The sequence below is a fragment of the Lotus japonicus genome, chromosome 5 (genome assembly GCF_012489685.1).
Source record: "Lotus japonicus ecotype B-129 chromosome 5, LjGifu_v1.2".
NCBI classification, from domain to species: domain Eukaryota; kingdom Viridiplantae; phylum Streptophyta; class Magnoliopsida; order Fabales; family Fabaceae; genus Lotus; species Lotus japonicus.
In genome coordinates, this window is record NC_080045.1 from 45,617,404 (window position 1) to 45,721,290 (window position 103,887).

Below are 103,887 nucleotides of genomic sequence, written 5' to 3' on the forward strand. Positions count from 1 at the left end.
TTTTATTAATTGCAAGTTTTATTTAAACCTTTTACATTAAGCAATAATAAATGCAAACACATTTTTCATGACTAAATGAGTATCTTACACTCACTACTCTCACTAGCCATGTTGGAATTAAAAATATGCTCCAATGATAATAGATATGTGGACTGGGTGGGGCATAAAGACCTCCATGCCCGCCCACAACAAGCAATCAGCTGGGCGGAGGAAGACATGGCGGGAACTGACGAAATACCGAGGATTCTCGCTCCTTTAAGTGGACCGGCAAGCCAGCTGGAAGATTCTCTTGGATTTGTCCTATGTGCATAGGGATTTGGGCCCTGGTTGTCAGGCCCAAATGTAGGAAAAGTCCATATCATGACCCTACCCTCTATAAAAGGGAAGGTCATCACCTTGTACAAAGAACTTTTTTTACACTTAATGAGAATATTCCCTTTTATTACATCTTTGCTATTTTAGTGCTCTGCTAGGGTTTGCTTTTTGTACCTTTCTCACTTAAGCTTACCTTAGAGCGCAACATTAGCGCCGTCTGTGGGGATCGAATCCACGACCACGTGGTACCAAGGCCTGGTCCATATCAAAACTCCAAACCTGGATTCCAGAATACATGGCATAGAAATCCCCAAGGTACCACTACAGCCTCGGCTGGTCAACATGTTGCTTCGCCAAATACGGTTCCACTTACTAAACTGAATGTGCCCCTTAGCACCATATTGAAAGCAGTTGGACAGACAAATGTTGTGCAATATCCGTCACCACCTCGGTGACCACCAACTAATGTGGACACAAACAGATGGTGTGAGTACCACAAAACGTTGGGTCACACCACGGATAATTGTTGGAACTTGCGGCGGGAGATTGAATCGACTAATTAAGGCTGGCCATCTGGCAAATTTTGTTAAAGATGCAGCAACGCCAGAGGCCGCCAAGGTAACTCAAGGAGACAAAGGAAAAGGAAAAGAGATAGTAGAAGAATTGGGCGACCCTGTTGAGGAATGCTCATCCATTGCAGGAGGGTTTGGAGGAGGCGCGATTTTAGCAAGGCTAGAAAGCGTTATGTGGCAGCAGTACATTCTGTGCACGAAGCATACGAAGGCGAATGTTGGTTGAATCACTCTCCAATCATATTCACCCCTCAAGATTTTGCACATGTAATTCCCCATGACAATGACCCGATTGTTGTAACAATCAAGATTAACAATTACATGACGAAGAAAGTGTTTTTAGATCAGGGATCTTCGGCAGACATCATTTATGGAGATGCCTTTGATCGCCTGGGGCTAAAAGAGTCAGATTTGAAACCATATAAAGGAACCCTGGTGGGATTTACAGGGGATCGTGTCAATGTGCGGGATACGCGGAAATACCAACAGCCTTTGGTGAAGGGGAGTTTGTCAAGAAATTTCAAGTCAAGTACCTAGTATTGGCGTGTAGAGCTAATTACAATGTACTTTTGGGGCGGGACACTCTTAACAAATTATGCGCTGTAATTTCAACCGCTCATTTAACTATCAAATACCCAGCCTGCAATGGGAAGATCGGTGTCCTTCGCATGGATCAGAATGCGGCGAGAGAATGTTACCTAAGAAGTGTGGCGCTCTACGGGCGAAAGGCCGCCAAGGAAAGCCACCGTATCACAGAAAGTTTTCCACAAGAAGGGTTTAGTTTAGACCGAAGGGATGATGCTGACGATTTCCGCCCACAACCTTTGGAAGAAACCAAATCAGCGCAAGTCAAGGATAAGGTATTGAAAATCGGCAGCTGTTTAACAAAAGAACAGGAGGAAAGGTTGATCACCCTTTTGGGCGATAATCTAGATCTCTTTGCCTGAAAAATTAATGATGTACCAGGAATTGACCCCAATGTGATCACTCATAAACTGGCCATACGGCCAGGGGCAACACCAGTCATCCAGCCAAGGCGAAGGATGAGTGATGAAAAGAACAAGGCGGTGCAAGTAGAAACTGAAAAGTTAATCAAGGCCCAATTCATTCGCGAGGTGCAGTACCCAACCTGGCTCGCCAACGTAGTGATGGTCAAGAAAGCCAATGGGAAGTGGAGAATGTGCACGGATTACACAAGCCTGAACAAAGTGTGTCCCAAAGATTCATATCCTCTTCCCAATGTTGATAAATTTGTGGATGGGGCTTCCGGAAATGAACTTTTAAGTCTCATGGATGCGTACTCTGGGTATAATCAAATCATGATGCATCCTTCAGACGAGGAAAGTACGACGTTCATGACTAATCAGGCGAATTATTGTTACAAAACTATGCCTTTGGTTTAAAAAATGCGGGAGCTACATACCAACGCCTCATGGATAAAAAAATTTCGAGCTAAGTTGGAAGGAACATGGTGAAGGTATGAAAAACGGTAGAAAGGGGGGTTTGAATAACGTTTTCAGTACAAAACTACCACCTTAAAGATTTTAACAAATCTTTTCGAGAACTAAGTGCCAAAAGATAGAGATAGAAAAGCACACAAGGATTTTATCCTGGTTCACTTGATAAATCACTCAAGCTACTCCAGTCCACCCGTTAAGGTGATTTCTTCCTTCTTAGAATGAAGGCAATCCACTAATCAGGTAAGAGTTACAACTGCACTTGAAACCTACAAGTGACTAACAATTACACTGACTTAGCTCACACTAAGATTCACTCTCTTAGTCTTCTCTAGGATCCGATCAACCTTGATCTCCTAAAGGAAAATCAAACAACTGTTTGAGGTTGGTGTTTACAAGGGTTTGCTTCTGAATAAGCTGAGTGTAAACTAAATAAATTACAAGATGAAAGAAAGCTTAGAATATTTTGAATATCTTGCGCGTGTGTTGCTTCTTCTTAGTTTCTTAGCCGCTTCTTTCAATCTTCAGCCTCTATATATACTCCAAGGATTAGGGTTGAGCGTTGCATGGGAAATGCTACCGTTGGAGGGCAGTTCTGGAAAATCCAGCTTCTGCTATGGCTGAGAACGTTAGGTAGGTCGTCAGGGAGGTACAGTTGCTTTTGTACTTGGATAGCGACGCGACCTTTAAACCTAGGAGACTTCTGATCAGAGGGATGCTTCGTATAGGAACTTGTGAAGCCGGTTGATCAGAGTCAGAGTGATAGCACAGATCCTCTGACCATTGTATCTTCTGATTCTGAACTCAGAGGGAAGAACATGGCCTTCAGAGTTTCTTGCTTCTGGACTTCAGAGTTTCCACTATTCAGCTTCTGGATCTTCAGAGTCTTCTACACCATCAGAACATCTGAACCTTCAGTGTTTCTTGGTTGTCAGAACTTCTGGATCTTCAGAGCTTCTAGCGACTGAGTCCACATCAGAGTTTGTATAGCTTCAGATCTTCTGACGCTTTTCCACTGTTCATACTAAACATGGTGAATGCGAAAGCGTTGCTTGGGTTACCCTTTATACACAGTGCTTCTGATTTGTGTGAAATTGAGTCAGGGTCAGAGCCTGTAAATAGCACACTCAGAAAAACACGTTAGAGTACCACAATTGTTCATATCAAAAGATTAACTTGTAATCATCAAAACATAGAGTTGTACTACTAGATCAAAACTTGATCTTACAATCTCCCCCTTTTTGATGATGACAAAACTAAGATTTTTGATGAACAATTCTTAAACATTAAACTGAATTCACTCAGAGTTTAGAGATATAGAATAAGACTTATCCTGATGTGAATAGTTTATCTTGCTCATTCTGAATTCAAGTCACTGCTTGATTCTGAGCTTAGCTCCCCCTGAATCTAATACTTGATGAAAACGTTAGTAAAGTCTAGATTCTGAGCTAAATCATATAAGAGTTCAGAGTGAAAAGCTTATGACATAGATGAAAAACGAATAATCAGAGCGCATAAGTGATCAGAGTCATGGACAAGGTATCAGAGTCTTGGGTATCAGAGTCAACTTAGAATCACTTCAGAAGAAGTGAAATGTATTCCTTGTATTTGCCCAGTGACACATCTATGGTCATGAAGGTGGAACTCTTAAAATCTCCAAAAGAAAAATAAGTCACACTAACACATCTTACACATCAAAAACTGGGTTTACTCCCCCTTTTTGTCATAAGCAAATAGCTCGGGGTGTGAAAAACTTAGCTTGAAGTACAAGGTACTCCCCCTTAGAGAAGGTCTAAGTTGAAAGAAAATGAAGACGATGTAAGAATCAGAGTGAGGTGATAATAAATAGAAGAGTTAATGCAAGGGATGAACGTTTACCACCGGTCAAGTGAGTAAATAGAAGGGTCAGTTACCAAGAACTTAACCTCGAGAAACTGTAAGAGCATTAACTTTCAGAGAGAAAGTGAAACCTATATAAAGCGTTGGAGAGAAAGGTAAGCTTCACATCTCGAATAATTTTCAGTAAGAAAGAAATGGCATCATACAGAATGGCATTAGAAGAGCTCAGAAGGAAGGCGTTTGAGGAAGATATGTTCCTCAATATTAGGCATCCCGATGGTACAAAGACCATACAAGAGCTGACGAAGACACTGCTTGAAGAAGATCTTGGTCCAGGGATGGAGAAAGATCTGAAGGAGTTCCTCTGCTTCGTGGAAGAGATTCAGGAGCTTTGCCAGCGGGAGCTGAATCTGCTGGAAGAGAAGGAAACTGTGGAAAAGAGACTCAAGACGACAGAAGATAGTCTAGAAAAAGATGATCTGAGCATCAAACTCAGCAACATAGAGTATGCATTGGATCGTCTGGAGAAGGAAAGAGTGGAGCAGCACCAAGAATGCAGAAGAATGAGGAAGGATCCTCCATTCTAGATATAGGGAATAATGTATGATGAAAAGAATTATGATTGACTCATAGAACAATTATGAATAAAACAGGTTTTGCAAACATATGTGACACAAATATATATAGATATATGCATATAGAATCACAAATGAACAAATTAAAGTAAGTAAATAAGCAGAGTTTAAATAAAACAACGTTAAATAAAAAGGAAAAGGAAGAAAAAGAAGAGATCCTAAAAAAACTAAGATTTGTCAGAACGGCGCAGAAGTTCCATCATCATGTGCTTCATCTCAATCAGCATGGATTCATGAGTGTCAAGACGTTGTTCCATGATGTCGAGTCTGGATGAGCTTGTCGGAGTAGAGCTGGAAGGAACGTTCTGAGCAGCTTGAGGTTCTGGAATGGAAGCAGAAGCAGCAGGAGTAAACAGAATTGGTGCAAGTCGCTCTGCCTCAGCCTCAGCTTCAAGACGTTCTGCCTCAAGTCTGGCTTGTTCAGCCTGAGCTGCTGCTTGACGGGCAGCTTCTTCTTCTTGTTCTTTCTGTCTCTTGGCTTCTTCAATGGCTTCAAGAAGCTTGGTTCTCTGTTCGAGTTCATGAAGAGCCACCCTCCTAGCATACCTTTGCTTTGCAGCCTCAATGCTCTGACTTCCCTCTGCATGCAGGAGCTGCAGCATAACGGGAAACTGAGCCACCAGCCAAGTGCTCAACTCGTTCCACTCATCAGCCACATTTTCAGCATTCTCACTGAGGTCAGTCTGACCGTGCACATTGCGGAGCCTCAAGGAGGCTTCATGATTGAAAATATTGATGCACTCAGAGAGAGATGTGGGTTGAAGGTGAGTATAGGGAATGATGGAGAGGTTGGGTGCAGGAGAGGCTGGGTGATTGCTGCTATGAGCTTCAGAGGCACCTTGTGGAGAACCAATGTTAATTATGGGAGCATTGGGTTCAGAGGTTCCACGGTGAGGGTCTGAAGTTTCAACCAGAGGGTGAGGTGATCTAACCGAGGATTGGTTAGATACTGATTGTTCAGGTTCAGGGTCTGGTTGAATTGGCTCTTGTTGGTCAGGGACAGGGTGAGCCTGTTGGACTAAGGGGTCTGCCTCTTGGATAGGATTGGCCAAGATAGGCTCATCTGGGTCAACTAGACGTTCAGGTCTAGGGCCAGGATATTGCCTAGGGCTTGGACAGGTAAGGTAATGTTCTTCCAAGGCAGATACCTTCTCTTTCCTAACCTCCATGAATTTTCTAAGGGATTCAGAGTTATTGGAGGGAGAAGAGTCAACAGTATTGATTGGGAAGGATACAGGTGTAAAGGCTGTTGATGAGTCTGTATCCGTGGTTCTGGCAGCAGGACGTTCTGATGCTCTGGGAGCAGAGGGATCAGACGTTCTGGGTTGTGGATCTGTTGGTTTGGGTTCTGGTTGGTTTTGGATGATGGGTTCAGAAAGTAATGGGTCGTATGGAATGGTGAGGAGAGAGGTTGGATCTTCTGACCTAGAAGGTTGGTTCTGAAGCAAATTCCAGAGTGGTGCTTCAGTAGGAAAAGGTTGAAAGAATGAAGATCTTGGGGAATGTGGTGGAGTGGTGGTTTGTGCGGCTGGCTGGGATTCAGGAATAGGAGTGAGGGGATTTGAAGAGTGTTGGAGTAAGGCAGAAATTGGGAGTGCATCAAATAAATTCAAATCATTCAAATCATCATCAGAGGTAAGTGCAGGCTTACTTGTATGTGCTGATGATCGAGTCACTCTGGCAGGAGGTTCAGTCCTTCTGACCTCTGCAGCAGCTGGTTCCACCCGAGTAGGCTTCACCACAATTCTGACTTTCTTCTGCTTCTTCTTTGGAGGACCATCCTCACTATCATCACCATCATCATCATCAGGCTTGCTCTTCGCCTTCTTGACCAGAGGGACATCAGATTCCTCTGAGGATTCGTCCAGAACCATCTTCCTCTTGGTTTTCTTCTTGGGAGGAGAAGGAAACTCTGGAGCTGGTGGAAGTCTGCTGACGAAATCATCAAGGTCAATCTCGAATCCTTGAGCCCTGAGGTCTTCAACATAGCATCTGATGGCTTCAGGATGGTCTGCTTGAGTCCACAGAGGGTAGTCATTCAGAGGCATTCTTCTTCCTCTGATCTCAGAAGATGTGTCCTCATGAGCAGGAGCAATCTTCTTCTGGACCAAACCCATCTTCTTCAGAGAGTTGGCGGTGAAGACATCGCTTACAATTGTGCTCAAGTCCTCTGTGCAACCAGCATTGATCAAATCTTGCACCAGGTTGCTTTCAATCAGAAAGTCTGAGAGCAGCCTCCCAAAAGGGATATATTTGATGGCTGACTTGATGGAGGAGGTGGTGCGAGACTTCCGGATGCATTCCTTCAAATAGGAGAACAGGAAGTAAGGAAGGCAGATCTTCTCCTTGTCTTGAATGAAGAACAGCATCGCCTTCTGATTGAAGTTGATGTAGTCTGGAGAACTGCCCTTTGGTCGTTGATTGATGCAGTTGAGCAGGATCTTGTGCCAGATTCTCAGTTTGGGGTGAAGGTCCATCACCTTGTAACTCGTCTTGCCCGGTTTGAAAGTGGTGTACAGGGCCTTGTTGACGATGTCCTTGGTTCTGGGTTTCAGCTTCGATTCCGTCAATGAGAACCGATACCCATGAGCAGTTTCTGCACCAAGCAGATTCACGAAGGACTTCTCCGTGATGATGATCTTCCTACCCAGTATGTAAGAAACCACCTGAGTGTCATCACAATCAGCGTGCTTCCAGAATTCCTTTACCAGCTTCTCAAACACCGGTCCTCGAAGTCGATTGAAGTAGTTTCCCCAACCTTGAGCTTGGACTTCAGGACGGAGATCAAACCCATTTGCAGCCAAGTTGTCGAGGTTGAATCTCCATTCTGCAAGGACTTGGAGTTCCTCAGGAGGAAATACACAGTGAACGGCACAGCCCCGTTCTGCTATAGGAACAATCTCCTCTTGAGCTTGAGCTTGTTCTTGTGCTGGGTTCTCAGAGCCCCGTTGACCCGTTGCCAAACCAACTACCATGTGAGGGAACTGAGGTGCATCTGCAGTAGATCTGCTGGTTTGTCTCACCATCTTGAAGAGGTTGAAGGTTTGAGGTAGAAGATGAAGTTTGAAGGATGAAGAGAGATCGAGAGAGAAATCACGAAGGAGGCGGTTTTGAAAAGCAGAGAGTGCGAGAGTGAAAACCGGAAGTGTGAGAGAACGTGTGTGTGTATAGTGGGTTTTATCAAATAACCGTTGTTGATTCAAAAAGCACTTTAAGATCAACGGTTGAAAATTAAAGATAGACAGTAACAGTAAAATACACAATCACACGCAGGAGATAAGCATATCTACACGCAATCATAACAGACTGTCACACGGGCACAAGGAACTATGCATCAGAAATTCTGACGCACGTGTTGTTGTCTCAGCTTCAGAGTCAGTACCAGTGGGCACACACACTCTGATTGAGTTACCTTCTGGACTAGACATCTTCTGATCAAGAAGTATCATAGTCAGAGGTTCTGATCTATCTTCACTCTGGACAAAAGTCCATGTTTAGATTTTTCAGAATAAAATTAAATCTATCTTCAGCTAAGGGCTTTGTAAAGATATCTGCCCATTGATGGTCAGTATCAACAAACTTCAGAAGAAGTACGCCCTTCTGCACATAATCTCTAATGAAGTGATACTTTACCTCAATGTGCTTTGCCCTTGAATGCAAGATAGGATTCTTGCTCAACGAAATTGCAGCAGTGTTATCACAATAGATTGGGATATTGCTCTCAAGGATCTGATAATCCTCCAGCTGATGTTTCATCCAGAGCATTTGAGTGCTGCATATTGCTGCTGAGATATATTCTGCCTCTGCAGTTGATAGAGCAATGGTTGATTGCCTCTTGCTTGCCCATGAGACTAGATTGCTTCCCAGAAATTGACAATTTCCAGAAGTACTTTTTCTCTCTGTTCTATCTCCAGCATAATCAGCATCACAATAACCTGAAAGCTTATACTCTGATGTTTTCTTATACATCAAGCCAAGGTTAGTGGTGCCTTTCAGATACCTTAGGATCCTCTTAACAGCAGTTAAGTGGGTTTCCCTTGGATCTGATTGGAAACGAGCACATAAATGAACACTAAATAATATGTCTGGCCTAGATGCAGTTAAGTACAGAAGTGAACCTATCATGCCACGATAGAGCTTCTGACATACTTTACCACTTATATCTTCTTTTTCCAGAATGCATGTTGGATGCATTGGAGTCTTGGCCACTGTAGATTCCAGCATATTGAACTTCTTCAGAAGTTCTTTAGTGTACTTGCTCTGATGGATATATGTTCCTTCTGGTGTTTGATTAACTTGTATTCCCAGAAAGTACTTTAATTCTCCCATCATACTCATCTCAAATTCAGCCTGCATCATCTCAGAAAATTCTTTGCATAGAGATTGATTAGCAGAACCAAATATAATATCATCAACATAAATTTGCACAATTAAGATATCATCTTTATAAGTCTTGCAAAAGAGAGTTGTATCTACTTTACCCCTTACAAACTCATTCTCCAGAAGGAATGAGCTAAGTCTCTCATACCATGCTCTGGGAGCTTGCTTCAGACCGTAGAGTGATTTCTTCAATTTGAACACATGGTCTGGTTTCTTTTCATCTTCAAAACCTGGGGGTTGATGAACATAGACTTCCTCTGAGATATAACCATTTAGGAAGGCACTCTTTACGTCCATCTGATGTAGAACTATGTTGTGATTTACTGAGAAAGAAATCAATAGTCTGATTGCCTCCAGTCTTGCTACTGGAGCAAATGTTTCAGTGTAGTCTATTCCTTCCTGCTGGCTGTAGCCTTGAGCAACTAGCCTTGCCTTGTTTCTGACTACATCTCCTTTCTCATTTAGCTTGTTTCTGAATACCCATTTCGTTCCAATAACGTGGACATTCTCAGGCTTCTTCACTAAGCTCCAAACATCGTTCTTGGAAAATTGATTCAATTCTTCTTCCATGGCCAGAATCCAATCCTTGTCCTGAAGAGCTTCATCTATGGACTTGGGTTCAATTAAGGACACCAATCCTTTCAGACTCAGCAAGGTCTCTTCAGAGGGTCTGAAGGCAGATCTGGTTCTGACTGGTTCATCTTTGTTGCCCAGAATCAATTCCTTAGGATGAGCTGCAGTGATTCTGCTCTTCTTCAGAGTTTGTGAGTTAGAGGGACCAGCTTCTTCCTCTGGTTCATCTTCCTCTGGCTCAACTTCCTCTGGAGCTTTGCCTTTGTCAGAAACATTAATGCTTAAATCTGCAAACTTTTCAACTAGCTTTGACTGGTCAGAGTCAAGCTTATCATCAAATCTAACATGAATAGATTCTTCAATAGTTTTAGCATCAGTATTATAAAATCTAAAACCTTTAGATCTATCAGAATAACCAAGTAATAGACACTTAGAAGATTTAGCATCAAATTTATGCAATCTATCCTTAGTATTGAGAACATAACAAACACAGCCAAAAGGATGAAAATAAGAAATGTTGGGTTTTATGTTCTTCCACAATTCATAAGGAGTCTTATTCAGAATTGGTCTCACAGAGATTCTGTTCTGAATGTAACATGCTGTATTTACTGCCTCTGCCCAAAAGTGCTTAGCCATGCCAGTTTCTTGGAGCATGGTTCTAGCCATCTCCTGAAGAGTTCTGTTCTTCCTCTCAACAACACCATTTTGTTGAGGAGTTCTGGGACAAGAGAAATCATGTGCAATTCCATAGGAATCAAACAGACTCTCAAACTTGTCATTCTCGAACTCTCCACCATGGTCACTTCTGACACGCACAATTCTACAAGCCTTCTCGTTTTGCACTTGAGCAATGAAGGTAGAGAACACAGCATGAGACTCATCCTTGCGGGTTAGAAACTTTACCCATGTCCAGCGGCTATAGTCATCAACGATAACCATCCCATATCTCTTGCCACCTATAGACTCAGTTTTCACTGGTCCAAACAGGTCGATATGCAGAAGTTCTAACGGCCTTGAGGTTGAGACAACATTCTTTGCCTTGAAAGGGACTTTTGTGAATTTGCCTTTCTGACATGCTTCACAAAGAGCGTCTGAAGCGAACTTCAGATTGGGTAAGCCCCTGACAAGGTTTAGCTTGCTCAGCTGAGAAATCTTTCTCATACTGGCATGCCCTAACCGTCTATGCCATACCCACTGCTCTTCATTAACAGACAGAAGGCACTTCACATTCTGAGCCTCCAACTCAGATAATCTGATCTTATAGATGTTGTTCTTCCTCTTGCTGTTAAACAGAACAGAGCCATCGATCTGACTTACAGCCCGGCAGGACTTTTGATTGAATATAACATCATAACCCTTGTCAGCTAATTGACTTATAGACAATAAGTTATGTGTTAAGTCGTCTACCAATAAAACATTATCAATGCATGGACTACTATCTACACAAATAGTACCAGTACCAATAATTTTACCCTTTTCATTTCCTCCAAAGCCAACTTCGCCTCCAGGCTTAAGTTTTAGCTCTCGGAACATACGCTTTTCTCCCGTCATGTGACGCGAGCATCCACTGTCCAGATACCATGATTGGTGTTTCAGTGGAGCTATCAAGGATATCTGCAACATAGATAATCTTGTCCTTAGGTACCCACTTTCTGGGTCCTCTTTTGTTAGTTACCCCAAAGGTTCTGATCACCTTGGGTGTCTCAACATGATATTTTAAAGGAATATTTGCATGATATTTAGTCATAGAGAAAGATCCCTTTTTAAGAGGGTTTTTAGCAACTTCAGTAGGTACAGGATCAGGCAATATGGTACCAGAGGGAACAAAGCATTCATACAAGGATTTAGCTTTAGACACAGAAGGCTCATTTCTAATTGGTTTAGAATAGCCTATGCCATGCATTCCATTTTTGCTTACACCATAGATCATTGAAGCCATTAAGCTTCTATCTACGCTTTTAGCCAGGAATCTTTGAAAAGATTTTTCATACTTAGATTCATGCTTACTATCAGAGGCATCGCAGGCAATAACTTCTTCTAACTTTGCAATTTGATTCTTAAGCACAGAGTTAGAATTAACTAAAGCATGGTTATCATTTTTCAAATCAGATATGATTTTCTCATGTTCAGAAGGAGTTTTAGAAACAGCAGATAAGTTCTTTTTCAGCTTCTTATGCTTAGACAACAAGGAGTTATACTTATCCATGATATCAGACAAGGCATGTTTCAGTTCAGAGGTAGAGAAGGAAGCAAATACCTCATTTTCATCGTCAGAGTCTGGATCTCCTTCTGATTCTGAGTCAGAGTCAACAGCTTCCTTTGACTCTGTTCCTTTGTCTTTGACAATAGCCATGAGTCCTTGGACTTCACCATCAGAGTCAACATCCTCTGACTCTGATTCATCGAATGTCACCATCAGACTCTTCTTGGTCTTGAAGTGCTTCTTTGGCTTCTTGTCCTTCTTCAATTTTGGACAGTCACTTTTGTAGTGCCCTGATTCTTTGCACTCAAAGCAAGTGACTTCCTTGATTGATGACTTCTTCTGACCTGAGGATTCAGACTTTCCTCTTGCCTTTCCAGAGCCTTTGAACTTGCTCTGCCTGTGCTTCCAGATGCGGTTGAGTCTCTTGGAGATCAGAGTCAGCTCATCTTCATCAGAATCTTCTGATGCTTCTTCAGATTCTTCTTCTTCAGCTTGAAGAGCCTTTGACTTCTCAACCTTAGCCTTTTCAGATTTGGATTTCAAGGCTATGGACTTTTTCCTCAGATCTTGCATCTCTGAGCGCTTCAGCTCATGGCATTTCAAAATGCTGATGAGTTCTTCCAAACTCATATTCTCAACATCTCTCGTGAGCTCTATTGAAGTCACCAAGGGCATCCAACTTTCAGGTAGACACCTGATGACCCTTATGACGTGATCTTTTGTTGTGTAGCTCTTGTTGAGAGGACGTATGCCAGCTACAAGCAGTTGAAATCTGGAGAACATTTCTTCAATGGACTCATTTGGCTCCATGATGAAGGATTCATACTTTTGGATCAAAGACAATGCCTTTGATTCTTTAACTTTCTTGTTTCCTTCATGAGACATCTTCAGAGAATCAAAAATGCCTTTAGCAAACTCACGATCTGTAATCTTCTGGTACTCCTCATAGGAGATAGCACTTAGAAGAATTGCTCTTGCTTTATGATGTTGTGAGTACAGCTTCTTTTGATCTGCAGACATCTCTGACCTTGGGATCTTTTTGCCATCTGCATCAACTGGACGCTCATAGCCATCCACAATAATATCCCAGAGATCTGCATCGAAACCCAGAAAGAAACTTTCCAGTCTATCTTTCCAATATTCGAACCTTTGACCATCGAACATAGGAGGCTTTGCGTTGTAACCATCTCTTTGAGTTTCACTGGTGGTGGCAGCCATTGTTTTTCACACCGGCCCGGATCACTGAACACTGTTAGGTGTGGTAATCAGAACTTGCGCTCTGATACCAATTGAAGGTATGAAAAACGGTAGAAAGGGGGGTTTGAATAACGTTTTCAGTACAAAACTACCACCTTAAAGATTTTAACAAATCTTTTCGAGAACTAAGTGCCAAAAGATAGAGATAGAAAAGCACACAAGGATTTTATCCTGGTTCACTTGATAAATCACTCAAGCTACTCCAGTCCACCCGTTAAGGTGATTTCTTCCTTCTTAGAATGAAGGCAATCCACTAATCAGGTAAGAGTTACAACTGCACTTGAAACCTACAAGTGACTAACAATTACACTGACTTAGCTCACACTAAGATTCACTCTCTTAGTCTTCTCTAGGATCCGATCAACCTTGATCTCCTAAAGGAAAATCAAACAACTGTTTGAGGTTGGTGTTTACAAGGGTTTGCTTCTGAATAAGCTGAGTGTAAACTAAATAAATTACAAGATGAAAGAAAGCTTAGAATATTTTGAATATCTTGCGCGTGTGTTGCTTCTTCTTAGTTTCTTAGCCGCTTCTTTCAATCTTCAGCCTCTATATATACTCCAAGGATTAGGGTTGAGCGTTGCATGGGAAATGCTACCGTTGGAGGGCAGTTCTGGAAAATCCAGCTTCTGCTATGGCTGAGAACGTTAGGTAGGTCGTCAGGGAGGTACAGTTGCTTTTGTACTTGGATAGCGACGCGACCTTTAAACCTAGGAGACTTCTGATCAGAGGGATGCTTCGTATAGGAACTTGTGAAGCCGGTTGATCAGAGTCAGAGTGATAGCACAGATCCTCTGACCATTGTATCTTCTGATTCTGAACTCAGAGGGAAGAACATGGCCTTCAGAGTTTCTTGCTTCTGGACTTCAGAGTTTCCACTATTCAGCTTCTGGATCTTCAGAGTCTTCTACACCATCAGAACATCTGAACCTTCAGTGTTTCTTGGTTGTCAGAACTTCTGGATCTTCAGAGCTTCTAGCGACTGAGTCCACATCAGAGTTTGTATAGCTTCAGATCTTCTGACGCTTTTCCACTGTTCATACTGAACATGGTGAATGCGAAAGCGTTGCTTGGGTTACCCTTTATACACAGTGCTTCTGATTTGTGTGAAATTGAGTCAGGGTCAGAGCCTGTAAATAGCACACTCAGAAAAACACGTTAGAGTACCACAATTGTTCATATCAAAAGATTAACTTGTAATCATCAAAACATAGAGTTGTACTACTAGATCAAAACTTGATCTTACACATGGAAGTATATGTGGATGATATGATTGTTAAGTCCGCCAAGTCCAGTGACCACGACGATGATCTTAAGGAAGCATTTGCTCAGCTAAGAAAATACCGTATGAAGTTAAATCCCGAGAAATGTTCATTTGGGATTCAAGGGGGAAAGTTTTTGGGATTCATGATAACATCAAGGGGGACAGAAGTAAATCCAGATAAAGGCAAGGCGATCTTGGAAATGAAAAGCCCAACAAATGTCAAGGAAGTACAACGATTAACAGGACGCATGGCTGTCTTAGCACGCTTCTTGCCAATGGCGGGCGACAAAGCAGCTCCGTTCTTCACTTGTTTGAAAAAGAATTCGAAGTTTCAATGGACCGAGGCATGTGAACAAGCTTTTACTAAATTGAAAGAATCCTTAGCAACATTACCAGTACTATCCAAACCCACGTCAGGCGTTCCTTTGACGCTCTACTTGGCAGTTACGGATAGGGCGGTCAGTACAGTGTTGCTTCAGGAAGAAGGGAAAAAGCAGAAGGTTATATATTTTGTGAGTCATACTCTGCAAGGTGCTGAATTGCGATACCAAAAAATCGAGAAGGCGGCCTTGGCAATTCTAAAAACGGAGAAACATCTTAGGCCATACTACCAAATTTTCCAAATCAAAGTTAAAACTGATGTTCCCTTAAGGCAAGTACTCCAGAAACCCGATCTGTCAGGACGATTGGTCAGTTGGTCAGTCGAGTTGTCTGAATATGATATACAGTATGAGCCAAGGGGACAAGTTACAATCCAAAGCTTGATTGACTTCGTGGCGGAATTAACACCCACAGAAGGCGAGAAAACTCAGGGAGAGTGGGTCCTGTCTGTTGATGGATCCTCCAACGATATGGGAAGAGAGGACAATTGTTGGAATCCCGGAACAAGTTCTTTACTTCAGGCGACTCAACAACTTTAAAATAATTTTTCTGCCACACTTTGTAATGGCTCTTAAGAGCAGTAAACCGACTCATTTTCTTGCGGGCTAAGAGAGGAACCCACTTCAAGGAAGTAGGTTTCTTAGTAACAGATTTATAGAAAAGAAAAAACAAAGGGTAGGTGGGCGTGAAGCTCAAATGATCACATAGGATTTCAAAGCAACAAATAAAGCCCCAAGCGTTGGGCTGGAGTTGGCAAGGCGCCACATTCAGAAAGGACAAAACATGACATATGAAAGGCGAAAAAGGAAGTTTAATGTTCAAATCAGTGAAAAAATAACCATAAACGAAAAAGAAGTCGGGCGACTCATCTGATGAATCTTTTCGCAAAAGAACACAATCATCCTCGCCACAGGAAAGAACATTTAACTGGAGGTCCTCGTTATGTGAAGTGGCGGGATTTACCTTTGTAAACCCTTGGGCAGATATTCGAAGCGAATTAATGCTCCCAATACTACCCCAGATGGAACGCCACAGACATTTATCTTCAACCAAGTGTACATTTGTACGCCATTCAGGCGAAGATAAACCTCCATTGGAAGAAAGGACAGAATCAATAGAACCGGCTGGTCTAGAATCCTCGTGAATGGAAGGCGAGGATTGGATTTCAATAACAGAGGGGGCAGAAATTTCCTCCTCCGTTGAAGGTGAGGAAAGCTCTAAGGAAGAAACGCTAACACTATTCAATGACATACTAGGTAATTTCATGAAATTTAAAAGAGGAAGATGAACAGTGTCAAAGAAGGAGAAAGAAAACAAAATGAGAAAAGAGGGTGTAAAGAACTCACCGGAGGAGGGGATGAAAGATTGGGTAAGGAGAACGTCGGCTAAAGGAGAACACCGCGCAATGACGACGGCCGGAGTAAGCAAGGATTCGCCGGAGTTCGAAGAGAGTAAGAAAGTTTCGGAAAGTAAAAAAGTGAAGAGGTAAAAGAGGTTTTATAGGGGAAAAGAGGAGAGAGAATGAGTGGGACAAATAGCGAAACGTCGTGGGATTTGAAATTTGAATTTTTTTTTACAAAAAAGTGCGAAGTGAAAAGGTATAACTCCTCGAGACACACAAATAGAAACTGCATTCATGGCAAATGATGACGAATCCCGGAAAACAAGAATTGCGTGTGTCAGTGGAAAGACTTGATTGACGGTTGAGACAATGGCGGCATAACTACAAAACATAAAAGTGGCGGCATAACAACAAAATAAAACAAGTGGCGGTATATCAACGAATACGGAAAGTGGCGATATAACTGCAAACGTGAAGGCGGCAGTGTAGAATAACCAATACATTCACAAATAACTTCACCAAAAATCACCCAATGAATAATGGAGGCAGGCGACGAAATACGAAATAGCATGATGAAGACATTTCGACCCAATCTACCTGAGCCCACAACAAGCAATCAGCTGGGCGGAGGAAGACATGGCGGGGAGTGACGAAATACCGAGGATTCTCGCCTCCTTTAAGTGGACCCGCAAGCCAGCTGGAAGATTATCTTGGATTTGTCCTATGTGCATAGGGATTTGGGCCCTGGTTGTCAGGCCCAAATGTAGGAAAAATCCATATCATGACCCTACCCTCTATAAAAGGGAAGGTCATCACCTTGTACAAAGAACTTTTTTGACACTTAATGAGAATATTCCCTTTTATTACATCTTTGCTATTTTAGTGCTCTGCTAGGGTTTGCTTTTTGTACCTTTCTCACTTAAGCTTATCTTAGAACGCAACAATATTAGTGATTGAGAGTATGTATTTGACATTACATACTCTCATTGGAGATGTTCTTAAATCTCCCCAATTTTAATGCTCAACTATTTATTGATGATTCTTGAGTGTTGGATTATAGCATGCCTATGTAATTGAAATCACATGCTAATTAAATTAAACACTGTTTGAATTTACAATGCTACAGATGATAATTACTGGTGTTGAATGTTAATTATGCCAAAGCAACATTCTTCATCTTCTTCTTTTTTGGTAAATAACATTCTTCATCTTGTTTAGTACTCAATATGAATGTCAATATGCTTGTAGAACCTGATAGACTTACTATTGGGCCAGCTCCTCCCAGTAACAAAATGGCCCAAGGGGAAAATAAGAAAACTGCAAAATTTATTAATACTAGTAATTTTGTCCAAAAAACAAAAGTAAAATTGTTCTTTCCTTCTAGAATATTCTATTGTTAGAGAACTCTCTTTAGATTGTAATGAATGCATCTACGGTTGCCTATACTTTAAGGAAACCTACTAGCTAGTCAGCTAGATATATAGACCGTTGAAATAAAAATGGAAGCACAAAAAGAGTAATTGCTCCCGATATTTCTTAGTTTATTTTTCATGGCTTTTTTCTCTTTAGATCTTAGAAGTTCTGACTCAGAGGAGATTGCTGAAGTTATATGGCAGAGACATGAAAGATCAGTGATTACTTTTCTTCCTAAGTTAAAGAGCTAGTATGCAGGTCAGAGTCTGCAGGCCAGCCACACAAAACTATAGCTTAAAAAATGTTGGATCATATAAATGCAGTCTTATCTTAGCTGACCCGTTTAACTCGCAGTTTAAATAGGTTTATCCCATGAATTTGTGGACTCACCCGCAGGCTTGGTGATTATTAAAATAAAAAAGAAAAAAATCAAATACTATGGTCAAATCTAATAATAATAAAAATTTTAGACCCCAACCTTAGGTCAAATTCTAAACTATAGTTTTTTCTTCAAATTTCTAATGTTTTTTAAGGTTTTTTTAATGCTAAATTTGTGTATTTTTATTTTTTAATTATAATTGCGTTAGTGACAGACTCGCGGGTCAGCCAGCATATCCGCAAGGTGGACGCGAACCATCCCAGACTAACTCATTTAGTTTCGGGCCAAACTTGGCCGAGCCTAAGTCGGGCGGGACAGACTTCTTACCCAACTCTACTTTATTATGATGAGTTCTTAGAATTATTATGATTTATCTTTTTATCATGGGTAGGAGTTGATTTTAACTCCATATAGATGTTTATCAATTTTGTTTTCTGTTTAATATGTCTTTGACCTTTTTTAAATTTAATCTTATGCGAAGTAATTAATCGTATCACTAGTAAAGCTACTTTAATCTACTCCCGGAGGGAGAATTAACTAATGGAACCAAAAAGATAATAAGTATAGGGAATTAATTTTGTATGCTCTCAATTAGTCAAGATATTGTGGACTATGAAACGTCTCCTAACTAAAAGAATTGGGGCATATGTTTTATGTTTTTGGTTTTTGCTTTTAAGTAATGACTATGTATTAGTTGGGACTTCCATGTACTCATATTTTACTAAAAGTCGTTTCTAACAAGGAAACAATAACACTACAACCGATTTAGTGTCGGCTAGCATCAGCGTCAGGGTAGATGTTAAAGGATTTGTAGCTCACTATTTTTTCATTCAAAATGTTGACGATAAGCATCAACATCAGTTGACAGACTTGAAGCCGAAGAAACTCATCGAAGTCGTAGTTCGAAGCTAATTCATAAAGTTTGATTTGGTCATATAGACCGACTCTATGTAGCTTTGGTGATGGTCGACACTAAGTTTAACATTCAATGCAAAAAAGGTTATGGCAGGCTTACACCATTGATCATAGTTAACATGTCCGTATATTGGTCGTTCTCGACTAGGCAAACACTACTCTTAACTGGGAGTTACTATGTTAGTATCTCCAAATTAAGAGTAGTGTTTGACCTGCTCGAGAACAATAATTTACAGTACTATAAAATGTTAGCAAATGATGTAAGTCATCCCCAACTTTGCATTAAAAATCACAAGCAACAAGTTAAAGCTAATGTACACAACGTCAAACATATTTGAGCATAATGCACTAATATTCATAATTCATAAGTTAAAAGTACATCACAAATTATTATAATTTGACGTATACGAAAAATGATACATGGTAACAAAAGCAAGCTTCTCTAGTAGCGGTTGTTTTGCTTGTCTCATGATTTTCAACTTATTCGTGCGGTCAAGCCATATCTTCTTTTCTCATGTGCCGGTAAATACATAATTGGAATGCTACCTCTGCCAATCAGCTGGCTAACTCATGGTTATAAATTAATAAGTGGTCTTAAGACAAGAAACAATCAGACTAAGAGTTGTTATCATATAAGTGATGTGCGGAACCCTATAAAACTAATAAAAGCCTACCCAACAAAGATTATGAACCTGCTTAAATGATTTTTAAGATCAAAGCTTGAGTTGAGCAAGATCGGTGGTGCCTCCCAAAATAAACGGGTTTGAAGATAAAAAAAAGTTGAGTCGGTGGAGGCTCTAGACACAACAAGCCAGGACCACGCCAATGAAACGAAAGAAAAGTGTCGAACGGCTGAGCGGCATTAGGACGAATGCTCGCAGCAGAGCGGGAGTAGGGGTGCGGCTCGCGGCGGAATGATAGTGGACATTTACCAATGATAATGAGCGTTTTTCTTGTAGTAAGAAAGTTATGACCCCAAAAGTGAAAAGGCATTTATATTAGGCAATAAGTGACTATCCAATTCAACTACAGGATTCTTCCTTTCATCACTCCCATCTTTTGATGATGTGTATGTGGACAAGTAAGCATGTGAATAACTCCTACATGAGAACAATATTTTGAAAGAAACCTAAACTAACATTCCCCATCTGTCTGAACAGCTTTAAGTTTGTGATTGTTTGGTAGATTCAATTACTTTGGGATTCCCATCGGTTAATAATTTTTCATATCCATATACAACAAGAGACCAATTTTCTGGGGAAACTAAAATATCATTAAAGTATCTAGGGATTGCTAGATCCATTAACAAACCAATTTTCCTCAATGCCTCATTCAAAAACCAGAGAGTTTCAGTCATCCATCAGAATTACACTATTATTAGTCATCAACTTACTAAACTAGATCAAACAAAACAATAAGAGGCTGCTTTTCCATTCCAATTATATAATATCAATTGATATATGATTCCTAGCTTATTTATATATGGCAACAGAGCAGTGCATGCTTCAGAATATGCAGCAGCAATTCAAAATTGATAATATTGTTTCACCAATTCTTTCTCTCAGATTCTGATCTTTGACAAATTAATCGATCAACTGTATCCAAAAGCCACTGAATGTAGGTCCTCCGCTTCATCAAATCCCCAAGTCCTACTGTTTATTTGCATGTCATAGGACATGGAATTTGAACACTCCTCAAAGCTAGAAAATGAGCTGTTTTCATCCTTGACTCCTGAATTTTGATAATTATTCCCAATAGGATTTAGATCCATTAAGGTATTGTTCCCATAATATTGCGTTGCCGCGTAATTATTGGACAAGTTTGGAGAAAATTCTGAACCCATGTTAGAATTTTCCATCTGGAACCAACTTTGAAGATCTTGGGGGAAAGCATTATTAGGTTTTTCCAAATATTTTTCATTAGGGCTTTCATTGGAAGAGGCATTGAGACCAGTCTGAGCTGCTTGTTCTTTGAGATAAGCTAGCTGTGCTTGTAAGTTGACCACCTACAAAAAATACATAGGAAAAGTCCAACTTTTAGTCTGTAGTACAAAGCACAAATTATTTAGCTTAATTATTGAGATTTCAGTTACAAACTAATTAGTTATGTGCCTGTTTAGAAACCCTAATATTCCATTGATTCTGAAGTCAGAATCAATTATGTGGAGAAGCTTTTAATTTGTGGGTTTTAAAATTAATTCTGAGAAAAAGAGAGTTGATTCCAAACATGTTATGACTCGTGAGGGGGAAACAAACCTGCTGTTGGAGGGAAAAGATATGGGAAACACAGCCATAAATTGGATCCTGAAGCCTAGCTTGAGCTTCATATGAGATTGTGACTGCAGCTTCACAACGGTCACTCACAGGGAGGTAAGAGAGGAGCTTTGACACATTGCTTGCACCAAAGACTTTATGAATGGCTGCAAAATGGGTTGCACCTTGTTCATGGCAAAAATAAGGTGCAAAAACACAACCTCTCACACATTTCCTTCTTAAGAATTTGCAAGCTCCACAAGGAGAACCGGAACTCGAACTCGAACCCGATCCACTCATGATCTTGGCCTCTTTGAGGTTTGAGAGTTTTTGAGGATTTTGTTTATTTCTAGGTATCTTCAGGCTTCAGCTTTGTGAAGTCATGATCATTTATTACCATCTTTATATACACCGGAACAAGAGGAAAGAGTAGATTAGAATAATCATTAATCAATGACATTATGTTCCCTTATTGGCCTACAGTGTTTCATCATTTTTTTCCCTTAATATATAAAACGCCACCATCCCCCAGTCTGAAAATTTATTAGTTTGAAAAATCAGATTCCATTCATCATCCTTATACGACAAATGAGCTAGCATCAACCAAACCCATTTTCATTTGTTTGATGATTGGATCCTCCCTTTTCTGAATAATAAGCATTGGAACCTTATAAATGATAAATTCAAGTACATATTTATTGGACTACTTGTGTGTACTTGACCGAGAGAATATGAGAAGAGAATCAGAACAGGGTTAATGATTGTTTACTGTTAGAAACTTCTTACAGCTTTACCTGGCGTTACTATACAATTATGGTACCTACAATTATTTATTCATGATTGTTTACTTCTGCAGCATATACACTAAGACTTGAAAGGTAGGAAGAAATCTTTTGGTACTTTCTGATATAGACCAGTAGATCTTGGCCTAAGAGGCGACTGAATTGCTCAGAACTGAACTTTGGACACCATTGAGATGAGCCACTAGCTTCAACTCAAAGTTTGCAGTTGTGACTGCAAGACCAAATTTAAATATGGTGTTGGTCACTCCAACCAATACAAGAAAAATGTGAAATAACCTCGGTCAAAAATTGACAATTTAGTAGATTTAGCATCGGTGTTGGGCGGACGCTAAAATAGTGGAAACTAACAGGCATGTAGATAGAGTCAATTCTGTACTCGCCCTAATGTTAATTAAGTCGACACTAAGCCAATGAAATCCACCATAGCCTACAACCGATGCTAAATCGTAAAAATTAGTGTCAGTCATATTTTGTCTCGTGGCCGACGCTAACCTTCAATGTTATTTTCAAAGCAGTAGCTCAAGATTCATATTGAGGTTGACTATTATACAATTCATCTAGTCTTTGGGGATGTATCTTATGAGAAAGATGATTTTATGTGAGAAAGTGAGAATAAATCATGACCGTTAGATCTAATCATGAATGGTCTAGATTAAAACAAATTAATGGTCATGTGACACCTAAAAAAGACATGTGACTTTTTTAAAAAGTCATGTTCATGTTTTAATCTATACCATTTATGATTAGATCTAACGGTCATGATTTATTCTCATTTTCTCACATAAGATCACATTTCTCATAAGATACATTCATGCTTTTACTTGTCATCGAGTTTCATGCATTATCAATAAGTTTTGAACTCTATATAACTTTGTCACTTAATTAATGTGATTTCGCTATTATCCGCAAATCACAAAAAACGCCTATCACATTACAAATACATCTAACACAAATCAAAGTTAGTCACAAATCAAAATTATAAGAAGTACTCACAATAGGGTGGTAGGGACAGGGACAGGGACAGTGGGGCGACATAGGGAGTGTAAGTGGGGCGACTGACAGTGAAACGAGCGGCAATGCAAGGAGGAAATGGGAAGATCAAGAGGAATGAGGACGAGGGTAAGAGAGGGGGAGGTAACGGTGGTGAAGGAGGAGGAGGGAGGGACTGAGGGAGAAGAAGAGGATGACAGCCGGTGGAGGAAGAGGGAGGGTTGAGGGAGAAGAATGTGATGATTGTGGCGCAGGAAGAGGAGGGACGGGGTCGAGGAGAAGAATATGATGACAGTGCCGCAGGAGGAGGAGGAGGAGGAAGAGGAGGGACGGGGTCGAGGAGAAGAATATGATGACAGTGTCGCAGGAGGAGGAGGAGGAGGAGGAGGAGGAGCGGGAAGGGCTGAGGGTAGAAGAAGATTATGATTATCGCAAATGAGGAGCGGGAGGGTAGGGGCCAACGGAGAAGAATAGGGTGATGGTGGATGGCGGAGAGGAGGGGGTTCGACGAAGAAGAAGAGGGCTACGATGGCGAAGAAAGGATGGGATGAAAATAACGGTTACGTAGGTAGAGGAGGAAGGAGGCGTGGAGGAATGAGAGAACGAAAGCTAGAGTTTAGAGAGTGAAGGATTGAAGGGGCTTATATTGAAGGCAGAGTGGAAAATAAGCTGACGCTAAGCCTTGGGCCCTACAATGGAGGTTTGTACTTCGACAAATTAGAGTTAGCTCTCACCAGTGCTAAGATGGTCAATGATTTTAGCGTTGGTCAATTCACAACACTAAACATAGGAGGGCGGACGCTAGTTCACCGATAATTTTAGCGTCTGCTTGCGTTGTTCAGTGTTAACATGGTGTCAAGAGCTCTAACTCTGATCTGCAGTCTCTTTATCATGTGTTTGGGACTGAGCCTCAAAGAAAAAAAAATAATAAATGTGACTCTTTAAATATTTATGAAAAAAAAACATAATATTTCATTAATTTGACATAATCATGTGACTTCAGATTATCTACTTGACATGATCTTTTTTGACAAATACTTGACATGATCTTAATCCATTGTGATTGGCCTTTGAAAAGGCTCTGGCACTCATTATTGTGTCAATAAGATTGATCAATTAGACATTAACATGAAACCAATAATCAAACAATTGATAGTGGATTCTTATCAAGAGAATAATAATTATCCTCTAATTAAGTACAGGTTATCGAAGTGTAAAGCAGCGAAATAAGAAGACATTAAAGAGAAGCAGATTCCAACCATGACTGAAACAAAAGGTAGTGACAATAGCTTAGACCACATGCAGAAGGGGCTAATTAGTGTGTGTGAGTGAGTGTTGGAGGGGTGGAGCCACAGAGAGGAGATTTTGTTGCTGTTTCTGAATCTGGAATTGTTTAAGCTTTTCAGGTATCGGTTTGTCTAGCAATATCGTACACTTATCATTTAACAACTATTACACATGCTCATTCAAAACTTTCAATCATCACTTTCTTTTGTCCAACAGAATATTTAGACCTCATCCAAATTTACAATGATGCCCCACACTCAACATAGCTAATTATAACACCCCCCAGTAAAAGGCCACAAAATTAAATATAGTGGATAAGCTTTATTTTTCTGGAGGAAGGTGTGAGTTGGACAATCTTTTTAGCTTTTTGTGCTACGAATTCTTAGTTCATCCAAACAAAGGAATTGGTATTTGTATAAGGAAAATAATTCTTGAACATAGGAAATGTAACACTGTCACACCTAATTTTGTATTTTGTGTGACTGTTGAAAACTCTATACAACGTTGATTCCTTGCAAATTGTTGTGTACAAAAATTATGTAATTTTTAATCTATAAAGATTTTCAGAAAAAATCGTAAGAAATTTATAGATAAATTTTAAAATTTGCATTTTTAATTTCTTATAGGACATCCGATCAATATCCGTATTTCTGGAGGTTTTAGACCACTATAATTGTCTAGTTAAAAAAAATACATTATGTATCGCAGTTTGAGGCCTACAAGTGAAACTTCAAAAATTGAGTTCAGCTAGGACTGCGTTTGCTAACTACATAATTTATGGCGGATAAAAACAAGCCAAATCTACAAGTGTCTCATAAATGTTGAAATTGTAATGGAGTTTTTTTTTTGAACTCTATATAACTTTGTCACTTAATTAATGTGAAAGGTGTGAGTTGGACAATCTTTTTAGCTTTTTGTGCTACGAATTCTTAGTTCATCCAAACAAAGGAATTGGTATTTGTATAAGGAAAATAATTCTTGAACATAGGAAATGTAACACGATCACACCTAATTTTGTATTTTGTGTGACTGTTGAAAACTCTATACAACGTTGATTCCTTGCAAATTGTTGTGTACAAAAATTATGTAATTTTTAATCTATAAAGATTTTCAGAAAAAATCGTAAGAAATTTATAGATAAATTTTAAAATTTGCATTTTTAATTTCTTATAGGACATCCGATCAATATCCGTATTTCTGGAGGTTTTAGACTACTATAATTGTCTAGTTAAAAAAAATACATTATGTATCGCAGTTTGAGGCCTACAAGTGAAACTTCAAAAATTGAGTTCAGCTAGGACTGCGTTTGCTAACTACATAATTTATGGCGGATAAAAACAAGCCAAATCTACAAGTGTCTCATAAATGTTGAAATTGTAATGGAGTTTTTTTTTTGAACTCTATATAACTTTGTCACTTAATTAATGTGAAAGGTGTGAGTTGGACAATCTTTTTAGCTTTTTGTGCTACGAATTCTTAGTTCATCCAAACAAAGGAATTGGTATTTGTATAAGGAAAGTAATTCTTGAACATAGGAAATGTAACACTGTCACACCTAATTTTGTATTTTGTGTGACTGTTGAAAACTCTATACAACGTTGATTCCTGCAAATTGTTGTGTACAAAAATTATGTAATTTTTAATCTATAAAGATTTTCAGAAAAAATCGTAAGAAATTTATAGATAAATTTTAAAATTTGCATTTTTAATTTCTTATAGGACATCCGATCAATATCCGTATTTCTGGAGGTTTTAGACCACTATAATTGTCTAGTTAAAAAAAATACATTATGTATGGCAGTTTGAGACCTACAAGTGAAACTTCAAAAATTGAGATCAGCTAGGACTGCGTTTGCTAACTTCATAATTTATGGCGGATAAAAACAAGCCAAATCTACAAGTGTCTCATAAATGTTGAAATTGTAATGGAGTTTTCTTTTTTTTCAATTGCTTTGATTGATACTAAATGGTTGTTCAATGACACTTACATTAGTGGGACAAAAATCTTAATGAGTGATACAACAATTAAATCAGATAAAACTTCAATTACAAAGCATGCTTGCTGGACAGTGTTCTTATATCAAATGAATGGGCCCATGATGCTAAGTGCAAGAAGGTGAAATCTATGGCCTTCAAGGTGGATTTCGAAAAGGCGTACAATTCAGTCCGTTGGGATTTTTTATTTTACATGATGCGGAGACTAAACTTAAGTCCCAAATGGATATCATTAGTACAAAGCTGTCTTGAACCTTCTAGAGTTTTTGTACTTGTTAATGGAAGCCCGACCGACGAATTTTGCATGGAATTGGGTATGCGCCAAGGTGATCCAATGGCTCCATTTCTCTTCTTGATAGTGGCTGAAGGTTTGAACGCTTTGCTGCGACAAGCAGTAAATTTAAACCTGTTTTCTGGTTATCGATTTGGAAATTCTGAAGGGGAGATGGTCTCAATTTTACAATACGCTGATGACACCTTGTTTATCGGGGAAGCTACACGCCGGAATGTTTTTACTGTAAATTCAATTCTGCGTTGCTTTGAACTTTCCTCCGATTTGAAGGTAAATTTCAATAAAAGCAAATTGGTGGGAATCTCTATGGAGGACCGAGAGCTTCAGGTCATGGCTAATATTCTGAATTGTCGAATTTTGGATCTCCCCTTTAGCTATTTGGGTCTTCCCGTTGGCGGTAATCCTAGAAGGATTTCTTTTTGGGATCCTGTGATTGCTAAACTGAAATGCAGGCTTTCAAATAGGCGCAGTAAGAACTTATCCTTTGGTGGCAGAATCAGTTTAATTAATAGCACTTTGTCCGCTATTCCACTGTATTTCTTATCATTCTTTAAGATGCCTGAAGGTGTGATTAAGATGTGTACTCAGTTAATGAGAAATTTCCTTTGGGGGGGATATGACGAACATTGCAAGATGGCATGGATTCGATGGGACATAGTGTGCAAGCCGAAGTCTCAAGGGGGGTTGGGCATCTGAAACTTGAGCCTTTTTAACAAGGCTTTGTTGGGAAAGTGGAGATGGCGTTTAATGTCTGAATCTGAAAGTCTTTGGTGCAAGGTTCTTCACTCGAAATATAATTTTTCTGCAGGTAATCTGTCTGATGCAAGGTCGGGTAGAGCTTCATCATGGTGGAAGGACATTGTTATTTCCTGTTGTGATCCTCATGATTCGTGGTGGTTTGATGAGGCCATTTCACAACAAATCAGGGCTGGTAATTCAGTAAGATTTTGGCATGACTCTTGGCTAGGTGATGATTCTCTTGTGGCCCGGTACAGTAGACTTTTCTTGATTTCTGCTCAACCGAATCATCTGGTTAATCAAATGGGATCTTGGGAGGATGAACCGATTGGTTTGGAATCTGCATTGGGAGCGCCGCCTTGAGCCTTCTAAAGAAATTTTGCTCTCAGATCTTCTCCTTCTCTTAGCATAATTTTTGCCCACTCGTAATCCTGTTGATTCTTGGAGATGGGATGGCGTTGAGGAGTATTTTGTCAAGGCAGCGTATGATTGGCAACACATATGGGATTTCTCAGAACCTGATATGGTCTTTAACATAATTTGGAAGCTCCCTATTCCTTCAAATATCAAAGCATTCACTTGGTGATTTTTCTGGGATAGATTACAAACTAAAGCCAATCTTAGGAGAAGGGGTATACCACTTTAGGGCAATGCTTTTTTGTGTTCCTTCTGTGCTTTGGAAGAGGAGAATTTATCTCATTTATTCTTCTCTTGTCCATTTTCTTCATCAGTTTGGAATGTCTGTTACATTTGGCTGGGCTTGACACTTGATTTGACTGTAGATAGCAGGTCTCATTTTCTGCAGCACACAAATGGATGTTCGAATTCTAAACAGAGGGCAGGGGCTTGGGCTGTTTGGTGTGCTATTATTTGGTCAATTTGGCTTCATCGAAACGAATCAACCTTCCGCGGGGATCAAGCTGATGTGGAGTCTGTTGTTGTCATGATACAGCGTCGTTCCTTTAGTTGGTTATCTGTGCTTGTGAAAGAGTTTTGCAATTCTTTCTTCGAATGGGTTAATGACCCAGGAGAATGTCTCAGGCAATTATAAGCCTTGAACTGTTGGGTCCTTTTATGTAGGAACTGTTGGGGGGATCTTTGTATTTTAATCCCTTGCTGGTTTTTCATTTATTTCCTCTATGATGTTCCCTGTACAGCATTTGGCACCTCTGGTGCAGCATCAATGAAATTTAGCCTTTTAAAAAAAAAGCAAAGCATGCTTACTCGTTGATACAAGGCATATAGCTAACATAGTAAAAATTAATTAAAAACCTAACAAAGCCCCTAAATTCTACGAACAATGAGCCCGGTGACTTTCTGAGAGAAGTTTTTTTTCAAATTTAACCAGCACCTCCAACTTTTGCAAGTGATTCGGCTATTAAGTTCAAACGTATCATATCGTTTTAAAATTTGGTTTTGATGAATAACAATTTTTATCTACAAGCACTTTATTGAAAACTAAGCTTCTCATTTAATCTGAATTCGAGGGTATATCATTTTGAACAAAGTACTTCGACGTCAAATCATTTCTAAAGGAAAAAAGATTCATAATTCGCAAGACCTTATGGCACATTTTCAACTCAAGTCAAGGCACAATTGCTCCTGACCGTCCAATGTCAGCTCATCATTCAGAAAGATTGAAGACAAAATTCTAGGCGCCAAAAGACTTATTTAGAATTCAACCATTTGTTAAGGATTCAAAAAGAGATCACGTGATGATTTTCTCTCTCCTTAAAGTGCGCTGACCAATGAAAAAAAAGGACAAGCGTCAACATCAAACTTCATTATTGTCTCATTTCTGAAGAGTAGCCCAAGTCTATTGCCACCTACTAGCTGACAAACATCACATTTTCAGCTAAAGGATGGACTTGAACAGTAGCATGCATTTAATGCATCTACCAACCGAAGACATTTGAATCAACGGACATATCTCATATCTCAACGGCTAGAACAACAGTTGGATTTGTCTCACAACGGCTACAACCCTAGCAAGCGAGTATATAAGGCAAACTTGAAGAATGAAGCAGTAAGAGAATCAATGTTGAAAGAACAAGAGCTCAAAGCATTCAATGCTACATTCTTCAAAGCATTCAAAGCTTCAAAAACTCAAGGCAGAAACTTTCTCAAGTGTCAAACTTACCTACCATTTCTGCAAAGTGAAAGAGAGAATCAACAACCTTAAAGAGTCGAATCTCTTCATTAAATTCTCTCTTAGTCTTAGAAATCTTGAGTGATCCCAAGGTCAATATGTTTCAAAACACTTAGAGTTCTAGTACCATAAATTCTCTACCATTACTCTTGTACGAAGAGAAACCTTGTAGAGTTAAACGATCTTGAAAAGATTGTAGGAGAAGTCTTGTACAATACTTGTGAGGAGGAGTCATGTAGAATACTTGGAGAAGTTCATGAGAATACTTGTGGGAGAAGTCCTTGAGAATACTTGTATTGGAGAAGTCCTTGAAACTTGCTAGTGGAAATCTTGGTGGTGTCCAAGTACTAGACGTAGTTCAATCGCTTAGAGTGAACCAATATAAATTTGTGTGTGTTGATCGTCTGCTAAACTCTATTTATTATTCCGCTGCACTAAATCATTTACGAAAAGCTTTTAAGAACTAATATTCTTTTAGAAAACCAAAGTTTTAAAAGTGATTTAAAAGTACACAATTCAAACCCCCCCCTTTCTTGTGTTATTTACTTGCATCTCAATTTGGCTATGCCAGAGTTGCAATCTTTAAAGCCTTCTGGGAAGCCGACATGGTGGCTTCTGCGCCACCGAGAGGAGTCAAACCATCAACATCAAAACCATGGAAAATAAGCCAGCTTCAGAACAAACTTTACCCAACAACAATAGAGAACAAAGGGCCACTACAAAAGAACGCTAATTAACGTTGGCCAAAAATTGAAGTTAATGGCCAAAAGCCCGATGCTAATGGTATTTTAGCATCGATGTCGTAGCATAAGTTAAAAGGGTTAAATCTAAATTTTTATATCGATTCTTTAGCCATCGCCGAAATTCAGACTTGGCATAGCCGACACAACTCATCGGCAACCTGATGCTAAACCCTAACTTTTAGTGTCGATCGGCCGTATAGATCAACTCTATTTTAGGTTTTGATAGCGTTGGTCGACGCTAATCTTGATATAATTTTCACAGACGCTAATCTTGATATTATTTTCACAGCAGCAGCGCTAAATTCATGTCGAGATTACACTTATTCAACTTCATATGTTGATTTTTTTTTCAATGGTACAAAGAGTTGAATAGTTTGATCTTTGATATATATATATATATATATATATATATATATATATATATATATATATAGTTATTAGTTTCTCAAGAGCTAAGGTAGTTTAGGAAGTTTCTTATGCTCGTGGAGTTGCAGGTGCTCCAACATCAATGTCTCTAGTAGGATCTTCCATTGCTATGTGGACAATCTAACAGTGTATATCTAATTAGTAACTAATAAGTAATAACAAATAATTGTATTATACATAATCACAATGTTAACACATTATAACTTCTAACACTATACATTTAGTCAAATACATTTAAACTAACACATCATTGAAGGGTAGCTCAAGTGGTAAGAGTTAAGGAACATATGTAGTTGATACATAAAGGCCCACCACCATGTTGTTTCTCCTGTGCTAAATTTAGACAAAGTGCTGTGCATGTTCCCCCCTCTGCCCCAAAAAAAAAAAAACGTACGGATATGTGCATATTTTGTTTGCGTTTCTTTTCTGTGTTAGCATACTTTAGAAAAGGAAGAAAATGGGTACACTTTACAGGTGAAGATGTCTTCCAACTAATGTGCTTAAGCAATTGGAAGAGGAAGCCCTATCGCGTCCATAGAGGAATCCATATCATCTAAGGTTAATCATAGATTTCATATTTCTTAATTAATTAACTAATTTCTAATATATTGTTCATTATTTGGGGCGTTTATTTTCAATGATTGAACTGCAGTTTTCACATTTTCTATCAGTAATTTTCCTAGCACTAGTATATATGCTTAATTACTATTTTATATCTCAAATAAATCTTTGACTTTTTTTTGAAAGTAAATCTTTGACTTTATTCAGTCCTTAACTTTTTTATTTTATTTTAAGAGATATGATAGCGGATAGTATAATTAAAAAAATAAGATCTCTGAATGATAGTTAAGTGGTAAGAGTTATGAGATATGAGAGTTGGAGTGAGGAAAGTTTAAGAATCAACTTTCGAAGATGTTATTTATGTTTCCGATATAAAAATAATAATTAAAAAATAAGAGAGATTAAATAAATATAAATTAGATGTAAGAAGAAATACGGTATGAATTAAAAATTTTATTATTATTATTTTACATAAGATTAAAATTGTTATTTTTTGTATGTGTCAAAAAAATTGCATTTAATTATAGGTTAATATGTTTTTTACACGTGTATAAAACATAGTCCAGTCCCCGTAAAATAGCTCAAGTGGTAGGAGCTCGAGGATATATGGATTGGGTATGGGAGGTCCAGGGATTGACTCTTGGAGGGTTCAATTTATCTTTCCGATGTACCAAAAAAAATAAAACATAGTCCAAAAAATTTCTCTTTTTTTCCTGAAATTTTTTATTTGATTTGAAAATCATTATGACATCATAAACTTATATAGCAAAATTTGTATTGAGTTCATCAGCCCGCCCACATGGACTTTTTGCTTAAAAATTTCTATCGTTAAATTTAGTCGTTTCCCATTTCGATCTTCCACTCTATGAGACCATTCTTTCTCCATCCACCATCTCAATCACTCGTCACTAGCACCAACCTCCACCACTTTTTCCCCCTCCACCACTTTTTCCCCTTGATACAATATACTCCGTTCGTTCCAAAAAAAAATTGTTGTTTAAAATTGTGAAACAAAGGGTCCGCGCCTAGCGTACACAACCAAAAATTGGCCCAAGGGAATTAAACCTCTTATTGTGGGTTTCCCGGTTTTTTTTTTAAGTTGTTTATTATTTTATTGCACGGGTGGGAACTATTCTTTAATTATCTTCAACCATGTCGTGAAGCCCCACGCCTAGCCAATTCCACGTCACCAACTACACTGTAGTATTTTTTCGTGCTGTACTAAATTGCACTGGATGTTGCTTGTAGATTAAAAAACAATCAAATACACGAATCTTTACAATAAATCAAAACAAATGAAATCAGAATTTAGAAGGTAGAATAATCGCAAAACGATAAGATATGGGGTCGGGTTTCTTCCATTGTGGAAGACAAAGCCCAACCAATGATGACGAACCTAACAATATATATTAAAAACCAGGGGAAGCAATTCAACATTTTCAGCTAGCTGTTTTCTTTTCAATTAATTAGAAAGTATAATGTCTTTTGCACCGGAACTTTAACAATTAATGTTTAAATTTTTTTAAAAAGGAATAACTATTTTAGGCAAAAGTTTAATAGTAATTAGAGATTTTTTTAGTTACAATAGTAATTAGAGATTGTAAAAATGTAAGATGTCACTAGGAACTTAGATTATATAAAAATTTGACATTTGAAATGTCTAACTAAATCAAAAAGTTGGCCTAATAGGTGAGGATAGCTCTACCGTTAATAAAGGTTATTTATGTCATATCTCTAGCAATGTAAAACTTCCTACACCTCATTCACGCCAGGGCTGGACATTTGGAGCGTAGAATTTGCAGTACTGGAAATCTGTAGGGGCTCATATATGGGAGGTCTCCACCAACAAACGGATCTAAGATAAGCTATGATGCCAATATGCCATGTTAAAATTTAGGAGGTCTAAGTCAACACAAAAGTTAGCTAAAGAGTTGAGAGTTATTCTACCTTTATTCGATACATTAATTCAGGCTAAGATATTTTGATTCAATGATTGATTTAAGGCCTTGCTTATACATTTTGGTTGATCTGGTTTAAATTTTTGTTTCAAAATACTCATTATGTTCGTCCCCGAGGGTTAGCTCAAGTGGTAAGATTAGTTAGGGACATAGGGTTGGGAGGGATTGAAGGGTGAATGGTTCAAACCCTGGTGATTGAACTAATTTGCTAACATTACTAGCAACTAACAATGACCTATCAACAAAAAAATACTCATTAAGCCCAATATCATGGCGATCGATTCAGAGGATTTACAGTCAAGTGAAAGTTGTGCCGGTCAACCAGAATGAGAATGATCAAGTTGAAGTTTAACTCGACAAACCTAATAGAATTAAAGATTCAGAGACCACTCAAACAAAATCGTCGTCTCGAAATAATAGTTAATCAAGGTTAAACTCCTTCATAATTGCTCGTATCGAACTCTATAAATACAGTTTTAGTTGTTTCATAATTTAAGCGCTATTTATTTTTACTACATATATTACTCTTCAAAGACGGATATATTCTCTCTAATTTTAAGCTGTCTTGAGCATCAAACGGTTTTTTCAACGTAAATTCACATTACTTCGTTGCACTCTCCGTCTCAACCACCACTGTACACTCAATATCTGGTATTTTAAACTTACCATATTACTATTAGAAGCAAGGAGTTTACTATGTGTTTGAATACACTTTATACCTACATTAGCACACATTTCAAATAATGAAAAACATTTTTTCAAATAAAAAAATATTGAATGAAATTTTGATTCTCATACATAAAACTCAACTCTAATACAAACATACTCCTAAATTCATAAAAGAAAAGGATAGACAAATAATAAAAACTCGTAAGTCATTGATAAATGACAGAACACCAAGATAATTAATACACCAGCTGCTGCACAAAGTGTTTGTACATAAAAGACAAAATGGTGCACGTGTTGGTTAGAATTAGTATTCTCCCTGAAGTCAGAAATAAGATCAGATATAGAAATACCTAGCTATGGTCTAGCTAAGAACCTATATATGTGTATCAAAGGACTAAGGTTGAATAAAATTACAAGATACATATACTTCTAATTTTTCGGTCATGTTTTATTTTAATTAGAGGTTATGAAAATTATTTAATTTGTCTGATCTGATTGTTAATATTGTATGCACAAGGATGGAGCTTGAAATGATGCTGACAAGTGTCTTCACAAGACCGGTCAAGCCGACACCAGGGTTCAATATGGGGCCACTACACGTTTGTGGATGATTGCCAGATATCTAGGGCTTGGATGTTCCTCTTATTCTGCTCAATCTAGAAGAAGACTACAAGTATCATCCATGTGTATTAATAGTTCTTAATTACATATAGTACTATAAGTTAATATAGTATTATGAACATCACTAAGTATTGTCTTTAAGCAACTCACTTACAATAATATGATCGAGTCACTTAACTAATTAATTTATTTCTTGGGTTGTCTCCTCTAATCTTTTGCTCTTTATTTGGTTTAGAGAAAAAAATGAGTAGTGAGAAAAATACTGCATGAGAAAAAAAAGTAAATTTTATAATTATTTTGGCACATATAATAAAAATATAAGAAAATTAGAAGAGAGAATGAATAGTGTTGACTCTCTCTCCCGGCCTTTTTAGTTGAATGAGGAGTAGAATGAGATAAAATTATTTTTGTATAGTGATAAAGGGATAAAATAGAAAAGTAGATAACACAGACTTCGTCACTCATTTAATTTCTTTTCATCTCATGGAAAACCCAAAAAATGTTAGGGCCCCACTATCAATCTCTTATATATCTCTAATGGGTGTCAATTGAATCTCTCGCACAATTCTCTCGAGCATCTCCGTCTTCGCTCTCTCACTCGCCTAATAAAGAAGAGTGTTAAAGTGAATATGCACTTTAGAAGATAAAGTGCAAGAATTGTTCTTAATTCGAAGGTTAAGAGTCGAATTATATATGTTCTTTTGTAGGAAGAAAGTATATTCGTGCTATGCACATTCTAGATTAGCTAGCTTTAATTTCTCGACGAAAGTACTCCCTCCATTCCTAAATAACTGACACTATTTCTAGCTAAATTTTGTTCCTAATTATCTGCCACTTTACAAAGTTCAAGAGAGCATTACTTATACTTTACCAATTGTACCATTCATTTATTGGTAGTTGAAAAGTTAGAATTAATATGAGAGAAAATTAATATGAGAGATAAATGGTATAGTAGGAAGTTAAATTGTAATTTTAATAAAACAAGAACATTAATTGTGATTTCTTAATACTTGTGCAACAACCTTAAAGTGTCAGTTATTTAGGAACTGAGAGAGTAGTATTTTCCATTAAAACCTTACTTAATGAGATTGAAACATATATTACTTAAATTAACAACTCGTTAGACCATGATACAATATATGCACATCTATGACTAATTATTTGGTTATTGGAATTTCAACCATTGATTTTATGATTTCATACTTTATTATCTAAAGCTCACTCAGCCTATAAAAAAAAATCTAAAGCTCACTCTCAACTTCAGAGAAAATTAAATCATTTTTTATATTATTAATTTACCATACAACATGGTGAATGCGAATATGCGATTATAAATGTGATATTGTATTTAGCTAATTAATAACCCGTATCTCAAAGATAATCTCGAAAGCGACTACCTCTAAAGGTTCAAACCAAAGGGCCTTGGTGTCTGCACAATACCTACTACAAAAGAACATGGTGTTGCTTAATGATTGAGAAACATCTGATGAAAGCTTCATTTTCAATCTGATGTATAAAAAAGTTTTGGAAATACAATATAGCTTCACGGTACTTTACACAAACTAGTTTATTCACAAGAAAGGACTTTCAAATTTAAAATAAAATCAAATGTAGTTTGAAGAGGGGGCAGTTGTTCAAAGCTAAGCCATGAAATATGGACAGTTTAATCTATAATTAATAGTTGGAATAAATTACAAAGAGCAACGGGATATCTAGCTAGATTGTCATTTCAAAGTAACAGAGAAATCTCGTGAGAGTGATGGGAGTTTGTCATGGTTTGATAATATTTTTTGTTCTTGCTTGTATAGGATGCACTGAAGAGGACTTCCTATGACTAATTAAGCAAGGTGACTTGGTAATCACAGTTGGAGACAACTAGGAAAAAGCTTAAACACTCACACACGTTAGGGAGGTCATTTGACCGAAATGAATTGGCAAATTTATTTTTTAGTTTATAAATTTCTACATTTTTATTATTGTATTTCTTTTAATTTCACAATAGAATGTTCTGTTTATTAAGATGTGACCACATGTAAAGCCAACTTTAGAATAGAGTGTTCGTATAAATATTGAATTTCTTTTTCATTATGAGATTAATCAGAAAATTGTTTAAATGTTTTTCTTCTTTATTTAACTTAACTTACGTAGAAAGATTTTAGGGTTCTTAACTTGATAGAGAATTGCTCTCTACTAAAAACTGTAATCATTCATCTAAACAAATGACTTTTCTGAGAGTTGAACTTCTATCATCGGTCTTACCCGGCTCTAACTTTACTACCATCCAGTGACGGATGCAAGTAGATAACTATGAGGGCAAGTGCCCTCACTTGAATATGGAAAATTACATTAGAAAAGAAATTGAGTAGTAAAAGTATGTGAGTTTTGATGATTTCTTTGATAAAAATTGCCCTCACTTATGTCCTACGTTGCTAAATGCCCTCACTTGTGTCCCACATTGCTAAATGCTCTCACTTGAGTAGTAAAAGTATGTAGATTTTGGTGGCCACTTCGGTAAAAAATGTCTTCACTTGTGTCTCATTTGGTAAAAAAATGTCTTCACTTCTAATAGTATATGTTATTTTTTTATTATAAATTTATATGTATATATTGCCCTCACTATATAAAATTTATGGATCTGTCACTGCTACCATCACCTAGCAACTTTTATGTTGTGAAATGTGCATGAGAAGGTCGGTCCTACAATGTTTTGTCTTTGTAACTCCACAATAGGAGGTCTAGGAATAAAACCATGCCTTATCCCTTGCTTAGGCTTTGCTTGCAGCAAATTACCTAATTAATGTCGGTGCCGACCCACTTACAAACGAAAAATTATTACTGCCGTGCCGGCCAACAAACAATACTACGAGCATATACTTTGAAGTTTGAACTTCTCTTGTTAAAGCTTGGAAGACATTAGCTCCTTGATTTAGTAACTAGGTGGCAGTATTCAGAAAAAGGTACTACTGAAGTGTTATTATCACTAATCCCAATTTTACGTTGCTCTTAAATCTTAATTATTGGCTTTCACCAATTCCACACCTGACCTAACTTGTAACTAATTATTGCCTTTCCGAAGCTTTTGAACCTCGAGTCTAGTGACACAAAGGAACTATGTTTTTTACTACTATAAGCCAACTTTCACATCAACCAAATGTTAGACAATGAGAGTGAGTCTATGAGAACTCTATAATGAGTTTAATTAAGAGATATCAAATTTGTCCGCGGGGTTAGCTCAAGTAGTAATAGTTATGAGACATAAGAGTTGGGTGGGATGAAGAGTGAAGGGTTCAGGGTTCAAACCCTGTGAAGAGACTAATTTACTAACATTACTAAAAACTAAATTTGCCTATAAAAAAAAGAGATATCAAATCTAACATCATATCTTAAACGCAAAATCTTAAGAATATTAGTCTATAAATTTTGCCTTTAATTGACTCAATGTTAACCGATGTGAGAATTAATCACTCATTTGAAATTTTCAACATTCTCCCGTTCAAATATTGACCCTCAAGCGGAAGTTTTGTCAAGTAATACGAGTCAAACTATATACTTGACCCAATAGAACTATCGGCCAAAGATATTAAGAAATTGTACATTGATTTGGTTGCTTTACATTTCTTGATCTGGTTTTTAGTTCTCCTTAGAGTGTTGCCTTTGATTTTTGCAAACCGATACTCTTTTTCCTTGTCCAGGTTTTTCCGAGTTTTATCCTATTAAAGTTTTAATGAGGCATCTTCTCTAAAATCTTCCTTCAAGGAGGGGTAGGGATAGTCCTAGTCTTAGATGGAATTTTGCCGATGTATATTCCGTTGCTTTTCTCTTAACTTTCATTCGCTTTGTATTGAGTTAATGTACCCCTTGTACTTCTATTCAATATATTTCTTCACTTAGCAAAAAAAATTAAGAAGCTCTAGGACTAGGCATGGAAATCTCTAAAGCATGAGGACCAGAAGCTTCACCTAAACAAGAATCAACCTCAACAATAATCCAAGCTAAAAAGCAATATGCATAGGCAAGATCACAACCCACCGAATCAAAGGAATCTGAAGAGCTAGCCTTCTCATGGCTGTGTCGTATAAACACACAAGCAAAAACAACCCCGAAAGGGTACCTGACCAAACCTGCAAAAGGGGAGTTTCACTCTTATTCTCGTCCCCACAAGAGTAAATTCCCCAAGATCGAGCCCCAAGCAGAGTAATCTTCGTGGAGATCTTCATATGCAGGTAGAAATCGTCATCCCTAATTAAGTATACATTTCAAGAAGAGCCTCTCAGGAATAAATTTATTTAATCTTATTTGGTGTCCCAATTTCCTATCTCATTAATGTAGGTTTATAAACGCATCACTTTTTTCCTTTTTATTAATTGTTATGGTAAAATCACACACACACGAGTTAGCTTTGGAGTATAGTTAAATCTAATTCAAATTCTAAGAAAGTCTTGCTTTGTTTTTTATACAGGGCTCTTTCTCACACGAATTAGCCCCCATGCAATCCACCATACACGTTGTTTCTATCAAATAAAAAGGAAAACATCATATATGTATCACATGCGTGAAAGGTTTGTATAAGAACTAATAACCAATTACCAACCAAAAAGAGTCACACCCGGTTATAGTAATTGAGAATCCCATGATAACATTAGGCTAGGTCTAGCATAGACTTGGTACAAATCATAGTGAAACCAAAACAATATATTTAACTTAAGTTGTGCAATGGAATGGAAACACGTTTTGAATTCCACCATAGGCATTGCTTTTGAAAGCAGTATCGCACTTAAAACTCAATAAACAACAAAAGAAGGCCAAATTCTTCTGTGTTTCACCTTAGATAATATAACATGGTTTACCTTTCTGATATCCACACCCAACGACCTGTCATGCAAGGGACTACAAATAGAGCCAAAAGTAATGCAGACATCTTTCTGAGGATAGGAAAACAATGCCGCAAAAGAAGCATATAGGTTGGTCCCTAATCCCTATGCTCTACCAAAATAGGTGGGTAATAATGACCGAATTTCTTTATTCTAGCAAAAACAAAGAGGTGCACTCTTCTTTTGCCAGATTAAGATCTTTTGTTCTCATTGGTCTCATTCTCGATTTTGTCAATCAAATTGTGTAATGACGATTAAAAAAATATATAAATATAATAGTTATAACCTTACATAAGTGATTTTTAAATGACATGACAAAATTTGATTGGTAAGACAGGAATGGGACACCAAATGGAGATAGAAGATTTCAATCCCCTTTGCCTTGTGCTTCCAAGATAATTGTGATCGAACAACTCGAATTCTAGAGCAGATTGGCATTAGCAAGAACGCAGCACAAGTGGAAGAAGGTATTGCATGGAAAAAGCTAAAGATACCAATCGCGATAATAAAACATGGCATATCATGTAGTATTTTTTTTAAATTCTTGTCTAAACTACTTATAATTCCACAGTATTCTTTACATTACAAGAGTTGCTACTGTAAGTTTTTCTCTAATACATTCATTTCTAATACTAATAGATGTCCTTTCATCAATCTTAACATTTTCTTTTTTGCAATACTAAACCTAACTTTCTACCACTCAATATTCAATCACAGATCACAAATCTTATATCTGTACAATACACACTATTTAATTTAAGTGATAATTTCGAGAAAGAAATGAGAATCAAATACCTCCTCTCTCTTTATTTGAGAGTCAAAAACTGAAAAGGAGGCTGCAACAGTACACACCTAGGAACATAGAATTTCTTCATTTTTATTAATATGTAAACAGGCTCTTAAGTCACAAAACTAGATAAAAGGACAGGATGAAGAAATTCAGAAGTCATAACTCATAACAATCACTAGTTGAGGGAAAAAAAAAACGAGTACATAGTTACATACAAATTCAAAACATGAACCCAAACATATTGCCCCTCAACGAAATGAAAAGAATGATTAAATAATTGCTCCAGAACTAATTCAGTGTTTATTTGAGGATAGGAGAAACTACCTATAATTCTTATTGTGTTTACAGAAATTGCCTAACTTCTAATCTACGATGCTGTTCCTGACACCACTGCACACACTACAGAGCAGTGAGGCACATCTAAGTGCAGAAAACTAGTTATATAATGTACAGTTTATTGCAGCATCATGAAAATAAAAATTAATTAAAAATAGTGGTTATCTAAAAATACCTTCCTCGCCGTACCAAGGCAAACCTTTAAGAACATCTCTCAAAGCATAATTATGGCTATCACATCTGTGGTCTGTGATAAAATTTCCTGAAAGGATGATCCTTGGGAAATGCTCTCCAGATTGCATCTTCAAAAGGGTGAAAAAATCTTTTCCAACGTTATTTTGGGATCCTGAGTTCCTCTTCAGATAATAAACAGTCCCGGGTATATATAACTCCTCAGATACTGCAGGTTTAGTTCCCTCAATTTTCATGATACCTGAATTCTCCTTTTCTTCTTTGGGAGGTAGAGGAGCTTCTCTAGCAACAGGTAACTCCTTACCAGTTGGACCAGCTGTTAACACACCAAAACAGCTGATGATAGAAAGATCACAAGATAAAGGCAATTAAAAAGCACAAGCAAGAAAGTATTAAACACCAACAAGTGCAAGTTTGACATACAATATCTTCATTTTGTTTGTGTGTGAAAGTAGTACAATATCTTCTGTGTACCAAATAACTGGTTTTTCATGTCCAAAGAAGCCAGATATGTGTGTCTACACATTTTATTGTAAATGTTGATTTTTCATTCTTTCCTTTTTTTCACCTGTAAAAGTCATCATGATATTGTATGATTATTAGGAGCCTATCATTTATCAAATATTGGGCAACCAATGTTGTTAATGGCGAATGACGGACTATGGCGGAGAGCCAAAACCGGCTATATTTGACAAATAATGATGGCGGATGGCGGATTATGGCGGGATATCTGATAGGAACCTTATCTCTAGTAAGAGCAAGGATTACTCTAAGGTTTACAAGCGTAGGGGTAAAGTGGGGATAAACATTAGTCCCACTACCTTAGGAGAGTAGGGTAACTAATTGTAAGCTGGCAGATTCCCTTTGCAGAGAATCAGGCCAGGTGGTGTGTATAAACACCAAAGGAAGAGAGAGAGGGGGGGTAGGCTAGAATTGGATTAATCTTGGACTAGGAGAGAAGTGAAGCACTCTCGAATTTGCTTCTGCTATCACTGTTATTTCCTTTCTTTCTATACTGTTTCTACACTGATTCTTGGTGATTTCACCAGAATCCTAGTAAATAATACAAGTTTCCTTCTGTTCATTCTTCATCTTTCTCTGAATACCTATCATTGGTATCAGAGCTCCCGATCCAAAGGGAGCTTTGTATGACCTTCACCCGCGCACAAATGGAGAACCGTATGGAGAGCGTTGAGAAGAACGTCTCAGAGATGATGACTGTTGTCGACGAGCTCCGACAGCTGATGCTCCAACAGACGCGACGCCGGAGCAGGGGCAGATCTAGAACGCCCCGTCGCCGTCGCCGCTCGGGGAAGTCAGCACTCGTCGAACTCCGGCGATGACTCTCGTAGCTCCCGATCTGTTTCGCTGCGACACGAGGATGCTTCCCCGAGGAGGCATATTCGCACAGGAAGGAAGATCGATCTCCCTGTGTTCAATGGGGATGATGCTTACGGGTGGATTGTTCGGGTCGAGCGATTCTTCCGACTCAACGAAGTTGACGATACTGAGAAAGTGCGACTCCTGGTGGTAGCCATGGAGGAACGTGCTCTGAACTGGTTCCAATGGTGGGAAGAACAGACCCCGGAACGCACTTGGGAAGCGTTCAAGGAGGCTCTGGTTCGAAGGTTCCAACCCGGGTTAGTGCGGAACCCGTTTGGACCATTATTGAGCATCAAACAATCCGGAAGTGTGATGGAGTACCGTGAACGATTCGAGATGGTCGCAGCACCGCTGCGTCACACTGACCGAGATATCATCAAGGGAATCTTCCTTAATGGCCTCAAGGAAGAAATCAGGGCCGAGCTGAAGTTGTACAGATCTGGGAAACTGGAGGAGATCATGGACCGCGCGCTGTTATTGGAAGAGAAAAATCTGGCTATGCGCAACAGCAAGGGCGGAGATGAGGACAAGCGAGGATGGAAGGAAAAAGGAGTATCCTCGAGCAAAGCACATCAGACTTGGATAGATGGAAACAAGTGGAAGAGCCAAATTGCAGGATCTACAACTGCAGAGAAATCAAGTGCAGATAAAAGCTCTACTGAAGCTAAAACAGGGGAGAATAAGGGACAAGAGAAGAAGTGGACGGGGGGCCAGAGGTTGTCTCAATCCGAGCTCCAGGATCGTAGCAGGAAGGGCCTATGTTTCAAGTGTGGAGAAAAATGGAACAGGGAGCATGTATGCAAAATGAAGCACTACCAATTCGTGTTGATGGAGACGGTAGATGAAGAGGAAGAAGAAGAAGATGGACAATTCTTTGAAGCAGAATCTGAACTTGCTGTAGAACACAAAACCTTACTCTTATCCCTCAAGAGCAAGGAAGGCATCACCACCAGTAGATCCTTCAAGCTACGAGGTCAACTGGGTCAGAGGGAAAAAGCAAGGTCAATCCTCATACTCATAGACTGTGGTGCCACAAGTAATTTCATATCACAGGGACTGGTCAAAGAGATGATGTTACCCATCACCGAGACTGTGACCTATGAAGTGGAGATTGGTAATGGAGATAAGATTCAGAATCAGGGGGTTTGCAAGGACCTACAATTGCTAGTGCAAGGGTTGAGTTTGACCCAACAATTCTATGTCCTGGAATTGGGTGGAACAGATTTAGTATTGGGCATGGAATGGTTATCCAGTCTAGGGGATATAAAGGCAAATTTCAGAGAATTAACCTTGCAATGGCAGGTTGAAGGACAGAAAATGATGCTAAGAGGGGACCCCTCTTTAAGCTGTACTCAAACTTCACTGAAGGCTTTATGCAAAGCCTTGCAAAACAAGGGAGAAGGGTTCTATGTGACATGTGAAAATCCACTAATGGATACAGAAGATGAGCAGGGAATCTCAGATGACATGGCTGCCATTCTAGCAGAATTCCCAGAGGTTTTTCAAGGGTCTCAAGGACTGCCACCAAGAAGGGATTGTGACCATGCTATAACCTTAAAAGAAGGGGCTACCATCCCTAATATCAGGCCTTACAGATGCCCTTATTATCAAAAGAATGAGATAGAGAAATTGGTAAAAGACATGCTGAATTCTGGAGTCATCAGAACTAGCAATAGTCCCTATAGCAGCCCTGTAATTTTGGTGAAGAAAAAGGATGGGGGCTGGAGATTCTGTGTAGATTATAGGGCTCTGAACAAAATGACAATCCCAAACAAATTCCCAATCCCTGTTATTGAGGAGCTACTTGATGAGTTGGGGACAGCTCAAGTATTCTCCAAGCTGGACCTTAAGTCTGGATATCACCAAGTAAGGATGCAAGACCAAGACATTCCTAAAACTGCATTCAGGACACACGAGGGCCATTATGAGTATGTGGTCATGCCCTTCGGGCTAACCAATGCACCATCCACCTTCCAAGCTTTAATGAATCAGGTGCTCAAGCCATACTTAAGGAGGTTTGCCCTTGTCTTCTTCGATGACATTCTCATCTATAGCCAAGATAAAGAAGCACATAAAGATCATTTGAGACAAGTCTTGCAACTGCTCAAGGAAAACCAGCTAGTAGTAAATCAGAAGAAATGCTCCTTTGGGAAGAAACAATTAGGATATCTAGGCCACATAATTTCTGGTCAAGGAGTAGCTGCAGATCCAAGCAAAATCAAAGACATGATTGATTGGCCCACACCTAAGGATTTGAAAAGTCTTAGGGGATTTCTTGGACTGACAGGTTATTACAGAAAATTTGTCAGGGGATACAGCAAGACAGCACTACCTCTTACTCAACTCTTGAAAAAGGATAACTTCAAGTGGGACCAAGCAGCCACTGAAGCATTTGAGAAGCTGAAGGTGGCCATGATTACCTTATCTGTACTGGCAGCTCCAAATTTTGACAAACAATTTGTGATAGAGGCTGATGCATCAGGCAAGGGCATTGGGGCTGTACTGATGCAAGAAGGAAGGCCAGTAGCTTACATGAGTAAGGTTCTCTCTGATAGGAATCAGAACAAGTCTGTATATGAAAGGGAACTAATGGCCATTGTGATAGCTGTACAGAAGTGGAGACCCTATCTATTAGGTAGGAGCTTTGTGATACACACAGACCAAAAGAGCCTCAAATACTTGACTGAACAGAGGATAATGGGTGAGGATCAACAGAAGTGGATCACCAAGTTGATGGGATACAATTTCACAATTAAATATAAACCTGGGATAGAGAACAAGGTTGTTGATGCTCTATCCAGGAAATTTAACTTTTCTGCTCTATCTACTGCACAGTGCCAAGAGTGGGAAGGGTTAGAGGAAGAATTACTCCAAGATGCCAAGTACAGCACTATTATCCAAACTCTACTCACTAATCCAGAGTCACAAGGAGACTTTGAGTATAGAAAGGGACTCTTATACTTTAAGGGCAGAATGGTGATTCCCAAAACATCCTCAAGGATACCTAAGATATTAGAAGAATTTCACAATTCTGCAGTGGGAGGGTATGCTGGCAATTTCAGAACCATGAAGAGAATTTCTTCTCTATTTTACTGGGAAAATATGAGGTCAGAAATTCAGCATTATGTCCAGAGTTGTGAGGTATGCCAGAGGAACAAGTACCAAGCTCTAAGTCATGCAGGCCTACTTCAACCCTTGCCTATTCCTTCACAAATCTGGGCAGATATTAGCATGGATTTTATAGGTGGCCTACCTAGGTCCATGGGAAAGGATACCATACTAGTGGTGGTTGACAGACTCACCAAGTTTGCCCACTTCATAGCCCTGTCACACCCTTATTCTGCCAAAACTGTGGCAGAAAGTTTCACTCAAGAGGTGGTCAGGTTACACGGCTTTCCTAAAACTATTGTGTCAGATAGGGATAGTGTGTTCCTAAGCTCATTCTGGTCAGAACTCTTCAAGCTAGCAGGAACCAAATTAAAATATAGCACAGCCTACCATCCACAAACAGATGGTCAGACTGAAGTGGTCAACAGGTGTGTGGAAACCTATTTGAGGTGTCTCACAGGGAGTAAACCGAAGCTGTGGTCTAAGTGGTTAGGATGGGCTGAGTATTGGTACAATACCAATTACCACTCTTCACTCAAATCTACTCCTTACAAGGCTCTTTATGGCCAGGACCCTCCTGCTATAGTGAGGTGATGTGACCTCCACAGCAGTAGCAGAGGTTACCAGATTAACTGCTGAAAGGAACAACATGCTAGAGGAGCTGAAAGCAAACTTGGCACAAGCTCAGAATCTAATGAAGCAACAAGCCAATAAGCATAGAAGGAATGTCCAGTTTGAATTAGGGGATCAAGTCTATCTGAAGATACAGCCCTACAAACTCCAGACCCTAGCTAAAAGAACCAATCAAAAACTCAGTCCTAGGTATTATGGCCCATTTGAAGTGGTTGGCAAGATCAGCCCTGTGGCCTACAAATTGCAGCTACCAGAAGGGTGTTTGATTCATCCAGTCTTCCACATATCTCTATTGAAGAAATCCTTGGCTCCTACAGTTCAGGTGCAACCTTTACCCCATTGTTTATCTGAAGAGTGGGAGCTACAAGTCGAGCCAGCAGCTGTTCTGGACTCCAGACTTAACCCCTTTGGGGAAACTGAACTCTTAGTCAGTTGGAAGAACCTCCCTGATTTTGAGAATTCCTGGGAGTCACTGCAGCAGTTCCAGAACCAGTTCCCAACATTCCACCTTGAGGACAAGGTGTTTTTCCCAGGGGGGAGTGATGATAGGAACCTTATCTCTAGTAAGAGCAAGGATTACTCTAAGGTTTACAAGCGTAGGGGTAAAGTGGGGATAAACATTAGTCCCACTACCTTAGGAGAGTAGGGTAACTAATTGTAAGCTGGCAGATTCCCTTTGCAGAGAATCAGGCCAGGTGGTGTGTATAAACACCAAAGGAAGAGAGAGAGGGGGGGTAGGCTAGAATTGGATTAATCTTGGACTAGGAGAGAAGTGAAGCACTCTCGAATTTGCTTCTGCTATCACTGTTATTTCCTTTCTTTCTGTACTGTTTCTACACTGATTCTTGGTGATTTCACCAGAATCCTAGTAAATAATACAAGTTTCCTTCTGTTCATTCTTCATCTTTCTCTGAATACCTATCAATATCAGACATGGTGGAGAGCCAAAAACCCGCCATGAGATTCCGCCACGGCAGATATTTGATAAAACTGTGGGCCACCCAACTACCGTTCAACAATTAACCTGACCTCGCGACTTTCCCAGTGAAATCAACCTAGCCCTGTGGCTTTCCCAATGCAATAAAAAAATCAGTTCTATAATCTCCATATGTCAAGTCCTAGACATGATGGAATGTGTTGAAATATCACATCGACTAGAAAACCATCACCCACCAATAGCACAATTTTATGTTGTATTGATCTCTAACAAGAAAAACTTAAAATTATGCCCCCAAAGAAAAATATTTACAGGAAGGCTACTTACATATAGGTATCAGATGTTTGAAAGATATTTGACATAGTGGCATTATATAACAAGATTTAATTTCACTTCTTCGGAGAAAAATTAAGTTTTGAACCAGAACAGAGAAGCTTACCAGTTGAACTTTTGTTTCTCCTGAAATTTGCATAATCAGCAAGTTTGCGAGCTACATCTTGCGCTGAAGACACGACCTGCTTTGCATTCGTAACCAAATCTATAACATTTTTCCAGTCTTCTTTCTCAATTACGCTCGTCCTGAAGAAAGTATCATATCGTCTAATCAAATCTTTTGTTAGCTAATTACCAAATGCAAGTAAAGCTTTATAAGCCATACCTACAAGATTCTAGATATTTAAGTTCTATGGTGTTTTAGAAATTTTCATTTGGAAAACTACATCACCATCCACCTTTTCAACCCCATAAGTATTTTGTTAATACCAACGTCCAAAATATCGAGTTTCCCGGTCCTTACAATAATGACTAAACAAAATTAACACGTACGAGCAAGATAATTACAAGACTAAATATAGAATTATACAAATATATTTATTTTTTTAATAAAAGAGCCTCAATTGGTTCCTGATAGCTTTCCTGAACATCCTATTTTCGTAAGGGACAAGAAGAGGAGGTTAACGGTTCAAGATTATAAATCAAATAAGACTCACCAATCAGTTTGGAGAATTTCATTTCTAAGCCTTGTAAGGGATGCTACACTCAATCTAGGTATAATATCATCCTGCACAGTCCAAAAACAAACAAAGTCATAAAGACATATAGACATAAAGGAAACAACAGATAAATACAGACAAAACTTGGAAAAGTATCAGACTCATCTCAGGAACTCCATATATATAATTACTTTCTTTCAGATCAGATACAGGCGAACAGAAATTGTTAAATGCAATCACGCACCTGCATCACAACTGTTGTTACATAGCCAGAGCAGCTCTCAGCAAGTCCTCTGGAGACACATGGTGGAGTTCCATATGTAACAGCAGATACAATCTCAGGGTTAAAACCCAGCTCCTTCGATGATTTTCTATGGATCATTGTTGCTAGTAAAGAAGCTATAGCACCTCCCAGAGAATGACCTACAAGTCTTAACCTAAATCCCTGTTAATGAGTTAGGCACAGTTCATAGTATGAATAAGAAAAACAGGTAAATAAACAAAAAAATGAAAACCAAAATAGATGAAGGAAGATCACCCTCACCTCATGTTTCTCTAAAATATTTCTTATGATCTCAATCTCATGACGAAGGAACCAACGAGCAGATTCAGCAGTGCCAAAGTGGGTTGAATAGCCATCAAAGGTGACATCACCATCACTTGAGGAGGCAATATCAGTGATAAGGTCATATAAAGCATGAGTGCCACGAATGCCCAAAATTACAAGCTTTTTACGGGGATCAATCCCTATATAATATGCAGGTCTCATTACACTGGAGTTATTAATAAATTTTATGACATTACTTTCTCGGAGCATGCTGTTCCTACAAAGAACTGCAGGACTATCCTTGTAAGCACCTTTAGCCAACTCAAGATGATAAATTAGATCATGAACCTGAAATTCAATAAGATATCCTGATAAGGACAAAGCTGCAAGCATGCAGTTCACCATAATATGTTGTACCAATATGCTAAAATAACTGTGAGATTTGACAGGTACAGGATCAGAACGGTGTAGCAAGATTGAATAGCCTTTTCCTGCCCCATGGATCAGCAGAGCCAGAAACCAAGAAAGAAGATTTTGAATGTGTATGAAAGATCCCATGAATTGAGTCTGTCTCTCCCACCCAAAACTCACTCATCAACAAACTCGTCTCACTTACATTCTCTTCCTCAATTTATATCCCATCTCTGCTGATGAAGCACGAACACCGGACATCAAACAGAGACAGACACATGTACTATGTAAAATATAGGATATACACACACATACTACTTTATATTTGTGTATGTCTATGTATACATGTGTGTGTGTAGAGAGCAAAATAGTTGAGAGCATGGAGTTAATCTTAACCATCCATGCATAATTTGTGCGGCCAAGATTAGCTCCTCTCACTTCTCATGTTCACCCAGCCCTTGATACGTTCCCTACATATATGCATTGTGTGGGGTATAAGGATAAACATAGAAAGAAGTGGCATTCCCCAAGAAAGTGTGTTACACACTTACACCCTCCCCCCCCCCCCCCTTCTTTTTTCTTCTTTTCTTGGGAACATTCTAATGTATGTTCTAGGAGTTCTGCACCCCCAAAAGAGGGTCTATTTCATGATATATGGAAGGGGTAAACCTACTCCCATTCCTCAGCTCCTTCGGCCTACAGTAAAAGTCATGTGTTTCTTTTCTCTACCATTTAGTTCCTGTTTCGCCCATTCATACCTTCATATTTGCTTCTTTTTTCTGGTCCTTAACCCAAAATCCCATTTGATTGCTTTCATTGGGTTTCCTCCTCTTGGGCTGTCTTTGTTTCCATGATTTCTAGCTTCCATAATTCCTATTCCTTTTCTGTATCTGATTTTTCGTTTGTTAGATTATATAAAAAATATATCTCGTAGGAATATCTTATAATATATCTATCTTAAGATATTGTATCTAAAGAATCTAAGATCAGCTTGGTTTCTTTATATGTTATGATTTCCTTTATTTAATTAAAGTCTTTGTTCTTCCCTTTCTCTACACTTCTTTCCTATCTAAAATCCTATAACTTCAACAGACTTCTTAGCTGCTGGTTCTTTGCCCTCATCTTAAGATGCCAATGGCTTCAATTCTAATTTATTTTCTGTTTACTCATCCCACAGACATAAGGTAAGCCCAGGCCATACTCAGGTTAGATCCTCTTCAGCACTTTCTTCTGAAAGGTCCACCACATTGCATTCTAATTGCTTCATTTCTAGAAAAGCCACAGATTGAGAGCATCACCAATCAAAGCCTTCAAAGCTCTTGATGTCTTCCCCTTCTCAAGTATTCCATTGGCCTCAAAATATGTCTCTACATTGACAAACCACCGATAAGCCTTTTCTCCATCAAATGATGTAATCATCTTCAATATGGAAAGCCGACGGCTCGAGATTGAAGCTTTGATACTGGTTGATAGATACTAGATCAGAATAGGAAGTAAACAGAAAGAAGTATAGATAAATTTCTATTAAATAACCTTCTCTCTTCTCCTGGATCAGTAGGATCCAAGAAGTGTCTGAATACTGAATGTGTAATGACTAAAAAGTTCCCAGGATTCGAGACCCTGGTCTCTCCCACCCAAAATACACTAATCAGCTAATTCCCCTTCCTTACATCCCCTTCCTCCATTTATATCCTGTCATTTTTACCGCAGTTAGATTACCACCTAATTAACTCTAACAACTCCCTAACAACTATAACCAACAAGGTCTAACTAACGAGGTAGGTCCACTAACCCTTTGGGCTCATTCTCATTTCTTCTGACATGTATTATCCTAATTGAGGCCTGGTGGTAAGAACTAACAAGATCACAATATCATATCAATATATAAACTCTTTGCCACTTAAATACAGTTTCAGGAGTTACTATTGATTCTGATGATATCTCGATGCCTTTGATATCTTCAAATGGATGTGTGGAAGCTTGACGAAGATAGATCAGATATAAGCCAACTGTAAGGTCACTTAAACTCCAATCCTGGATTCCAATCTTGCTCCGTTGTATGCAGGCAATTATTTCCATAAGGGACCGATTGCTTGGTGGAGGTTTGTTTCCAATTCCTTCTCCTGCATGACATAGAAAACAGAGTCAGTCTTGTTATATTATAAAGCAATCTGAAACACCGTATAACCAAGTTTTTATTTTGCAGAAGGAAAATACACGTTTATGGTAAAACTACAAATTAGATTATACTATGTAACTGAGTTATCTATGACTCTTAGCTTGTTTATAACATAATTTATAGAAATGTACTTGCAATTTGCACTCATGGCAGCTTCTAACTTTATCAATAAAACATGCTATAAAGTTACACTAAACATACCTGTTGGCGGAGGCCACCTCCAGAATTGTAGGGCTGGTTCAAGTGCCTTCGTGAGCCAAGCCAGCTCTAACTTCCACTTACTATCTGAGGGATCTTCATCATCAGAACTGTATTTGCTAATCCCATAATTATAGTCTTCCTTCTTCTTAACTTCAGATTTGAAAGAAGTCTGAGTTCTTTCTTGCTCTTCTTTTAGCTTATCTTTTTCTACCTTGTCTGCTTTTGACCTTTGCAATTGAAGCCGGTTAAAAACACTATGCATATAGCTCCGGTACGGTTCTTCTCTATTGATAAGAGATCTCGTACAATCTTCAAAATGAATAGAGATGAATATTCAGATAGCATTTATTAGCAAGAAATTGTATACGCAGAAATGACAAAACTTAAGTACTAGCTATAGATGATTGTGACCCATTCTGAGAAGAAAATTGATGATTCAGTTCTTCACGAATCTTCGAGTGAGATCCTCATACATTAACCCATAACCAAATCAAGAACACGCAATCTCCTATTGGAGACAGGCCATTGTGCATCATTCAACAGTTTCCTTATAAATTATTCATATTCTACAAGGAAACCGGCCTTCTATAGTTTCCCTTGAGACAGCTCAACTAATAGAGTTGTGAGACATGTAATGAGATTGTTTGGGTTTAAAACTCACAATGCACTCTCTACTTCTTTTCCCATCCCCCTCACCTTTTACCTCCTTAAGATCTTATTAGAAATTGGGTTAGGCCTAACTATATCCCAAAAGCTAGCTCAGAGGTGAGGATTGACTTCCCATATAAAAGAGCTATCTTGGCCATATTTCAAGTCAATGTTGGACTTCTCAACACCCCCCCTCATGCTCAGGACTGTAGATCTGGAGCGTGGGATTTGCAGAACTGTACATCTGCATGGTGGCCCATATATGAGTGGTCTCCACGAAATGAATCTAGGATAAACTCTGATACCATATTAGAAATTGGGTCATCTTGGCTTCCTTAATCAGACATGAGTGGTGAACCCTCTCTTTGTGATGTAGGCTATATAGATCAAATCATCTAACAATGTCATGATATCCTATTGTAACAAACCATTTAAATTGAAATCCATCTCAATTGTTTGGTCTATAATTTTTTTGTAACTCCTCATATATCCAACTATTGAATTTAGAAGTATTCTCCTGAATGGTGTTTCAACTATCTGATTATCACAATCTAAAATCAGTAATTTTAGTTGGAACTAGGAGCATGCAACAAGTGTAGAATGTTTCAACCCCTATAAACACTCTCCATCCCAATTTTTCTTACCTTATGCTCCACCCCCTTTGGACGGTTCCTATTCCTCACACACACACACTTTCTTTTCTTTTTTGATAGGCAAATGTTAGTTCTTAGTAATGTTAGTAAATTAGTTCATTCACCAGGATTTGAACCCTGACCCCTCCATCCTTCAGGCTTCATTCCTCCCCAACCCCCCTTATGTCCTCTAACTCTTACCACTTGAGCTAACCCTCAGGGACACACACATACATCAAGCTGAACATTTTAGGTTATCCACCACAAAAGTACTATGTTAGCATGTCTCAAATGTTGGAGTATCCAAACATCACAGTTGAAAAAGCAAACTTCTTTACAGTTTACACCAAACTGGTTCCTAATATGAATATTTCACAACCGGGTTACTCTAATTCTTCAAAAAAATCTTAATGGAATCATCTTAAATGCAAATTCTAATCTACAGTTGGGGACAAGTCAGCAAAGAACACAGTGTGCAAACAAGTAGTAAAAAATTCCAAAAGCATTGTTTTCTGAGGATGCTGAGCATCAAATGCAGCATTAAAATAGGAAAGGAGGTGAAAAATCAAAATCAACTTACAGATATTACGGAGCAGTTGCTTCACGTAATGGGTATTCATGAGGAAGAAGCAGAAATTTGATGTACCCAACTGAGAAAGAAAAACGAAGTGCCGCAGGTATCAGAGACAGAACTCGAAGAGATGAGATTGAGGTGGTTTGGTTCCAAACACCGGGTCGCAGGTGAAAAAGCCACTGCTTCAAGAATACTCGCTGCTTACGAATCACGATTCGAATCTTCTTGCAGTTCAATTTACAGGGTCAATAAAATAAATATATATAGATAAACAATAAAATTTAAAAATGATACACTAATTTAATTATAGTTTTACTAGGATTTTACCCGGGCAATGCACGGAACCTGTTTATATTAACATTTGTTCGGATTTTTATCGTTCAAGTGTATATACATATCACTACTATTCATTTTATGTATTTAAATAATTTGTTCTTAGATACATCTGTGACTATGATATGAATCATTAAAAATACTCAAACATCAGTTGATTATCAACCAATAAACGATTATCAAGTATCAAAGACGACTTAATATATTCCCTTACGTGCTTTCAACCGTGTGATTACGACCTAGCTTACTTAAAAATCAATAGGATGAACAATATAGAAGGGCTTAAATAAAATCACCATTCCAAGAGACAGAATAAAGTTTTTGCAATTAGATAAAGAACAACAGACATCAAATGCAAGCTAGAAAAATAGTAAAAAGATGACAAAGTTAAATTATCAAAGGAACGGCTGCAGTTGAAGAAACGGATTCTTCATTTTTACACACAATCAAGAGCGGTTATTAGTTTCGAATAAGAACAACTTTAAAAGTATTGTTTTGTGGAAGCTTGAAGAATTGTAGTTGATCACGAAACTTGAGTTTCTTGGATCTGCAAAATTGATACCAGCCAACACCCATCATGCATTGACGCACCCTGTTGCTGTCCCAAATGAGGTGTCATTCATTGGTAATACCATTAGCTAGTCTAACAATAACTGACTGTGGGCGGTGGTCAAGATGATCAATCATAGCTGATACCGGTATGGGCTACAAAAAAATATATAGTTTAAATGATCTGTTATCAATTTTTTAAAAAGCAAAACTTTGAACAAAATAGATAGCTATTACCAGAGGTTGATTCCCCTTACATAATGCAGGAGATAGATCAACAGTCCACAAAAATTATTCATTGGCAGGAGCTGGTTGAATAAAGTTCGCATATTCCACCTCCACAGCATGATCGTAAAACATACGGACATCAAAGTTTGCTCCACCAACATAGCTAAAATGAATAAAGACTGTGCCAACAAACTGATGTCTTTCACGAATAACTTCAAATCCTCCTTGAAAGCGCACTTCATTTGGTTCCATACTCACTTGCACATGGAAAATATTTTCGAGGGGGTCAGAAAGTTGAACCTCTGCAGCATGTAGGATATGTGGATGTTGTCTCATAAACCGCCTTCGGACAACAACGTATTCCTACAAAAAAATATCCCTTTTACATAAGTAGAAGCAACACAAAATAAAGATCTATGGAAAAGAATGAATATTGTTATGAAAACATATCCTATCAAAGTAAAGAGGCTTCAAGAAGGAATGACTGTTGTTCTGGAAATTTCCAAAATCACAGATTCCATTGTTCAACAGTTGCTACTGCCTGTTTGGCACAGTTTGAGTAAATCTTCAATCAGAAGCTGCACAACCAGGGATGTGAAGTTAACAAGTATAGCAAAGAATTGTATTTATAGGAAAACAGTAGGGATATAAGAAACATAGGTTACTCAAATTGAAAAACAATTCAAAAATCGACCTCTTCACCTTTGTAGAGTTACAAAGCCTCGATATAAGAAACTTTCTTCTTCACCTTGAAGTCAGAGTCATGTGTCACATACCTGCATAATAATAATAATAATAATAATAATAATAATAATAATAATAATAATAATAATAATAATAATAATAATAATAATAATAATAATAATAATTTAATAATAATAATAATTATTATTATTATTATTATTATTATTATTATTATTATTATTATTATTATTAGTTACAAAGGTCAATTTCATGGAGAGAACTATCCAAAATACAAAAGAGTTCATCAGTCATTTACACTAAATTACAAGCCTTTATATGTGCATCATATAGACAACACCAAAAGATCGTACTATGAGAAAAAAAAAATAGAAAAGACAAACACCCTAACAAATACTATCAACAAAAGATGAGTCATCAATATCAATTTAACAAAGACATTATATAACTCCATGAGTGAGAAAAATAAGCTTACTACTTCAGAAGTTAAACTAAATTACATAAGAAAAGATCTTCTCATGAAAATGTTGGAGATAAATAAATTAGGTGTCGAAGCATTATAGGATACTGAATTAACAGCTTTACCACCAGGAATCGACCCCTGGATCTCCCCTACCCAACTCATATGTCCCCCAACTCCAACCACTTGAGTTATATGATATGGACAATCCATCCGCCTGACTATATCATATATTTATTTATGTTTGTTATAATAAAATTAAACAAAAAGTCAAATTCATTTGATAAGAAGCTAGACACTCAACGTTCTTTCAACATCATGTATCCCTCTTCTTTGAGTTATTAGTAAGAGGCTGAAACAGTCCCAAAATAAAGATAACCAAAGATAATGGAAAATATGTTTATCATGAAAAACATTCAATAAAGAACCAAATCGATGATAGGGAACAAAAAAAAAAAGAGGGGAGTAGGATTTATATTAACCCATTGTATGGATAATTTCAGTTGTGGAATGCACGGGAAATACAATCAATTAAAATTAATTATTTTATAAACACACAGATTATTTATAACTTAAAAGTGAAATTTGAGTAATAGTTAAATATTTTATATACACATGTCAAGAATTTTATATTATTGAACTCCATTGTTTTAACATAAATTAAGTCTATCTAATCAAAAGATTAGTTCTAAACTTATAAATATTTAAGGAGAAATTGCATTGTGGTGTTTATCATCATTACATTAACGTCCTTCTATTTTGCAAAATTCTTTGACATCTCCCCTTCATGTCTCATTTAGAGTAATAGAGGGGTGTTAAGTGTTATAATGATAAATCTTAGTGGAGGTCAGCAGAATAATGCTAAACCTCAAGGAAGTTGGTGCAATGTATCCAATAAAATGAGGGAGATTAGTGTCTTGTTAAAAATAGAAAGGAGATCAATGCAACAACAATAAATCTAATTAAAGATTAGAGCAATTTACCTAATATTTAAGGTATCATTCTTTTAGAAAGGTGAAATGTCATATTTTATATCAACTGCAAGTAAGTGAAGTTACTTTGTACAACTTTTGTTGATATTCATAAGACATTAGCAAAAGATCAGAAGATGAACTTAAGGCTACACTGGAATTAAATCCTGCCAAGATGAACACTAAATCTCTACTAAAGTAGAGACAATTTCAAAGAAGAATTTCATCTCAAAATTGCTTGCCCAAAGTACTAAACACTGGCATATATATAGTTCTGGTTTGTTTCCAAAATTGGGAAAAACTTGTCCCTAGCCTTGCAAAGCCCAAAGACGAAAAGGAATAAGGATAGTGAAAGACAAAAAAGGTCACAAGATTTTTATTCCCTCATAAATTTCATTTTGTTTCATTGGTTCTGCTGATACTCCTGAGACTCCTGATACAAAAAAGAACTTTCCCAGTTGGGCAATGGGTTCCTTACGGCTACGGTCTTGAGACTCCTGATACAAAAAAAACCTTCCCTAGCAGTACCTATGAAAAGAGTGGAAGAAGAACATTGTCAATCTTAGTTCAGTACTAATGTCGTATTAATTTATTTTTCAAGGCACACACAAGAATGTTGTTTACCGAAACTTACTTCTAAAAAGGACTTTCCCAGTTGGGCAATGGGTTCCTTACCGCTACAGTCTTCCAATTTGTTAACAATTACTGGCCTGCATTCAACCATATCAATCTAACCATTAAAAAAATTAATCAACATGTATCTACATAAGAAAAGATTCCAATTAACATCACGCTCTAACTAAACACATCACTTATCCAAATCATGAAAGAAAATGAAAAATTTAAAAGGAAACCATTATTGCAAGTAAATAAAAATGTCAATGAGCATGGCAGCTTTATCTCCTACGGTGTTTATGGTACCATTGAAACAAAAAACACTAATGTTAGGATCTCATGCCATGCTCTCTACATCAACCTTGACTGACGACCAATAAGCACAACATGATGACATCATTCCATCTTTCTGCAGATCGTGTAATAGCATTAAAGAAGAACCTGGTGAACAATCTGTTTTCTTAATAGAAGAGGACAAAAAAAATCAATAACCTGGCTTGCTTCGCACATGAAGTTAGAAAGGACTTAAATCTCTTCAAATCCAACAGACTTCTCATTCAGGCAACCTGAAAATCTGGAGTGATGAGCACATAAGCTACACCAAACATTATAACATACTTGCTAGCAGCATTGTCGACACCATGGGTTTTCTTCTGTATTCATATTGAAAGATTGAAAAAACTACCCACCATGGTACCACAAAATGTGGATCAAGACAATTTAAGGTACTCAATTCATTAAGTTTAGGACTGGTACAACAAGTCTTTTTTCTTTTTCGTGTTAACCCAATTGAGCATCCAATTGCATGTTTATTTAGACAAAGAAAGGTAAAAGGGCAAATATGATTGTTAGAAACTTCTACTGACGACAATCATATTTAAGACTAATAAATTCAAGAAACTATTGTTTGAACATATGCACAATTACTTCCTAGGCCTTACATCCAATTTAACTCCACAAACAGTCACATAAAAGATGAAATCTATTAAGACTAAGTAAAATATTATAGATGGAAAGGAGTATAAAGCAATCTTCCTTAAAAAGTGAAAATAGTAAGTATGCATTAAGAAACCAACGAACTAAATATACTCATTGTCGTCATCTTTAGACATCGCTATGTGATTCTATGTTAAGTCAAGTGTTGCAGAAATCAAATAATTTTTTGCTTTTATTGAAGATGAAACAAAAGTATCCAATATGGACTTCTGCAATATAGATGTCACTTAGCTGGATAAAGTATATATTTGTTAGAGTTCTACAATTCAACGATGACCGGACTAAGAAGCTCTGCTTGACGATCTTGATTATGATCTTTGTGAATTCCTCAAGTTAATTCTAATGCTGCAAATAAGAAAAGGCGATCATGGAATTTGTTATCATTTTATTTAGAGGGACAATAGAATGAACTTGGTACCCACTGAATTTGGTTTTAAATTTACTCACTTCTTATACACCTGAACAAATTCATCAGTTTCATCCAGTATGTCTCCCTTGTAACAAAAAAAAACATTAGCAATCAGCATGGTAATAGAAAAGATGATCACATGCAGTATCCATGATAGTAAACATCATAAACCTGAGTGTTCAACACATGATGAAACATAGCAATAAGATTTTTGTAAACTGCAAACCAGCAATTTGACACAACTATATCTACATTTATGACTACCATGAGAATAAATTTTCAATAGAAGTGATCTTAACCCACTTTCTATTTTACTTTTTCTTCCTAAACAGAACAAAGTGCATTATGAACAAAAGAAGAGAAGAATATCTGATCCCATAGTCAAGAGTGGGAATGAAGTATTATCAGATTATCAACATCTATTTTTTTTTAATTCAGAAAATTGAAGCTATGGCACAAAACACTCTGATAACCTGTAATAGTTCCTCCATAACATCCTCCATTGTTATGATGCTAATAACCTCCTCATCCATAATACCAGCAAGAGACTTCATTTGTTATTGTGAGATATATCTATTTTCTTGCTCTCAGTGTTTGGATTCTTGAAATAGTTCATTGTCAAGTTCCATGACATTTTTTAATGTTGGACTATGAAATTCCATGTCACTGGAATACAAAGTTTATTCATAAAACCTCTCGGACTCATTTCAAGGACAAAGGAAGAATCAGAATTTGCAGGTCCAAAAGATTGACTGGCATAAGTGATTCTTGTAAAAATAAAATAAAGAAGTATGAAAATTTGATGAGCAGCTTTGAAAAAGTAATAACTAATAAATTCTTGTTCAGAGACTGAACATGAAGAAAATGAAGATCTGAAAATTGATGAACAGAGACTAACATTCAAACCACGCAAAAAAGGTTGAGTCGCTATCTTCTTTCCAATTTATCACTCACTTCACTGAGTCTGACCATGATTCTTCCACTGCATGAGAAAATCTTCAACAGTTAAATCTTCCACAAAAAAAATAACGTGGCATGGAGAGTACCATGAAGCAAAATTTGCGCCATCTTTCACCTACAACAGAAATCCACACAGCCCCACTTCACATCAAATCGCACAAATAAGTAAAACTAGATGAAAGCACATGAAAACTACCCAACAAAAATAGGGGATGCATTAGGAAAAAAATGCTTCAGAGCAGGACAGAAAACTGGAACACAATGTGGGAATTTTAGGAGAAGAGGGCTTAATTTATAGAAACACTCTCACCAGTTTCGTAGTCCAATTCAAATTGAAAATAAAAAAGAGAAATTTAATACATCAAATCAGAACAGCTGTAAAGAAAATAGGGGATGCATTAGGATATATGAAATATACCTAGCAGAGGAGAGGAAACCACATAGCTCATGGAAGGGTAGCTGCAACACGCCGTCGAAAACGGAAAAGGAGTAGAGGGATGATGCAGAGCCTACACGGTAGAAGCAGGACAGGGTCGAGCGTGCGTACAAGGGAGAGTACCATGGTTTGGCGAAACAGTAGATCCTTAGGGATTGGGCATCGATGCACAAACGCTGGAACAGCTGGCCGGTGAGAGGGGTGAGCTCCTACATCTGTGACTGACGGAAAAATGAAAAATAGGTTCAGTGGCGACGGCGGCGGACGGAAACCACGGGAAGAGGCAAGTAGGTTTTTTTTTTGTCAATAGGCAAGTAGGTTTTGAGTAACCTAATTTCTAACCCTACATGAAGATTCAGATGGGATCCTCCAATGCAGCCCAAGAATGCAATAGGCCCAAAAGCAAGCAAACGGTAACAAAAAAAAAATTGGCTCTCATGAACAGTGAAATTGCACCTTGCATTTTAAGTTAGTAGATTTTGGTGCTTCGGGAAAAGGATACACAAATTTTATTATAGTTTTATCAAGAGACTAATTTAAATCATTTTTTATTTACAAGTTACAACCAATCAAATTTTATTGTTTATTTATAAATATTTATTTTTTATAGTTTGATCTCCCCGCCCTCAGTCGCTGTTGATGGTGAATGCTTTTTATTCTTATAACCACCGACAACAAACAGATTAGATGTGTATACCCAATATCACCTACAAGTTTACCTTTTTTTCTTCTCCTTTTTGACCCATAGAGAACAATAAATTTTAAAATACAATAGCGAAAAATTGAAATTAATTAGTTTTGGTAAATTGTGTCAATTGAATTGAAATTCATACTTGCACCCATATTGGTTAATATTGCCCTCCCCACTTGAATTAGATATTGATAAGAATTGAACGTTTCCAATTCTATTTTGTGCAAAAATAGGGAGAGGAGTGGTTTCAGCTAAGCAATGTACATGGAATTGTTGCTGCTGAGATGAAATGTCATGCACGGTACTAAAACAAGCTGATGTTTTCTGCTAAATTAAATTCATGAAGAAATATTCTTACAACTTGTAATGACAACAGTTGTGCAGAGTAGATAATTGTCTTGCCGTTAATTGGAGCATAATCACACGTGTTACATACACATAATATAGACACCAAAAAAGTAATTGTCTGACTTTCACTTCTCTTCTTTATGAGTTTGCTAAAGTTGTGATATCATCATTGACTTCCCCTACAATTTGAGAGGCACAAGTTAATATATGAATATAAATGAAGTGATATTTTTATAGTTGAGAAATATTGACACCAAATTGGCCTCCTTGTTGATCGTAAGGACCATAGAGCTATGTTGCACTTGTTTTGGGAACCTCATGTTTCATTTGAGTTACAGTGGTCTACATTGCAAAAAAAAAAGGAAAAATAATAAAATCATAAGTTGATTAAAATTTTCTTGGTTAAGTTAATAATAAAATTAATGATACCATTGTAAGTTGTTGACTTTGTGGAGAACTTAAGGCACCCAAAGTGTCATTGCCTCCCTACATAAAAGATAAAATTGTTTAACCCCTAAGTAAGTTTCAGGTCAAGTCACACATAAAATTAAATTGTTATTAGCTTACCATAGATTGTTGATTGTAATGACCATAGAGGCATGTTGTACTTGTATTGGGAACCTCATGTAGCACTTGAGTTACGTTGGTCTACATGGCAAAAGAGGAAAAACAATAAATTTATGAAGTTGGCTACAAGTATATTGACTAAGTTAATGATAGAATTTAGGCTTAATCCTCAAATTGGTCCCTGTCTTTGTCTCGCCGTCTGAACCAGGTCCCTGACCAGAAAAATTTGTGGAAAAGGTCCTCATCAATGCAAAATGTCTGGAGCAGGTCCTCGCCGGAGCCCGGAGCTCCGGCGAGTGATGATTTGGCACGCTGACTGGTTTAATCAATCATACGTGGATTTTTTAAAAAAAAATAAATAAATAAACCAAAAATATTTATTGTTAATTAAAAATGAATAAATAATCCAAATAAGCATTAATTTAAAAATAAGATTAATTACAACAACTTAATCCTCAATTTAAAAAAAAAACCTTATTACAAAACCTTAATTATGGTGTTCTACATCTTCATCATACAACTCCAGAAAATTTTCCAGAACAACACCCATCATCTTCTTCCTCCAACCCAATTTCCAGAACAAAATTTCAAAATAAACCATAACACTAGAACAAAACCACATCAACCCAAAACATCAACCCAGAACACCACCGTTTTGCAGCAAAGCCTAATTTCAGAGAGAAAGAAACCCTAATCCCAAACTCTAAAGCTACTGCATCTCGTCTCCCCTCCTCTGGAACTTCTTCTTCTCGATTCTTCCCATCTCTTCTCATTTCGCTTCCCCTTCGATTTTTCTTTCCAATCAAAAAAATCAAGATAACCAGATTCTTCATCAAGATAACCAGATCACAGCTGCTATAAACTGAAAAATTCAAATCAAAGGTCGACGCAGGTAGCAGAGCTAAATCAAAGCAAAAGTTGCGTTTGAATTGAAGAGAAGGTAGAGAGGTACCTTTCTTGACCTGCAGTGTCCCAGATCTGAGCCTTGACTGTCTTGTGGTCGATGACTGAGAGTCTGTGTTTGGAATACAACACCAATCGTGGACTTGGAGTCCAAGCAGAACTCGTTCATCGTGAATCTCGCTGGAATCTGTGACTTCCCCATCGCAGAGCCGCCAACCAGCACCATCTTCGCGTTCGCATCTCCATACCCTCCTCCACTCGCTGGAATCTGTGACTTCTGGTTGCAGGTTTTCATGGGGTTTTGGTAGGGGGGTGTGGGTTGCAGGTGGTGTTGGGGGTTTCATGGCTCATTTGATGATGATGAAGAAGAAGAATAAGAATATGAAGAGGAGGAAATGAGTTACGGTGTTCTACAGAAATTGGAAAATTAGGTTTTTTAATTGGGAATTTCTGGGCTTTTATGGTGCTCCACCAAGTGTGGCTTAATTTTGGGTTTTTTAATTAACTTGGGAAATTAGGTTTTTTAAATAATTTTGGGTTTTTTAATTAACTTTTTTTTTTTTTTTCTGATGTGTACTTTTTTATTTTATTTTAAATTCCACATATAAATCATTAAACCAGTTAGCGTGCCAAATCATCATTCGCCGGAGCTCCGGGCTCCGGCGAGGACTTGCTCCAGACGATTTGCATTGATGAGGACCTTTTCCACAAATTTTTCCGGTCAGGGACCTGGTTCAGACGACGAGACAAAGACAAGGACCAATTTGAGGATTAAGCCTAGAATTTATAATACCATTATAAGTTGTTGACTTTGTGAAAAACTTGAGGCACCGTTTTTCTTTCTTTTACTAAGTTAGTTCTCCACCCAACTTTTCATACGTTTCGAATCTTATTTACCTTCTTTTTTCTTGAATCTTTTTGCTTGTGCTGAACCATCAATGTTGTTTCCAACCTCTATCGGTGGTTATCAACTTCAGTAGTACTCACTTGTTTCTTTTGAAACTCTAGTATTCGATTCTCTAAATTCTCAACAGCTTTGTTAAGGAACACGATTGTTTCTGGATTTCTCCATGCTTCGGTGGCTATTCTAATAAGGCAAGGATGAATCTTTGCATAACTTTGAGTTGTTGACAAATGGTCATCTTCTTCTGCATGACTAACTGAACTATTAGGCAATTCTCCACTTCTAGCTAACTTTGTCCACCTCTTAAAATACATATTGCTCAGACATTGATTTGAACCAATGACAACATAGAATGCCAAATGACTCAAACTTATAACAAGAGCAACAAATTGACTTCTTTTCCAAATCAAATGAAACTTGTCATTCTCCAAAACCCCTTATCTTAGAAATAACAAAATCAATCAATGATATTTTTACTTCCATGCTTTTTATAGCACATGCTTCAAACAATACATACCCGTGTTTGAATGTATCAAAAATAGTTGGAGTATAAAGTTCGGACATTTGTTTCAAAATATAAGAATATGGGTTCTTGAGCCTTGGAATTTTTTGACGTGCTTCATATTCACATTTTAATTCATTATATCTCGTTTCTTCCAAACGCCCTTGAAACGCTTAAAGAACTAGATAATATTCAAGTTCACATTGATAAAACTTTTTATATCTACATTCACACTTTCGCTAAGTTGAGTGCTTAGCATTCCCAAAGTGAACGCCTTCTTCATATAACAACATGCTTATTTTTCCTTCAAATTATACATTCTTTGCAACCAATCATTTTCCTAAACATCATATTTTGCAATGGGAGTTCTACAACCTTCCTTAAATTGTTCTTCATCTTCATATCCATACATCCACTTCTTAAAGTCGGAGAGAAAATGAGATTCACACTTCATAAGATTTCCTAAGTGCTTGATATCATTTTGCATCTAAGTGTCATGTACATAAAACATGCTAAGTCTTTGGCATGACTAAAACTAGTGCTTCGGCCATTGCTGGAGATTGATCAGTAAAAACAGTTTTGAGCATTTTCTACTTGTGTGCCTCTGAAAATGACACAAAGAGCCACTTGTAAGACTCGGTTGTTTCATCGTAAAACAATGAAGCTCCAAAGATCACTGCTTTCTGATGGTGATTAAAACCAGAAAACACAACAAGTTGTCTATTCGAACTATTGTTGTAATATGTCGAATCAAGTGAAACTACATCACCAAAATACCATAATCAATTAGAATCCTTGCATCTACCCATAACACATTGGTGATTTGATCTTCATCATCTAGTTGATAAGCATAGTAGAAAGGTGAATTTTCAACTAACTTTCTCTGAAAGTATTGTAATATATAACTAGCTCTCCCTTGTAACAAACTCATTTGTCTTCTTTTTCGGAGATAATGCTTTTGATCAAGGAGAGTGTATCCCGAGTTTGATCTCCCTCCCACTTCTTTACTCATCAACTCAAACAACTTCTTTTGTTGTAGACCAACATCATCAGCCAACTCAAGTTGTTGCCTTTGAACTTCTAAAACTTTGGCAGCATATGAGACGTTTCTTGCAAATGTAATATGTGGTTGTGCTACTCCAGAAAGTCATGCACTACTGGTTTTCTATTCTTATTCTTAAGTCTCAACCTTACTTAACAGTTGGTTCTTGTCTCCAGTCTTGGATTGACTATCTTATCAAACAAACCGGCAAGAAGTTGAGCCATCTTTTTTGGTGAGAATATTGCCTCCTCATTCCAAATCTAAATTTTTGAACTTCATGCTCTTTTAACAATGGAGAAAGAAACAAATAACATAGACAAGAACAATATGCATATTGACTTGAACAAATCATTGTTCTCAGACAAAGATTGTGTACATGAAACAGAGGAGATTGTGGAAGAAGTAATCAATGACAACCAAGTGGAGTTGAGTTTTGATTTGAACAACCAATTATGCTTGGACAATGAAGAAACACAAGAGGTTGTGGAAGGAGATATAAATGGAATCCAAGTATAGATGACTTTTAACTTAAACAATGAATTTAACTTATATGATGAAGGCTTTCATGAAACAAAGAAGATTGGGAAAGCAGTACCAAATGACATCTCAGTAGAGGAAGAGGTGGAAGTAAAGTTAAATGATGAAGAAACAGAGAATTTCACATGTATCCTCTCAATTATAATTGTTCTTTTGAATTCACATTTTTATCCCATTAAAAAAATGCAACAACTAGTGTGACTTCCTTATATTACTCCAAATTCAATCTTTTTCTGTTACAAGGATCTAAAATTTTCTCAAATTGTAACTTTACTTCAATTCTTACGTTACTTGCTTAGATAATCCCTGTTATTGCTCTAACAAATTTGGAGCAGTTTTATTGCTTAACTAATTAGGAGTATTTCATGGGTAGCCCCTCAATTGTAAAATTATTATTAATTGTATTGATTTCATAGAGCTTCTACGATATTAAAGCTTGTATTTTTTTTAATTTAATATTGTGCTTCATCCCTTTCACACATGAATTTTTAAAGTTTTATCTCTGTATGTTTCTCTGACTTACTGAATTTAGAGGCAATTGACTCCTCTTGGATTGAATGTCAGTTTCTCATTAACACCACCCTTTTTCTATGTTTCCTTACATTGATCTCATTTTTTAGAATTAAAATTCTTGTTGCTTGATGCATTTCAAAGAATAATGACACTATTATATACTCTGCACATGAAATATAGGGGAAACACTAGCGGGTGGAAGATGCAATCATCGAAAGTTTATGAACAATGAGCAGCGCAAAACATTATCTCAGTTGTTGCTACAACATGCTTCTATTGGAAGGTTACAAAAAGGTGCAACAGAAAAGCTAGCTTCATTATATTCAGTTTCTACAAGTATCATTAAACGCATTTGGAAAAAAACAAAGGAATTGATCGATGTATCACATAGAAAAACGCAAAATTGTGGGAACATGGCCATTGAAAGTTCCATCATGGGTTAAATATTATGATCAAGATGTCGCTAAGCAGAGGACCCCTGATCCTTCAAGAAATAAAACAATAACAAGAACTGCAACAACCTCTGGTTCTACAGCGGTGTCCGATTCCATTGCTTCACTAGCTGGAACATTTGCATTGGACCCCAGAATTAGCAAATTATGTTGGGAAATTTTGCATTGTATGAACTATGAGAATAACTTAGCAGTGGACATAATGAATGTCATGAGTCCTACAAAGCTGACAAATTTTTCTGCGGCTCCTGTACACCTAAGGGAGACATTCATTAAGAAGATAGAGGGTATTTTCTCTTATAATTCTAATTCTGATTTGAAGCGTACTTTTTCTAATTTGATTTGTTTTCTGTTTTATGGAGAATTACAATTTGTATAACTTTGATTTGAAGCATACTTTTTCTAATTTATTTTGTTTTCTGTTTTATAGAGCGTCTACGTTTGGCATGATGCAAGCCGTGATGGATGGTATTAGCAGGAAGGGGGTTGATTTTGTGTTACTGTCAAAACTTACTTGTTGGTCTTTTTTCCTGAATTTATGTGTCCTTCTAGTCTAGTTGGATTTTTCGATATGTGTTTCTTAGTTCCTATGGTTGATGCCTATATTTTAGGTTGCTACTTGATGGAGGGGCGTTTGACTTTTCCATAGTAACAACAAATCCATTCTGCTCCCCCACCAATCAGGCCTAATCAAAGAGTTCAGTATGATTTTGGAACTTCTGCAAACAACAAACACAATTAGCTTATTCTTTAATAAACTCAATCAATTGTATTTATCATATTAAGTGCAATGTAAACCTTATCAGTTGTAAATGCTTCTGTACAATCTATCATGCCATCTATTTCATCTGTTTTATCCTGAAACAATTGGAAATGGAAAAGAGTAAGAATCACAAAATTACTTACAAACTAAATGGAATTACAGATGGGAGAGGGGGATGCAAACTGTTCTAGTATTTTGTTGTTTCATTCAACAAAAACATTAACTGAAGATTGTAGCAAGAATTTGTAATTGCAAATCATTACACAATGTTTAGAACTAGACATTGCTTCATTGAACAACCAAAAAAATTGCATAAGAGAACTGAAAAATCAACCACAACAACCCAGCGTGTCTACCAACAAGTAAATTCATCAAAACCACAACTTCGCAGTATAAGCAGGATGTGAAAAAACAAACACAAATGCACTTCAATTCAATCCTTTACCCAAATGAAATGTAAAAACTGTTCTCCTCATGGAAAACCTTACTGGAAAAAAATAACAGAAGAAGAGCAAGTTATCACCTGAGTCATCAAACTCATCAACGCAAGCAGTGAAGCGATACATAATTCTACTTCATACAAATACAAAGGAAAACACTTCACTGAAACATTGCCAAAGACATATCGGCTGGCAAAGAAGGAAACATGTTCTAGAAAGCAAGTACCATGTTGGACAAAAATTCTAGGGATGCAAACTACTCTAGTATTTTGTTGTTTCATTCAACAAAAACATTAATGAAGATTGTCAACAGCTAGCATTTGTAATTGCAAATCATTACAATATTCATTATAGAACTAGGCATTGCTTCATTGAACAACCAAAGAAATTGCATAAGAGAACTGAAAAATCAACCACTACAACTCAGCGTGTCTACCAACAAGTAAATTCTTCAAAACCACAACTTCATACAGAGTTCTATTTCATACAAATACAAAGGGAGAGTCGAGTTGGATCCAGCTAAATTTTGTGTGGTACCTTTATCCAAGCGAACATCTAATCTATCTTTAGCTTGTTCTCTGGAGTGTCAGTTTCATTTTTATCAATACGAAACTTGTTCAAATCAAAATCTTCAACCACTTTCTTTCCTGTCAAAGTCTCAGTATCTTTTGCACTTGAGTCTTCAACTTTGTTATCCTTCATAATTTTGTTTTCCAAATCTTCGTGTATTCTTCAAAACCATCTAATGAATATGCAACAATCTCTACACTCGAGTGTTTAAGACTTTCGTATTGAACTTCATTCTCATCACCATCTAAAGAATCTTCAACAATCTCTACTCTTTAGTCTTCAAGACTTTCATATTGAACTTCATTCTCCCAATCATCTAAAGAATTTTCAACAATCTATACTCTTGAGTCTTCAAAACTTTCATATTGAACTCCATTCTCCCCACTATCTAAAGGATCTGCAACAACTTTTGTCTCCATTGATTATAAAAAGAGAGTAATTTTATAGAGCAAAGAGCAGAAAAGATGAATATTGTGTGATGAAGAGTTGGATGATATACCAAATGTCATAATTAGTTGGATGAGTAGTAATTAATGGTAGTTGGTAATTAAAATTTTATAATTGAAAACACACAATTAATGAAATGGGTATACATGGAGTAGTACAATACTTTTTGCTGAGTTATTGTAAAAGTTCTTATATTTAAGAACATGAGAAATGTAAAACTAGGTCTTATAAAAATGAACAGAGGGAGCATAAAAAATCATACCTAGCTTTGGCTTGCAATCTTCTTCCATATGATATCAATAATATTGTATTTATCAAAATAAAATACAATTATTATTCTATGAAATAGAATTATGTGTAGTTTATAAACATGAAGAACCTATCTACATTTAAAATGTAGTCATATTTTTTTAGGAAAAAATGACATGCTACCCCACAAGATAGGAAATGTTGCAGCAACAAGAAATACACCAACAAGGAATTGAACAATGAAGAAGACTTGTAGAAGAAGAGGACATACAACAACAAAATAATAGTGATCGTAATGCCGCAATAGAAACACAACAAGAGAAGGATGTTGTACTATAAACACAACAAGAGAAAGAGGTTGCAATAGAAACACAACAAGAGAAGGAGGTTGCCATATAAACACAACAAGAGAAGGAGGCCGCAATAGAAACACAACAATAAAAATGTTTGCTCACCAGAAGAAACCGTCGAGGAGACCAAGAGCAAAATTGAGAAGCAAGCGAAATAACGGGCCATGGAGAAAGAGGTGCACATGCGCAGAAATGAAAAGTAAAGAAGATGATAATTCTTAAAAAGTCGGTGCGCGACACTGCGAGGGAGATGATAACGTGAATTGGTTTTCACTTTTCAGTGAATTGTGTCTTATGTGAATTTGGGTTTTATTTTTTCAACCTTTAGATGCATCAAACGACTGCTATTTAATGTTTAGTTATTTTTTAGGTGTTTTATTGTAGTTACATGATGCATTTGATGGTTAGTGTTACTACTGGAGGGGCTGGACAAAATTATACTGCTGGAGAGGATCCGAATCTGACTTTTTGGGTTGATGTTGTTGAGGGTTAGAGTAGGTGATGAGGGTTTTAGGGTGTTGACCGAAGAAGAACAATATGAAATGGATATGAGGTGGGTGAAGATGGTGATTTTTGTGTTATGGGTTCTATTTATGGGTTAGCTGAGGGCTCTTCATCTTCATGAGTCAATGCAATGCATTTTGCAAAATATAGGAATGCCAGTGCAATAATGATAAAGCTTAAGAGAGGTGAGTGTAGTTTTTCCAATTATTACTTATACACGTGAAATTTTATTTCTAAATAAATATTACACATGTTTGTTGTGCTAGCTCTATTTACACACGTGGAAGTGCCACATACGCCCAACAATGACTGGTACGTGACAATGTGGCCAGAGCTCAGGCTCATACGAGAACTAAAAGTGAGATATTTCCTCAATTAGAGTGATGCGTTCATAAATTTATGTCGACAGGGCACTATATTCATATCTCACCTAATTTACAAGGACCAAAAATATAGTCAACCCTTTAATTATAAAACAAATGTCATGAAATTCGATGTTGTAAAAAATATTGGATATAAATATAAAGAAGTTTTGAACAAACAATGTTTAAATTGAGCTCAAGATTTGCCTGAGTTTTGAAAAACCTATCATTTCTTCTCAGAAATTGGGTTCTTCATAGTAAAAAGGTGAAGCGAAGTATTTTGTACTTGGAATTTAAGCTTTAAAATACATTGGAATTATGAATTTAATTTATATATATTGATGCTAAAAAGAGTTCTATACATACATGATACATCCAATTAGTGACGGATCCAGGAACTATTTGTTGTGCGGGCAATATATATGTGCAACTTCATGCAAATTTATTGCATTGAAAATATAATATATTACTATAAATTTATTTAATATGTATTATGATTGTAGTTTACAAGTTTTGTTATATCTTTGGATACACGTCGAAAATCACAATGAAGACATGATTTTGACAACTTTTCTTAACTTTTGCAATTGTTCACCATAATTTTGGCATCAGAGTAATTTTCTACCGTATAACAAATCACTCATTTGGTTTTAAATAGATTAACATAGATTACAAACTTATTATAGAGATGAAACTACATAGCAAAATAAGAACTTATGACACAAAAATGTTTTGTTAACAATACCTCAACCTTGTGAAATTATGAAGAGATGAAAGAGATATTAGAGATATGTTAAATGATGTGATACAAATAGAAGAGAGATAGAAATATGAATGAATGAAAATGAGAAGGAAGAGAAAATGATGTGTGAATAAATCAAAACCCCCTATAATAATAATAATAATAATAATAATAATAATAATAATAATAATAATAATAATAATAAAACCTATTCATATCTAAAAAAAATTAACTTTACGCCCACAACAATATACGTGACTCCATCTTTGGTTGTGTGGAAGTTGGAGAATTTGTTTTTTGTGGGGCAACAAAATAGTAAACTACTAGTAATATTACATTCTTGTTAGATTTATCTGAAATTTTGGTGGGGGGAAATGTCCTACTCCTCATGAAGGTGTATCCGTCCCTGCATCCAATCATATCTTGCAAGGGGAGGAAAATGACCACACTGCTCGTAAAGACCTTAATCATATCCTACATTATACTCAAGTTGGATCATGTCAAATTAATGCATAAATCAACTAAGACTTCTTAAAATCTATTTAGCAATAAAGATAAAATTTCAATCATTCAAAAAGATGTGTAAGCCTAGGAAATAAATAATTATAATTAACACAATGTATTTTATTGTCGTTATTAGTTTTACATTAGATTTTTTTCATAATATTTTGAAATTATATACTTATTAACTTATTGATAGATTTATATAAAATTGACTTATATAATAGGCTTAATCCTCAAATTAGTCATTATCTTTGTGTCGCCGTCTGAACCAGGTCCCTGACCGGAAAAATTTGTGGAATAAATCTCTATCTTTGAAAAACGTATGGAGCCAGTCCTCGCCGGAGCCAAGAGCTCCGACGAGTGATGAAATGACATGATGACTGTATTAATAAAGCTGACGTGGCATTAAAAAAATTAAAAATTTATTACACATCATATTATTAAGGTTTAATTAACATAAATATATTATGTCTAATTCTAACCCAAATTTAATTAACCAACTTTTTGTTTTTGGGTCTAATTAACCAACTTTAATTCCCCCAAATTAACCCAATTCTCAATTGCATCAAGTCATCTTCATCTTCATCATCCAATCATTTATCTTCACCACAATCAATCTTTCATCTTCTTCACCTTCCACAAACCCATCCACCGACCACCATGAACCCCTAGCCACCAAGCCACCACCATCCAAACCCCAACCCCCTCCCAAGTTATCTGCTAATTTCACATAACACGTTACACATGTAGTGTTTACCTTGATTTTGATAAGTGTTCCATCAGCAAGATTAACCACCTTTGACAAGTACCTAATGTTGCCCCACTTGGAAGCTCATTGCAAGGGCTTCCAACACTAGATTCGTTCTAACAAAGTGAATTTCACAGGCTCCACTTCATCGCATAAAAATACGCCATAGCAAAAAATTCAGATCCAATTTAAGAGCATTTTCCTCAAGCTCAATACAGTAGAGTGGGGTTCAGAAACTTCTGTGAAATGCTTAAGCAAGGACTTTATCAACTGAAAACAAACCCAGCTCAGTGGTACAAAGGCAACTTTTAGAAATTACATTGAACTGTTTCATCATTGTTTCACCCAGGTCTCAAAATTGGAACTTTGAGGTGGGAACACAGAACACTGGGACAACACTGCAAAGAACATTAGGGGAAATCATATCTCTCTTTCCCACTCCTCATTCCACCTCCACCCCAACCCCCAACCAAAACCCCAACCTGCAACCAGATCTGTGAGTCGAAATTACGAGACAACCGAGAGGGAGATCGAAGGGAGGAGAAAGAGGATGGTGACTAAGGGGAGCTCTGGTGATGGGGGGCGACGAAGCTAGCCAGATCCTTTTGGGTTTCCATGGATGAAAGCAGAGGAAGGGAGATCTGGAGAGGAACCAACGAAGCTCTCCTCCTTCCTCACCCACCACCACACATGCCCAGAAACCGTAAATTGATTTTGAACGAAAACAAAAGGTTTGATTGATGATGAGTTTTGAGGTTAGGAGGCAGGAGCCCTAAATTGAGTTTGATGGAAATTAGAGAAAAATAGGAAGAAGAGATGAACCCTAATTTCTGAATTGATGCAATTAGGAATTGAGTTAATTTGGGGAAATTGTCATAAGTTTGGGGGGAGTTAAATTTAGTTAATTAACTTAGGGTTAGAATTAGAAATAATGTTTAATTATTTTAATTATATGATGTGTAATAAATTTTTTATTTTTTTTAAATGCCGTCACCTTCATTTACACAGTCAGCATGCTGCATCATCACTCGCCGGAGCTCGGAGCTCCGGTGAGGACTGGCTCCATACGTTTTTCAAAGATAGGGATTTATTCCACAAATTTTTTCGGTCAGGGACCTGGTTCAGACGGCGATACAAAGACAAAGACTAATTTGAGGATTAAGCCTATATAATAATATAAGCATATAGGTCTATTTAGAAATACAAAACTTTAGTTTTCCGATGTAACAAAAAAAAATACAAAACTTGAGCACAAATTAGCTTCAAGCACATTAATAGATGTAACAATCTTAATAAGATTAAGAGATGTAAAGATCACAATGATATACCATCATTTTCATCTTAGAGAAGCAGGAAACAATATGAGATTAATCTTGAGGACTTAGCAGCCAAAATGTATCTTTGCTTCATTTCTGTTAAGGATGAACAATATATTTGGCTTAGGAAACTTGAGCACATTAGCTTGAAGCACATTATCAATCTATGTAAAAATGTTTTGTTAAGATGTTTTTCCAAGCTTTTTATTATTCAAATGCATGTGTGAAGTGTGCCAGAAGGGGAAACAAGTGAAAACCTAATTTTCACCCAAAATTTTCTTTCCACTTATAAATCATTATAGAGCTTAGAGCATCTCCAATGGAAGTGTCTCATACCAAAGAGACTCTCCCACTATTGTCTCACACCATTGGAGCACATGAAACTTGACAGGCTGACTAAATGGAGTGTGTTACTGCAAAAACTTTTCTCTCACTACAACAACAGTGTCTCTAAAAAAGGTCTTCATATAAGATAAAAGAAGAAATACTATTATATTTGGCTATTTGCTCATGGAAAAAAAACTGTATCATTCAAATTGTACAAAGTCATTCGATTATGTAACAGTAAGAAAAAATCAATATCCACAACTCTTATGCACCAACGTTCATATTATACAACGGTAATATTTCGTACAATTTTAACGGTAAAAAATTGTGTTTATAAAATAATGTATTGAATAGTGTATTGAACACAAAATTCATACAATTGAGCTCCAAGTTTTTACACAAATGGATCCCAATTAATTTAATTCAAATATGTTTTTTAATTGGATGCAAAATTCTCAATCCTCCGGTGATCAAAATTCTCCAATTTTTTCAAATTCTCATCATCAACCAAACATGACAAAATTTTCCTATGGTTCTATTTCCTGGTTTCTTTCATCCACAAATGCCAACTATGGGTAACCATTTTTCAATGTCAAGCCAGCCGAGAGGTACAATTCAATTTGCAACACTCAATCCTGCCATGTTTAGTGGGGCTTCAATAGAAAGCATTGCTGGAGATTCACCAATAGGACATACCAGAGTCTCACGTTCTGCCTTTTTCACCTCTAATTGGCGCAGTAAATGTTACTCTCATAAGATAAGGTTCTCAATGTAAGATTATAAACTTTTGATTCAATCTTGGCTAAATATTTTGAAGGACTCAATTAGGGGCAATAATAAAAAAGCAGGTAGCTTTTTGTTAAGGATCAGAGGCAACTATAATGAGCATTACTCTCGTTTACGAGAAAGGGGAACAAATGCACTAAAATATTGTTGGCAGAAGATAAACACCATAGTTCAAAAGTTTGTCGAGTGCTACAAACATGCCTTCGGAAGGAAAAAAAAGTGGTAGCTCTGAAAATGATGTCACCAATGAAAAAAAAACTAGTCGTTGAGACGTTATATATACATAGACATTTGTATATGTTTCATGTTATAACATCTCACATTCTAATAACTTTGTGTGCATCTTGTTACTTCTATATTTTCTTCCAAATGGATCCTTATGATTCAGAAAGTGATGATGAGCTTGAGTGGAAATTTATGGAAGATGAATTGGATGATCTTGAAGCTCAAGAAGCATATATTCAATTCATGATTGATAAGCTTGCACAATAAGAAGGTAGAAACTTTAACAATTCAAGACGTCAAGGAACTCACATAGAAAGGAGTCGTGAGGAAGAGCACGTTTGATTGTGGAATAACTACTTCTCGGCAAGTCCAACATACACAGAAGGTCAATTTCGACGAAGATTCTGAATGCGAAGGGATGTATTCCTTCGAATTGTGGAAGCCATTGACAACAATGATGACTATTTCCAGATGCGAGAGGATGCAACATGTAGAATGTGTCTTTCACCATTACATAAATGTAATGTTGCAATTCGTATGTTGGCTTTTGGGTCACCAGCTGATAGTGTGGATGAGTATGTGCAAATTGGTGAAAGCACTATAGTGGAATGTTTGGTCAAGTTTGTTACAAGAATAAACGAGGTATTTAAGCCAAAGTACTTGAGAAAACCGAACAACCATGACATCACACGCCTTATGGAAATAAGGGATGCACGTGGGTTTCCCAGTATGTTAGGAAGCATTTATTGTATGCACTGGGTTTGGAAAAATTGTCCTACCGCTTGGAAATGTAAATTCTGTCGAGGAGATCATGGCAAACCTACAATCATCCTTGAAGCAATAGCGTCACAAGACCTATGGATTTGGCATGCATTCTTCGGTGTTGTAGGTTCAAATAATGACATCAACGTCCTCAATCAATCTGATGTCTTTAATGAGGTTTTGCATGGGCAAGCTCCTGAGGTACAATTTACATTGAATGGAACCACATATGACACATGATACTATTTAGCTGATGAAATTTATCCAGAATGGGCAACGTTCGTCAAAACAATCTGAAATGCCACAAGGAGAAAAAAGAAATTTGTTCACCCAACATCAAGAAGCGGAAATAAAAGATGTGGAGTGGGCTTTCGGAGTACTCCAATCACGTTTCGCAATTGTACGTGGTCCACCACGAGCTTGGCACATGTATACATTAAAACAATATAATATATGGATGCAAAATATTACATAACATGATTGTTGAAGATGAAAGAGCAATGTATGGTGGCAATAGTGATTTTTCGTATGATCAACCGGAGAATGACGCCTCAACACCTGAACTATTTAGTGGCCATCCTCCTGGTTTTGCAGCGTACCTACAAAGGAGAGCACACATTCGTCAAAGGGATATACATTGTCACCTTCAAGCAGACTTAGTGGAGCATATTTGAGAGTGTTTCGGACGTGAGAACAATAACAATCAGATTGCATTTTAATTTCATGACATTGTATTCTTCTAACTTTTCATAATTATTATAAATTCGAATTTTCTATTTTCTTATTTTTTTTACTTCAAAGTTAATTAGAAATATAATTAATTGAAATGAATATAAATAATAAAAATATAAAAGTGTGATGTTGATTGTGAGATCTACTAGAGCAACTTTTAAGAGTTGCTGGGTTGAAGTAAGAAGTTAGTAAAGTGGTCTAGATGATGTGACACTATGGAGAATTGTAAAAGAATGATATAGAATAAAATGTAGACACTTTAATGAATGTGATGGATAAAGATGCTCTTATACACCTTTACCTCTTTGAACCCACGAGAACGGCAAGTCTTGGAAGAAAATATTAGGTTTTATTTTGAACAGTATGAAAAAAAAAAGAATAATTAGCACAAAGGGGTCTAAAAAATTAAATTTAGGCTTTTGGGGTAGTTTTGGACAGGTGGAATGGTGACGCGACAAGAGTTGTAAGCATTTGCAAGAAAAGTTGCGAATGATAATATGACAAAATAATAAGTGACGCGGGCTTTTGTGGAAAAGTTGCAAATGACAATAGGATAGAAGAAAAGTGATGAGGGTATTCGCAGGAAAATTTGTCTTATTATACCATTCACAAATTTTCCTGTGAATGTTGACTACCTTTGCCACGCCACCATTCCTCACTTTTTCTTTTGTCTTATTACCATTCACAATTTTTCCTGAAATGTTGACTACATTTGCCACGTCACCATTCCACTGGCCAAAACTACCTTAGAAGGCTAAATTTAATTTTTTTAGACCCTTCTTTTTTTTCACATTACTTAAAAAAAGCAAAAATATTATTGTTTAATTATTGTTAATGATTATTTTAAATTTGCGTGGGTACTCTCTCTAATGCACAAGGATCAATCTTTTGAGAAATTCTCAATATCCTACTGTAAGAGGGTGCAAAATGGAAAGATTTTCTTATATCTTCTATCAAAAGTGATCATGTTGGTGAGGTTGATAATACAAATTTCAAATCCTACTATGAAAAAAATGACATCTCTTACAATTTTCTGGCTCATAGAATTTCACATCAAAATGGAGTTGTAGAGAGGAAAAAAAGATCTCTCTATGAGATGGCTGAAACTATATTTCAGGAAGACTCATTACCTAATAATTTGTGGGTAGAAGAAATTATCACCTCATGCTATATTAAAACAAAATATTGTTAAAACCAACACTAAGAAGAACTTCGCTTGAATTGTGGAAGGGAAAAACTCAATATTTCATACTTTCATAATTTTTGTTGTGAGTGTTATATTCTTAATCAAATTGTAAGATTTTTTCAACAGCTCATAAAACATACTTTCTTGGATATTCTGAAAAAATAATCCACACAACCTGTAGAGTTTACAACTCTATAACCAAAGTGATGGAAGTGGTTCACAAATCACAATCACAATTAAGAGATTCATTTGAAAATCTAAAAATCTTTAGGGCGTGTTTGATTACAGATTTTAAAATCTGTTTTCTATTTTTATAAATTTTCAATTTTAAAAATCTGTTTGTTTTCAAAAACTATTTTCAAAACCAGTTCTGTTTTTGACATTACAATAATAAAACAACAAAAAGATATTTAAATGCAGGAGAAATTTCTCTCAACCATTTAGTGGTTCTACGGGTATAATTAGGATCTTTAGATATGACATTTTTCTCATGTCTACTCATGTGAAAATTTTATGTTTATCTTTTTTTATATATGTATTAAATATGTATATGTATAAGTCTCTGAATGATAGCTTAAGCAGTAAGAGTTATGAAATATGTGAGTTGGGTGTGAAAGGTCTAGAGATCAACCCTTGAAAAGTGCAATTTATTTTTTCAATGTAAAAAAAATGTATATGTGTAAGTAAGATCTTTAAAATGTTATCTTTCAAAAAAAAAGGTCTTTAAAATGTTTCTAGATACACAAAATTTGAATGTGGAAAAATATAAAAAATTCACAAACCCCATCATGTACTCGTATCGACCTCCAATCATGGTCATCCAAATCTCATAATTGGCCATGAGTCAATGAGTGGAACGTTAAATGCAGCCAGCCCGTTGGGTCGTGTCAGGCTCTAAAGAAGCCCAGTGGCCACCAAAATCCATCATCTGTACATTCAAATTGACGAAACTACCCTTTCTCTCTCAACAAAACAAACAATCTCCTATAATTTCAAATCTCTCTCTCATTTCCACTCTGTCCTCCAGAAAAAGAAACAGAAAGAAACGAAAAACCACACACCATTTTCACGACGCCCTAGATTTCCTCCGAGGATGGCCTTCATCTCTTTCCTCGGCAGAGTCCTCTTCGCTTCCGTTTTCATCCTCTCTGCATACCAAGAGTTTGTGCTTCTTTTTCTGCAAATTTTCATAGTTTTTTTGTTGATTTGTGTTGTGTGAATGTTATTGTGTGGTTTTTCGGTTTTGGATGAGAATTTGGATGAAGTTTGTGAATTGTGAGCATGTTTTGTTTGTGTAGATTTGGTTGTTGTTGTTGTTGACTTTTTGGTTGTTGGTTGTGGTAGTTGGACTTGGATCTGTGACGTTGTAGATCTATGTTTGTTTTGTCTTGTTTGGTCAACCGTGTTTTTGAAGCTACGTTGACAACGTTGTTATGTTGCTGGATGCGACTTTTCATATGAACATGTTATGCTCTGGCTTGGTTGATGTGCAAGGAATCAGATTCTCTTCTGTTTGGAGCAAACCTGCTAGCATGAATGTTGTTATGTTTGGAGCTGGATAGCAACTGTTTTCATGGTTTTATTATAAATTTGTTTTTGTGTGTTGAATTGAATTAAACTGGTTAGTATGATGGTTATTGTTTGGAAGTGAAATGTGGTTTGTTAATGTGACTCAAATCGGATCAGAAATGATTTAAAGGATTTTAATGATGAACAGTCAATGTAGGTAATCCAGCAATCATCTAGGGATTCATCTTCTATCTTGTTTCTGAGTCTATTTTTTCACAATCTTAATAGCTGAAAGTGATCTCTCTGTTGTAGTAGTTGAAACAGGTGAAGTCTAAATCAAAGGATCATTAAATAATTTTATTATTTTTTGCTAACATTAACATAACTCAGGAGTTGTTTTTTAATTTTATGGGTGGGGCAGTATATAATTATTAGAAGAGGGTCAAGGGATAAGTCCAATAAAAAAAGCTTTGCACATAATATAATAATGAGAACAATATTAAGGGATCGGAGCATGGCTAATTTAATAATATTGCTAAAAAATAACATTACGGAACTCTTTGAATTATTAAAGTGAACCAGCTTAACACTTCTGAACTCTTTTACTCAATATTCATGGAGGAGGGGTGGGGGGCCATGGCCCCCAACTTGCCACCCCACCCATCCGTCCCTGCGGTTACTATATGATATTACTGGCTAACATCTAAGCTAGGCATCATGTGATAATGCATGCCATGCATGGTACAAAAGAATGGGTGACATTGAATTTATGACTGGTTGTTATATGCACAATTTTAAATGCAATATTAATAAATTATTTGAATTTTAATCATTCTTTTTAACATACAATAAAGGGTAGTTAATTTGTAGCCTTGGGTATCCAGTTTGTGTTAAATACTCGGACTTGGAGGGAGGGCCTTGCATCTCATAGTGCTGGAGAGTGCAAGGGTCTATTCGATTCTATCAAGATTGCTAATTTACTTGTTTGCAGCATGATTACTAATTTACTTGTTTGCAACAAAGCTATTATGGACAATGCTGATAAATGCTCTTGGGCTACTAGTTAAGGAAACAAAAGTGGTGGAGCATTTGAAAGAAATTAAAAGCATGTATTAGATATTCCTTAACTATTACCCTTAGGCCCTAGCAAGACCTTTTTTGCATTGAGAAATACTGTCTTTGAATTTTTGAGCTGTAAGTGTCTGATGTTAGTCGTTATGTTGAATACTTGCCATAACCGCTCAGTGTAATGTGCAACTGTGCAGTGACTTGGAAGAGTTGATGGTGTTGTTTGCTTTTGCTTACTTTTTAATTTTTACGCCAAGAAGCTGAAAGCAATACACCTAGTGGGGAAAAGCTTTGGTTGTTTTTTGTTTGTTTAGATGCTAGAAACTATTCTTTCTATTTGACCTTTTAATTATGGAGGAAAGCCTGACAGCTTTTAGTTTCATTTTTATTCTTCATCTTCTCTTTTTGTAGTGTAGTCGAATCTCTTGCTTATGTGTCTTATGTGTTTTACTATAGATTCAATGAATTTGGAGTTGATGGTGGACCTGCTGCTAAATCACTCAGACCAAAGTTTGATACCTTTACATCTCGAGTCCATTCCCAAGTTGGCTTTCAACTTCCAGAGATTGATGTTAGTCTCTCTCTCTCTTTCTCCCCCCCCCCCCCCCTTGCGTGTGTGTGTTTTGAGGGAAACTAGATCTTTACCCAGGGGAAACATCCTGAGTTTATTTGTAATTGAGAACTTACTTAATTCAATAATTAAATTTAAGTAATACGATCTCATAGAAATGTAGATATATTTTGAAAAATGCTTGTTCCCTTCCATTTACAAAAGGAATATGCCTGGTCAGTAGAAAAAAAAGAATGAGGACAAGATTGTTAAATTAAGAGTCTGGTATGAACTATGTAGATGGAAATTGCATGTAATGTTTTTGCATTTCTGTTATTATGGTATAGGTCTGATTTCATGATTAATGGTTGATGAAATATCATTATTAAATAATATTTCTACCTTAGTTAACCCACTGGTTTAAACTAGGACATGTCATGTTAGATGGACAAAGTGTTAATTGATATTAATTTTTCCGTTATCCTTGGGGCTTATTGGCGCTTGTCATCCTAAGGTTAGGGTTCTCAACTGGCGAGATTATAGTGTTTGGGTTTCCATGAATGATAAAATAGAGAAGACAATTAATAGAAGTGTGGATCTGGCATGGAAAATGAAAATGTTTTGGGTGGGCTGTGGGCAGGGGTTGGGATGTTAAGAACATCACCATTGAGGATAATTGATTTTCTCGGATTATAATTGTTAGCATATAGCACATACTCAGGTTCTCCCATCAAAATGTACGTAAATATAGACGGTGCTTTCCTCTATATGCATATTACATTATTGTGTATGCTTGAATATTCCCTGATAATAATGGTTTCATGAACAGATCAAAGTTTTAATTGCTGGGGCTATTGCTCTGAAGGGTGTTGGAGGGCTTCTTTTCATATTTGGCAGCTCTTTTGGAGCTGTGCTGCTGGTTTGTTGATAGATTTTTCCATTGGATTTCACATTTATCTCATGTGCTCAGTATCTAAAGTTTTTTTTTGGTTGTAGCTCTTGCATCAGTTGATTGCTACTCCAATCCGCTATGATTTTTACAACTTTGACAATGAGGATAAAGAGTTTGCTCAACTTTTCATCAAATTTACACAGGTCAGGGCAGTGAGTTATTTTTTTTATTTTAAATTATTTTCATGCCTATGTGCCCAAATTCAAGCTGTTACAATTATTTATTAAATATAATTTACTCCTTGCAGAATATGGCTCTTTTTGGGGCTCTTTTGTTTTTCATTGGCATGAAAAACTCCATTCCCAGAAGACAGCCCAAGAAGGCTCCAAAAACAAAAACCTATTAGTAGCAGTGTTGGAGGATCACTTCAAGGAGTGTCTGAGGTTTTTCCCTGGTTCTTCACTGTATCCGCTTGGGTATTCTGGTTCAGAGTCAATCCCTTTTGAGCTTTGTAATTTTGGCTTCACTCTCAGATTAAATTACTGGCTAGTATCATTGTTATTATTTTTCATATGATTTGGAAGCACAGGGTTAGGAAACTATGTTTCAATTGCTAAACTTGTCTTTGAAAAGGTGAAAACAATAGGATTAGAGGCTTTGCGCTTACTACAGGGTGCCAATTTCATTACGTTCCTGTAATTTTGATGTGAGGTCCTCAAATTCTGGCCCTTTGTTACTATTTGACATAACTGAGTTCTCCACCTTGGCCCTTGAATTTTATGTTCCTCTTCTGATTTTTCTTCTTTTGGTTCGTATAATACCTTCCTGTTATATGGTGATCCTTTTGAATTAATTTAAATGTATGAATACAATGTCAAGAGGCATGCTGATGGGTCAATAACAAGGTACAAAGCGAGACTAGCAACCAAGGGTTACATCCAAATTGAAGGTCTGGATTTCCTCAGTACCTTACCTCAAGTACCAAAAACTACCACCATCCGAGTTGAAGGTCTAGATTACCTCAGTACCTTATCTCCAGTACCAAAAGCTACCACCATCAGAATGATTCTTGCCTCAGCTCGTTGATGGCACTCCACCAATTTGATGTCAATACTGCTTTTTTCTTTGAGATTTGCATGAGGATGTCTGTCTGACAATTCCACTTGGGTTTTCTTCCACTAAATCCACTAAGTGTGTAAGCTTTTGAAGTTACCTTTATGTACTCAAACAAAGTAGTATGAGAAATTGTCACAATTACTCCTCCAATATGGATATGTTCAAGCACATGTTGATCACTCTCTTTTCACTAAGGGTTTTGTCACAAAGAGAACCACTACTTCTTTTACATCATTACTTGTCCATGCAGATGATGTGCTTTTGATAGAGGATTCCTTCATTGACTTCTCTTTTAGTAAACAAGTGTTTGATCAGTCCTTTGACATATTTAGGAGCTCTCAAATATTTCTTGGATCTTGAAGTATCTTTATTTAGGGAGGTATCACTTTATGCCAGGGAAAGTGCTGTTTCGATCTTCACTCAGATTTGGGTTGTTTGGTTGCAAAACGGTGAGTGCACCCATTGATTCAACAGTCATTTTCATCAGGATCAGAGTTCTCCCTATCCTAAAGTTGCCTTTTATCGTTGCTTACTTGGTTTTAGTGATGCCGATGAGGGTGGATGTGCGGATTCTTTTATCAGTGGCTATTGCTCCTTGGTTCCTCTCTTGTTTCATGCAATTCTAAAAAGCAAGTTACTATGAATCATTCGCCTTCCGAGGCTGAATACAAAGCTTTAGCCACAACCACTTGTGAACTACAATGGTTATCTTGCCTTCTTCATGATTTGCACATTACATGCACACGACCTGTTATTTTATACTGTGATAATCAAAGTGCATTGCATATTGCTGCTAACCCAGTTTTCCACAAATACTTAAAGCACCTCGACATCAATTGCCACATTATTCATGAGAGAACACCTGTTGTATTGATGAAGTTGCTGCCAGTTTCTTTAACCAAACAGGTTGCCCCTTGTTGCCTAGATTTTTCTTGCAAAATATCTCTAAGCTGACTATGGTGATATCTACCACCCTCAGCTTAGGAGGGTATTACTAGAAGAATAGGAAATAGCATTAAGTCATTCAATTCATCAGTTATAACTAACTGATTCGTTTTCTGGTGTTCTGATACACTTTTCCCTCTTGGCCATTTCAATTTGTTACTTTTTATTACTTAAGAGTTAGTTATGTGATGTGTGCCTAGGCTGCTTAGAGTATTCTGTCACACTACACTATATGAAGTAGCATGTGTATTGACCCAGTTAGATTGAATGAGAATTCATTTTACACACATTCAAATTATAATGAGTTTATATTACTATAACTCCTGCATTTTAACCCACACTAATCAATAGTAAAATATCAAAACCTCAATTAACATATGAATCACTTAAATCATATTGAATAAAAATGCAATTTAAAAAGTCCAAGTTCACATATCAATGTTAAACTTTCATGTATCTGTATTCTGTGATGTGCGCTTGTGACACAGCGGAACGCACAAGGGTTTACAAACACAAAACCCTAAGTAACAAAAAACTGGAATCCACCAAGATTTGAGAAAATTCTCGTTTTTTTGATTGTCAATAAAACTGAAATAGGCTATGCCTTACAAGTCCTTAAATAGGAAAAGAAAATATCTTAACAAAAAAATAAATAATATCCTAAAAGATCCTAATTGAAAATAAAAGATTCTAATTGCAAATAAATAAGTTAATAACCAAAAAGATCCTAATTCCAAATAAATAAGTTCCTAAAAAAAATTAATAAGATCCTAATTACAAATAAATAGAATTACTAAAATACTAAAATTATCCTAAAAAGCTCCTATATCAGCTTGAGTGACAAATTTGTTGCTAGGGGGTGGGAATCTACTAGGTCAATATTAGGCAGTACAAAAATTGGGGTATTTACAAAAGTTAGGGTGGTGATACTAGCAATTAGGGCGGTGTTAAAAATTACAAAAATTACACGAGAAACAAATAGGCTGAAGTAGTCTTCAACATGGCCCTTCACGTGTCACTTGAGACAAAAACATCAACATAAAGCTCTTTGTTTTTGTTTTTGTTTTATGGCCAACAAAAACATATAGCTACCGATGTAGAACGGCTACCTACATTAAATCCGACAGTTACACATATATAATATCAGGACTAGGATAATGTCTGAGAATTTTCTCGAATTATTTAATATTAAATTTTTTTTATGTCTATCTCTATTCTTTTATGCATTCACATATCTCATCTATTTAATATATATAGACACAAAACTCCAGCATAAAAACACATGAGAAAATTTTCAGATGACACGATCCTAATTTAAGATAATACTCTCTTCGGTTCTATTTATAAGCAACAAAAAAAAAAAATTCACATAGTTTAAGAAATGTAGTAAAACTAGATAAAAGGATTAAATTTGTCTTGAATCAAAATAAACTTCCAAAATTACCCTTTGTTATTCGTGTTAGAAAGTGGGAAAGAGAGAGAATAATTAATGAGACATATTCTACAATTTAGAATTAATAAGGGCATCATTGGAAAAAAATAATTAATATAGCTCAAACTTTCATTTGGTTCTTATAAAAAAGACCAAGATTTTTCTTCTCTTTCATACTTATAAATAGGACAGGAGAGAGTACTGTCAAAGTCCTGAGGCAGAGTCGTGATCAGTTCTACAATCATTCACGTGGGTAAGAAATAAATGAGTTGAATTGTTCCAAAATATCATTAATGGATGACATGACACTGCATTCAGAAATGAATCAATCGACGAACGGATAGCATTCAACACTGCTTTTAACATAGAGGCTAGGACGTGTAAAGATATTCCAAGCTGGTAGTAGACTAGAAAGTGTTAGGAAATAACATAGAATCATAGATGCGGAAGAAGTAAAATAAACCAGGAGCGCAATTAACAACACAAGAATATTACGTGGAAACTCCAAAACCGGAGAAAAAATCACGGTCATTGTCTAAACCGACAACCAGAGAATAAACACTATGTGAAAATTGTTACAACACATAGACTTCACTCTCAACCACCCCATGATCCCAGTACACCCACACTCTCCAAAGTAAATATTTGAACTACATCTCACAATGCTCTAAAACAAGAGCATAAGAGAAAAAGAAAACACAAGTATAAACTTAAAGTGTTTTCAGGTGCTACATCTTTGGTGTTTTGGTGTGTTGAAACAAGGAGCTTGAGATCCCTATATATAGTCTTGGACCCTCCCACCCCTCACTAATCTAAGCGATGTGGGACTTCTCCAAGATGCATAATTTGATCTTTTTTCTCCTTCATTAGCAATGTGAGACTTACATTGCAATCAACCCCAACAATATTGTTGAGAATTCAAGTGCGGAGTTGGAGTCCCACATTGGTTAAGTTTGGGTGAGGAGAAGACTTTATAAGAGATGTGACCCATAAACCTAATGCCTTAAGGTTTTGGGTTAAGATGTGGTGTCCAAGATCTCTTGGTGTCTTGCTCCTCGGCCCATGGGCTCCCCTGTCTTACCCACACCAGCGCCACCACCTCTTCCTTCCTTTCCATGCATCCGTTCTGCATCTCTTCATCATCTCTTCAGCTGTTCTGCATCCGTTCTGGAGGTTTGGGGGGTGAGAGATTGGTTGAGATTTATGGGTTGGATGATGGGGGTTGCGGCAGTGGAGGTGGGTGTGGTGTTTTGGGTGGGTCTGCAGTGGGTGAGGGTTCTTGGTTCTGGGTTTCAGTAGGTAAGGATTTTTGGGTTTTGGATGGGTTGCAATGGGTGGGGTTGGATGAGGTTGCGGCGGTGGGGCTGGGGTTGTGAGCGGTGGCGGTTCTAGGTTGCAACGAAAGCTTCTTCTTTATGCTTCGATCCACACCACCACCACCACATGTTTTGAGACCCTGATTCCCTGGTCCTCTGTTTTGTGCGTGGATTCAGCAGTAGAGGAAGTGGGTTTGTTGTGAAGCAGTGGTGGTGAAGAGGTCAGCCCAATCCCAGTGCGTTGGAAGAGCAATTAGAGGAAGATGTCTTCTGGGATGAGGAGCAATTTCTTGGTTTAGCACAACTTTGGTTATGGGGTACACACTATCTTACTTGGTGTGGGTTCTCTTTGGAGGTGCTGTCAAGCTTTAACACTGTCCGGGTCTATCCCCCGTAGGGGACCTTGCGCAGCGGTTGGAACAAAGACACATTTAATTGTAAAGTCAAATGTGGCAGATGAGAGATAGTCATATATCTGCATTTGATACATTAGGGATTTAGGGAGACTTGGGCGGTGATGCTATTATTCCCGCTGTTGTTGCTCTGGTTTAATCTGTTTTGTTTTTCCTCTCCCTCTTGGTCTCGTGCCTGCTGTTTTCTTTTCTTTCTGTTTGTATCTGCATCTCTTTAGCGCTTCTTGTGCTAGTTTTTTAACACAAGAGTCTGGAATAATCTGTTTGGGATTGCTGTGTTGGGATTTTTTATTTTTCAATTAGGGAGTATTAGTGATTAGTTTAGGTTTTTATTTAGATTAGATTTTTATTTAGGTTAGGGATTTTATTAAGTTTTATTTATTTATTTATGCTTTAATATATGAGTTGGAATTAAAAAATAAAGTTTTACAATTTTTCCATTTATAAAAAATTAAAAATGCCACGTGGAATTGATGATTGAGATAAAATTGAAGGCTGACACACTTTGGCCTTAATTGAATTAAAAAAATTTCTTAGGGACCCAATTTGATGTAAAATTTTTTCAGGCCCTAGAACTGATTCCCTTTACAATTACATGAGCCTTCTGATATATTAAGCCCTCTCTTTTTAATATTTACTTTTTTGTAGGTTAAAATTTATGTAAGTCCTATATGTAAATTTTGATCAATTAAAGAGAGAATGTTATAAATAGAGTTTACATGAGAGCGCAACTAACATTTCTCTAATTATATATTGACAATTCTTATTACAAATGATCCGTGAGTACCATTTTTGTAAGGACTCTTCAAATGTATGATTTAGTGACGATTTATAACTTCTTCAAAATTTGTCAAATTTAAAAACCACAACTAAATCATATAAATCATATATCCGAAGGCGAAAATTTTCTTTATATATGTATAATCACTCTTACACTAGTCCGTATAAGACATGAGCGGATCCTAAGACTAGTTACAATGGGGGTGTTGAATGAAGCTTTCACCAATTGAACCCATTGCACTTGAGTGTTGAATAGCATGTTGAGTATTCAGCTAGTTGAATATTTTCAACTAGTTGAATGAATAGTAAGTGGGGCCTCTTAATACACTTAGTAAAATCTCATTGGTTGTTGTGATTTCATGATTTTTTCTCATGCTAATTGTTTGGGGTCAATTATTTCGTAGTAAATTTATTTATTTTTTCACCAAAATCCATCATTTTTTTTGTCTATAAATAGACACTTGGTTCATTTGATTTGGACACAGAAAAAAACGACATTTTTCCCTCTAGTTTTTCTATTACACCTCCAATAAACTCTTGTTTGTAGCTCTAAATATATTTTTAGTGAAATGGAATAGAAAGAAAAAAAATTAAGTCTTAATTATTTTAATTTAATTTAAATCGATAATTGTTATTAATATATAATCACAAAAATAAAAACATAAAAGAGAATAAGAATATGAAATAAAAGTGGTGAGGTGGGGTGTTGAATTTTATTAAACAAAATCATTGTAGTGAGTAAAAGTTAAATGTGTATTGAATTATTAGGTGAAAGAGAGAGAAGTTCATGTAGAGTGTAAAAAGTGAAAAATGTGGATGTTGAATCTTAAATACATAGTCTAATGCAAGACAACAAAAGTTGGTATCTCATCTTATTCGCTTGCAGCTTTATTGCACCCCTTAATATTTTAATTCATAGTATAGGCATCTAGTCTCATCTTTTAAATTTTTTAGCTACATTCAAAGTTTGGCATCTTGTACCATTCACTATTAAATGGGCACCAACCAAGTCTAAAATTTGTGGCATTAATTTTTCTTAGTCCTTCTCATAAACTTTCTGAAGAGCCTAATGTCTAGCATGGAAGTGATGGTCTTTGATGAAGATGTGTCTACAGGGTATGATAGAGCCAAGGAAGTGAAGGAATTTGATGAGACCAAAGCTGGAGTCAAAGGACTTGTGGACTCTGGTATTGTCAAGCTTCCCAGGTTCCTCATCCATCCACAAGAGGCTCTTCCATCATGTACTGATGCTGCTGCTGCAACTTCATGCTTCCAGGTTCCTGTGATAGATTTTACAGGATACGAAACGAGTCGCCGGTCGGAGATAATCAGTGAGATTCGTGCAGCATCAGAGACATGGGGCTTCTTTCAAATGGTCAATCATGGAGTTCCAGTTGGAGTGATGGATGAAATGCTAAGGGTCATTAGGGAATTCCATGAGCAGCCGAGGGAGGTGAAGGAGAAGTGGTATAGCCGTGATCACAAGGTGAGAGTGAGGTATTTCTGCAATGGTGATCTCTTTGTAGCCAAAGCAGCAAACTGGAGGGACACTTTAGCCTTTGATTTCCAAGATGGTCCTCTGAATCCTGATGCATATCCTCTAATATGCAGGTAATTCTTAACTGCTACAAAAGAATGGAGCTTGTTTCATATGTATGTGTATTAGAATTGAATAGAAAAGCAACTAGTTAACTTGGAGCTTTTTAAGTCTAGTTTTGATTCATCCACTTAAGTGTCTTTTTCATTTCATTTTCACTCACATTTTATTTCAATTTTGTTTTTCTATCACATCAGCTATCATCAATATGAATCTCTACACTTAGAGGATTCCTAGATTCACGTAGTTTGACTCGTTTGGTCAAAGATTAGACAACTCAAATTTAAGCTTATACTATTTTCCATCTGACTTTGATGAAACAATATATGATCTGCCCAGTCTTGATTAAATGCTTCAGATTCCATAACTGTGAATGTAGGATTGCCCTGGCCGCAAGGAAACAAAATCCTATTAAGATTAAGATTCATGATTTTTTTTTGTCTATGCAGGGAAGTAGTGAGCCAATACATGGAACATATTCTCAAACTAAAGGAGATTTTATCAGAGTTGCTGTCAGAGGCACTGGGGCTGAGGAGGGACTATCTTAGAAGCATAGAATGCATGAGAGGTGAAACAGTGGTGTGCCACTACTACCCTGCTTGTCCTGAACCAGACCTGACATTTGGAACCACCAAGCATTCAGACCCATCATCCCTAACAATCCTGCTCCAAGATACCATAGGTGGCCTCCAGGTTCTCCATCAAAATCAGTGGGTTGACATAAAACCCATGCAAGGAGCATTAGTGGCTAACATTGGTGACTTCATGCAGGTAACAGCATGGGATTCCTTTAATATGTATAAAAATGAGAATCCAACAAAAGAATATTTTATTTTGCTATGTGGATTGAAAATGACTACCAGCCGGTTTGGATAGTCTTATTAGAGCTAATTGGAATTATCTACCAAAAAATACAGAAGATAAGTTCCGATAAGCGCTTTTTGATTTGCATCCAAACGGGTTCGGTAAAGCATCTAGCAATGACATAAAGCAACTGATTCCATTTTGTCATTTTTCTTGTGTAGCTTATCACCAATGACAAGTTCAAGAGTGTTGAGCACAGAGTGCTGGCTGGACGAGTTGGGCCTAGGGCCTCAGCTGCTTGCCTTCTATATCCAAGCCAATGCAGAAAATATAGGCCCATAGATGAGTTCACAACCAATGAAAACCCACCCAAATACAGGGAAACCCACATGAGGGAATATCTTGCTTACTTCAGGTCTAAAGGATTGGATGGCTATAAAGCTCTCCCTTATTTTAGGCTATAACATCATGGTTATGCTGTGTACAATAAGGTGCTAATACGTTCACATCAATTTTCTCTTTCATCACATTTTCACTCATTCTCTATTCATATCTCTCTCTTCTCTATTCATCACACCACTCATCATATCCCTCACTTCTCTATCTCCTATTCCTAAATCTCTCTTTAGGTGTATGGTGGAATTGAGATGTCAATGTATTATTTTCCATTAGGTGACAAAACCTCTGGTTTGGCCCTCATTGAGTATTCAACAATCAAGAGGGCTTTGTAGTAGGTTCAAATCAAAATGGAATCTCCATGCCTTTTCTTAGCAAGGCATTCTTATTTTAATTGAGTGTTAAATAGCAACTTCAGTTTGTAAGTGGCAATCGTATAAAGAGCACGTTTGGAATACGGACTTATGGAGCTTATCTACTAAAAATAATATCTAGATAAACTTTGGTTTGCATCTAATGGGTTGAAAATCACTCACTAAAGACTTATGTAGTAAGATGGTTTGAACAACCAAGTGGCACCATGATGTGTTCAACACATTCTATTACTTTCAATGTCAAGCATTTAAACAAACAATAATCACAAAAACAAAATACAAAATGGACAATTGACACCCTATTAAGCCTCCATGAAATAGGTCTCAAATGCCTAGGATGGTTTCCCTTTGTTCAAGCTATACAATTTTTCCTTCCCCTGAGTTTTTCTTTGCTGGGGCCAGGTGGGGAGGAGGAAACATAACATTTTGAGCTTAATTTCAAAGATATAGTCACAGCAGATGATAAAGTCACTTTGGAGTTCCCAAGAATCACAGTTATCATGAATACATGTATGTTTGGTCTCCAATTTGCATTTGCATGTGTCAAGCAAACAGAAAAATACACATCCTAACTCATAAACGGAATCTTATCACGTTGACTCAAACATGGATCGGTGTTGAGTTCAATAGAAATTCAAAACATACTACTATTCTCTTTGACTGCAATAATTGAACAAGTGACCACAAGATTCCAATCTATGTATGTTTCTGGTGTTTTGGCCCTACAATTCACAATCAATTTCAATTGCTTGAATATAGCTGAATATTAAAAGGAAATTTCATAGTTACGAATTGTTATAAACTTGTACAAATGAACAGAATAGCAGAGATTTTTATAACTCAATTATTTCTCTTAATGAATCTACCAGCATCTTTCAATTTGTGTAAGCATTTTAAAGACAAAGATGTTACTTGAGCTTGTATCGCTCAAGTGGTGTCAATCTGGCATGAGTATCTGCTATAAAGCTACTATAGAAGCTTTTGTATTCAAAAGACTTGTACAAAGGGGGATTCTTATCATCATATCCACAAGGGCTTTTGCTGGCTCATTTTGGCAATCATGAGAAGGATGGATAAAGCAAGCGATTGTTGTTCGCGCAACTCTTTTGTTTGTCACCACTCTGTGATCAGCGCTCGTTAACTTCCCGTTGCTGATAATCTATAATCAAATCAATGAATCAGTTAGTTGAGCTTCCACCTGAAGAATCTGCAACATGTGAGGCAAAACAGGTTACAAAGTAAAAAGTTGATTTGTGTTAGATATAGGGATGAACCTGCAACATGTGTGATATATTAACCACCAATGCATTGGGAAGAGGTTCAAGCCCAAACCACTGTCCATCTTTCAAGACTTGCAGCCCATGATTGTCAACTTGATAAAGAAGTGTGATGAGGTTACCATCACTGTGTTTAGGCAAACCTAAAGTTAAACTTGGATCTGGACAAGGTGGGTAATGGTTTATAGCCATCATTTGACCACTGCTAAGTTCATCATTGAAATATCCTGAATCAAGTCCTAGTCCTGTGCAAATCAGGTCCAAAAGCATCAAACCGAGCTTCCTCACTTTCACTGAATAGCTCCCCATCACATCCCTGCCAAGCAAGCAGTTAGAGTTCATTTGGTTTACGGTTCAAAAGTATGAAAACGGGAAAATAACATATCCCGAGACATTTTTTGGTCTTAATCTCTGAAATCATTTTCACAAGAATCAAGTTCTAGACAAATAAAAGTCTCTACACTACACATATGTACTACTGTGAAAAAATACTGAAAATTAATGGAACTATTGCATGGTCTTGTACATACATACCGATATCGAGTTGGCTTATGAGGCCAATTTTGGATGTGCTCTTGTAGAGGATGACTATGATGCCTTAGAGTATCTCTCCAGTAGTGGACATCCTCATTAGCATGGTCAATGCTGGTATATAATCTACAACTTTGTATGGGATCCTCTGAGTATAAACTTGCCTTCTCCTCTGTAGGCAGCTCAAAGAACTCCCTAGCTATTTGCATTACATCATCCAGTAGCTTTATGGGAATGCCATGATTAACCAACTGCAAGTTATTCTCAACTTATGAGTATTCTTTTAACAGTTTGACTTTTGGTAAATTATCAAACAAAAGCTAAATACATGCTAACTGAATTGGGATGGAAATGACTACATTTATTCATAGTGTGTTTGGTTCTGCGGTGGAAAGCCTCATAATCAATTCTGGAGAGAAGTTATGAAGCTAAAAAGTGTTGCTTCTGGAGATATCGTGCTTTGGATTGTGTTCCACCACCGATCCAAACAAGCTTTTAGTTGGTTTTCACTTATCAACCAATCTTATTCAACAGTGAGGGGGAAGTAAAGTTGGAACCTGAAAGAATCCAAATTCTTGGCTAGCCTTTATAATTTGCTGAGATAGTGTTGAATCATCAGAATCCAATTCACCTCCTCCAAGGTCAATAACTGGTACCATGTTGCAGAGAGGAGCTTCTTTCTCAGGCCTGCTTTCTGGTGGCAGAATGTAAGACTCTGCTAGATATGAGCTTTTCCATGTGTGTTGATTATAGGTGCCCTCAGTGATTTTAGGAAATGGTACCAAGTACCAGAAACCTCAGTGATAAAATAGAAATGCTGAGCTCGATAGAATAAAATAAATGCACAAGAGGGCCAACATTATTATTCTAATCTATTGTGAGGAAGGTATAATATCACAGAAATATACTAACCTCCCCCACTCCAAGTCAAATTTGATGGCCGTGAAAATTGAACAGCCATATACTAAAACCCAATTTTAGATATGATGAAAAAACAGAAAAAAAGTGACATTACTTGCTAGAATGAATTATCTTTTAGCTAAAACTTCAACAACTAAGATTCTCACTTCTAACGCGTAGGAAGATTTTCTTTACTGTAATTACTTGCTTGGCAATCTGCCAAGATACAAACATCTCAATTGTAATTATAAATTAGCTCATGTCACATGATAATGTTAAGTGAAATAATGTGTCTATTACTTTCGCTACATGCTCATTACATTAAGTCATCCAAAGAAGAAGTATAAGGAACCCCAAAGATGATCACTAGCTTGGAACTTACTTTAATCCCTTTTCTTCAATTATTTCGTTTGTTGAAGTAACAATGTTCCAATCTTTGAGTGTAAAGAGGAAAAAATGGAACTTTCGTGTACTGCAAAAAAATTTAAGTTTGTGTAAAAGATTAGCGTCAGCTAGCGCCAATGCTAAGCATCGAATATCAATTGAGTTTTACTTAAAAGTGGTGCGTTAGCTTGACAGACGTAAATTATCATCAATTCATCATCCATTAGTGTTGGTTTAGACTGAAATTAAATTTGCTAGCCAAACTAGTGTTGATACATTGTTTATTAGCGTTGGTTTAGTCCGACGCTAATGTCACCAACCAAATTAGCGTTCGTTTGGATTAACGATAATTTGGATTCGATCCGACCCATGAGTTTGTGTCATCCAGTCAGGCACACTAAGCCCTTACCCTTCTCACTCTCAATCTTGCCACCCCTGCTCCCACCCAGCCTTGACCTCCGGGTTCCTCTCCAACCCATAAACAAAAGCTAGTGTTGTTGCTGAATGCAGAAGTTTAATAATCGAACAAAAAATGGCAGGATTGTCCAGCAAACTTCTGCAAGAACTAGCAGTAAAAGATAGGCATTTTGATTTAGGTGTGTTTACTTATTTACTAGCTTTGAGAAGTGGGGTTTACATCTTTACCCATAGCAATGATCTCAAAAGTGAAATTCATTTAATTTTGGCAATCCAAAAAGAAAGCTAGTGTTGTTGCTGAATGCAAAAGTTTAATGATTGAACAAAACAACAGTGATAATTTAGCCTACTTATTTCTTTTATTGAACCAACCTACACCTTTCAATTTGTGTAAGCATCTTAAACACAAAGATGTTACTTTAGCTTGTATCGCTCGAGTGGTGGCAATCTGGCATGAGTATCTGCTATATAGCTACTAATGAAGCTTTTGTATTCAAAAGACTTGTACAAAGGGGGATTCTTATCATCATCAACAAGTGCTTTTGCTGGCTCAATATGGCAATCCTGAGAGGGATGGATGAAGCAACCGATTGTTGTTCGCGCAACTCTTTTGTTTGTCACCACCCTGTGATCGGCGCTTTAACTTCCCGTTGCTGATAATCTATAATCAATAAATGAATCAGTAAGTTGAGATGTTTTATTTTCCTTTTTCATACTTTCTAACGGTAAACTAAACTGATTCTAAACCAGGATTAGAAAGTATAAAAGGTTGATTTGAGTTTAGATAGAGGTGATAGACCTGTAAAATATGGCCTACATTAACCACTAATGCATTGGGAAGTGGTTCAAGCTCAAACCAATGTCCATTCTTCAAGATTTGCAACCCATTCTTGTCACCTTGAAAAAGGATTGTTATGAGGTTAACATCACTATGTTTAGGCAACCCCAAAGTTAAACTTGGGTCTGGACACGGTGGGTAATGGTTTATAGCCATCAACTGAACACTGGTAAGTTCATTGTTGAAATATCCTGAATCAAGTCCTAGTCCTGTGTAAATCAGATCCAAAAGAATCAAACAGAGCTTCCTCACCTTCACTGAATAGCTCCCCATCACATCCCTGCCAAGCAACTAGTTAGAGTCACTTTAGTTCACTGTTAAAAAGTATGAAAATGGGAAAATAACATATCCTGAGACATTTTTTTGCTCTTATTCTCTCGATTCATTTTTGCTAGAATCAAGTTGTACACACATAAAAGTTTCTGCACTGCAATAAAATACTGAAAATTTATGGAACTATTACATGATCTTGTACGTACCGATATTGAGTTGGCTTATGAGGCCAATTTTGGATGTGTTCTTGTAGAGGATGACTGTGATGCCTTAGAGTATCTCTCCAGTAGTGTACATCCTCAGTAGCATAGTCAATGCTTGTATATAATCTACAACTTTGTTTAGGGTCCTCTGAGTATAAACTTGCCTTCTCCTTTATAGGGAGCTCATGGAACTCCCTGGCTACTTGCATTACATCGTCTAGTAGCATTATGGGAATGCCATGATTAACCAACTGCATATTGTTCTCAACTTATGAGTATTTGAAAAAATTGACATTTGGTCAATTATCAAACAAAAGGTAAGTTCATGCTAACCAATTTGGGACTGAAATAACTAACAATTTACATGTAGCGTGTTTGGTTCTGCGGTGGAATGCCTCATACTCAGCTTCGGGGAGAAGCTACAAAGTGTAGATTCTAGAGTTATCGCGCTTTGGATTGTGTTCCACCACCGATCCAAACACACTATTAGTTGATTTTCAACGATTCTTATTCAACACTAACAATCAAAGGGACAAGAATAACTAACAAGGCTTAATTGCAACTTTGGTCCCTGACGTTTACCAATTCCACAATTTTAGTCTCCCACCTAATTTAATTACACGGATGGTCCCTGATTTTGCTGCCCGTCTGCAATGTTGGTCCTACCGTTTATTTGTTAACGGAGAAGGCTTACATGGATGTCCAATTGGAGAGAGAAAGAAGGACTGAAGAGAGAGGGAAGCACGTGACTTGCACGTGAGACCTGCAACGGTCATCTTTTACCCTCTTCCTCCTTGAAAAACAGAGCACCGTGAGGAAGATGTTTCGAAGCTTGGGATTTAGCGAAGAGGGAAGAGATAAAGAACGAACGAGTCCCTAGAGACGAGCAAGAAGGTTGAATCAGTTGCTGGTCTCTTTCTCTCTCCAATTCAACTTCCACATCAACTAAGTGACCATCCACGTAAACCTCCTCCATTAACAAACAAACGGTAGGACCAACGTTGCAGACTGCCAGCAAAGTCAGGGACCATCTGTGTAATTAAATTAGGTGGGGGACTAAAATTGTGAAATTGGTAAACGTCAGGTACCAAAGTTGCAATTAAGCCAACTAACAACTAAGTTGATTTTTAAGTGATTTTTAAGTTTCAACCAATCATATTCAATAGGGATTGGGGAAGTAAAAGATGGAACCTGAAAGAATCCAAATTCTTGGCTAGCCTTTATAATTTGCTGAGATATGGTTGAAGCATCAGAATCCAATTCACCTCCTCCAAGGTCAATTACAGGCACCATGTTGCAGAGAGGAGCTTCTTTCTCAGGCCTGCTTTCTGGTGGCAGAATGTAAGACTCTGGAACATATTGCAAGTTGTTGCATCTGCTAGATATGAGCTTTTCCATGTGTGTTGATTATAGGTGCCCTTAGTGATTTTAGGCAATGGTACCAATTACCAGAAACCTCAGTGATAAAATAGAAATGCTGAGCTTGGTGGAATAAAAAAAATGCACAAGAGGGCCAACATTATTAATCTAATCTATTGTGAGGAAGGTATAATATCACATGCCCATCTTCTTAACCTCTTTCGCTTGACAGAACAAAGTGAAACTTTTTTGTTTTTTCTCTTGGACTCAATAAAACAGATGGAATACTTTCATGTACCCTTCCAAGATTCGGTTGTACCAAAATTATTTTTAGATTAATGGAACATTATGAAACGGAATAAATGTGACATATTACAAAGAAACTGAAATTATTTGGACATTTTTATGTTAGATAACAAAACTTAGTTGCCTCTGTTCCTCTTAAAATAGAGCTTGGAGTTCCTCTCATCCAAGTGTGGCGGACGCAAGCTGGCACACGGTGGTGTAAGAAATGTCCACGGAAAATATATACTTGTAAAATACTCAGCTTATGAGAAAAACTCAAAGTCCTAGAAGAAATGAGCAAAATGAGCTAATTGAACGATGAAGTCATCATGAATGGGTTCCAAGTCACGGGCCACTCTTAGACAGTCTTGGTGTTGTTGGTTGTGCTGACTCTGATTTACTCGAATGACACTCACTTTTGATCGTCTTAACCAGCCAACACGTTATTTACATCGTCGTGAGTCCTTTGGCATGTCCATGACGATATTGAGAATTATGGCAAGTTGGACCGGCCAAAACAGAAGCCTCTAACTTGATTTGTAATGTCATGTTTGACGAGTTTATGCTAAATGAAATGGAGTATTTATGATTTTAAATAGCTAGTATGAGATGCAATGCAAGCAGTTCGAGATTATCAAACAATATAAACTACTAACCCTGTTCAGGATAAATGTTTGTTTTAATTGAATTTTGTCTGAAATAAAATTCATTTGAAATATGCGCTTTTAGGTGCGATTACATTTCATCGATCACGATTTTACTCTTTTGATATTAAAAAAACTTTTGGAATTCCCTCTTCTCTATTGGAGAGAAAGTTAAAATTATTATGTGGAAAACTTATAGAATGTCCCTAATTTCATAAGTTCAGATCATTTATAAACTTGGGCTAAGGGTTCCTTTTAGTGATTTCAAGACTAACATTTTAGCTTTTTTTACTAGCTGGTCGCAAAAGTATGATCCATTTAATATTGCCATTCCAAAATGAAAGACAGTGTGTTTACACGGATTTTTGGTAAACAAATATCCTCTTAGTTCGACTAAAGGAAGTTTAGATTTCAGGGTCCTTTTGAGAAAGCGTTTTGCCAAAGTGTAGTGTGTGGACGGATGTGTTTTCGACAACAATAAACAACTTCAAACGAAACTGGATTTTATTAAATATGAGTCGATTACAAAATAGTTAAGCAAACCAAGATAACATGAAAGCAAATTTCGACAAAACAAGCTACACATAAGAACTGGGAATTAACAAACTGCAATGCAAGGAAATTAAAGCGTTGGTTCTGCAACATACTCCTCCATCATCACGTTCTGCTCTCGAAGTCTCATTGATGCGGACGTTTAGAGCTTTTAGTGAATTTTCAGAGTTTTTTAGTTGGGAACCCTCTTTCTGAATTGGATTCTCCTATTTATAGAGTTTCGTGTTCTGCGTGTTAGTGGGTCTGGTTTCTCCCACGATCTGATGCTTGCTCCGGAAGTTCTGCGCATGGTGGTGGAGATCGTGTGCTTCAACTGCTCCAACCGTTTCCTGGCCATGTTTTCGACCATCGTGGGGGGAATTTGACTTGGTCAGTGTGGCACGTGTTACATGTGCCTGTGTTTAGCAGTAATTGTTGTTGTCGAGTTTTGCCGCCCCATTAACTTGGTGCAACTTCCTCTTCCTTTCTATAGTCAGAATTCGACTTCCTCGAGAGTTTTGGGCTGAATGCGTTTTTCTTTCTTGGGCCAAAATATTGGGCCAACAGATGCCCCCCCAAAAATGTTGATTCTCGACTACCAGTCCTTGGAGAGATCAAGCATTTTTCGCTCGTGCATTTCGACGGAACTTGACGGCTGTTCGCGACTTTTCCTTTTCTGATTTCAAGTCCCATCAGAGATCCAATCGTTTGACTTTTGCTCCAATCAGAGGCTTTAGCGTCTGACCTCGTTTGCCGTGTGCCGTCTCTACTTTTAGAGTAATCATGGCCTTTTCCTAGCCTTTTCATTAGGGTTTGCGGTTATATAATAAAATAACCGTTGGATTTCAAAAATTTTATGCATCACTCTGTAATGCAGCTTCACGTCCGACTATTCGCTTGCCTATAAATACGCCATTGTTGGCCTTCTTCAAGCTTTACCGTTCTTTCAGTCACTCACGCTTTCAAATCCTCAAGCTTTCGAACACTCAAACTTTTGCCTGATTTTGCTTGTGACCGCCTTCCATCATTTGGTTTTTGTTTTCCCGGTGTATTCTCTGAACATTTCCATGGCCTCTGGTTCTGGTTCTGACCATGTCATCCCTTTGGCTGCTGCTTGTGAGGTGAATGAAGCCAAGCGCGCTCCCATTCCAGATCCGCCGTATGACGTGGAGAAACGGGCTATCTGGAAATCCCAGGTATTTATTCCTATTTCTGTGAATGGCAATTTACGTGCCATTTTGGGCCCTTTGAAGAAGGCGAAGAAGGGCAGGCCTAACAGTCTCCCTGAGGACTACGAGCATTTTCACCCCAGCATTCGTGGGGATGAGCTCATTCTTGCATTCCAACCTTCTTACCGCTTCCCTTTTCTGAAAGATCCCAAAAGGGCTTTCAGGTCTGCGCCTCCTAACCCATCTACTGGTGAAGGAGCCTATCTGAGATGGCTCAACAGGGTGGAGGCCAGTAAGTCTGGGCATTGGAAAGTGACTGGCATTTTCGACCTCATTCAGTTGTCGAGGTCGCCGATTACTTACAACCCTGCCATGCTTCTGAGTTCTCTTTTCTTTTGGGAGCGGTCCACCAATAGCTTTCATGTCCCCTTTGGGATGCTTTCTCCTACTCTTCTCGATGTTGCTGCCATCACTGGCCTTTGGGTGGTGGGTGACGATTATCATTCTTCTGCTGCTCCCACTGATCCTATCGCCATTCCGACAGACAACATTGCTTTCAGTAAGTTTATTAAAGATCATTATGTCGAGAATGGTGAAGTCTCCGATGCTGAGCATGTCGCGTTTCTACTGTATTGGCTTTCTGCCTATGTGTTCTGCACCAAATCTTTGAGAATTCCGGCTAAACTTCTTCCTTTAGCCAATCTGTTGCACGAGGGTCGAATTATCGCCATGGCTAGGCTCGTGCTCGGTAATCTCTACCAAATGATCAATGAAGCAATCGCCGATATTCGAGATCCTAAAGTGGCGTCTTTGAATGCAGCTGGTCCTTTCTGGCTTCTTCAGCTTTGGATGAATGCGGTTTTCGAACCATCTCTTCCAGCCAAGAGCTCTCCTCCTGTGGTGTCTAACACAAGGATCGACGCTTTCAGGCTTGAAGCTCTCACCCCTCCTTATGATGCCTCCACGTTCGAGTTTGACTTTAAGAAGTATTTCACCATGTTTTTCGAGCTGAAACGTTTCCGCTCGAGCTTTGCACCGTATCACAAACCCTCTTACGGCCCTCGGTGGCTAAGGAATTCATATCCTAATCTTCCCGGTTCGGAGAACCTTTCTCAACACCAAGTCGAGCTTTGGCGGACTATATTATCTCCCAGGGTGTTAACCATCAACTTCGCCAGTAATGATTTTACTCTTTGCGGTTACAATCCTCAGCTTGTGTCTCGACAGTTTGGGCTGAGTCAAGATTTGCCCAATACCTTGTTCGACAAATCCCTCATCCTCTATCCTGGTACCATCACCAAACGTAGTGTTTTCGACACTACCATTGGTTACTATAACGATGAGGAGCTACTTGGTCTTAGTCCTTTCAGTTTCACTCCATCCTTTTACGTCACCCAGGCGTTTAAGGCGTGGTGGTCTGCTTATTGGCATGATATTTCGACGCCAATTGAGGATTGCTTCCAGCGCATAACAAACGTTTTTCTTTTGCAGAGGCAGGCCCCAAAGAAAACCAAAGGTATGCATACATCTGAGATCAACGCTTTTCAACAATTCTTCGGTGTAGTGTACTTTCCGGGTCCTCGACTTCAGGAAACGGTTGCCAAAGCAGCTCAAGTTCTCAGGCAAATGTGGGAAGCTAAAGCCAAGAAAACCCGATTGAACCTTCCTTCTGATGAGGACGGTCTTTCTTTTATTATTCGAAAAACTAGCTTTAGGTTCCCACCACTGCCTACTTGTAAGTATGCTTTGGCTTTTCCGGTAGTGCTTCCTAAGTGGGTTGATCATGTAAGTATCAAAAACTTTTACCACAGTGCACTGCCCCCTCGGAAGCGGGTGACCTGGACCAAGCGTTACCTATGGAATTATCCTCTCCATGTGCCGGTTGAAATCTTCAACCACATATCGATAAAATCGCTTATTGGTCAAGGTAATCATTTCGACCTGGCATCTTTGCGATATTTATGGCTTAATCCTCCTTTGTTTTCTTTTTGTAGCTGAACCAATTCCTCGACCGACCCCTCAGGCTTCTCCTCGGGTGGCCTCTGCGATTGTCGAAGTGGAGGGTGATGATGATGATGATGTTGCCTTGGCTGATAAGCTCAAGATTCCTAAGGTAATACTGAACCTTGTGAAACTCTGACTTTTACTCGACGTGTATATCTTTGTGATCATTTGCTTTTGTTTCAGAGTCGAAAACGGGGAGCCACCCCAACTACTTCTGCGAGCCAAAAGAGGGCTAAAGGCGCTGGTGAATCTTCTGTGGGAAATCCCTCCCCGGCTAAATCAGCCAGTCAACGTGAGGAAGTGCAGCAAGGTGTTGAACAAGGTGTTGATGAGCAGGCTTCTAATCCTCTGCTTCAAGGTACTACACCAATTCCTGTCGAGATGGCTCAAGCCAAGAAGACCTCCGGGAAAAGGTCTAGTCGCAAATCTGGCAGCTCCTCTTCCCACCATTCTAAGAGTTCAACCAGTTCCAGTCCCCTCAGAGCATCTGGCCCTAAGGTGAATCATTAGCTCACATCTTGTTTCAATTTGCTTCCTTTTCCTCTTTCTCAATCATTTTTACTTTGATTCTTCAGAGGGTTGGCATGTCTAAACTGGCTGTACCTCGGGCCACGTGGTTTTCTTCTAAACCTCCACCAATTGCCCTATCTAGTTCTTCGAGCGATTTAGAGTCCTCTAGCTCGAGTTTAGACTCTACTGAGTCAGACCCTGTGTGGGACAAACTGACATTCTATTTTAACTCGAAACCAATTGCTTGGCAACATCCTGGTTGTGAACCCTATTATACTAAAGAATGTCGAGATAACCTTTCTAATTTTCCTCCACAGGATATGCAGAACCTGCCTTCCCCTGCTCGTGAAGAAAACATGCCACATGATGAAGTGCAGGGTGGTGAGGGTCCAATCATTCAGCCTGACCAAGTGATTGGCGTAATGCCCCCACCCAAGGCTGATGTTCTGGCCTCTGTTCATTCCGAACCTTCTCCTCGACAGCTTCAAACTTCCCCTCAACAGCCTCGACTTTCTCCTCAGCGATTTCAACAAGATGCTAGAGCCGCTTTGATCTCACCTCATGCTAAGGGGGGTTCAGCTTCTTCTAAGACGGCTGCTTCTTCCCATACTTCTAGTGAAAGGCTCAGTGCTCTTTTGGTTGAGGATCCTCTTTCCATCTTCCAGAGCTTCTTTGATGGTACTTTGGATCTCGAGTCTCCGCCGCGCCAAGCTGAAATTGCTGAGACTGCTCAGTCTGGTGGAGTGCCCGATGATAGCCGGATTGAAGCGGCTCTTGTTAAGTTAAAAGGGCTGGTTTTCGATACTGGCTTCATTGGCAGTGTCCGAGTCAATCCTCAATTAGGCCAAGAAGTGAAAGAACTGCTTGCCTTCCTCTTAAGCCAACAACTTGATCAAATTCAGGCAGATGCTCTCGTCGAATTGCAAACTCTCGTGGTCGATATTGTGGCCACGCTTGACAAAGCCATTGCAGTGGAGCAATCTATTGAAACTAAAAAGGCGCAAGTGGTTTCCAATACCAATGGCCTATTGCCCGCAAAAGAAGAGGCTCTCAAGCTGACTGCTAAGAGGACTCTCATTGCAGCTGAGTTGTCGAGTGTTGATGCTCGACTGGATGAGCTTCACAGGGAGGTAGCCAGACTCGAGAAGCAAAAGGCTATGTTGATTGATGAAGGCCCAGCTGTGAATTCTCGACTGAATGCGCTGGCTGCTGAGTGCACGGGCGTGATGCTCTCGACATCTCAACTTTCTAAAGAAGTAGCAGCAGAACAGCGTATGAAGCAAAGCTTGGATTGTAGGATTGCTGCTGCTGGGGTTCAGCTTGAAGCCTTCAAATCGAGAATTTAGGCTTCATAATTGTTGCTTTATTGTAATTGCCATGGATCTATTATGGCCTTTGTTGCCAACTTTATCATTCCTTTCCTGTAACTCTATTCGATTTCTAACTAATGAATGACTTTGTATTGGCAATGCTCGACATGCTTTATTTCTCGATTTGCATTTTATCGTTGAATCAGCCTTCGCTACATTACTCCTTGCATTGAATTGCTAAGCCTCACCATTTGACTTGGTGCTTAATCTAACCTTTCAGCTTCCAAGTTTCTTGGAAAACCACGATAATTTATAACGCTTTTATCACGTTTCTGTTCAACGACTCAAGAACTTCCTTCACTTGTGGTAGTGGTTGACGTGGCTTGCCGTGTTTGGCTGACGCTTTGGTAACTGCATGCTTGCATTAATACGTCTGTTTGTTACCTCCCTACTATAAATGAAGCAGTTTTCTACTCGTCTCTCAACAGCACCTCTTTTCTTTCCATTCTTCCCTTCTTTCTGCGATCCAAGAACCTTTCATTCTTCACCATGGATAGCAGACTAATTCTTCGTCGTATCAAGGACTTGGCTTTCCAAGAGAACCTTTTCCAGAACCTGTATGACTCCTCTGCTGGCCTTGATGAGCTTTTAGGGCTCATTGATCAACTACTTCATAGGCCAATCGTTGCGCGCGTTAGAATTCCTCTTCAGGAGTTCCAGGGGCTTCTCTTGGAGGCCAAGCCTCTGTTTGAAGAGTTCCGGGAACTTTCAGTAATGGTGTTCTTGTTCTTTCAAGAACACCAAATAGATGAGTGGAAGGATAAATTCGATTTTCTCCAGGCCTCTTTGGATCAGCAAGATCCTGAAGGTCTTGTTCAGTCAGTTGTGGCGATTCTTGCAGCCTCCCTTGAAGACCTGGTTGCTCGTCAAAAGAAGGCTCGACTTGAGGGCCAGATGGTGGCGCTGGTGGGTCGATTAGCACCTATGCAAGCTAAATATGACGGATACAGAGCCATTTTTCCTTTTTAGGTTTCTAGTTTTACTTGTATTTTTGCCATACTTGTAATGTTTTTCGATTAATGAATA

General features: G+C 37.5%; 7 protein-coding genes and 2 pseudogenes across 8 annotated transcripts; 4 read left to right on the forward strand and 5 right to left on the reverse strand.

Moving 5' to 3' along the window:
- Positions 1-20,329: 20,329 nt before the first annotated feature.
- On the reverse strand, positions 20,330-21,553 carry LOC130718398 (LOB domain-containing protein 29-like). Its single transcript, XM_057568982.1, has 2 exons — positions 21,181-21,553; positions 20,330-20,930 (listed from the first exon to the last, which is right to left on the reverse strand). The coding sequence occupies exons 1-2, from the start codon at positions 21,475-21,477 to the stop codon at positions 20,517-20,519; spliced, it is 711 nt and encodes a 236-aa protein (XP_057424965.1). The 5' UTR covers positions 21,478-21,553; the 3' UTR covers positions 20,330-20,516.
- Positions 21,554-26,448: 4,895 nt separating this feature from the next.
- LOC130719643 (uncharacterized) lies at positions 26,449-27,645 on the forward strand. Its single transcript, XM_057570256.1, has 2 exons — positions 26,449-27,013; positions 27,353-27,645. Exons 1-2 carry the CDS (start codon positions 26,449-26,451, stop codon positions 27,643-27,645), a joined length of 858 nt encoding a protein of 285 aa, XP_057426239.1.
- Positions 27,646-40,323: 12,678 nt separating this feature from the next.
- On the reverse strand, positions 40,324-53,082 carry LOC130717025 (uncharacterized). Its single transcript, XM_057567111.1, has 8 exons — positions 52,850-53,082; positions 50,990-51,298; positions 50,533-50,732; positions 48,196-48,546; positions 47,896-48,096; positions 47,649-47,719; positions 47,099-47,238; positions 40,324-40,914 (listed from the first exon to the last, which is right to left on the reverse strand). Exons 1-8 carry the CDS (start codon positions 52,887-52,889, stop codon positions 40,568-40,570), a joined length of 1,659 nt encoding a protein of 552 aa, XP_057423094.1. The 5' UTR covers positions 52,890-53,082; the 3' UTR covers positions 40,324-40,567.
- Positions 53,083-63,335: 10,253 nt separating this feature from the next.
- Positions 63,336-63,968, reverse strand: LOC130719644 (protein FAR1-RELATED SEQUENCE 5-like; annotated as a pseudogene).
- A 10,734-nt stretch (positions 63,969-74,702) lies between these two features.
- On the forward strand, positions 74,703-75,296 carry LOC130719646 (uncharacterized). The gene is made up of 2 exons (XM_057570257.1): positions 74,703-75,021; positions 75,184-75,296. Exons 1-2 carry the CDS (start codon positions 74,703-74,705, stop codon positions 75,294-75,296), a joined length of 432 nt encoding a protein of 143 aa, XP_057426240.1.
- A 2,624-nt stretch (positions 75,297-77,920) lies between these two features.
- LOC130717984 (uncharacterized) lies at positions 77,921-81,768 on the forward strand. Its single transcript, XM_057568406.1, has 5 exons — positions 77,921-78,135; positions 80,008-80,122; positions 80,931-81,020; positions 81,098-81,196; positions 81,301-81,768. Exons 1-5 carry the CDS (start codon positions 78,068-78,070, stop codon positions 81,397-81,399), a joined length of 471 nt encoding a protein of 156 aa, XP_057424389.1. The 5' UTR covers positions 77,921-78,067; the 3' UTR covers positions 81,400-81,768.
- Positions 81,769-87,981: 6,213 nt separating this feature from the next.
- On the forward strand, positions 87,982-90,249 carry LOC130720764 (1-aminocyclopropane-1-carboxylate oxidase homolog 1-like). Its single transcript, XM_057571460.1, has 3 exons — positions 87,982-88,606; positions 89,042-89,363; positions 89,618-90,249. The coding sequence occupies exons 1-3, from the start codon at positions 88,065-88,067 to the stop codon at positions 89,858-89,860; spliced, it is 1,107 nt and encodes a 368-aa protein (XP_057427443.1). The 5' UTR covers positions 87,982-88,064; the 3' UTR covers positions 89,861-90,249.
- Positions 90,250-90,911: 662 nt separating this feature from the next.
- LOC130720766 (flavanone 3-dioxygenase 2-like) lies at positions 90,912-92,807 on the reverse strand. Of its 2 annotated transcripts, none has more exons than XM_057571462.1 (4): positions 92,532-92,807; positions 91,978-92,225; positions 91,441-91,759; positions 90,912-91,325 (listed from the first exon to the last, which is right to left on the reverse strand). In XM_057571462.1, the coding sequence occupies exons 1-4, from the start codon at positions 92,631-92,633 to the stop codon at positions 91,125-91,127; spliced, it is 870 nt and encodes a 289-aa protein (XP_057427445.1). In that variant the 5' UTR covers positions 92,634-92,807; the 3' UTR covers positions 90,912-91,124. The 2 variants fall into 2 exon arrangements, with proteins under 2 accessions (XP_057427445.1, XP_057427446.1); XM_057571463.1 differs by having other exon boundaries at positions 92,334-92,807.
- A 653-nt stretch (positions 92,808-93,460) lies between these two features.
- LOC130720765 (hyoscyamine 6-dioxygenase-like) lies at positions 93,461-96,567 on the reverse strand (annotated as a pseudogene).
- Between the last annotated feature and the right edge of the window lie 7,320 nt (positions 96,568-103,887).

Excerpts from the sequence above, each read along its gene's own strand:
- LOC130718398 (XM_057568982.1), bottom strand. The coding sequence starts at position 21,477 with ATGAGTGGATCGGGTTCGAGTTCGAGTTCCGGTTCTCCTTGTGGAGCT. Across the intron at positions 20,931-21,180 it reads TCTTTTCCCTCCAACAGCAG|GTGGTCAACTTACAAGCACA; the intron begins GTTTGTTTCCCC and ends TATTTTTTGTAG.
- LOC130719643 (XM_057570256.1), top strand. The coding sequence starts at position 26,449 with ATGCGGAGACTAAACTTAAGTCCCAAATGGATATCATTAGTACAAAGC. Across the intron at positions 27,014-27,352 it reads CAGGCTTTCAAATAGGCGCA|GTAATCTGTCTGATGCAAGG; the intron begins GTAAGAACTTAT and ends ATTTTTCTGCAG.
- LOC130717025 (XM_057567111.1), bottom strand. The coding sequence starts at position 52,889 with ATGAATACCCATTACGTGAAGCAACTGCTCCGTAATATCT. Across the intron at positions 47,720-47,895 it reads TAACAACAGTTGTGATGCAG|GATGATATTATACCTAGATT; the intron begins GTGCGTGATTGC and ends TGGACTGTGCAG. Across the intron at positions 40,915-47,098 it reads GAGAAACAAAAGTTCAACTG|CTGGTCCAACTGGTAAGGAG; the intron begins GTAAGCTTCTCT and ends GTGTGTTAACAG.
- LOC130719646 (XM_057570257.1), top strand. The coding sequence starts at position 74,703 with ATGCGAAGGGATGTATTCCTTCGAATTGTGGAAGCCATTGACAACAAT. Across the intron at positions 75,022-75,183 it reads GGATGCACGTGGGTTTCCCA|GTTCAAATAATGACATCAAC; the intron begins GTATGTTAGGAA and ends TCGGTGTTGTAG.
- LOC130717984 (XM_057568406.1), top strand. The coding sequence starts at position 78,068 with ATGGCCTTCATCTCTTTCCTCGGCAGAGTCCTCTTCGCTTCCGTTTTC. Across the intron at positions 78,136-80,007 it reads ATCCTCTCTGCATACCAAGA|ATTCAATGAATTTGGAGTTG; the intron begins GTTTGTGCTTCT and ends GTTTTACTATAG. Across the intron at positions 81,021-81,097 it reads CTTTTGGAGCTGTGCTGCTG|CTCTTGCATCAGTTGATTGC; the intron begins GTTTGTTGATAG and ends TTTTGGTTGTAG.
- LOC130720764 (XM_057571460.1), top strand. The coding sequence starts at position 88,065 with ATGTCTAGCATGGAAGTGATGGTCTTTGATGAAGATGTGTCTACAGGG. Across the intron at positions 88,607-89,041 it reads GCATATCCTCTAATATGCAG|GGAAGTAGTGAGCCAATACA; the intron begins GTAATTCTTAAC and ends TTGTCTATGCAG. Across the intron at positions 89,364-89,617 it reads ACATTGGTGACTTCATGCAG|CTTATCACCAATGACAAGTT; the intron begins GTAACAGCATGG and ends TTTCTTGTGTAG.
- LOC130720766 (XM_057571462.1), bottom strand. The coding sequence starts at position 92,633 with ATGGTACCAGTTATTGACCTTGGAGGAGGTGAATTGGATTCTGATGAT. Across the intron at positions 92,226-92,531 it reads AAGAATTTGGATTCTTTCAG|TTGGTTAATCATGGCATTCC; the intron begins GTTCCAACTTTA and ends AATAACTTGCAG. Across the intron at positions 91,326-91,440 it reads ATATATCACACATGTTGCAG|ATTATCAGCAACGGGAAGTT; the intron begins GTTCATCCCTAT and ends ATTTGATTATAG.